At 39.7% G+C, this 106137-nt stretch overlaps 7 protein-coding genes across 8 annotated transcripts; 2 read left to right on the top strand and 5 right to left on the bottom strand.

Annotated features, from left to right (window-relative positions):
• The first annotated feature begins 9217 nt into the window (after positions 1–9217).
• Positions 9218–31149, top strand: atg16l2 (ATG16 autophagy related 16-like 2 (S. cerevisiae)). Its single transcript, XM_084717675.1, has 18 exons — positions 9218–9584; positions 13908–13965; positions 14162–14240; positions 16140–16213; positions 17700–17951; positions 18195–18260; positions 18843–18932; positions 19133–19186; positions 19902–20007; positions 20930–21035; positions 21127–21197; positions 21286–21357; positions 22121–22241; positions 23468–23573; positions 26610–26762; positions 26855–26902; positions 29066–29167; positions 30081–31149. The coding sequence occupies exons 1-18, from the start codon at positions 9389–9391 to the stop codon at positions 30172–30174; spliced, it is 1848 nt and encodes a 615-aa protein (XP_084573801.1). The 5' UTR covers positions 9218–9388; the 3' UTR covers positions 30175–31149.
• A 9194-nt stretch (positions 31150–40343) lies between these two features.
• Positions 40344–68561, top strand: arrb1 (arrestin, beta 1). Of its 2 annotated transcripts, XM_084717674.1 has the most exons (15): positions 40344–40631; positions 56909–56939; positions 57498–57558; positions 57680–57724; positions 58188–58384; positions 59390–59449; positions 59555–59622; positions 59756–59891; positions 60783–60867; positions 61262–61334; positions 61561–61698; positions 62026–62136; positions 62874–62944; positions 64808–64856; positions 67691–68561. In XM_084717674.1, the coding sequence occupies exons 1-15, from the start codon at positions 40612–40614 to the stop codon at positions 67800–67802; spliced, it is 1257 nt and encodes a 418-aa protein (XP_084573800.1). In that variant the 5' UTR covers positions 40344–40611; the 3' UTR covers positions 67803–68561. The 2 variants fall into 2 exon arrangements, with proteins under 2 accessions (XP_084573800.1, XP_084573799.1); XM_084717673.1 differs by lacking the exons at positions 64808–64856; positions 67691–68561 and having other exon boundaries at positions 62026–62109; positions 62669–62885.
• A 1885-nt stretch (positions 68562–70446) lies between these two features.
• Positions 70447–73158, bottom strand: or55e1 (odorant receptor, family 55, subfamily E, member 1). The gene has a single exon (XM_084717672.1). It carries the CDS (start codon positions 73156–73158, stop codon positions 72124–72126), a length of 1035 nt encoding a protein of 344 aa, XP_084573798.1. The 3' UTR covers positions 70447–72123.
• A 7770-nt stretch (positions 73159–80928) lies between these two features.
• On the bottom strand, positions 80929–81876 carry LOC146328685 (olfactory receptor 52N2-like). The gene has a single exon (XM_084716476.1). It carries the CDS (start codon positions 81874–81876, stop codon positions 80929–80931), a length of 948 nt encoding a protein of 315 aa, XP_084572602.1.
• Positions 81877–86860: 4984 nt separating this feature from the next.
• LOC146328684 (olfactory receptor 52K1-like) lies at positions 86861–87808 on the bottom strand. Its single transcript, XM_084716475.1, has one exon. It carries the CDS (start codon positions 87806–87808, stop codon positions 86861–86863), a length of 948 nt encoding a protein of 315 aa, XP_084572601.1.
• A 7370-nt stretch (positions 87809–95178) lies between these two features.
• On the bottom strand, positions 95179–96334 carry LOC146328683 (olfactory receptor 52K1-like). The gene has a single exon (XM_084716473.1). The coding sequence runs from the start codon at positions 96121–96123 to the stop codon at positions 95179–95181; it is 945 nt and encodes a 314-aa protein (XP_084572599.1). The 5' UTR covers positions 96124–96334.
• A 4152-nt stretch (positions 96335–100486) lies between these two features.
• LOC146328682 (olfactory receptor 52K1-like) lies at positions 100487–101449 on the bottom strand. The gene has a single exon (XM_084716472.1). It carries the CDS (start codon positions 101444–101446, stop codon positions 100487–100489), a length of 960 nt encoding a protein of 319 aa, XP_084572598.1. The 5' UTR covers positions 101447–101449.
• Positions 101450–106137: the final 4688 nt, after the last annotated feature.

Below are 106137 nucleotides of genomic sequence, written 5' to 3'. Positions count from 1 at the left end.
AGAAGCTTGTAACTCTCTGAAACCATCTAATGATGCACTGACCTGCTTGTCGAACCACTCTGCTACACAAAGCCTATAGAAACACGTCATTTTCTGATGTAACTGTATTAAAATCACTGCATAAAATTAGATTGAATCCAACTGTAAGGAGTTCTCCAAGTCTGTTAAATAACAGATTTCTTTCTGTCTTCAGGATCAGTATATACATGAATTATGTTTTATTTTTCACCATGATAAAAACAATCCAACTTTAAAAGCTACCTGGAATAATGAATAATTATAATAACATCTTGAGATTTAATTTTGTTTATCTCCTGCCGTCACCATTACCGCTTTTTGTTTGAATGAAAGAGGGAGAGCTTGCTTGTGCTTGTTACAGAGCGCCTGGATGACGTGTTTCCACTTTTACATCAGTCCTATTTGAAAGGAGTTACTGTAATTGGTTTCCTTCTGTGATGAACAGAGCATGTGACCAACTGCATTTTAGAAAAGAAAAAAAAAACCAACAGCTGACTTCAAAGCTTAGTCAAAAAGTAACAACAACCTTCCTAGAAATGTAGTGGAGTCAAAAGTACAATATTTGCCTTTGAAATGTAGTGGAGTGAAAGTAATAAGTTTCCAAAAAAACAAATACTCAAGTAAAGTACAAATACTCAAAAAATGTACTTAAGTACAGTACTCAAGTAAATGTACTTCACTACTCTCCACCACTGCATAAACCACTACATGAACCGTCACTGCTGTCCTCCAATCACATCGAGAAGTGTAACCTGATATTCCCTGGACTAGAAATCACAGCCTGTTCTTCTTTCCCCTCCTTTTCTTCTGCTGGTCTGCTCAGGTCAGACTCACCAAACTATTGTCTTACAGCACCAACATGACAGCCTGCCTCGGTGGTGGCAAATGAGATTCGATGCAGAGATGAGACAGAGACAGGAAGTTGGTACATAAAAGGAGCCATTTATTTGGCAAATAAAAAGAGAGTGATGTGACATATGTTGGCACCGCCATACCTCTGGGTGCTTTCACACCTAAAAGTCCAAACTAAATTAATTTTTTTGAGATTCTGTTGACATTTGGTCTGGTTTGTTTTGGTGTCACATTGCAATTATTCAAGTGGGCTAAAGATATGTTTGAAATTTGAGTAGTTTGTAGATGGGCGTGCATCTGACGTCGGTGTGTATACAGTTTGGCAGGTAGCCTGACTTCAGTGGCTATTTATGGAGAGAAATGAATGAACAGATTCACATCGTTGTCACCAGAATATTATTATTATGTCACTACTACCAGCAGCACCAAAGTGAAACAACATCTAAAAGTGTCACATTTATACAAGTTCTTTCCAGTTGACTTTTTAATTTCCAGTAATTGATCTATAAGTCCAAACTATCCAAAAAATGTTTTCACAGTAGAAACAAACCAAACCATGGTTCATTTTGATCCACACTGAGACCACCTCTTTTTGCCTGACCAAAGTCTGGCTTTTTGGTCCGTACCATAGTCCTGGGGAGGTTTCACAGTCAGAAACGTGCCTCTGAGTGCTTCAGTATTAAACTAAAGAATAATTCCCTTTTGCCTTCTCATCATTGTTTTTCTGTATCACACAGCCTGGTTCTTATAGAAATGTTATATTATTACCTTGTTGAAGTTCTGGACAGAATTACCCACGTCTAGAGGAAGAAGTCAATATAGCCAGATTAATTTAACTTTCAGCCACATCACAAGGACTCACCTTTCCTGCCAACTCTGACTTTCTCTGAGACCTGTTCCAGAAACGTCTCGGCCCAGACCAGTGCCTCAGCTCCCACTGCGGTGCCAGCAGACTCAAATCTTGGACCAGAGATAAAACCACCAACCACCAGTCTGGGTCTCCTGGAAAGATTTTCATCTGGAACAACTTTTCAGACATAGGAAACCTCAGCTGTTTTGATAAGAGTTGAAAATAATAAAATAACTGCTTGCCTTAACGTTATGTTAGCATCTCACCATTTTTGTTTCAGTGATCTAATCACATACTTCACTGCACTACTGCCACAGTTAAGGTTTCTTATCATTTAATGTTATTCATCTGTTTATTTCCCTGTATGTGCACCTCATTAATCCTTCATTTATTTGATATTTAGCTATAAATAAACCTCCTTATTCATCAGTAACAAGCTGTCTTTGTGTTTTCTTCAAAGCTGAGGACAAAGGTCAATCTATCAAAAAAAAAAAAAATCCTTCCTACAAGATTGGTCAATTCATTCGTCAATTTATGGACTCATTTAGTTCACTGTTTTCAGAGCGGTGCTCCAAACTTAAAAGGACTATTTGCCCCAAAATCAAAACGACATATTTTTCCTGTCACCTGTAGTGCTGTTTATCCATCTACATAGTTTTGGTGTGAGTTGCAGGGTTTTGGAGATATCAGCTGTAGAGAGGTCTGACCTCTCTTCAATGGAACAAGATGACACTCAGCTTGTGGTGCTCAACACTTTCTTTCTACCGAACAACAGAAACGATGCAGACTTCTCTGAGCCCGAGCACATCTGAGATGGACTGAACCACGTTTCAGATTGTTTTCACAAATCATGGATGTCGTGTCCTCCGGGCTAAAGAGGAAAAGGACCATCCAGATTGTTACCAGCACAGCAGCTGTGATGGTATGACGTTGTGTTAGTGTCCAAGGCATCATGGGTCACATCTCTGGGGCCCTCATTAATGCTAAAAGGCACATACAGATTTTATAGATGATAAATAAAGCAAACAGCAAAGAATGTTGGCAAGAATCCATCTTTGATGTATCAATACACTGTTCGTGGAATCCATAGCTGTGTGGTCTTTACTACCTGTCCACTTACTCACCTGATTCTGTCTCTGTCTCTTCTCTCTCCCTTCAGGCTGTCAACCTCAAGGCAAACATAACAACCAAACACAGTAATGTAATAAGATAATACAATTTTTTTAACATTATTATAATTGAATATTTGGTTGCTGTGGGCATTGCAAACATGACTTTGATTTTATTTTCTCACCTGAGCCTGACTGTTTTGCTGAGAAAAGAATTCATATATATCTATGGACAAACAAACAAAATACTTTCTCACAAATAAATAACATACAGCTCCATAGCTTCACGATGCATCAAACACATAAATCTCTGCAGCCAAAATGTCTGCATGAAATGGAACAGCAAAGCTTTAGCAGGGGTGAGTGGCATGTTTTTATTTGACCCTTTTCTTCTCCTAATTTATGAAGAGTTAGGTTGGGGACTTATCTTTTTGTTTCTCTTGTTTGACAAGGTAAGATAAGGTAACAAGGTGACAAGGTAAGATAACCCAGCTTTGGTTCTCTTTTGTTAGTTTGGTGACTGTTTTGCTGTTAGCCCAGCCAGAAGTTAAATGATGAAATAAACCCTTAAAAAGGCTGCAAAATTATTGTTGCATCAAATCTGATTTGACTGAAAAAAACATCTTAGTCAGGGACAGTCCTAAATATCATATAAACTAAGATATAAACAACTACAGTCATTATGACTATATATGCTAGCGATATATATAGTGCTACATAAGGTAATAAACGTTACATTGCTTCAAGACGATATATGGTTCTTTCACAGTCAAAAGATATGATCAAAACTACAACAAGTGTTGATTAAAAGACTTTAAAATAATACCAAACTCCTAACATTTACAAAAGTCACCTCGAATATGTAGCACTATATATCGCTAGCATGCTATGCATGCCATGGTTGTGCCTGAAAGGTGATGGAGGGTCCTTTGAAGACAGTGTCAGTGAAGCGCATGCGCAGTTTGTATCTCATAATTTTGACTTTTTATCTCATAATTATGACTTTTTATCTCATAATTATGACTTTTTATCTCATAATTATGACTTTTTATCTCATAATTTCGACTTTTTATGAACTCATAATTATGACTTACCTTGAGGATATTTTTTTCTTTCAGTGGTGGAAACAGGCTTCCATACATCGTGCATGAATGAAATGTTGATAAATATTTTAAACGACTAGTATTTCTGGTGCCGCCTAGCGAGGGTGGCGACGTTTAATCATATAGTCTCAGTTTGAAATGTCTTTGGCCACCAGATCTGTATCCAAACCACCACGTCTACTTCGAGCCAAGAAGTCCCACATGACTAAATCAAAACTATGGTCTACAGCTATCCCAAACCTAGCAGTCACACACACTTTATATTAAATGAGCGATTTATTTACATCTCAGTTGATGGGGTGGTTCTTGCTCGTGAATGTAAATGAAAATCATCTTGTTGTCCAAGAAAGTAGTTTCAATACAGTACGGCCTATTACATCACTTAATCCTACCTGAGCACCAGAGCAACACCAAGAGAACCTTCAATATATGACCCATGTCCAGTGTCATCAAAACCAGATCTTTATTGCCTGTTGTTGGCTTGTATCTTTCTTCCTTTCTGGTGTTCTGTGGAGTTCTGTGGTAGAAAGGACAAATACAGGGAATCAGAAGTAGCTCTTAAAGTTTCTGATCTCCAGACACTTTAAAGCATTCATTTTCAGTCATTTTCTGTAAGCGCTTATTCCCAAAGGGTTGTGGGGGGTGGAGCCTATCCCAGCTGACATTGGACGAGAGGCGGGGTTCACCCTGGACAAGTCGCCAGTTCATCGCAGGGCTGACACATAGAGACAGACAACCACTCACACTCACATTCAAACCTACGAGCAATTTAGAGTCACCAGTTAACCTAGCATGCATGTCTTTGGACTGTGGGAGGAAGCCAGAGAACCCAGAGAGGACCCACGCAGACACGGGGAGAACATGCAAACTCTGCACAGAAAGGCCCTGCCCCAGCAAGCTGGGGGATCGAACGCACCACCGTGCCGACCTCCACTTTAAAGCAGTGGTTTCCAAATGGTGAGAGCCCTCTGGTCTGTTTTCAAAATGATAGATGTTTGTTAAAAGACTTTAGTGGTCATGGCCTGGCTATCTGACTTCTAACAATCTTCTTAGCATTACCAACCCTGTACCTTTGTCTGTATCCTGGAAGATATGCAAGGTGATTGTGATGTTGCTTCCCTGTTCAACAATATTTTAAAGGTTCACTGATTTTGATCATTGTTAAATGAATTTAATTGAATGTTGATGAGTTGGGTCCTATTTTGTTGCTCATGAGCATCTGCAGTTGTTGTTGAAGGCAGTGAAGAATAAGACTGTTCACAAGTAAACATGGATACACATAACACAGAAATTAAGATGTTAAATTATTAAAACATTTTATAATGAGGGATATATATTCAACAAGTTCTTACCATATTATTTTTTCTTCTAAAGATTTTAACATATTTAAGGAATTTTAACCAGACTAACAAATTATGAACTTTGCACTATCTGTGACTATGATCAGATCTTAACTTAACACAAAACTTTGTTTGCTCAGTTGTACAGACAGCATGTAATAGTAATGACTGTCATGCAGTCATCTTGACTGCCTGATCCAAGGTGGGAGCAGACATGCACAGCGGTGCTAATCATGACAACAATGCAACAGGACGGATATTACATGTGCTTCCTCCATGATTATAAACAACACCATTGTCCTGCTGACAGACTGACTGGCTAGACCAGATTTTGTTTTGTGTGGTGTGTAAAATCCTCTCAATAATCAAAAAATATTCCAAATAAATAACAATATTGAAATTGACAGGTTTGGACTTATATTTACAATTGAAATGGTAAAAACTGTACTATTTAGCACATTTATTGTAGAAGCTATAAGTCAAACTGTGAATTCCCCTGTATGTAGTATGTTGCATGCATGTCTGCACAATGTTGTACTTTCACAGCTACCGTACAGTAAGTGTTGGACTACAATAAAGTTCCAAGTTGTGAAAGTAAACCAGTTTGAATCATTAGTTTTAACATTTACTTACATTTATCACACTGTCCTTGTGCGATTCTGAATGATCCTGTCTAAAGAATGAAACAATATTTGATTCTTGAAAATGTATGTGGGTGAAAGTTCCTGCAAAAGAGGCCTCCTTATTATAAGTAGAAACAGATGTTAAAGGTTGAAATCCAAGACTATAGTGTGTGTTTGGGACACTGAGACTGAACAACATGTGTATGCAAGGGTACTGTCAGTGTATGAACAAGAACATGCTTTCTACCAGGTTTTTGATAACTGGGTGAAAATTGCTTTTACTTTGGGCAAGATGCCAATATCATGTCAGTTGTTAATAAGAAGCTGATATTTTTGCTTTAACTGCTTGTGATAATGTATGTGTCTTACTGTAATTACAATAGGATTTCCTTCACTTCAACTCTACAGTGATTTGTGCTTATTCAGTGTTTTAACTGTCACAAACAATATTTTATGACAAAGCCTGCAGAGGCAGACTTACTTAAAGTTGCTATATGGGACATTCAGTTTCAGTTCAGTTTATTGAGTTACTCTAGACCACACAACGTGGTATGAAGTGCAAACATGAGACGAAGTAACAACACAGTGGTAAACGACCAAAATAGAGGAATATGATAAACTAGGTCATTTAAATAAATGGAGGACAGTGCTCAAGAAAGCATCTAATTTACCTACTACTCTTGGTTTATGTGTTTGCAGTAACAAGTTTCACCATAGATGCATCACTAAAAAAGTATTTTGGCAGGCACCTCCTTCTAAACTCAACAGTGACTGAATTTTTACATTCAAATGAAACATGATATTCATTCCCCCAAAATTTATCATTACATGGAAGACAAAACCCTTTATCCTTTTCCAGTCCTTTGTATCTTTCTGTTATCTTGGGGATTCTGCTATCAGAAACTCGAAAGTTGCAAACAGCCCAGGAATACCTCCTGTTTTCTTAAACTTAAATTCCTCTTTAAATTCACTGTATAGATGACATACTCTGGAGTTCAGCAACATCTAGTGATTCCAACATTTGCAGAACAAATTCATAATAAGAGCTCCTTTGCCATCATACCTTCTTCTAGTTGATCACTAATGAAAACAGACATGTAACATTGTGTACCCCCAGTTACTTACAGATGGAGCAGTAGAAAAGCTCTCCATCTCTCCAAGAGTCCAGCTGGAGGCACTAACATGCACATGCAGCCGGAGCAGATATCAAAACACGGACAGAGGATGTCTGATTACAGCATGATAAGTTAGGAAAGAAAGAATGGAGTGTAGAAGAGTGAGAGTCTTTTGTTTCACTCTGAAACCTGTATTTAAACAAATCCCTGTTACAGGATGCTGTCTGTATCTGGCCACCAGGTGACAGTAATGTACCACAAAACAACTCTGGCAGCACTACATCCCACTTTGACTGTGCTGTACTGCACAGTCAAATCTTTAGGAAGATCTCAGTTCTGCAGCATTTTGTGGTTCCAAACTCCTCTTTTGTTAATGTTCCACATGTTCAACGCTCAGATATGTAAAACTGATTCAGTTACAACATGACATTTTTTCAAATTAACCATATTAACCATTGTTTTTTTGTTTTATTTGTTTACTGATCATTTATGTTATTTATTTATTTTTTCATCTAAAGGTGCCTGTCCCACCTTACTGTAAAATTAGCTCTGCAGGTGACTGGCTGTCAGGTTGGGACACTCACACCAGGTGACCCTCAAGAAAATCAAGGTAAAGATCAGTATTAACTGTTTAAACAGCTTGGCATTGAGTATTTTGAGGCACAGTTTAAAAATAGACACATCACTATTGAATTTGTGTATGTTAGATGCTAGCAGTCAGAGCTAACATAGCAGACACTGCTGGCTGCCATTTATCTGCAAAATTGGCAAAAAATGTCTCTACTGCAACAGCTTTAGGTAATTATTTTTTAACCTGGAGCCTAACTGTCCATGTTTTTATGTCTCAGTGACTTATGGGAACAATCATTTTGGCAATTGTTCCAATACTGAGCGACACTGTAATGCAGGGGTGGACAGTTATTTTTTCACAGGGGCCACATGAGAAACTGATCAGGCTGCTGTGGAACAGATACAAATCATAGAGGTTCCTAATAATGACCAAATCTCTAATTATCTAAGTAAATCTAAGTAATGGTCATAAGTGTTTTATATAGGGCACTTCTACTGTTAATCATCCTTTCTGAGCTGCCGTGTGACTTGTGGGTTAATATTTTATTGGTAATGTCCAAACCCTTTTACAGTGTACCATGCTGCATATAGGCTGCAACAATAGTCGCAGCAAAAGCAGAAGAACAACATAAACAACATTGATGTACAACACTGAGTGAATAAAGTTTAATATAAAAGATTCAGTTCATTATCATTAACAAAGAACACAGCACTGAACCCTTTCAAAACAAAGGTCTGATAACAGTTTAATGGTGAGCAAAATGATACTGTCTTTACTAGATGTTTAATTTTCAGTATTTCCATGATAGCCTTTGCCTGCCACATGAACCCCGTCAGTGGGCCGCATCCAACCCTCACTCAGGTTTGCTATAATGTAATTACATAATTACAGAGGCCAGACATAAAAAATAGTTTTAGCCTTTCATCTGTAATTTTAGGCTCTTGTGATTTGTTGTTTAATTATTATGTCATTTAAAAAAATGTTATTAACCACAATACTGTTGGTGTTAATTTGTAATATTTATTGTAGATAATACTAAGGTGCTTTTTTAATCCGTTTGGGTGGATTTCAAGAAATTATTTGTCTGGAAAACACCAATCTAGTGACACAGCATTTAGAAGACTAAGAGGACAGATTTGTCTTGTGTTTTTCGGGTGAAAAATAAGCAGACTGAACCTGAAACAGAGGCAGTTTGGTACAATTTGGTACAATTAAATAAATAAGTTAATTTAAAATATAGATTTTTGATTAAAGGTGTTATTATATTTTTAATGTAATTTTCAGGGTCACTGCTGGCCATTTGGGTGTCTTAAAGAGCATATGTGGAATTATGAAATAAAGGTTCCCTGAAATAAATAATTGTGGATTATAAATTAAAAGCCCCTGAAATAAATAAATGTTGGATTATAAAATAAAAATCCCCTGAAACAATAAATGTGGATGTTATGAATAAAAATATATATTATAAATTAGTTCTGTTGGCGTTAGCAGGTGCAGGGTGTGTTTGTTTTCTTGTTTTTCTCCTCCTCATAAATGCGTTAATGGTCAGAACAGGAAGAGCGGAGAGCGGGCTCTGATTGGCTGACAGACCCGGCAGCTAACAGCCCCGCCCCCCTCCAGAGTGACGAATCTGAAGGGGAAAAAAAAGTTAAAACAACAAAACAAACTAACAGACAAGAAACAGAGGAGGGTGGAGTGACCAACATGGCGGCGGCCGTGACACGGAGCTGTCTGTAACATCAGGCCGGTCTGTGAGCGTCTGTCAGCGGGGAAACAGCATGAAGCAGCCCGGCGGGCTTCCCGCTTCATGGACGCTGTGATCGTCAGCAGCCGCGGAGTCATGACAGATTCACCGGGAGTGTCGGAGCGCAGCGGCCGGGTCCCTGCTCCGTGCGGCCGGGTCCCTGCTCCGGGAGAGACCTGCTGGAAGAGGGACATCGTCCGTCAGCTGAAGCACCGAGACCTGAAACAGCACGCCATGTTCCAGGACCTGATCCGATTCTGTACGACACACAAGTACAAGTTTGATCTGTTTTAAAACTGTGATAGATGGGCTCAGATAACCACAAAACTACAGGAGCTCAGGACAGTGTCACCAAACTCCACTTAAAAATCTGTTAATTTAACAGTTTGGAACTGAAACATATGGGTTCAGGTAACATCTATTATATACTGTAAATTACTCAGTGGTGGAAAGAGTACTGAAAATCTGAACTCAAGTACAAGTAAAGTTACATACCTAAAATATTACTCAGTTACAAGTAAAAGTACAGATGTTACAAAAATACTTAAAAGTACAAAGTGATAGTGTCAAAAACTACTCAGAGTATTAGTTACTTTTTAACCATTGATGTTTAACACATCATCAATAGCAGACATTAAATCAAAGAAGTTTCTGTGTCACTCACCTCTTCAAACTAGGGTTGCATTTAATTAATCATTCATTTTAATGATGCAAAACATGCATCTTTTCTCATGATCCAATTTTTCTGTCCCTTTTTTGTCATTTTAAATTTACTTATTCATCAGATGGCTCTGCCAGACACTAGTGCCATTTCTAGACTGTTTTAAATATTGATTAATACATTTTGAATTGATTAAATTCTTAGAGGCAATTAATAATTAACATTTTTATCAAACCTGTTGTTGCTGCAGTGGCTTTTGTCTTTATGTCCTTATTTTCATTGTCCCCTCTGTGATCAGACAGCCTTATTGGCCACACAAATACAGATGAAAGGTACTCACTCGTGATTTTAAAAGTAACTAAGTAGATGACATAGTATAGAGCATACTTATGTACAAGTAAAAGTACAGCCTGGAAATAACTTCTGTTATTTCCACCTAAATGCATTTTATTTAGTCTCATTTATAAAGTGGGCTAAAATGTCCTCCATTGTTTTCTTGATGAGAGAAAATAAAAGTCAGTAAGATGACTTGTTAACTCAGCCTAAATGCATTTATTCCTTTAACATGTACATACTGTATGTTTTCAATAACACATGTCAGGATAATAAAAGGTGATGTTGGAAATGGCAGTAAAAATGGTCTTTTATGCACAAATTAAGTCTTACTGTTTAGATTTATTGGTAAGGCCTGAGTTTTTATTTTTGTTAGTGTTAGATGTGAAAACAGTCACAGTGGCTCTGCAGGCTCTTTTCTTCTCACTCGTCCTTCAGGTCAGGGGGTGTGTCCAGGAAAAGACAACACTTGTCACCAAAATCTAAGATGACATCTAGTCTCATATTACAATCAGGGCTGCAACTCAGTTATTCAGTCCATAAAATGTCAAAAAACTGTGAAAAATGTTGGGCGAAGTCCAAGATGACGTCTTGTTTTGTCCACAACTTAAAGATATTCAGTTTACTGTCAGAGAGGAGGAAAGAAGCCAGAAAATATTCACATTTACGAAGCTTAGATCAGAGAATTTTGATTTTTTTTTTATTCAAAAATGACTCAAAACAATTAATCAATTAATTAATTCTGTCACAATCTTGTCAATTGAGAAATGGGTCCAAACCTGGAGCATTTGGAGAGACACACACCGCCATCCCTGAGTTTGGACCTGTTCTTTCCTGTAATGATTATTTTCATTATCAATTAATCTGTCAGTCATTTTCTCCATTAATCAAATAGTTGTTTGGTTCATAAAATGTCAAAAAATGTTGATCAGAATCCAAGATGATGTCCTCAGTGTTTCAGTTGTCACCTCCTTCATCACACCTCCAAAAAGAAACAGAAACTGTTCACCTTAAAACAACAAGTTCCTTTATTTTGTTGGCATTCTGGGACAGGAAGTTGTCAGAAAACTAAACCACACGTTGTTCCACTTCCTCTGTGCAGTGACTCATCTGTGACGAACTGTCAGTCTGTTGCTGGTTCACCGTCTGCTGTCAGACAACATGATGCTGATGGATGAAACAATGACTGAGACAAAAGTCGCCCATTAAAATCCAAACAGATCTTAAATACAGATTGTAGGAGGAAACAGTCGTGTCTGTTTTATGATGCTTTTCTGGGTTCAGGTTGAGAGTGAAAAAAATTTTGTGCTGAATTTGACAAATCTAATGAGTTTTGTGCATAAAAAAGGATTTTATTTAGCTTAGAACAACAGGTGGAATGTTAAAAGAACAGAGGTGTGAAGGGAGTTACAATTAAAAAAGACAATAAAGTAAAATGATGGTGTTAGACATTTATTTGATTTATTCAGTTTTAAAACTATACAAATTCAAGACTTTAAAGATAAAAAAATAAGGTGGGAATCTTAAACGTGTCAGATTTTGAATGGAGTTTGGTGTGTGTGTCTCTGTGGCAGAGCTGTGAAAAAAAAACCACAGTTTCTGTTTTGTTTGTTTTGTTTTTCAACAGTTAGTTCCGATGTTAAGATACCAAATTTTCCATCAATACATGAACTTTGCTTTGTCTGATACTGATCCTATACTGCGTTATTTTTTGCCCCGAGACTGTTCCACCCAGTCCCGCCCTACTGTGTTGCGATTGGTGTCTACTAATATGCTGTGATTGGCGAATTGTTGTTGCCTTGATGATGTGTCAGTGAGACTCTTTAATGTTGTGGACGGGTCTATTTAAACCACAAACCATGACTGTTTTTTCATTGTAGTAGTGGGTAAGTAGTTGTGACTAAATTTAAGCAAACTGTGACTGAAAACTGAAAATAATGAGTCAACTAAAGCTAAAAAACATTAATAGTGACATTTAGATTCACACTGGACACAAAGACCAGTGAAAAGTCCTGGTCTTGATGTGCCGGTCTACACTCGTTAAAAAAGTGACGCTCTAATTTGAGTGTGTTAGATAGAACAAGCAAATCCATACAGAAAATGAATGCTAACATGACTTCACCATCCTGGGAAGACTTGGAGAAGGGTCATGTTTTTGGAGTATTGGATTGGTACGTGGATACATGAACCTGCTGATATCAACCACTTCTGCATCGTCACGTCACACACACGACGACACAGATGGTTAAGGAGAGCGACAGACTCCAGGAACAGGAACTGACAATTAAAATCTCACCTCCTGTTCTGTCTGGAGGATAAAGAACCCATGTTGACCAACCGTGTCTCCTCAAACATTTTCTCATCCAGACTCATTTAACTTCTACTTTTGTCTTTTGTCACTGCAGAGCTTCACTGCAGCAAAGAGTTTACATCTGCTTCCACACCAGACCTCACTCCTACTGCTACATAATCTTAATAATATAATATAATATAATATAATATAATATAATATGATATAATGACCATGTTTGTGTAAAGTTAACTGAACCTCACCTTTTCTTCACCCGAGTCTTCCTCTCTGTCTGTTTCAGATTCTTAGGGCTTTACTTTTTTTTCTTGTTACGTCTTTTACATAGTTTTATTGTCTTATTACATCTTTTTAGTCTTGTTGCGCCTTTTAGCCACATTTTGTTACACCTTTTACACAATTTTTATTCTTGTTATGTCTTACAGTGTTTTTCATCTTATTGCATCTTTTTAGTTTTGTTACATCTTAAACATATTGTTCCGTGTATGAAGTAATTTTTCTTATTATGTTTTTCGTTATGCTTTTTATCTTGGTGCGTCCTTTGCATGTTTTTGCATAATGTTTCGTTATGTTACAGGTTTTACTTCCTTCATTGTCTTTTTTTGTTTTCTTACGTCTTTTTCATCTCGTCCCGTCTGTCTTATGTGATGTCCTCTGATGGATCCTCCAGTGAATTGACTTTTCTATGTCTTATTGTTCCGTCCATTTATGTTGAAATCAGTCTTGATGTTAGAAGATGGCGCACAATGATGAAAAATAACAATAATCAATAATTCACCTCAAATGCATTAAAACTAAAGTAATGGGCCTGTTTTGAAAATGTGATGAGGAGAAAGTTCAGATATTTGTGTTCAGATGTAGGGAGGAAAAGTAAAAGGTTGTCAAGTGTTATTACCGGTGATCAGGTGTTATTACCTGTGATCAGTTGTTATTACCGGTGATCAGGTGTTATTACCTGTGATCAAGTGTTATTACCTGTGTGATCAGGTGTTAATACCTGTGATCAGGTGTTATTACCTGTGATCAGGTGTTATTACCTGTGTGATCAGGTGTTATTACCTGTGATCAGGTGTTATTACCCGTGATCAGGTGTTATTACCTGTGTGATCAGGTGTTATTACCCATGATCAGGTGTTATTACCTGTGATCAGGTGTTATTACCTGTGTGATCAGGTGTTATTACCTGTGATCAGGTGTTATTACCTGTGTGATCAGGTGTTATTACCTGTGTGATCAGGTGTTATTACCTGTGACGCTCACTGTGTTCTGTGTGTTTTCAGACACTCAGCTGCTGGAGAAAACCAACCTGGCCAAAGGAATCCTGAGCTGCTCTGTCAGGTAACTCACCTGAACACATCTGGAGACACCTGACCTCTGACACAGTCACAACAGACAGAACTCACTGTGTGTGTGTGTGTGTGTGTGTGTGTGTGTGTGTGTGTGTGTGTGTGTGTGTGTGGATGAGGATGAGGATGAGGATGAGGATGATGATGATGATGATGATGCTGAGGGTGTGTTTGTTTCGTGTCTCCAGACGTCCATCCTGTGACAGCAGCAGCTCCATCTCCTCTCTGCTTCACCGGAACAATCAGCTGAAGAAAACTACAGGAGAGGTACAAACGCTCGCCTGCTGACATCATCACCGCTCCGTGATGTAATGAGGAAGTGTGCAGCTACTCACGGATGAGAGGCTCGTGCTCATGACAACACAGGATGTAAACATGAATGGCATCCCCCTCGGCTGAGCTGTCACCTCTCGTCTGTCAGTAGACTGTGTTTCATTACATGACCGAGAACTTTGTTATGTTTTTGTGCAGTTTTCACTAGACTTGCACCGATTAATTGCCGATGCTCAGAATTGAGCAGGTTTTTAGCGTGACTGGCCCTGACCGTGTCTGTGCCCGTCATTGTCACACATGTATTCTGCACGATGGTCACATTATGCACGCAGCAGATAAACTGACCGTGATATCACTACAGCGCTGATGACAGCTACACACTCAGACACATGTTTGCTTGAAGTTGGTGTCAGCGACAGACAGTCTACAACGAGACAGAGCAGCTGACAGTGTCGCAGAACAGCCGTAAACTCTCTAGTTCTTCATGCTAATGTCTATTGCACTGTGTCCATCTCCGGTTTGTTTACATCTGCTTCCACAGGAGATCAAGTGAAATCAAGTCCCACAAAATCCTGCGAGATTCCACGTTCACCCAATTCATAATCTTAATGTAAAACTATAATAAGGCCTGGCTGTAACCTGGAGGACTTTAGAGAAAATTTAAATAGTATTTAATGAATATTTAATAGTCAGTGTCTTATTATGAACATCTAATTTAATTTTTGCAAGAAAAGTTGCAAAAATGTTTGTGAATGCTGTCAATTACAGTTCTTAGAAAGACTAAAAATTGGAATAAAAAAAAATCAGAATTGGCATGTCAGACCCTTCAAAAAATCGGAAATTGAAATCAGATCAGAGCAGGTAGGTTTTTAAGTCTGACTCTGTGGATTTAAGGACGTCAGACATTAAGTCAGGAAGTGTAAGTCATACTGACTCTAAAAATATGTGCATCATGACTGTGTGCTCAGATTTAAGTTGTGACTCAGAGAAGAATGTTTGACTCAAAATGCAGAAATAATGTCCACCTCCGGTCCCTCTCACCTCTGTCTGTCCTCACGGCCCTCTGAGGACATTACAAATTCTAGAAATATTTTTCTCATCTTTTACCAAGCTAAGACAAGTTTAACTGTGTTGTTAATTCACTGTAAAACACCCGTCATTCAGACTCTGTAGAAAAAAAATGAAACTCACCAAAACCATTTTGCTTCTGATAAAATACAAACTTAAATTCCAGAAAAGTTGTCACAGAGTTAGATGTGAAAATGTTGTTACTCTTCATGCTGTAACTTGTTCAACTCAGTGGGTGTGTGATGCAGAGCTGCACCATTTATCAATTAATTGATCATGAATCGATTCTTAAATTAATCGCCAGCTATTTCGATAAGCAGTTAGTGGGTTTGGGTAATTTTCTGTAAGAAAATGAAACAAAGTTCTCTGATTTCAGCTTCTCAAATGTAAATATTTTCTGTTTTCTCTACTCCTCTCTGACAGTAAACTGAATATCTTGGAGTTTGTGGACAAAATGAGACATTTGCGGACAATGGAACAGGACGAGCAGTGGCTCTAGCTCATTATTTGGAGGCAGACTATTATATTTGCAAAATAAAACAACAATTGACAAAAAAACAACTGGTGAGGAACTGATAGCTGATATATTCATCCAGTCGTGAAGTCTTGACGATATACTGCAGTTTGAATCACAGTCCTGTGTGCAGATCAGTCTGAGTCACAGATGAACTAAATGTGCTGCAGCTTGTAAAGACTGTCAGACTGATGTCGCCTGGAAAACATTAAAGGACACTTCTGTAGATAAACTGCTGTCGGTCGGATCAGAATCACATGTCCCCCTCACTCTTCTTCTTCTCCTTCGTTTTGTTTTGTTTCTGGTTTCAGTTGGCCTATCAGGTGGTGGAGCTGCAGCAGGAGATTAAAATCAGAGAATGTGTTCTGGAGGAGCAACATGCCAGGTGAGTAACACACGCACACACACACACCTGAACCTGTCTGTTCACCTGAGGATGCTCACAGCCGATTGGTTCAGTCTGATCACGTGTCAGCAGGGGAAGGTGCTGAAGACATGGAGCGGAGGAGGTAGATGAAGGAATCTGAGAGAGAATTCAGTGATTCAGCAAATGCAAATGTCACCTTTTATTGCTTCTTTTTCTTCTTCAAACTTATCAAAGTATTCCCGCCCCTTTCAACAAAATATTACCCCTGTTTCCTAGAAACATTCTAATATTTTCATTTTTTTCCCCAAAACTCTTTTCTTGAATTATTCTAACTTTATATCACATTTCAACTTTACTTTTGTACTGTTTTTCTAACAGACGCTTCTGAAGGAGATGTTGATTATTTATATGTTTCCTCCGTGTGCGTAGGCGCCATCTACAGCAGTCTTTCCCAAACTTTTTTTGGGGGGACCACCTGCGGGTCACAACCCAGTGTTTGGAAAAGACTGATCTACAGCTTTTGGTTTTATGCCCCCACCTAAAGTTCAAGGTGGGGGTGCAGCATCCTCCCAGTCCTGTGGTAAAGCAGCGTAAAATTATCAACGACTTCTACATTTCATTGGTGTTTGAAAAGACCACTAATAAAGTCATAGCATGGTTTTATAATTCTTTATGTTTAATTTACATGATGTCACGTTGTGTGCGTCTTGTGTGTTTCTGGCCGAGTGCTTTAAATAGTGAACAAGTACAAAGAGCCATGAATTCAAAGCATTAATACAGTTGGTTGAGTAAGTTGTGGCTCTGTCATCTGAAGTAGAGACACAACAGCATGTCTGTCCCCAGCTCTGTATGGACACACTTCAAAACAATAAACAATCAAGATGCAAAGTGTAGAGACGACCAAAAGTTCCCGTAGAATCCGTTCAGAATCTCACACCAAGTGAGTGAGAGCTTTTGCTTTTTAACCTGATTATGAAAGTTATTAGTTTGACTGTTTCTAACAAAGCGGTCCACACAGTGCAGCATCTGAACGCAAACAGAATATTGAATCTGTCTCAACTCAATATCATCATTTCTTTATAACACAAAGAATTATAAAATATCATTCCGTGAGGCTGTTCAGTCAGACAGGTTATAAACTTCCTGTCGACATGTCATCCTCACAGCTGTGGTAAAGGTCAAGCTGCTGCACAGTTAATAATATGTTCATTATAATGTTGATTGATGTTGAAATGATCCTCTGCCTCAGTAATTATTAATACCACCAGATGACAGAGGAAAGTGGTCAGGTTTAGAACCCACAATTCCCCTTGTTAAATATTTGCCAGAAATAGAATCAGTGACATTATACCTTACAGCAAGAGCAGCTTCTATTACCAGGATAGAAAATTTGTAGTAGAATTTAATGTCTACTCTTCACCACATCACAACATCTGACATTACATGGCCTCCCCACCCCGGCTCCGCCAAATGTTTAACCCAAGTCCATGATCTTTGTGGTCAGACTGTCGGAGGAGGAGCATCGGCTGGCCGGTGCATTCGATGCTCGTCAGGAGCTGCAGGAGCGGGTGGAGCGGGTTCAGGGAGAGAACATGGCGTTGAAGATGGAGTACGACACCCTGCTGGAGCGACAGAGAGGGGCGGAGACAACACTCAGAGAGGAGAAGGTCCGAGGAGTCCACCTGCTGGAGGACATGATCCACCTGAAACAACAGGCCGCCGCCCGCATGAACAGCCGCAACGAACGCAGGTCCAGGTACCTGAACCCACCACACACCTGTTAATCACACAGTTAATGAGGTCCAGGTACCTGAACACACCACGCACCCATTCATCGCACAGTAAATGAGGCGGTCCAGGTACCTGAACACACCACGCACCCGTTCATCGCACAGTTAATGAGGAGGTCCTGGTACCTGCACACACCACATACCAGTTCATCACACAGTCAATGAGGTCCTGGTACCTGAACACACCTCTCCTGTCTGTATGTTGTCAGGGCTCGAGAAGCGAACCTGCAGAAGCAGCTGCAGACAGCTGCGAGGTCAAAGGTCACTGTGGACAGGTGAGATCTCAAACATCTGTTTTTAAAATCTGCACTTCATTTCTGCTTCACATCATGTTGGAATATTTCTGAATATTTTGAGCAAAAGTCAGAATATTCTAATATTTCTAGGCCTGTCACTGTAATTATTTATTGTTATGGACTTACCTGACAGTATATGTACACAACCCATTTCTGCTGACCTTGATTTTGCCTGATGTGTTTACATGTGTGTTTTGTTACATAAGAATGTTTTGTAAACAGTCTGAAAGTATTTGCTGTTTGTTTGTGTGGTTTTATTTTATTCACAGTTCAGGATATTTATATATTTAAGGATATTTAAATATTTTTATGATATTTTGATAACTTTAAGAATGATATTTTTCTGGTTCAATATTTTCAGGAAATTTTAATATTGTTATGATATTTTATTATTATTTTGTTATATTGTTATATCAGTGGCATAAAAAGGTCTTGTGAATGAATGAATGTGTCTCTTGTGTGTCTGTGGAGACACTTCAGTGTGATGATGATGATGATGATGACGATGATGATGATGATGACGATGATCGTGTTGCACCTCAGTGGGATTTTGTGTTTCAGTTCCTCCAGCGCTCCGACCTCTAGATCCACGTCTCCAAAGAATGAAAACCACAACGGGTCCACAGGAAGAGGACACACCAGACTCTTCAGGTGAGACGCCTTCACACATGACAAATACTCATTACCATTATTATTGTTAAATTATGATTATTCTTATTTTTTAAATCTTCATCAAGTTTTTCTTGTGAAGTTGTAGTGAGACTGAAGTTGATTATTTTTCTCGTTAGCGCTCAGAGTTTAGTCACCCAGAGAATGAGTGGATGTTTTCTCAGTTTCCGTCTGTCTCTCAGATCAGCGTCGGCGACGTCACCGAGGATCCTCACGTCCATCAGAGAGCTGTTTGAGTGAGTCCTCATGTTTACTTTAGATTTGGATGATTTTCTCTGCTTGTTCATTTAAGCACTGGAGAGTGAAAGTTAACCTGTAAACTTCACTGACAGAGTGGGGAAGCAACTGAGTACAAATACTTTTTACTTTTCCTCCCTATGTTTGAACACAAATATTTATTCTTTCTACTTCAGAACAGGCTCATTACTTTAGTTTTAATGTATTTGAGGGATATAATTGTGCTGTTGGTGTGTTTAAGCCCTCAGCCTTTTGAGGTTTTTGGAGCGTTCCACAACTTTTAGTGTTTTGTTGCTCCTGAACCAACAGAACGGCAGTAGATTTACAAAAAACAACAGTTTGTCAGTTTGAACATTAAATATCTTGTCTTTGTGCTGTAACTTCAACTGAATAAAAACTGAAACTGATTTGCAAATTATTGCATTAATTTTATGTTTTACACAACATCCTGGCTTTTTTTGGAATCAGGGTTATAATAAAGATATAGATATAATCAGGGTTGTTAATTATTTGTTGTTTATTGTATGAAGAAGACACTGCTGAACTGTTGACATCAGACAGCGGTGGATAGCCGGGTATGAAGCAGCTTTATATGTGTAAATAACATTAATATTTATCCAAATAAATCTAAAGGTCGTGTGTGTGTGTGTGTGTGTGTGTGTGTGCGTGTGTGTGTGTGTGTGTGTGTGTGTGTGTGGCTGTGTGTGATGTCAGCAGGAAGAGGCGTGGTCACTCAGTCTGCAGTCTGGAGGAGGATCTGATGTGTCCTGTAGGAATCTGTGTGTCAGCGAGAGTCCCTGTCAGAGCTCGACACATACTGGTAAAAATACACACTGAATACACACCGAGTACACACAGTACATCTGACACTGAGGACACAACATTAATAACATCAACATCAACTCGATTATCATCTCTGTCAGGCCTGCTATTTTTTCATAGGTGTACTTATTTATTTATGTATATATTCATTTATTAATTTATTTTTTTATTTAGACTAAATGACATTTCATACTTTTGTTTTACTTCTGTTCTGACTGACTGTTCTGACTAGTCTCTATTATAGGTTACAGACAAAAATACATTTGAAAAACAGATTTACAGTTTCACAGGCAGTTTGCAATAAAAAAAAAGAACATTGAGTTTACTGGTACTGAACAGCACTTTATATTTATTAAACATCTTTAAGTAGATGTAGTTTTTGAACTAAAATGAGTTCTGTGGTCGTTTAGTTTCTGCAGCTCTCTCATAATAAACCTCTGTCTCCCCCCTGTGGAGACGCCTCAGACTGCAGGCTGTGAACCAGCAGACAGAGAGCGAGTGATGACATCAGTGTTCATCTGTAACTTGGTTCTGATGGATCATTTGTTATCAGACGTATGACATCATCGCTGTGATGATCCATTCTGCTGCAGCAAACACTGATGCTTTTTGTTAATAAAGATTATTTGAATTTAAGAATTAAGACACACACACGCAGTGAGTGTTCCTGTGTGTTTAACAAAGAGCTCCTCTGTGTGCGCCTCATTACCCATCATGCCTCTCTCTGTCACATTTTGAAGAAGCAGCAGGTTCGACTCTGAGCTACATTTCAGTCTTTGTTATGAAATATTCACACACACCCGAGTATTATTCACGTAGGGTTTTTTTATGTTTATTTCCTCTGAAATAATTACACCGTAACCCTTTAAGTTTGTGCAGTGAGGGCTGGTGTCAGCTGTTTCCTGCTCTCTGTCTGTCAGGAAGCTCACGATCAGGGCATCAACGCCGTGAGGTTCAGCTGCAGCTCCGACCTGCTGGCCACCGGAGGAACAGACAGAGTCATCAAACTGTGGGAGGTCAGAGCAGGTACCTGCTTTATTTTACTAATATTACTATTATTAATTATGTTGTTAATACTTTTGATGAGCTGTTGTGACCTCACTGATGATGTCATCAGGCTCGCTGACTCACAGAGCGACTCTGGACGGCAGCACAGAGGGGATCACCTGCATCGACTTCAACCCGATGGTAAAAACACGACGTGAGGCTGAATTTAAAATCTGCTGCTGGAGGAAGCTGCTCTGATGACTGACGGTCTGTCTGTGATTCTCTGCAGGACCACAGGATCCTCGCCGCCTCATACGATAAGTCCGCCCTGCTGTGGCAGCGGGACGAGTCCGTTCCCAAGGTAACCGTGAAGTTTGTGAAACTTCACACAGCAGTGAAGAATCAGTGTGTAAACTGGCTCACAGCGCCCTCTGCTGCTGACAAAAGAGACACACTCAAACAAAATCCAACCTTTACATCCTGATGAACACAAAATTAAAAGCATGCAATCACAATGCATATCAACAAGCCGCAACCTGAGTGAGGAACAAAACTCTAGAAAATGTAAAGAAATATGACTCTATTATTAAATGGCTGATAAAATCAGACATATCGAATTCAATGTTTGATGTTCTTTTAGTATAATAAAGGTGAACAATCACCTTATCTTTTTGTGATGTATCCTTCCAGAATAAAGTGGCATTTAATAAAAACTCTACATTGGTTGATATTTAGCAGCAGCTTTATAATCACATTCATAATCTAACAATTTGTCTCTGAATCTTCACAACAGAGAAACAATTGAAAGAGGAACTGAAGCTCTTTATTTCAAACAGGAACAGAAAAAAATGGAACTGAAATTAAAACTGCCATCCATCTTCATGTCTAATATGAATATTCCCTCTGTGCAGTGGTGTAGATTCAACTTCTGAGTCTCCTGATATTGTTTATATTGTTCCTATTTTTATTTTTTATACATTTTCTTTGTTTTAAATTGTTCATATTTTTTCTACATTTTCTCACTTCTTTCTAGTTTTCCATTTTGCTGCTATAACACTACATTTTTCCATTGTGGGACTAATAAAGGAACATCTTATCTTATCTTGTGTGTCTCTGTGTCTCAGTTGACTCTCACAGGTCACAGCAGGAAGGTGACAGCAGCGAGGTTCTGCAGCGTTCCTTATCAGGTGGTGACGGGCAGCGCAGACAGAACCATCAGACTGTGGGACCTGCACCGAGCCGCCTGTGAGTTTCATCATTAAACATTAAAACTAAGAGGCTTTTTTGTGTGTATTTATTTATTTATTTTTTACTTTTTGCACACAAATCACACCAAAGGACGAACCAAAATCTCAAGAAATCTGTATTCATATCAGCCTCTATGACCAACCACCTGGCGCCTGTGAGAACAGTGAGAACTGTGCTTCAGTCTGGTGGAAGGTTTTAACATTTTTTTTAAATCATTCTCAGTGTGTTAAAACACAGAAAATCGTCCTAAAGTTTGTGTTGTTGATTTCTCACGCTGTCACTGATAAACAGAACCAGACCTGACCGGGTCAAGACTTTTAAATTCAGCTTTTTCTTCATATAAGTTGCCAAAAACACAACCTGCCACCACATTACTGTTGGTTGTTCGTATAACTAGAGCTACAATGATTAATGTAGTAATCAATTATTAATCAGTTATTAAATTAATTGCTTGGCCGTCCATGACCCTGTCCCCGGTTCAGCACTGTTCCTTCCTTGGACCACTTTTGATAGATACTGTCCACTGCAGACCAAGAACACCCCACAAGAGCTGCATTTTTGGAGATGCTCTGACTCAGTCGTCTAACCATCACAATGTGACCGTCGTCAAACTTGCTCAAATCCTTACGCTCGCTCATTTTTCCTGCTTCTAACACATCAACTTTGAGGACAAAATGTTCACTTGCTGCCTGATATATCCCACCCACTAACAGGAGCCATGATGAAGAGATAATCAGTGTTCTTCACTTCACCTGTCAGTGGTCATAATGTTCTGACTGATCGGTGTTGCTGTGTAAGTGAAGATTCTCAGTGAGCAACATTATAGAATTCTACTGTGGTCAAAGGTAATTTTAGTATAGAATATAAAACACGCTATAGAATATAACATAGAGGCTGGAAAATGAGCGGTGATATAGTAAATGAAAATGTCATTGTTTTAATGATAATATGTGGTTGTCACAAAATCTCCCGCACGCCGTTTGGGAACCACTGATTTAATTAACAAATGTGTGGTGGTGTGTTGATGTTGTAAAGTGAATAAAATAAGCGAAGGAGGACAAACCTCAGCAGGCTGTGACATCAGCAGTCAGGATGTCTGCAGGGAGAGACAGACAGACAGACAGACAGACGCTGCTGACTGACAGCAGGAGTCGTCTCACTGATCAATGACTGATCGATATCTGGTTAATGATGGGCTGATGAAGGTGGACTGATGTCTGCAGGTGTGCAGGTGGCTGAAGTGGCGTCATACTGCAGTGACCTGGTCTGTTCTGAGAACTCTATCATCAGTGGACACTACGACTCCAAGATCAGGGTCTGGGACACCAGGTGACACTTCACTCCTTCAGCACTTTCTTTTATATTTTTCCCTTAATTGCTTAATTGCTTCAGCATCTCACTGTACCGCTGTTACACTTCTTTGGTTTCTTAATTGCCCCCTTGCACAGTGTCACTGTTTCACCTCTGCACAGTGTCACTTAACTTGGAGTCTGTTATTAATATGTTCACATATGGTAGTATCACATTTAAACCTGATATTGACACGTTCCCACCTGGTATTGACACGTTCCCACCTGATATTGACACGTTCCCACCTGGTATCGACACGTTCCCACCTGATATTAACACGTTCCCACCTGATATTAACACATTCACACCTGATATTAACATGTTCCCACCTAATATAAACACGTTCACACCTGATATTAACACGTTCACACCTGATATTCACATATTCACACCTGATATTCACACGTTCACACCTGGTATTCACATGTTCCCACCTGATATTCACATGTTCCCACCTGGTATAAACACGTTACTGCCTGATATTGAAACGTTCACACCTGGTATTAACACGTTCACACCTGGTATTAACACGTTCATAGCTGGTATTAACACGTTCCCACCTGGTATTAACACGTTCACACCTGGTATTAACGCGTTCATACCTGGTATTAACACGTTCCCACCTGGTATTAACATGTTCACACCTGGTATTAACATAGTATCCTCTGCTAGTTATTTTTGGCTGACTTTTTGTGATCAGTTTTAGCCATCGTTGTCAGATCAGGTTGTGTCATAGTTTTTCACAGGGGAATACTGGTGGCTGATTATTAGTAGAACTAAATGTTAAAAATTTTGCACATTTTTCATTTTAATTTCAGATTTTTCCAGGGAAGAAACAGATTGTATTGTCTGTGTTATTGTTTTCAGCTGCTGCCTGTACATGATTACTTCATGTTTACCCATGCGTTCGACACTGTTCTTTTGGGTCACCTGACCCTATGCAGGACACAACAGCCAAATGGACTTCACTTCCACTTCATTTTTCTACCACTTCACCGTATTACTGTTTCATTTGATCACTTCACCCCTTCATCCCCTCAGCTCTCTGCATGTTCCGTCTCCTTCAGTAGAATCAGTAGAGTCAGGTTCTGATGGATTTACTGAACATAGTGTCGGTGTCAACAGTAGAATCACAGTAGAATCTTCTCTCTGTCTCTGACTGATGGATGTGATTTAAACCTGGTGACACCTCTCATTCATCCTGCTGGCCGTCGCCACGGCGACTCCCGTCTCTCTCTGTTACCTAGCAACAGCTCAGCTCACAGACCACCTCCCTCCCCCCCTTCCTGCCTGTAGAGTCTGAAGCAGCTGATGATTGACATCTCTGTCCTCCAGTCACACACCAGCATCAACCCTCCCTGCACCTGATTGGACACTTGCATCACTCACTGAGCTGTGATTGGTCAGATTTTGATAAAAATAAGAATGTTTTTATTTAATTGTCTACCTTCATTTATTATTTAGATATGTCTTTTTAATAGAAAACAGTCACTTGAAGACATTGCACATAAGAAGGAACACAAACTGAGGCACAGCACAGGGTCAGGTTTCAAGAAAACAAGGTTGAAATATATTCATCCATAAAATCATGGCAGTTCCAGAGAACTGAGGGAGCTCAGAACCAGAGATAAATATGTTAACATAAAACACAATAAAAGCTGTTGAATGATGAGGATTTTAATCGAACCATTCAAACAATAAAAACGATTAGATTAAAATGAAATTAAAAATGTTATGAGCAGCAACTGGAGACCGAAACTCTTCCGATTTTTAAATTAGACGAACATGTCAGCAGAGATGGAAATCATCATCCTAAACTCTCCACTGAAGATGAACTTAATCTCAATAAAAACATCTTCTGCTTCTCTGTTTTACTTCGACATATCAACGTGACATTCAGCAGAATCTGACTGACTTTATTGAGTTTGTATTTATAATCTTTAAAGTCATTTATACCAGTCTGAGTGAAGACCAGAAGTCCAGTAATTCTTGACAAAGGACAGCTACCAAGTAGGCGTGTGACCATTTCAAATCTAAATTGAAAATTGATCAGAATCAAAAGAAGGATCAGCAGTTGTCTCTTCTTAGAAAACAAACGCTTCAAAGACGACAGTGTAGCTCAGCAGCAGCACTTCTCACTGACGGTAACAGAGATGTGTCCCAATTCTTTGATTGACCCTCGCTGTCCACGTCACTACAGTTATCCAACAGCTACCTCAGGACACCGTCAACATGAACAGGGACTTTTTATTTCTCTATTGTGACAGTGACACAACACACACACAGCCTTTCAGTAACTCACTCACAGTAATTATAACTCCATGTTAAATAGAACCTCGCACAGTCAACTCATGTTTTCACCCGTCCATCCAATCACCTGCCAGGTGTTTTTTTTTTTTTTTAAGTGCCTGCCCTTTTCCAGACAGTTCCTAGGGATGACTTCCCAGATGGTTCTTTGGAACAAACCATTGGGTGTGTCAGTTTAGAAATGTCCACCATGTTTGAAAATTATTGGGGCAAAAAAGAAAAGAAAAGAAAAGAAACTCTACAAACTATGATGATGTGATATTTATTGAGATCTAAACGAAGCCAACATGTTGTCTGTCATCTGAAGAACAAGATTTCCTCTGCAGCTCTACAGTACCTCATTATAATGCTGTTTTCTCACTTTTTTCATCATGCATGTGAATAACTTAACTTTACCGTAGATCACCCTCAGTGTTTTCATCTGTTATGACAGACGACCTTGAGATTTTTCTGTCAGTGATGGAAAATATTCAGTTAACATGATGTTTGTATTGGACACCTTGACGTTTATCTCTTCCTTAATCAAAGTGCCAAAAAAAACCCATCACATGCAGTTGAGTTGTACAAGAAGACTGAAAGGATGTGAGGTGGCAGAACGTCACATGATCACAGAACCATTTCACCATATTGATTTACCAGTGATTGATCACTCAGTCATCTTCCCATGTTGTGAACATGTATCAGCTCAGCTGATCTGTTGTCATTCAGGACGGTCAGCTGTGTTCAGGAGCTTCCTGCTCAGGGTAAAGTCACCTCACTGGACATCAGCTCCGACCAGCGCCAGCTGCTCAGCTGCTGCCGTGACGACTGCCTCCAGCTGGTCGACCTGAGGAGGTGGAGCAACGACCGCGTGTGCTTCAGGTAAGAACTTAATGAAGACACTTAAATGAAGTTCCAAGTTTGTGTGATTATTGTGATGATGTTCATTGACTGTGTGTGTTTGTGTCTGTCAGAGCGGAGGGCTTTAAATGTGGCAGCGACAGCACCAAAGCTGTGATCAGGTGAGTTGAGAATCATTGAAGGGACAGTTCACCCAAAAATGAAAATTCAGTCCTTATCTACTCACCCTCATGCTGATTGAAGGTTTATTTTGTTAGTCCACAAACACTGCTGGAGTTTCACAGGAAAACAGTGTTGCAGAATTTCCCAGACAGGAAGTGAATGGTGACCAAACGTAAAAAATAACAGAATAAAAACATAAAAGGCCTCCATACCACTCGTGTGGCGTAATCCAAGTCTCATAAAGACTTCTGTGTTTAAAGTGTTACTTCAGATTCACTGAAGTCACACAAACTCACCAGCTTCTTCTGTCATTACTATGGTTCAGATGGTTCAGCCGAGCTCCCTAAATGAGCTCTGGGTGGAGGAGGAATCTGATTACTGACCTGCTGCATGTGCACATGGTTTTCCACATGGCGCACATGACCAGGAGGAAAACTGTGTTGTAAAACTAAAATAGATTCCACCTCTTTCACACCAGGCAGAGATGGAACTAATAACATGATTATTTGCTGGAACGAAGTGTCTTTAATGAGTTTTACCTGCTGTGAAAAAGGTCCAAGAATCTGATTAATGAACCTTCTGATGCTGCAAAGCTTCAAAACATCAAATCAAATCCAAGATGTGTCTATAAATATGTTTTGCTCTCGATTTCACTGTCAATGAAAAACTCCAGTTAGGGCAAAATTTAACCCACATTTTGAGACACCATGATGAGAGCAGCATGGAGTTCGTTTTTTGGATGTTTCCTGCATTATTTTTCACTACTGGTGTCAGCTGTTTTATTCAGGACATAGTTAATTCATCATCGGGTTTTTGTGTATTAATGTATGATGGAGAAAAGATCCATGTCTGATCACAACATTCCACCAGAAAACCGAGAGACGGAGAGAGATGAAAATAGAGACAGACAGAGAGAGAGACATGAAATGCTGCGTGGTTCATTTTCTGCAGTTTCCATGACAACAGCAGGGCCGGGATGCTTCGTGTTGGTTCAGCTCTCTGACAGAAACACTAAATATATAAGTGTGTTTCTAACCGAACGCACACAGACACACAGACAGTCAGGATTCCCTGCTGGGTTCTCTCTCTGAGGTTCCACACAGAAACAATTATCATAAATCCTCTCAGATCTACAAGATGAAACATTAATGTGTTAAAATTAACAGGACGCAAACCTTCATATGTTTTATGTTTCACATTATAACCATAACTGTTAGTTTGGTAATTTGGTTTCAGTTAAATGACACAACAGAGACGTCGTTCTGAAACACTGCATGCTGTCTGGACCAACTGGTAATAGCAGTTAGATAGTCAACTTATTAAGCAGTCGTGTTTCTTCTGAATAATTTTTTCAAATTTTGACTGAAAAAAACTGACAGAGCCATTGAAACCAAGTGCATATTAAATTATTATTATTCCTTTATTATCCACATTTGTCCATCCAGGTTTAACTTTAATTTACAACCACAAGAAAATTACACAACATTTATAAACATGCAGACTTGTTGTTCATGCTTTAAAAAAATATACATTTAATTCCATTAGGACTTGACATGGGACTTGTTGGTCCTGACTTAAATTTGGATTTGACTTGAGATTTGTTGGTCTCGACTTGGCACTTGAATTGACATTTGTCGTTCTTGATGTTGATATTAAAGAGACTTGCTAGTCTGTTAGTTGGCTTTGAATTGGGACTTCATTTGAGAATTGTTGGTCTGGATTTACCCCTTGACATGACAATTGTTGATCTTGAATTAGGACTTTACTTGGGACTTGTTGGTCTCGACTTGGACCTAACTCGAAAACCAACAGGTACTTGTGACTTGCTCAATAGTGACTTGGTTCTCACATCTTCTCAGCCTGACACAACTGACCCTGACTGTTATGTTTACCTCTGATCCTGAACTCGAGCTGAGACTCGGTGCCGTCATTTTTTCTTCATGTCATTAATAACAGTTTATCCAAAACACCAGCTTCAGTCTCAGTTCAGAGAGACGTTTGAACCAAACTGAATCTTCAGTGCTCTGACATGTTGGCTTCATGTTTGGGATAACTGAACCCATAGAAGAACTTAAGCCCCTCCAGGTTCATCCACATGTCTCAGGTTCTATGTGTGATGCTGTTAGAACGGTTCAGTCTAACCCACCGTTCTCTCTCATCAGTCCAGACGGTTGCTTCCTTGCAGCCGGATCAGCAGATGGCACCGTTTACATCTGGAACGTCTCCACTGGCAACCTGGAGACCCGCCTACCTGACAAACACAGGTAAGCAACTAGTGGTACTGATCAGCTGATCAATACATGAATCAGTCACGACAGTTTTAAAACAAAACATTTTTGCAGACTGTCTGTGCATTCATTTCTGACTGTTTAGCACCTTAGAAGCTACTTATGTATGCATGTTTTCATTTTTTCAGATCAATTTTGTGATTTTTACAAAATAAAAGTTGCCAGGAATTCAAAATACAAGAAAAATGAAAGGCGGCTGCAAAAATGTAAAAATCTTTAGTGATAAGAGCAGTTTGTGATTGAAATATTGTTAATTATAATGCAGTACATTTATTTATTTTGGGGGGCCTGTTTCATTTAATTGATATAAGGATTTATGTGAGTCACTGAAAATAATCAAAATTTAAGACCAATAAGTGCCAAATAATCATTCAAAAAATGTCTTTCAACAAATGTTGTATGATCTATAGACATGATTCTGTGTGAAATCTGTCATTTTACCAATATAATATATATATATATATGGTAAATATACATGTGCTACTAAAAAACTGAATATTAAAGTGATCCTGTAAATTTATATTGATTGATTGACTGATAGATTGATATATTTTTTATTTTAAACATAATAAAGAAAACAAAAAAGTAAAAGATTTCAAAAATATGTTTAGAATAACAAAATGAAAACGTAAAGAACAGAAAACAGACAATAAATTCAATAAAGAAATTCTCAAAAAACAACATAGTTTACATGCTTGAAAAGGAATGAGAGGAAGTATGAACTTATTTAACCCCACCCCTTCTCCACTACCTCATTAATATATATAAAGATTAATAGAAAAAAAACAGTGGCCCCAGGACACGTCCCTGAGGGCCTCCACGAGTCAAAGATCTGCCGACATAAATGTTGTACTGCTCCTTTAACAGCCCGTCTCCTCTCCGTCTTCAGTTCGTCCATCAGTGCCGTGTCCTGGTCTCTGTCCGGTGAATACTTTGTCAGCGTGGACAAGAGTAGGATGGCCGTCCTCTGGAGTGACATCTGAACCAGCCAATCCACAAAGAGGTCACGTTGTCACAGCAACATGCCACACAACAAACTAAAAAACAAATTCATCTGAGAGGTGTTAAAGGGAACATTTGTGTGTTTTTTTTTTACTTGTTGATTGGACAGGGGGGATGTGAAGCTTTCTGCCTGGTGCCTTTTTTTAATTTGCTTTTTATAACAAAACAGATGAACATTAATACAAAGACGAGAGAAAATCACTGACTGTCTGATAACATGAAGCTTTATTGACTGTAAAAACAGTTTCTGCAACCGAAACATCGAAACATTCTTGCGATGTTTGACACTTTCCACAGTGAACTTACTTTGTAGAAAGAACAAATTCATTATGAGACCAACGTGTTCCAGCTTCATCATCGTCATCACACAGCGCATCACATCACAAACAACACCAACAGAGTAAGAGTAGAAAACGTCCTTTTACCAGGCAGAGACGTCGAGTGGAACCTGATCAGAATGAGCACTTTAGAAAGAGAACGCACTGCAGTTTATGTAACGCATTTCTAGTCTGTCAACCAGCAGTGTTAGAAGATATTGATACGCTTCAGTATCACAGTGTTGTAGTTTGTGATACTGTATCAGCTCTCAAAAACTCTGTATCATGATGTCGTGATACAGGCAGAGATTTGTGGCAGTGGTTCATTTTATTTTATTTTCATAGTAGGGATGTTCCTGTTGATTAAACGCAAAATTTAATTTAGACTAGTCGACTAGTCTAACACTAAGAAAACACTCAGACAGCATTTAAAATTAAGCAGAATTTATTCATTTATAATGTTAAACACTGTCAAAAATACTGTGTGACTCATTTGAAGACGTTAATCACAGTCTACAATCGCCAAATTGTACTTTAAATGCTGCTGAAATGTGCGCTACTTTGCGCTATGCAATACAAGCCTTACACATTTATGTACAAAACATGACAGCAACTCAATAAATGCTTCACCTTTTCAGACCGAGGAGGGTCACAGTGTCTGCGGGTAAAGGACCCAGAGCTAACGTTAGCTGCCAGCCTGACACACAGTGTGGCTAACGTTAGCAGTGTTAGCAGCAGCAGTAGCAGCACCTCCGTTTGCTGGTTTATGTCTGTGTCTGTGCTTAATGTGGTCACATGTTTCTACAGTCCAGTGAATATATATCAGCTTATTCTGTCACAGTCTACATTCAACATTATTTCCATTTTCTAGATTTAAACACTGCAAAACCGTGCTGGTCTTTCGAGCTGCCATCTGTCCGACTTTGCTGATATAAACATCTGGGGTTGCCAGGGCGATCAGGGCATACGCGCTGGGCGAGAGGAGCTGCCGTCTGACAATGATGCAACTCCGACTAGTGGCGTGCGGCTGCATAAAATCTTAGAGGCAACAGATAACTGACATCTTGCATGAATGAAATATTGATAAATAGTTTAAATGACCAGTATTTCTGGTGCCGACTAGTGAAGATGGGGATGTTTAATTGTATAGCTGACTAATCGCGCGCATCCCTACTAGATAGCAGTGTTGTTATCTAAAAAAGTAAACTTTTATGCATATGGTGGCGTGTTTGTCATACTGTGACAGTCTTCTGGTCTTCTTTGACCTGTATTTATTATCTTCTTTTAACCAGCAAACACTATAAAAAACTGAAATGAAAAATTATCTGTATAAATTAATGTTCAAACATATTATCAGGTAAAGTAAAATTCAAACACATACCTTAGGAGTTGTCATAATCCTTAAATGTTGTACTGCTACTCTTCAGTGTCAAACTCTTTTCCTGCATGTGTCCTCTGATGGGAACGTCTATCAGAACACACTGTGTTCCTCTCTTATTGGGAATTAAACATGTGAACACAACATGCTGCCCACTCAATGCAAACTAAGTAGGTGTTTGATTCATAAAATGTCAGAAAATGGAGAAAAATATTGATCAGTGTTTCTCAAAGATAAATGATGATTAAATATTGCAGTGTTCCTGTAAAACCATATAAGATTTAAATATAAAAAAAACAGTGTCACCAGGACGCTTCCCTGAGAGACTCCAGCAGTTATTAAAGACAGACAACAAGAAGATTTCTGGATTTTAATGAGTGTAACTTCATTATGGTTAATTTTTGTTAATTTTTGAAGATTTCCTATGAATTAATTTTTTATCTCTTTAGCACCTTACGAGCTACTTATTATTATTATAAGTAGTGATGGTTGCAGTTCTAGTCAGAACTTATTCAGAAAAAGTCTTTCCTTCTTTCATTAAGAGCTTTTTAGCAAAAAAGACAAAGCACCTCAAGAGAAAGTAAAAACTCTTGTGGAATTCATGAAGTTTTCTTCAGTTTTCCATCAACCTTTTCTAATGTGATACTTCAAAATGTGAGATACGTTGATGGAAAGATTGGTTGGTTGCACTGGTTTGGTTGTTTTTTTTAGATTTTTCAGTGTTTTTGCTTCATACACATTAAAACGTTCTTTGTGATGTGACGTATGATGAACGTCACCAGCTGGAACACATTGGTCTCATGAAAAACATGTTCTGGAGTTTCGACCTCTTCAGACTTTTTTCTTCTGCGTGCGCCTTTTGGAAGATGTTGTTAAACACAAATCAGAATGACAGTCTGTCCTGATGAGGAGGAAGATGATGGGAGTTTTATTTTGAAGAGTTAGGGTTATTCTCCCTCTTGTCCTTGCAAACCGATGCTTTCACCTGTTTTAAGAAAATGAAAACTTCAGGACAAAGATGACTGGATAACGAGGAGCAGCAGAATAAATCAGGGTTCTCCACATGCAGCTCTGCAGCTCTCGGTGGTGGATTTACATTTAAAAGGCGTCTGCGTTAATCCTCTGTTTGGCCTCTCGGCTTTGAAGAGTGAAGTCAGCAGCTTCAAAGAGAAAAGTCGACGGCCGGAGGCTCTGATGGAGTCTCAGCACGTCGACATGAAACAGGCCGATTCATCCGTCTCTATGAGCTGCTGTAACATCTGATCTCATCTGTGTCATCGTTTATGTTGACGGGCATCATTTAGTGAGATGCTGAATGTTTCTGAACAAACATTCAGATGAAGCTGTGTCTGAACTCATTCATCAGATCAACAACTGGACGATTACTGGAGCCAAAACACTGTTAATCTACAGGCTGACACACTTTTTATAGGTCAAAGTCAAACTTATTTATAAATAATGGAAACAAAAACAAATAGAAAACCAATAGTTGTATTGTTATATTAAAAATTACAAGTTAACAGTTGGGAAACATCTGAAGGTGTTTCTGAAAATTTGGTGATGTAGTGAAAAACTGTCTCAGTTTCTAACAAGTAGTGCAATAATAATAATGATAATAATAATAATAATAATAATAATAATAATAATAATGATTTATGAAGCATTTTTCTATGCCCATGTTACAGAGTGCAGGTAGCAACAGTATAAAATAAAATCAAGTTTCACACCGGCACAATCCTGGATCATTCCAAAGTGGGCTAACCCTGACTCTAGGGCTAGCTCACCCTGCTCCAGAGCAGGGTTAGCCCCGGGTTTGTGGGTTTTTCTGCTGAAAATCAGCTAAACCCAGGGCTGAAAGCAGCCTAAAGATAATAAGAAGAAGATAATAAGCTAGGTTAACATAAAACATCTGTCTGTGTGTGCAGAGGCTTTAACCCAGAGCTAGAGGAAGGGCAGTGTGAATCAAATAGCCCTGAGGTTAGCTTAACCCTGGGTTAACAATGTGTGTATAAAAAGTTAGCTAAGTTAGCCCAGGGTTAACTCTTAGCCCAGGACTAAGGACAGCGCTGGGCTAAGAATATGCAGCATGAAAAACACTGTATGGTGTTTGCACCAACATCAAAGTTTGGTCAGTGACAGAATGGATTACACACGATTCATGCAATATTCAAGCCGACTTCAGGACGTCAAACTACAGAAGAGTTCAGGAAAACGTTTGGAAGCTGCTAAAACTCACAGAGAAGGACTTGGTCAGCATGACCGGGCGCCATGTTTAGAGAAACTGAGGCTAACAGGTGGTGAAGATCCTCATGAGCTCCTTCATCTTTGAATAATGACCAAATAATTTTACCTCCTATTTCCATCCTGACACAGTGAACAAGTCGATTAAAACTACTTTTTGGGTCAAAATGCTGATCTGTCTGATTATCTGATTATAAACAGTTGAAACATCTTCAACCAATTTATTAACAAAGTCACTTAATCACAAACTGAGAAGTTGTATCCACAACTCGTGAACATGGAGTGTTCAGAAAATTTTCCACTGGTGAGGGTGTGAATACCATCAGAGGGGGGCGTTCACTCAGATTCTTGTCATGAACATGACCCCATTTGAAGGCGCCATAATCAGGAACAGTGGTGCATTCAGTTGTATTGTTAAGTTCAGTTGTTAAGTTGTATTGTTAAGTTCTATTGTTGTATTGTTTGTATTGTGATTGTTTACATTCACTCCAACATGACCAGCTTTTGGACTGATGATGTGCTGTGAAAACACTCCTGATCAAAGTCCTTTAATATTGATTATCTACTGGTGCTGAGTCTGATCCGATACTGATACTTACCTGATTAGAGAAGATAAGATAACCTCCTTAATTCAAATACTAACACAACTGTCACAACCTGTGTCAAAAAAGAGTGCCAGAATTGATGAGACAAAATGTCAGAATGGCCAAAAAAAACCAAACCCAAACCCAGACCCAGCCGTTCGGGCAGATGCTGCCAAATGTGCTAAACTTACTGATCTGTTTGCTGCAGGACCTTCTTCAGGCCAATGTTGTCGGCACAGCTCGAGACATCCATGCATTTATTTATTTATTAAACTACCATGTGTCCGTTTCATGTATTTTATTGCTTTGTCAATGCAGCTTGTTTTGCACCTCTTCATCAGGGAATCCAGTAATCCTGGACCTGATCGTGTCTTGCTGAGTTAGCATCCCCAGAGGAGGAGAGTGTCAGGGACAGACAGGACAGCTGGAGGATGTAGATGACTTTGTTTTAGGATTCATTGCAGTAAATTCAATACAGTGGAGCACAATTACATTATGTAACATCACTGTTTGAATGTTTCCTGACTCTTAGCCTTCCTTGATTCCCTCATAGTTATTACATGGCTTCAGTGTTTTTAGGGAGTGAGTGGGTTGGTGTATTTAGGGGAGTGTGAAGATTACTCATCGATTGATGCCAGGTAGGATTTTTTTTGGGTTCCAGTTGGAGGCTGGAGTTTCTGAAAACTCTCTGATTGTACAGTGGAGTTACAAAGTGGGGCGTTCTCTCTCACAGATGATCTTCAGCTGAGTTCAGGCACCAGGTTTGAGTGATAAACGTGATGTCATTGCGATGTTATTTCAGCAGCTGTGAAACAACACACACTCAGGAGCTCCGCTTCAGTGTCGAGAAACTGCAGCTTTTATTCACTGACAAACTCAAACCTAAACTGTACGTTTACTGCCACACTGATAACTTCACGGCTCACCTTTTCCTCCACACAGCAACCAGTCACCACCACAGACAGCCGTCAGTCTGACACTGACTACGATATGCTATTCTGACCAATCAGCAGTCTGCAGTGTTTGCTGGCTTACCTTTATCATCAGGACTAAACCCAAAATCCTCCTAAACACAAGCAGAAGCATTTTTCTTCTTTATTGGTTCGTAACTTTATCCCCCAGATGACATGTTTCTCAGCTCATCAGTCGCTGCAGTGCAGAGACTGACCCCTGTTGGTGCATGCTGTGCACTACAATACATCACCTCAGTACAGCATCCTGTTCCTCCAGGAAGTTGTGATGTTGCAATCGCAACAATTCACGCAAATTCAACCAATCTCAGTGAATTCTGCATAATTCTGCTTCCAAAATTAACACCTAGAAAATATTGCAACACACACAACAACTTTTTGCCATGAAATCAGGCCACAACAATCCCAAAGAAACACCTGCAAAACACTGGAGGGACTGAGATTCTCTGTATTACTTTAATAGAAAGAGGAGCGTCTGTATTTATGATGGGATTGAAATCATACCATCTGGGTTTATTGACACTCTGATGTACCGTAACACCTTTACACCCAAACTTCAGCAATTTCCTCTTGTATAATGCAGCAGAATTGAAGGTTTAGTCAGGAATAACCATAGACCAAAACAGAAAAGCGCACTCTTTGAAGGACGAGGTCACTGCGATGGAGACTGGAGTCAGGAAACACAGATTATTCCCTGGACTGAGGCTCGGGTACGCATGCATCCCAAACTGCAGCGTCCCAACAAAACCAGCAGCTGTTTTAATTGAGGCCACAGGTGCTGAATGACAGTTCAAACTGTCTTTATTGAACTGTTCAGGTGAGCTGAGCAGTCAGTTTACCTTCATGCTGACAAATATGATCTAATCCAGAAAATGTTGCTTGTTCTCTGGTTCGCTGAGCACTTTTATGAGAATATTTCTGTCAATGGTTCTACCGTTTGTTTCCTGTTAAAGAACTGACCTGATTCCCTTCAGAGGTCAGAGGCTCCTGTAGGTTTTATCCTCCTGTTTGTTTGTCTGTTTGTCTTTTTGATACCGTTGTGTTTTCTCTGTTATTTATTTGCTGAGATTATCTTGCTTGTTTTTGCTCATTAATCTTGACTGTTTTGTGACCTTCAGGGGATATTTGTTTTTAAATGGAACATTTGTTTAAATGAAGGAGGAAATTGAGCTCAGGACTGCAGATGAGATACAAACAAAATATCTGAACAGAGACAAACTGCTGCTGCCAGATCAGCCTCTCGGTCCAAACCACTGACATATGTAAAGCTGGACAATATGAGAGCTGAAAGTGAGTCCAGAACATCTTGAGCACCCCCTGGTGGCTGGCTGCAGTATAGGTCATAAACCCTGCCCCTTCCATGTTGGGAGATGGGACATGGACCAAACACAGATAGCAAAGTACACATCAAAGACATGTTTCTCATTGATGGTTTCTGTCTTTTTGGGTAGTTCTTATCACACTGGTGTTTGTTCAAGTGTTAATTTTTCTCATCAGTTTGGTTTTAATTAACTACTGCAGAGACTCTGGGTCCAAATGATGTAACCAGAACAAGATGGCGCTCGTACCAGAGATATTTTGGACTTATTTTTGTACAGTGGGGAGAAGAGGAGACGTAGCTTTCATCTTTATTCATGTCAGTGGTCCATACAGGGCATGATGATGATAACGTGATATAAAATTTCATACAGTGATGGTAAAGATGTCACTGTGAGGCGAGCAGTGTCGTCCTGATTTCACATTTGTCTTAAATGAAGACAAACCAACATTTTTCTCAAGAAGAGTCAGCTGCTAAAAAAAGTGAAAAATATTAGTTTATTAATTATGTATAAAAAGTAAATCCTGTTGCACTGATTAGCTGTCTCACAATGATTAAACTTCAGGTTCTAACTGAGGCTTTTCTCAGGCTCATAGATGTCAGTTATGTACAAACTGTTCACGGTTCTTCACTGTGGGACTAAAACAAGAATCACAGCAGCAGTTTGTCTCTAAGTTTCAAATATCAGCCTCTACGCTGTTGCTGATGTTTCTCTAACTTCATATTTTCTTTAATTCTCTGGATGAAAAAGTGGTTTTAACATGTTTACACTCAGCTGATGTAACCCATGAATAAACTTTGTGTCTTTTTCTCAAATAAACTCTGGTTTCTAACCTTCCGTCCTTCACCCTGTCACCTTTTTGTTCATGTCAAACTGTCGTCGTCCAGTTTTAAAAATACGAGGTGACGATGAGGAAGCTGCAGGCTGTTTCACACTGAGGTCATTAATGAGGAAACAGGAAGCAGCTGCGGCCTCTGACCTGAGCAACCGCTGACCTGCAGAAACCGAGTACACTGCTGGCGTGACTGAAGAAATATTAGATAATATACATGAATCTCATTGTTTTATTGGTTGTTGTTATGCACACTGAGTCTCATGCAAGAACATTTTCATAATTCTTAACTTTCCCGGGCTTTTTCCACACAATGTGCCCCGTCAGATTCAGTAAATGCAGCTAACTGAAATAAAAAAAAAAAATGGTTACAATTATACATATTATTTTTGCATAAGTTATTGATATGTTTTACTGATACAAGCAGCGCTACTTTGAGCTCCAACTTTATTCACCTACTTCCTGTTTACATCCAACAAACTTTAGTTTTCTGAATCTTTCTGCTCGGTGTGAAAAGAGACGCGTGCGATGGCGTCTGTTTACTTTTCTGACTCAGTTGTTGAGTGCATGTTGCGTTCTTCTATAGTTGGTCTCAAAGCTTTAGTGCATGAAGTTACCCCGGCACGTTTCTCACTTGCACGTTATTTTAATCTGCAGCTGTCTGCAGCTCTGTGCAGGCTCACATCTCTGCTCCGTCTGATGGGCGTTAACATGACGTGGAACATTTCTTTAGACTTAAAGTCTGTTTTTTTGACAATGTACACAAGGTTGGTGCTCAGTAAAAAGGCACTGAATACATTATATTTATCCTCATTTTATAATGTAGGCAGAGCAGAGTGTGTGAGATCAGCTGCAGATCTTCTCCGGTTTAATCCTACCGACTGTCCTTTACGTCACCTAGCAGCTGGAAACAAGACATGGGAACTTCTTGAACTTTTCCTGCAGGGGTTTTGTTGGCAAACTGTACATTTACTGCTACAAGACAACTTCACTGCTTAACTTTAATCCCTCTGCTCTGAGTGCAACCACCAACACATTTTTCCATTTGCTCTCTTGGCTACATCACATATGTTTATGCCACATTCATATATCATATATTGTGTTGTTAGAAAAATAAATCAGGAATATTCACACACATGGAAAGAAAACTGCACAGAAAGTTTGGATGCACATTTGATGCTGGATGCTTTGAAATCTGCGGACAAAAAAAAGGAGTCAGACAACAACACTGAGTCAGAAGAAGGCTTCAATGTCTGTAGCTCCAGCAGGTTTTTTTTCTGCTGTATATTTGTCAGTCAGTAGTTTAGGTTACATTCAAACATAAGTCAGTAAATGTGTTTCCAGTGAAGTCTTTGTAGAGACTGGAGTGTGCCTCCACAGACGGCATCAAACAGTAATGTAGACTCTGTGACCCCTCCCACAGGCCTGTGAAGAGTCATTATGCCTCCAGTCGTCTCCATCATGGCAGCACCTGACTCACCAAACTCCAGACTAATCCGAAAACTGGAGAAAGAGGTGGAGTGTGGGTGGAGCTGAGGTGGCCAAATGAAGTGGTTACCTAACGGCAAGCGACCTGCAGCGACACCCACCTGTGTCACACACGTCGCTTGAGTTTATTGCTAGGGCACGTCTTATTTTTCTGCTGCATCCTCGCTTTAGTCATGCATTTTGCCATGGCGCAAACATGGTGCTCGGCCATTTCCAACAAAAACCTTGTTGGCTGTTTGTCATTTTCACTCTGTGAAAAGTTCCTTGAAATCCCCTGAAAGGTTTCTTAAAATCTCTTTACCATCAGGGTCACCGCAAACAGTTCCAGACAAGAAACGTTCAATACAAATGATAAAATGATTTACATTCATTTCTACCTGTTACACATCAATCTTCAAGCTTACTGAAAATGAATTATTTATTTATTTACTTATTTATTGCATGGAATTATGACGCCATTTATGATTTAATTATCAGTGCAGTGCAATGCAGTGTTTGGTCTCATTTTTCAGCTGGTAGGTTACTGCCTGGTGCATCAAAAGTAAGAGTCTACAGTGACCGACTGTTTATTTGTTCTAAGATTGTTGTTACATGTTTCATATCTTCACTCTGACATGTGAGGTCTGGTGAGGTTTTTCTGTTGATCTGTAATGAATGAAATAGAAGAAAGTATAATTATATATCGAAGACTTGTCAGATTTCAGTTTCTGTATAGAAGCACTATTGTCCTCTGCAGGTCGTCTTCTGCTCTGTGACGCAGTTTCACCTCTGACTCTGAATGTTTGTGAAGTTTAGAGCTGAATTATAAGTTTATATTTTCATATTTAATTAATGATTTCAAACCGTTTTATTAGTGAAGGACAGTTGGAGGGATGATGGAGGTCAGAGTCCAGCTGTCAGCGTGACGTTAACGTCCTCGACTGAAATAAAATCTGTCCTCTGGCTGTTTTTATGTTTTAACACATTTTACTGCTAATGAGTCTGGCAGGAGGGAGGAGGAGGAGGAGGAGGAGGGGGTGAGTTAAAGAGGAGGAGGAGGAGCAGAGTGGTGGATTCAGTCATTTGTTAACTCGGAGCTCAGATGGAGGTTTTTCCTCCCGCTGAGGAGAATCTGACAGCATGACGACGACTTCCTGAGAGAGAGAGAGAAAGAGAGAGAGAGAGAGATCCTCCCTGCAGTTTCCACGGTGACGGCATCCCTCCATCCTCCTCCTCCTCCTCCTCCTCCTCCTCCTCCTCCATCATCATCTCTCCGTCCGGCTGCTGTCGGCTCGTCGGCATCGTCAGGATGGTGGATAAAGGAACCAGGTAAGATTTTGTGTGTGTGTTTGTGTGTGTTTGCGTGTGTGTGTGTGTGTGTGTGTGTGTGTGTGTGTGTGTGTGTGTGTTTTCACACAGAGAGCTTTTTGTGTTTGTGGTTCTGTCACATCGTTCTGCTGCTGTTTGATCCTCAGAAAAGCTTTGAAAACAGAAGATGTGTGTGTATGTGTGTTAGTGTGTGTGTCTGTGAGAGTGTGTACCGTTCACAGAACCACACTCTGTGCTGTTGTAACATTACATAACGTTCTGTCAGAACCTCCAGCAGTGTGACGTCTGTGTGCGCTGCTCACTGATGCTTTTCTGCTTTAAAGGGGTTTGTCTTGGGGGGGGGGGTGGGGGGTGGATTTCTGCTTTTATTTTGATAGTGCAGATGGACAGGAAACATAGAGACAGAGAGAGGTGACCTGCACTGTTGGACGAGTAATCTGTTACTCTTTAAGAAAGTAATTACATTACTAATCACTCATCAGCGAAAGTAATGAGTCGCTTTACTTCAGTTAATCAGCTTTGAGCTCCATCAGTTGTAAATTTAGCCTGCACACACACACACACACACACACACACACACACACACACACAGACACACACACACACACACACACACACACACACACACACACACACACACACACACACACAAACACACACACACACACACACACCTTCTATGTTTCATGTCAACATTACAAACAGTTGGAATTTCTTGTCATAAAACGGAGAGTTAAAGTGGCTCTTAGAAACAGTAAAAAATGTTTTTTCAGTTTTCTGAAATTTAATTTTTTAATGAAATGTTTGAAAATGTTCTTACTGTGACAGTGAGATGTCAAACTGGTTCACACAGACAGAGTCTGTATTTGACAGCTGACAGAGGAAACAGGTGACAAACGTCCTCAACATGTGACATCATGATCTCAGTCTGTTCATGTGTGTCAGGGTTAAAAACATGGCCGCCTGATGGACTCCTCCTGTCAGAGCTGTGAATTTTTACTTCTAGTTTTATGTTAAACGTCTCTGCGATGCTTCAGTAGGAACACAAACTGTTTTTTCAGTTTTGTGTGAAAGTCTTTTCATCACACACTGATGAAGAAAAACTTGTGGTCAGACTTCACTGGAGTTTTTGTTTATATTGCATATGTTCTTATATATTTTTATATTTCTTCTTCATATTGTTCTTATTTTTTATCTTCTCCTTTTTATATTGCTTGGTTACTTATTTCTGTTGGTTTTTTATTGATGCTTATTCTATCTTGTTATCCACTTGCTGCTGTTACACTGCAAATTTCCCCCTTGTGGGACTAATAAAGGAATATCTCATTTTATTTGACTTTATCTTAATATATGTATTTAATAGAACAGAGAGGCCTGTTGACAGAGGAGATCTTGGTGCAGGGTGTACACATGGATACAGTTCAAACCAGAAGCTTAAAGATACAATAAAAACACGTATTGTCAGGACAGTGGACAGGAGGACGCTGCATCACATAAACAACAAGGTCACTTTATGTGAGGCTGGAACTCCTAAAGACAAAACATAGAACTTTTAATCTAAAGGGTATTGAGGCCTCTCAGATCAACACATCAGTCTTAATTGTATACCAGGCACTTGTTAAAGGTATTAAAGTTGTTTTTACTCTTTAATTCTCCAACAAACTGAAGCTGCAGCTGCGTCTCCTAGAAATTCTCCTGTTTAAAGTGAATTTTTACTTCTAGTTTTATGTTAAATGTCTCGGCGATGCTTCAATAAGAACGCACTGTTTTTTTTTCAGTTTTGTGTGAAAGTTTCATTTAAAATTCATCACACATTAATGAAGAAAAACTTGTACTTCTGGTCAGTCATCACTTTGATGAACAAAAGAATAAACTCCTTGTTCTTACTCGAATATCTGAGTTGAGAACAGCACAAATCTGTGCACAGAGAAGCTCTTGGAACAGCGTGTACCCATGGATACACTTCAAACCAGAAGCTTAGAGACAAAACAGAAACAGTCGATGTTCTACAGTATGTGTCACGTCATATAGAATCATATTTCATCAGGACAGTGGACAGGAGGACGCTGCACCACATAAACAACAATGTCACTTTATCTGAGGCTCAAGATCTCTGTGCACCAGACAGACTGAAACTACTGAAGACAAAACATGAAGCGTTTCAATCTGAAGGACACTGAGGCCTCTCAGATCAACACACATCACACTTAATTATGTATCAGTCACTTATTATAGTTATTAAAAGTCGCCTTACTGATTAATTCTCTGACACACATAAAGCTGCAGCTGCGTCTCCTAGAAACCAGGTTTCTATCTGACAGAGTTAGTTTTGCAAAGTCTTTTTTTTAACCGCACATTTGATTTAAAGGTCAGACGTCCAGATTTAATCTGTTTTTAGAACTTCAGAGAGCAAGGTTCAGTTCCTGACAATCAGCTGTTGTTAAATATTACAACACTTTGGTTCATAAGGCTGAGCAAAACAAACTGATCATCTTGGACCTCATGGTGACACTACATGAAAATAATTATAATAATAATAAGATTTATTTAAATTGCAGCTTTCAAAAACAGCTTTTAAAAGGTGATTTATAGGATTAAAATAAGAAACATCAGGAATCATGGAGGTAAAATGGTTCCATCAATAAAACAACATACAGAATTAAAAAAACTAAATAAAACATAAAATACAACAATAAATTAAAACAAGAGCTAAAGGAGGAAGGAAGCCTTCAACGAAGAGCTCGATCTTCCATCCAGATCTCCTCTGAAGTTGTTCCACAGTCTGAACGCCCCAGTGGCTCCATCACTTTTGTTTTTAGGTCAAGGTGTAGAAACCATCAGGACCTCAGGGCGCCTGACAGCACAGTTCAGGTCCAACACAGAGTGTGGGACCAAATCATTCCAGGCTTTAAAAGTGAGAAGTAATGCTTTGTCCCTGTTTCTGGTCCTGGCAACTACATTTTAGATTAGCTGAAGAGTAATGAGAGAAAAGTCTGTGGGCTTCATGCTGACCCTGATTTTTATTAGTGAAAAAGTTCTTGAGATATTTCTCTCTGAACCAAAATGTTGGACTGTCGACCTGAACATCAAACATCCCTGCAGCCACGTGCTAACTGTAGCTACGTAGCTGCTGTGTCTGACCTCAGTTCTTTCTTTTATTTTGAGTCTTCATCAGATCGTTGACAGAGGAGATGTAGACAGGAAACTGATACACATGTAAAGGCTGGAACAAGCTGGATGTTGGCAAACGTTTCTTTTATAACTTCTTGTTTAGTTTGTGTGTTTAACACAAAAACGTCCAGTTCAGTTTCTGTGTGTGATCATACGGCTGCAGATTTATGGAGAAAAATAAATAAATTCATGAGCACAGTAGTTTAGTAGTTCATGATCTGCATCAATCAGAACTTCATCATCGGTTTTGTTTCTTTCACACTGTCTCTGCATCGAATCCAGTTTCATCTAGATCTTGAACAGCTCTGGGTTGTTAAACACAACACTGTGTTTCCTTTGAGATCCTGAAGGCCCGTTCAAACCCCCACATGGTGACCGTCTTGATGACCAGCTACCTGCAAGAACCGCTCAAGACTGCGATGACAGGCAGACGTTTTGGTCAAGTTCATAGCGTTGGTACAAACCACCCAAACATCCACAGCAAGTGAACTGACTGACTTACTCAGACGTTTATATTCCCTGAGGAACACGGATGAGAGCAGCCACATCACTTCCCTCAAACACGTCGCATTTTAGGTGAAAACAATCACTGAAGTAGCAGCGTCAAATAGAAGAGTGTCATTTTCATGTTAATATTGGGAATGCAGTTAGTTTAACCGCTTCTCACCCCTCAGTGAAATGACCGGAGGTGGCGAGTTACCATGTGACTTTATAAAAAGGTCATTAAATGTATTTTACAGGATAACCAACTGTTTCAATCTCATAAATTACTTCTTTTTGAAAGGAAGATTTTCCTCACCACTGTCGCCAAGTGCTTGTTCATGGTGTGAATTTTAGTAAATAATTTTATAGATTAGAGTTCAGTCTCAACCGGCTCCATATGAACAGCGCCCTCACATAACCTCTGTTGTGATTTAGTGCTAAACAAATAAAACCGACCTGACTTGTTCACTGAATGCGCCGTGATGAAGGCTGCCACCTACAGGTGGAGGAATATAATCTGTGTATCTGTGCAGGTTTTGACACTGAAGGATTTTGAACTTCACATCAGTTCATCTGCAGCAAACCTGCATCTCCTCATGTTGGCAGTGACGTTGCCTCCTCGATGAGCTTCACTTTGTATTTCATTTAAACTGCAGCAGCAGCACAAACATCGATCAGCAGCAGGAAAACAGACCTGAGACATAAAAATAGTCTCCAGGTTTCAGCTCCAGTGAGTCGGTCAGTCAGGTCAGGATCAGACCTGCCAACCCTCCCCAGACTCTCCCTGTTTCCTCCTGAGGTCACAATTCTCCACAGTTTCAGACAGATTTTCACTTTGCTTTCCTTTTCATTATCAGAACCTGTCCTTTCCATACAGAGGATATCAGCTCAGTATGACTCTAACAGTTTCCACCTGAATTCCTAATTCCTAATGAATATTAGTTTATGCCAGTTCATGGCAGAGTAACAAATTATTCTGTATTCTTTCCTGAGAATTAAGTGAAATTTAAAGTATTCATCATGAAACTGCTGTTGCCATGTAGAGCTGCAACAATTAATTGATTATTAAATTAATCTATTCTGTTATTCTATTCTCAATAATCAATAAGATTTTTTTTTAGGGAACAAAAATCTTATTTCAGCTTCTTAAATGTGAATATTTTCTGGTGTCTTTACTCCTCTCTGACAGTAAACTGAATGTCTTTGAACAAAACGAGACATTTCAGGACGTCATGTGGGACATTTTTCACCATTTTCTGACATTTTATGGACCAAACCACTAATTGGTTAGTAGAGACAATGGTTGACAGATTAATTGATTAATCTGGTTGACAGATTAATTGACAATGAAAATAGTCCTGTTTAGGTACACTTATTGTTTTGTTATCTTTATTCTTTAAAAGTCACCAGAATGCAGGAAACAAAGTCTGAAACTCTAGACGTGTCCTTCTGTGGAGAGAAAGAGATAAGACTGCTGCTTCTCTGAACAGGTGCAGCAGAGGATTCTGGGATGTGGAGTAATCGTAGTGGATCCTGACAGGTTGTGTTAATGAGAGCTGATGGAGCTGAAACTGAACTGAACTTTGTGGAGTTTTTTCCTCGTCCAGTTTGATCTGAAAAGAAAAACTGCAGAGCAGCAAACAGAACCCTGTTTTTAACAGTTTTGTTGTGGTTCCACTAAGAACGTGATTCAGACATTTCCACCTCTTCTCTGTTTGCTTGGCGTCTCAGAGTGTGTTTGTGTGTTTGCAGGCTGAATGATCCGAGTGCGTCGTGTCAGGAGAATATTAATGAGCTCAGAGGGATCTGACAGACATACAGAGCAGCTCACACTCAGTCAGCAGCTCCAACATCCCGATTCACAGCAAACCTCAGTCAGAAACTTCACCAACAGTAACACAGTTAATTTAAGACTCGGTGAACAGCGTCTTTCCTCCAGGACTTCATTCAGATAAAGAAGAAGAAAACACACAAACACTTAAACAGACAAAAACTGTGTCAGGATATTCAATAGAGGAGGACACCTCCTCAGGACAGGAGACAGAGGAGACACCTGGCTAACAAACATTATGACTTTAAAGTGTAATGATATTTTATTTTCATTTCAAAGATCAAAGAGATCATAAAGTGGCAGGAGGACAAAACCAACACATACATACCTTAGAAAACAGAATAAAGTGAAATTAATTCAAAATGATCCCAATAAAAGAAGAAAAAAAGAAAAAGCAGAATGGATTCAATTTTTTTAATCAACCATTTGAAGGAAACTACTAAAATATTTTTCTGTTTTAAAGTTAAATATCAGTTTTTAAAACTTATGACAATTTAAGATCATTTCTTTAGTTTTTCTGCATCAGTGTTTGTTTGAAGAATCAAGAATAAAAATGTTTCTCTTCAGTGAAGTGACAAACAGCAAAGTTCAGTCAACCTGCTGCATTTTTCCTTCAGCTGATCGACACGTTGATTTGATCTGATTTTATTGTTTTCTATATAAATAGCCTTGGAAAGTGTCTTTTAGCAAAACCAAAAGGAATGAGACATTTTCTTTTCTACCTTTAAACTCAGTTTTGTTTGAATCCTTATGACCTCTGATCAGTTTTCTGTTTGTTTGTCTGTCAGATGGATTTACTTGAAACTTGGTTGAAGGGTGTGGAACGGGTCGAGACACAGGACATTCAGTTTTATAGCTGATCTGAATCACAGGGCAGATACATGAATTATTTTTCACATCCGTTCACATTGTGAGGCAGAGTAATTGTAACCAACTATGGCAACATGAACAGAAATTATTGTGTTGTAGTTAAATTAAATGACATACAAACCTCAAACATGCAGCAGGTCTGAAGAAACAAACCATGACCAAATGACTCTTTTTTCCAGTTGATATAACAGCTTTTTATTAGCTTAGTCAAAGGAGACTGTGGGTGTGTATAACATGTTCATAATCACTAACTGTTTCTTATGATGCATTAATATGTTAATGACTTCCAGGCAGGTTGTCTTGGTCAGTGTTGCGCTAGTTACTGAAAACCAGTAACTAGTTACCGTTACTAGTTACTTTATTTCAAAAGTAACTCAGTTACTTTACTGATTACTTACACGAAAAGGTAGCGCAGTACTGTGAAAAGTAACTTTTTAGTTACTATGAAAAAAAAAGGTCTCCCATTAAGTTTTAAGTTAAGTTTTCTTTAGCTCGGTTTACATTTTTGCATATTCGCGCTCCAGGTACTTAGAAAAAGTGTTTCGTCCCATTTGCCGTGTGACGCCCGGTATCATGCTAACTAGCTTCCTGAAAACAGGCGACTCCACAATAGAAATTGGCAGCATGTCTTCTACAACATATCTTGCAGTGGCTTTATCATCTTTTTCCTGGTTAGCAGGAGCAGTCAGTCCCTCGGTTCAAATCCAGCCGCTGTTGCTGAGGTGGTGGAGGTGAAGTGGCATCAGAGTCTGTGTCTGTACTCTTAGCTACTAGCTTCGTCGCAGCATGTTGTTTCTGTAGGTGTTTCAACAGGTTTGAATTGCTATTTTGGGCAGTAGATAAAATGTTTGATCCAAGACACAGCTTACATTTAACTAAAACATTCTTGTGTTTGTGCTCCACAAATCTCAAGTAATGAGAATATCTCCAAGTAAAGAAACTTGACTTGGGCTCCACCGCCAACGCCATGATGATACCAGTCTTGTAAACAGACACGCCCACACAGCGTGTCTTCTCCCGTATCCCCGCTGACACACACACACACACACACACACACACACACACACACACACACACACAGAGGAAGATTCAGGACTACACGGCTCTGGCTGCAGCTCAGTCTCTAGCCGAGAAAATAACGTAAAATAACGGAGTAACGCATCATGTAGTAACATTAACCGAGTTACTGAATTTAAAAAATAATGCGTTAGATTACTAGTTACTGCAAAAAATAATGGTGTTACACTGGTCTTGGTTTGAACAGCTGTGTTGTATTTTAAGATGTGGTGCAGGATCTTTCATACTTTTGGAACACAGACTGGAAACCAGGCCTCAGTGGAGGTCTGCACTCTGCTCTTCTAGTTTTTGTGATGTTTTACAACCTGAAAGCTGTCTGATATAGAGTATAAACTTATATTTGTTTAATATCAGGTGATTATACTTTATGTCTTTTTTTACTGTGTTTGTTTTACAGCTCGTAAGTCTCTCAGCCTTTTAATGTGTCACTTTGAGTTGTGTTGTTGTTAAAAGGTGCTGTGTGACAGACTGATGGTGTGTGTGTGTGTGTGTGTGTGTGTGTGTGTGTGTGTGTGTGTGTGTGATCAGTGATTTATGATGAGTCAGACCTGAGCAGTAATTGGAGTGAGATTCTGACAGGAGGCCAGTGAAGCAGCAGCAGCAGCAGCAGTGGAACACGTGAGCAGAAATATGAACTGACTGTAAACGTTTAACACAAAGAATAAAACGTGACGTTACAACAGTTGAGACTGATGGATGATTAGTTCCAGCTGCCACTGTGTCAACAAAAGCATCATAAACACATTTATTATTAGATTATATGACCAGAACTGTTGCACAGAATAAAGGGTGCATAATTTGGTAAAAAAGTCAGACTGTAGTTAATTTGACTGAAATTGTGATACGATTAGTAGATATGATCAGTTTTGCATCACAGTTATCATGTTCACCAAAAAAATATGATGCTGTTTGTCGCATTTTTCCTTTTTCAAAGTTCTGAAAGTTCTGGATCTCAGATTTGGATTTTGCACTTGGCCATATTTTAATTTTATTACAATTGCACTTGATTGTGCAGCTCTACTGTGAAGTGTGAGCCTGCACAAGAAGAAAATCAAAGTGAGGATACTCCAGCCCCGGAACATAAATAATGGAGTACTTTATTGTGATCGTGGATCTTTTTCTCTAACCTGCTCTGTGTGTCAGTGAACAGGCTCAGTCACATGACGTTCAAAACATTCTCCCTGGTTCTGTCTTTCTATCTTGGCGAAGTTTTGCTTGCTTGCTTCACCTCCAACATATTTTATCTGGTCAAAATCGACGCTGACGTCCTTGACGTTTGGTCACCATTCACTTCCAGTGTTTGGGAGATTCTTCAACATTGTTTTCCTGTGAAACTCCCACAGTGTTTTGCAGACTAACAAAATAAACTGACCCTCAATTGGCATGAGAGTGAGTTGATAATGACTGAATCTACATTTCTGTGTGAACTATCCCTTTAATACCTGTTGTTCTGCAGTAGTAGGTCCTCTCCGAGTTACCGTAAGGCTGCTGTAAAACAGTAGTTGTTGAGGGAGCATCAGTGTGTGAAAATAAAAGCAGTTGAGCTACACCTTCCACTAACAGGCCGACTCTGTAGCTGAACAGAAAATGCAGCTGACAGCGTTATGAGACGTCTCCGCTTCAAATCACAATCTTCACATTTCGTCCTTTGGCTCTCAGGGGCGGGCGTTAACCACGCGCTGATGTTACAGTAATTACAAGTCAGTCATCTGTCCTCCAACTATACAGATGCATCATTCTCTGCAGTCAGACATGTTAGTTATGAATAAAGAACTGAGACACTGAACTTTGTCATCTGCAGAGGAGAAATCACAAGCTGGGCTGCTGTGACAACATGCTGATTATATCTGGACAGAAATGTCCTGCACTGAGATCACACATCCAGTAATGGTGTGTGTGTGTCATTCATGTGCATGCATGTGAGCACTTATAAAAACTTGTTAATTTATGGATAATAAAAACCTTATGACATCTCTGTTCATCTGTCTGGCCTGCAGGCTTGATTCGGCCCTTTTAAATTTTTCTGAGGTCCACAAAGGTCTTCCTGTAAATCAGACTGAAGTGTGATATGATGAATAAAAGTAAAGAACGTATCTCTGAGAAACTGTTTGATCTGAACCGATGTCATAAATAAAACTGTCCGGTGTCTTTATTGTGATACGAATGCATCCCTGTGATGTCAGAATATAAATTAATCAGGTCAAATCAAGCCAAGTTAAATGTTGATGATCCCTCCAGTTTCTACATTTAAATCAGTTCAGCGACAGTGATCATGAACAGTTGGATTTTATTTTCAACATTAAGATGAACTGATATCCTGCTGACACCTTATAAATCTGACTGATATTTGAGAGTTTGTGACAATTACAAACCTCTGATGAGCATTCTAGCTTCAGATGGCTTCTTGAAAACAAGTCTAAGAGCTCAAACTTAACGTTAGCTCAGACAGTAAGTTACGTTGGGTCTTGCAGTGACGGATGAAGTTGGATGTTGTGGTGCTTGTTGCGTACCGCTGATCTTTTCTGACTGCTGTCATCAGTAACATGATCCTTGAATCTACGGTGACCAGACGTCCTGGTTTGAACAGGATCATCAAAGTTTGTCAAGCAAGTCTCAAGTCGTCACCCTGCTCCCACCTCTGGACCACATCTGTTCACATTATACTGTTTGTAACCAACAATTTATTCTGTTTGACCCACAAACCCTCAGAGATTTTTCAGTTTGACCCACTAACTGTTGAAGTAGAAGAGTTCTGCTGTCAGCTGTCTTTCCTTTGTCCCCCTAGAGTCTCTAGACAGTCCTTTGTCCCCCAGAGTCTGCAGACAGTCCTCCATCTCCCTCAGAGTCTCCAGACAGTCCTCTGTCCCCCCAGAGTCTGCAGACAGTCCTCTGTCCCCCTCACAGTCTCCAGACAGTCCTCTGTCCCCCTCAGACAATCCTCTGTCCCCCTCAGACAGTCCTCTGTCCCCCTCACAGTCTCCAGACAGTCCTCTGTCCCCCTCAGACAGTCCTCTGTCCTCCTCAGACAGTCCTCTGTCCCCCTCACAGTCTCCAGACAGTCCTCTGTCCCCCTCAGACAGTCCTCTGTCCCCCTCAGACAGTCCTCTGTCCCCCTCAGACAGTCCTCTGTCCCTCTCACAGTCGCCAGCTGCAGGCAGAGGTGCTTAATTGCAACGTTGGAAATACGATAAGATCGTAACAGTAACAGGTTGATTATTTGAAAGTAAAGGGTTAGTGCTGTCAAAATAAGACACTTTCTGAAAATGTGGATTCTGGAACAATTTACTGAATCATCTGAATGTTGACACATTTCTATAAACATGAACCTTCTTATAACAATATTCAGAAGAAAGATTAAAGAATAATCAAACACAGAGTTTAGGACCCCATCTCAACACAATATGGACCAAGTCCACTTCTTCACAGGTGCTACTGGCCAGAAGGGACAGTGAACAGAGAAATTAAAAAGGATAAGTCATTTACTTATTTTAATGTTTTTAAATAACCATATAAGACAGGTGATTCTCCCTCAGATATGTTGATAACCTTGAACCTATGTGCTGCACCCTCCTTTGCAGAGCACTGTTTAGGACAGTTGATGCATCGTACAGAACCAACAGCTGGGAAACTTGAGTTTTCTTTGCTTCACCTCTCCTATCTTTCCTTGTTGCCTGTTTTTTAACACGAATAGGTCACAGTCTCAGACTTTCTGTTACCCAGCATGTTAGCATCATTTTAAAGATTTTTTGGGAGTTTTTCTTAGTCTGAAGGTTTTTTGTTCATGTAAAGGTTCTGAGGACGGACGTGGTCACATATTGGACAGGATCTGTGATTGATGAATTGTCTGTAACTGTTGTAGGTTTCATACTGGTATCAGTTTTTGGTGTCAGTGGGATTCTCTGCTCTTGTGGCGTTCGGATGTCAGTGGGATTCTCTGTGCTCGTGGCGTTTGGGTGTCAGTGGGATTCTCTGCGCTCGTTGTGTTTGGGTGTCAGTGGGATTCTCTGTCAGTGGGATTCTCTGCGCTCGTGGCGTTCGGGTGTCAGTGGGATTCTCTGTGCTGTAGTCTTAGTATCGGGGGAGTCTTCAGGCGGCGAGCTGACACAACAGTCAGATATTGATCAGTCAGTTAGTGTTCCCTCTCTGTCGGAGTATCCGATCGATCAGACGATCAGAGAAGCTCTGCAGCTCCACAACAACAAACAGCACTTCACAAACACTTCATTTACTGACTGAAGAGATGATGGAGAAGCTTCCAAACTTTAGATTAGAACATTTTACAGGCGAATATTCAGATAAACCTCCAAAATCTTTTTAGTTTTATCTAAGCTTTTAGAATTAGTACATATGTGAAATGCATTAAATGTCTTCTTCCTCCTCCTTATCTTTTTCTTCTTCCTCCGGGAAATCTGCCTCCCCATGCATGAAAATAAACTGAGCTTTGCACAAAGGTCCAGTCCTACTCATAAGTTCCCCAGCTGGCTTTCATCAAAATCTTGGCCCAATGAGCAGAAACGTTCTGATACTTCGAGCTGGCAGCGATCATGAAGTGCTCACCCTGTGTCTGTCATAATCTGTGAAACTAATTAAACCCATCAGTTTTCACTCAGTTGACACCAGGGTCATGTCCAGAGACGATTCTTCAGGGTTATCACAGGGTCGTAGTTTAAAGCATAGAGGCAATAACCAAGCTGCTGGATTTTTACCAGTTGGGAAAACTGCTACACCTCATAAAAAGACAGAAAATTATTAATTTAATCATTTAGAGACGTATAGAGGCCAACTATTAAAGTGGCACGTTGGCTGTGTCATGTTTTCTCTCCTGGAAATACGCGTACAGGCCCTTTATCATGTTTTATCTACTGTAGGGGCATCAGAGAGAGCAGCTTTGCTATGTTTTTTTTTAATGAACAAGGATTTGTTTTCAGACAAAAACATGAATATTGTGCACCATGTAGTAAAATGTGTGTATACAGACTCCAGAGTCTTTGCAGGAGGAGGTTGTTTAAAGTTTTTTTTTTTTTAATCGAAGAAATGAACGTGAACATTTTAATTTTTGTGAGCTAAACTTTTTTTTTAACTGTGAACTTGGACATCAACACTGGAAGACTTCATACAGACACAGGTGGGAGCACGTCAGTGGTTTGTAAGTCACAAGTACATCTCAAGTCTTTGACCCAAGTCATAATGTCTCTTCATCACATGTGATGCGTTTTACCAGCAGAGCCTCGACTCACTGTTCTTTGTGTAACTCAGAGGTTGAATGAAGCTGGAAATTGTTACGTCTCCGTCTGTAACTTCAGACAGGTCATTTTTTGTCGACGACCTCGTAGTTTTCGTACGTGAACAAAATCATCTTTGGTCTCATTTTTTTCAGCTGGAGCTCAGTAAGGTAATGTTTGTTCTTCATGGTTCTCTGGATCTGCTGAATTCAGTGTCAACTTCTTCTAACAGACTTTTTCATCTTTGGGCTTCGGGGAAGATATCTAGTGTTTTCGAGTCCAAGTCATGTGACTGGAGTCTGATTTAGTGTGTTTGATTCCTGGAGAGCAGAATCACATGAAGTCCTCAGAAGTGGACAGTTTTTAGCAGCTGTGTGTGTTTTTGTGTTGAAAGCTGAAGTGACAGGATGTCTCCTCTGACTGACGTGAATCATGTGATTATCTGCGAGTTCTCCGGCTCTGATCGCTTCCTCTCAGCTGCCTCCTTTTCTTCTTCTTCCCTCTCAGCGTTGAGCTGGATGAATCTTTAATCATGTTTACAGTGTTTTTCTCGTCTTTCTCTTCCTCCTCGTATTGTTGGACCGGAGCCAGTCGATCTGATAATGAATCTAAGTGCTCTGACAGTGAAGCTCTCACTGTCTGCTCACGAACTGATGAGGGCGGGTCTGCTTTCTACGGAAAAGGATGATGGCCACATGGGAAACATTTATTTCACTTGTACATTCAGACTTTAAACATAAATTAATTTTTCACATGTGGTCATAATCCTTTCCTGTAGCTTTCAGAAATGGAAAGAAGTAATACACTTTAAAAAAAAAATGAAAAGAGTATGGTCTCAAAACTATTTTTAGTTTCTTTACTTTCTTCTTTACTTTCTTCTCTTTACTACACACACTTCTGTGCTTTAACATCTTATTTCTGACATTTCTGATGTTGAAATTTTAACGTGTTTTAAAGACAAAATTAACTGTAATGAGCTGTTTTTATTATTGTAGAATTGGTTACTGCATCAAATATATAAGAATTCATTTAATTCCACTTTCAGACTTCACTGTTTTTTCATCTAATTCAGCACCACAAATCTGGATCTTTGTTTATCTTTATTTAAATATAATCACTAAATAAATAAATTACTTAGTACTAACTGACAACCTAAAGGGATAGTTCACCCAAAAATGAAAATTCAGTCATTATCTATGTCACCCTCATGCTGATTGAAGTTTGTTTTGGAGTTTCACATGAAAATAGTGTTGTAGAGTCAACCGTTTGCACACTGTCACACCACACACACACACACAGTTCAGACAGTGTGCACGTGAACGTGGCTCCAAGCTAAAGATCTACAGTGAAGATTCAGGATAAAAACATTTTTAGTCAACTTGTCATTTTGGTGTTTTAGGAGACTTAGATTACACCAGACGAGCAGCATGGAGGCATTTTATGTTTTTATTGTGTTGTTTTTTACATTTGAAAACTGGTCATCATTCACTTCTATTGATTGGAAGATTCTGCAACACTGTTATCCTGTGAAACTCCAGCAGAGTTTTGTGGACTAAAAAAACTAAACCCGTCCTTCAATCAGCATGAGGGTGAGCAGATAATGACTGAAGTCAGTTTCTCCAGAGGGAGAAGAGCCGATATCTGTCACATCCACATGTGAACTGTAGGGACCTTTGGAGCAATACACACTGTTTAGCCAAAAATAAAAGAATTATTAACAGAGATCTGGAATCTTTCTCAAAGAGATCATCTGAAATATGATTCAGCAGGTAAAACGAAGGAGACGATGTAACACGACCAGAACAGATGGAAAAATACACCTTTAAACATTTTCTAGAGGCATACAGGTGTACAAGAAATAGAAATCAAAGTACAAAAAGAAAAAATAAATCTTGGTCATGTCTGTAGAACTAAATGTTTCTCTCAGATGATGTTTCTAATGAATTTACTCATTTGATTATTTTCTCAATTAACTGATTCATTGTTTTGTCTGCGTTTCGTCAGGAATCAATAAAAATGTGTCAAAGATGACGTCTTCCATCGTCTCCAGAGAGATCGATCTGTCTTTGATGTTTTGATTGATAAACTGATTGACTGATTGGCTGCTTTAATCGATTTAATGGTCACAGACTCAGTTGATATTTGACGTTTGATTTGTGAGTCGAGATCGCCGAGCTCCTCCGTGTTCAAACCTAATTGGACATAATTGCTGAGATGATGGCGAGCAGGTACTCGCGTGCTGAGCGAGCTCCCAGGAGTCCTGGCGGCTTCCGCTTAGAACGGCGTCCTGATGTTGCTGAGTGATGAAGGTCCATTCAGGAGGAAGCTGAAAGCTAATGGAGCCGCAGCAGCTAATTTATGACAACATTAACACAGAGAGGAGGAGGAGGAGGATGAAGAGGGTACTAATGTCAGACAGACGCTCAGAGACAGGAAACTGCTGCTGCTGCTGCTAATGATGATGAGGATGGTGAGGATGAGGAGGATGATGTAATGACTGACAGCAGGATTCTCCAGGTCTTTCCCACAAACATGAAACTGGTTCTGTTCCAGTTTGTGCATCTAATAAATACATTTGTTTGGAACCTGAAAAGTTTGTTCCACAAAAGAGCAGGTTGTCTTTGAGCTGAGGTGAGAACTGAAGTGGGCGTGTCCTGTTCTGCAGGTCACGTGTCACAGATACACGTGCTGGTTCATGAGAACGCACCAAGGTTCCAAAAAATCTGACCGGAACCTGTTCAAGCTGGTCCAGCTGGTTCTCTCTGTTTGTCTGTTTGTAAAGACGTCTGGAGAATCACGACAACTTCAGAAAGGGACATTTTTGAAACTTACTGTGTGAAGTTAGGACATTTTCTAGAATGAGGCCATTTTACAAACATGTTCTAAAAAGGTGGACATTTGTGAGCAGACATTTTGAGAAGTGAAGACATCCTTAAAAAGTATTAAAAAGACATTAAAAAGAAAAAAAAATTGGACATTGTAAAATTTGCCGCTGCAGCTCAATTAGCTGTACCTCAAACACCTATCAGCCAATCAGAAACAAGGATCTTCACAACATTAGTTTTAATTTAGTTTAATTACCAACTTTTTCAGCTGTTTTTTGAACAGTGATAATGGTGATTTTAGTGATGGTGATGCTCCTCTGTATTTCAACCTTTATTGATTCAGGGAAGTCCGACAATATGGAAGATGAAAGTCCTTGGAGTGTCTTGTATAATACGAGTCGATGTCTGAGGAAAACTTCTGGGAAGTGCTCGATGTGTTAGGTGTTCATATTTATACATTAACACACATCTGGTTTATGTTCACATTAAAAACTGATAGCAGTTTGTATTTTCTGAAGAGTGGAGCAGATGAATCATGTTTTAATCAAGTTAATCATTCTTTAAAAAATTCTTTTGGATTTCCAAAAACTTTATGAGAAAAGTGCATGTGTGTTACAATTATATAAGAATAAATTAAGCTGTAATAAATGTAGGAATAAACATTGAATCTTAACAATGAAGCAAAAGGATAAAACTTTGCTCCACTGTCTGAGACTGAAATACAGGAAACACATGTTGAAATATTTCAACACAGAAGCAGATTCACTGACCTCTTCTTCTCTTTCTGTTTATTTTCAGAGTGTTTAAGAAAGCCAGTCCCAATGGAAAGGTGAGTCCTCGTCTTCTTCATCTTCATCCTCATTTTAACTCTGCATGTCCACACAGTGGAACAGTTTATGTAGCAGCCTGGTCTCACCAAAAACAGTGTCTTAAGTCATTGCTTGTGTTATCAGAACACATTTTTAGCTTTTCATGTGTCATTTTGTCTTTTTGAGAAATGTCAAAAAAAAAAAAAAAAGTCAGGTGATGACAAAGTGTGCACATGGAGGAGGGAGGTTCATGTCCTGTATGAAATCAAAAGTCAGTTTTGTCTCATTATAACTAAACTTGCATAACAAACATATTTTATTCCAAACATGATCTTGTCAGAAACCTGAGTGAATAGTTTTATTGGCTAAACCTGACAAGCGTTTCACATTACCACATCCAAAACTCAGAAACACACTAAAGAGTGTTCAATGTCACATAAAAAGATGCATGGACGAATAACACCCCCCAAAAAATCATGTGATCACTCTACAAAAAAGAGGAAAAGGAAAAAAAAAACAGCGTGAAAAGTGAAACCTCAAAAAAAAAAAGTACTCTGACAGCTGTGTTCGTCCTTCAGCTCACCGTCTATCTGGGGAAGAGAGACTTTGTGGACCACGTGGACCTGGTGGAGCCTGTCGGTGAGACCACGTTTTACTAATATTCATTATTAACAGTCAGAACATACTTTATGAACTGAAGAGTTGTTTCTACTTTAAAGATAAGTCTGCTGTTTATTGACTTTGTAACTTTTTCCTGCAGATGGCGTCGTCCTGATCGACCCGGAGTACCTGAAGGAGAGGAAAGGTGAGAAATCTGAACCTCCAGTCTGTGAAGAGAACAAATCGTTAAATATCTAGTAGTTTTTTCTGTTTTTTGCGTCCTTTTAAACATCTCAGGATGTCTCAGATTTATCTTGTATTTGCTAGTTATAGTGTTGTTTGGTTAAAGGAGCAGTCCAACATTTAGTCCTCTTGAAAACATCCTCTTGTTCTCCATCTTCAATAAGTTGTGGAGTTCCTCAGGGAAACGTACTGGAGCCTCCGTTCTTTCTATTCAAACTTATATAGATTTAAAGGTACATTTGTCATCTGTCTTCAGAGATCAGTTTCATTTCTGTGTGTCCAGTACAGAGACAGGTCCAGGATGTGTTTAGCGTAGCTTAGCACAAAGACTGGCTCTAGCTGCTAGCTTAACTCCATCAAAATATTTCCAGAATTTATTGTTAATGTATCAGGAAGTGATTTTGTGTATTTTTCGTTCCCATCAGTGTTTGTGACTCTGACCTGTGCGTTCCGTTATGGTCGCGAGGATTTGGACGTCCTCGGGTTGACGTTTCGGAAAGATCTGTTTGTGGCGAATGTCCAGGCGTTTCCTCCGCTGCCCGAAGAGAAGAAGAGTCTGACTCGTCTTCAGGAACGCCTGATTAAAAAACTGGGAGAACATGCCCACCCATTCACGTTTGAGGTACTGAGTCTGCCAGATGTGTTTAGTAACCAGAGTTTGTTTTATCATTTCTAATGGTAAAACAAATGATAAATCATTCATGAAGATCTATCCAACATGATTAACCTTCTGAGGCTCTTGTTGCCCTGAATTTACCCTGTCAGGCATTAGTTCCTTAAATGAAATGCTCAGTTTCAGATCTCAGGTAGAAGGTCAGTAATGGTAAATTTTAACAGGTGGAGCTTGTTGGGATCAGACCAGGGTTGCCAGTTCTGTGTGACAACACCAGACCAGTGGCAAATAAAACCGGTGCCAGCAGGTGAAGACTGCAGTATGTTGCCTTGAGGTTTTAAGTTGTCTCAACCTTTTTACAGACCTACAACAATGATTGATGGAAAATTGAAATGTTAAAGAAATCATTGTCATTCATTTCCATATATTTTTTTTTTGTTTGTTTTGTTTCGGCCAAAGTCGCAGAGTCTGTGTCGTGGAGCTAAAGACCTGCATGTGGCCTCGGAGCTGCAGGCTGCAGACCCCTGATCTGGGGTTACCTTCTAGACATGATTGATAATAATCATCTGTACTTCCTGGTTTATCATATGGAGTTTGTTCCTCTCAGCCTGGAGACAAAGAACCCTTTTCAACAGGAACACAAGAACATTTCTGTTCAGGAACTCAGAACCCAGAAAGAACCAGGGTCTAAATTTAGTTCCTGTCTTCAGAATAACATAAATTATATTATTTGATTATACTTATTTATTGATGCATTAATGTGTCCATCACTTTAATGTTACCATTTATAAAGATTGATCAGCTTTTAATGACTTAATGACTTTATATACAGCAGTGTAGTTTGTGAATTTCCCTCCTGAGGATCAATAAAGTTCATGCTTATAAGAGGAGACTCAGTGTGACTGTATCTACTGAGAAAAAGACTTGTGATCATGAAACTTTTCTTGAGGACATATCGGCATTTATTGTTTTTTTCTTTTCTTTACATACTTCTTGTCCTTGTTGTGTTTTCAGATTCCTCTGAACCTGCCGTGCTCCGTCACCCTGCAGCCGGGCCCAGAGGACACTGGGAAGGTAAAGACCACCAGGTTTTACTTTAACTTTCCTTCTGATGCGAAAAAAACAAATCGACATGAATCACAGATGAGAACTGATCTTTCTTTCTGTTTGTGTTTTCAGGCCTGCGGGGTCGACTTCGAGGTGAAAGCTTTCTGTGCAGAAAATGTGGAAGAAAAGATCCACAAAAGGTAAAAGTGAGTCGACAGAACAAAGAGATGAATTATAAATGAGAGCAGCTTCCTGCACAGAGAGAGACGAACGCTGAAGACAGAATCCAGTCTGAGCTTCAGTATCATCAGCGTTGTGTTGTTGTTGTTGCAGAAACTCTGTGCGTCTGGTGATCCGGAAGGTTCAGTACGCTCCGGAGAAACCCGGTCCTCAGCCGACAGCAGAGACCACCAGACAGTTCCTGATGTCAGACAAACCTCTGCACCTGGAGGCCTCGCTGGACAAAGAGGTGACAGAAACACACACTGACCCACACCGACTCACCGTTCACACACAAAGCAGACAAACTGTTTCTGTAGCACAAACACAAGATACAAAGTGCTTCACAGGGAGAAGAACAAGACAAAGAGGAAGGACGTGCTGAGGCAGGTGACAAGTCAAAGTCAGCGAAGTGATAAAAACATGGTTTGATCCACAGATCAGAACTGTGACAACAAGCTCTTCAAATGTCAAATATCTCATCAGTACAAGCTGGAACCAGGTGTTTCACATTTTAAATAAACTACAAATTAAAAGTGTTGTCTGTAAACATGGACAATAAGCTGGTGTCTGTCAAAGATAGTGAGTGAAATATCACTCTGAAGAATTTCAGGTTTTAAAAAGTTAGTGAATATTGTGTCATTTTGATGTTCAAAAAAATCAACAGAGTGATGCTTCAGTTGGTCAATAAACCATCCTGTGTTAACAGCAGTCAGATCACATCACTTACATCTGTGGACAGTCGGAGCAGAACAGGAGCTTTTCTGTCAGGATGACATAAAAACCAGGTGTTTCACCAGGCATGTCAAATATGAAGACAGACAGAGTTCACTGTCCATGTTCTCTATCATTTGTATATGAATTTTAGGGAGTGCAATTTTCTGTCAGACGGTGAAATCAGCTCTTTACCCAATGTGGAATCATTTTAGCAGCTTCAGAGCTTCAGCAGGATCATCTTATTTTGTGTGTCAATATTTCCCTCGGAGATGTAGCAGAGTAAGTAGAAAGTGACATAAAAAGAAAATAAGTAAAGTATAAATACCTCAAATTTTTATTTAATTACAGCTGGATAAAGTACTTGAGTAAATGTATTCACTCACTTTTCATGAAGTTAAAGTTCTGACCTCTGTGTGTCTGTCAGATTTATTACCACGGGGAGCCAATCAGCGTCAACGTTCACGTCACCAACAACACCAACAAGACGGTGAAGAAGATGAAGATCTCAGGTAGGTCAGAACACCTGTCCTCCCTCTCTGTGGTCAGACGGGTCTCTTCAATCTGAGGACTAATAACTCCACAGAGTTCAGCTTTCTGTGCAGGAGTTACGCAGGAAGCAGAGCCATGTGACTTTCATTGTCATGGTGACAAAGATAAATATTATGAGGTGGTCACAGTTTGGATAGGTTGAGGAAAGGTTCATGGTTTGGATTAAAATAAAAAGGGTAAGTTACGTATTTTACATCTCCTGGAGGTGAAAGTCCTGAGTTTGTCACCTGATGTTCTTTCTGCGTGGTGTTTGGACACATCTGCTCTCCACAGATGTTAACAGGAAGGATCGGCGTCTGCTGTGTTCACCTGAGTGTCAGGTGTGGTACTGATGTCTCCTTTGTGTCTCTGCAGTGCGACAGTATGCAGATATCTGCCTGTTCAACACGGCTCAGTACAAATGTCCCGTGGCCACCGAGGAGTCAGAGTGAGTCTCATCTCACTGCGTTCTTACTGTGACGTCCAATCAGCTGCTCCTCTGGAGCTTTTAACTTTCCTACCCAGATGCTCAAATGTCCACTTTTTTCTGAGCACTTTAAGAACTTCTTTCACATTGTGGAGCAATCCATAAAGAGAATGGCAGAATGAAAATATTGTGCCCCAGTTTGAATTGTTGAGTTGGTTTCACCTGACAGTTTTTTTTCTGTCCCCAGTGACGTCGTCGCTCCCAGTTCAACTTTCTGCAAAGTTTTCACCCTCACTCCGTTTCTGGCGAACAACCGAGAGAAACGAGGCCTCGCTCTGGACGGAAAACTGAAGCATGAGGACACAAACCTGGCCTCCAGCACGCTGTGAGTCCAAACAACTGTGTCCCACAGCAGTTCATGAAACAGTCACTGAAGTTTAATCTAGTAGATCTCTGTGCATGGACACAAAGTCTCCATTTATTTTGGATGACTTAGCATGACTTTGTTGTTGGAAAAAAATCTTCAGATGGACCAAAAGTCTAAAGGGTCCTCCAACACATGCTTTTGTGAAAGTCCAAAAAACTTATTTTAAAAATCAGAGAAAACACACTGAGTAGATACGATGACACATACATTGACATGTGAAGAGTCGCCTGTCGTGGACATTAGAAAAGCTGCTGGCTGCTGATTGGTTGTTTCTGTCCTGATCAGGTTGAGAGAAGGAGCCAATAAGGAGATCCTCGGCATCATCGTGTCCTACAAAGTCAAAGTGAAGCTGGTCGTGTCTCGAGGCGGGTCAGTCCCCTCTGTAACCTCTGTAACGTGTCATCAGCTGAGAGAAACTTTAAAGTCCAGCTGAAACCAAAGTTCAGTTCAGCAGCTGCAGTTTTATCTTGAGTGTTTGTTTGGACACTGTTCTGTAATTTCTTCTCCAGAAAAAGAATTTCAGTTTGACTTTAAAGCTCAGTTTCGGCTTCTGTTCATCCCTCCTGCTGTTCAGCTTTTATCAGGTCAGCACACAGTTTCTGTTTACAGAGTCAATATTCAAAAAACAAGTAAAGAAAAGTTTCTGTTTCCGTCCCAGTTTAGTACAAATGTTAAAAATCAGAGATGATGTTTGTTTTGGCTGTTTGAGCTGGTTTACCATGAATCATCCGCTGACATTTGGATGATTATAAATATCCTTCGTCTCTTGTGTGAGTAAAAGATGGACAGCGATGACGGGATGAACAGAGCAGCTCTGTGTGTAACACCATGATGACACTTAATGATCTCATCAATAGAAATGAGTAGAAACACCGTGTTCTGTTGTTCTGCTGTGACTCTGAACGTGTTGACTGTTTGTCGATTTCAGGCTCCTGGGAGATCTGGCGGCAAGGTAACCTTTCACGTTATGTCACGTCTGTGAGATCATCGATGAGCACACTGATACAGAGCACACACTGAGATTTACAAAGGTCACCTGAATGTCTCACTGAGCACACTCACAGAGATAAACGTGTTTAATGAAGCTGCAGTGGATTGTGGGTGTTTCTCTGATCGACTGCTTTGTTTTTCAGCGACGTCTCCGTCGAGCTGCCGTTCACGTTAATGCACCCGAAGCCGTTAGAAGAATCCATCTTCAGAGACGGTCAGTCTGCTGCTGCTCGACCAATCACTGCAGGCCGTCACTGACTCACATCATCTGATCATTATCTCACTCAAATACACACACACACACACACACACACACACACAAAACTTTCACTTTTCAGTCAAGGCTCCAGCTGTCGATTATTTCACTAATTTATCCATTACTACATCAATTATTTGAGTTACTGGATGAGAAATCATTTTGCTTTATTAAAGAGCAACAGAAAACAGAAAACAAGACAAATCTCCATCCGTCAAAATCACTTCAGACCTCCTGAATGTACCTGCTGGACTGAATCATTTTAAATTCTACTCACACCACTTTCACTTCACCTACAGCTGTTGTATGACAGTAATAACCAGCTATGGGCTGTTAACAGTTATATGGATTAAACAAGGCACAAACAAATTTGCATTACATTGAATCACTTCAGTCTCAAGGAACACAGTAACAAAATTTATGCAAATGAATATTTTTAATGAGGGTTTTCTGAATTATTGTGCTCATGCCCTGATACGACTGAATGGATATAATATTTATAATAAAATGATTTCAAAACTGTTTTAGATGCAGATTTGTTTTATAAAATAATTTGAGACATCCGTCTCTCCTCAAATGTGAGCACTTTATTTGTACTTGAAAACATGTCTGACGTGTCTGAGGTGTTGTATATTTAATCTTGTATAATTAGTACTTTAATATTCACTATACAAGTATTCCAGATATTAAAGGGATAGTTCACACAAAAATTAAAATTCAGTCATTATATACTCATATACTGTTACAGAATCTCCCAAACAATGGAAGTGAATGGTGACCAGTTTTCAAACATAAAAAAACAACAGAATAAAAACATAAAATGCCTCCATGCTGCTTGTCTGCTGTAATCCAAGTCTCCTAAAGCCCTGACATGCCAAGCTGACTAAGTAGATCTTTAGCTTGGAGCCACGTTCACATGCACACTGTCTGAACTGTGTGTGTGTGTGTGTGTGTGTGTGTGTGTGTGTGTGTGTGTGTATTCCTTCCATTTGAAAACTGGTCACCATTCACTTCCATTGTTTGGGAGATTCTGCAGTCCTGTTTTCCTGTGAAACTCCAGCAGTGTTTTGTGGACTAAAAAACAAAACCTGACCTTCAATCAGCATGAAGGTGAGCAGATAATGACTGAATTTTCACTTCTGGGGGAAACTATCCCTTTAATATACTGTTGTATATTTGTCTGAGCTTCTGTATTCTGGCTTCCCACAACATTGTTGATGAAGTTTGACAGGTGAAGTCGCCACCTCAGCCAATACTAAAGACAAGTGTGTGTGTGTGTGTGTGTGTGTGTGTGTGTGTGGTGGAGGCCCCTCGACTGTCATTGGCTCCAGTTTTCTTAGTGTGCCAAGATGGAGGATAATTTAGATATTGCTGTGTGTAACCACTCCAACTGACTACAAACCTCTGACATATAGAAAAGATGGATGATATGACAGCTCCCTAAATGTGAGTCCAGAACATCTGGAAGGCCCCCTGCTGGCTGGCTGCAGTATGAGGATGGCAGTGCTTGTATCCATGATATTTTAGCTTCAGCGACCATCTTCATTTATATCAATACTACTATGACATCCTGCCCACATTCACAACAGCAAGATACAAATTTAGCCTCATAGGTGACGGTCATTCACCTGCGTCGTGTGGGACCGTTGCCTCATGTTTTGCAGGTCATGTGACTGTGTCTCTGCAGGTTGATTGTCGTAGAAATAAAAATCTAAAACTGATGATTTGTAAAGGATGATTTCTCTCTAACACAGTCTGTGAACATCTCAGTGATGTTTTCAGTGTCTAACCTTCTCTCTGTCTCTCTGTCTCTCTCTGCAGCTCCAGATGAAGCTCAGATCGACACAAACCTGATCGAGTTTGACACAAAGTGAGCACCCGTCTCTCCTCCTGCCTGTCTGTCTCCCTGTCTGTCTGTCTCTCCCTCCTCCTCCTCCTCTCCTCTGCTCTGTGATTGGCTGAGCTCTGGTTTACGGCCCGGTCAATAACCCTGACAGCAGAGAGGGTTTCCTCTCCTCCTGCTGCAGCATTAACACTGATGGACTCGTCTCCTGAGTCTCAGTCTTAATGCGTCTTAATGCTGCAGGAAATGGACTGTAAACTGGAGACAGCAGAGAGTGAGACAGACAGCAGCTCTGCACTTACAGCTCATCATTTCACACTCACACAACCACAGATTCACAACCAGAAACAAACAGCATTTTACATCTCAGGGTTGGACTGAATCAATTAAAACAGTTAAAGGACCATTCCTGTTTATTCCATGTTGGTTCCTTCATCAGTTACTGAAGGCCTCTATTGTTAATCCAATTATCCATACTCTCAACAAACAGCAGACTCGGTGTCTAGAAGGGAACCTCAGACCCGCAAGATCGATGAACGTTTTGACCGACTCACAAGAGTCTCTCAGATTTGGGGTTCCCTTCTGGACACAACCAGCAGACAGCAATGGCGGCGCCACAAGATGGCAGAACACACAAAGCGGTCGTCGGATTCGTCTATATGTGACTTTTTTCTAGAGAAAAAGTTATTAACATTTGCTGAACCCAGAATGTGACACGACACCTGCTTCTCCAAAACAGTGCAGTTGTTATGTGCCTGCAGAAGACACATATCTTTCATTATTCATTCACTCTTTGTGTACTTATGACCTTTTAGATAGAATTTAAAAAATATGGTCTGTTAGAAAGTCTTTTGAGATTTTATCTCTTGTTTTTTTTAACTTCCTCACAGAAAGCTTTGACCTCACTACTTTACCAAACAGTGTCCCCTTTCCCTTCAGGGATTTTGTGCACACATCTGGGATATTACCATTATACTTATTTAATTTAACTGTTGTAATAAATGTTCTCATTGTAACAGTCTTAATCTTGTGTTGATTGATTGGGTGTGAGTCTTAGTGCATATTGATCCCTCCAGTCCTCTGAGGAGATCTCTGCTCCCAGGTCTTCACTCCATGTAATCTGTTTGCAATCAGAGTTTTCTGTTGAGGTGGACATTAATAAATTGTACACCTGTGATGTAGAGCCTTAGCTGAGGCTGTAACAGGAGTAATTTGATTCAAGAGAACTTAATTTAGTCTACAACAACATGTGAGCATGATATAAGATCAAGATGACACAGGATGATTGTTGTTATTTGTGCTTTTTTTCTCCTGTTGTTGGTAGTTACACAAAAATACTTCAGCTCTTTGTCACTCACAGTGTTTACATGCACAAAATATTTTATTCCTACTAAGCTGATTACATGTTCAGTGTCATATATCACATCCGAAGCATGTCTAAAAACCTGTTCATACACAGTCTTTCATTGTTTTTAAAGGTTCTGTGTTCTCCTTCTGTGCAGCATCTCTACCTCAGTCCTGCAAGCCTGCTGGTTTGTTTACAGCACAGAGGTGACTGTAAACAGGAAACACACACATACACATATTCATAATGACCAAAGAATGCTCCTAAAACCTGGATAATATCAATTTATCCCACATGTTCATCTGGAAATACTCCACTCAGAAAGAGGTCTAATTTTAAATAACAGAATAAACAAACAGAAACAGAATATTTATACTGTTTACACCACCTGCATCAAATCTGCATTAATAGAAGACATTTCATCTGCATGTAAATAGTGTAAATGTCTTTATCTGCAGTTTAATAAACAAACAGTAAATACATCAGAGAACTGTGGTTATACTGTCCACTTACCTAAAGTTACTTCACACCTCCCAGCCAATCAGAATCCAGAATTCTACATGACCAATAAACTCAAATATTTCAGGTCTTAAATAGATTTTAACACAAGATCATGTTCAGTATATTCTTTTAGTGGTTTTTCAAATTTGTGGACAAACATGCAATAAATCAAACAAAAACCAGCTGCCGGACTGAGAGGGACAGCTGATTTTTATTTTATTTAGCACACAATAAGAAACATAAAACAATTTAAATAATAACAAGAATATACAAGGGAGCCTAAAAAAATTTGATTCAGGTTCAAGTCCCTTTTTTATAGCACCTCTCACACAGAGAGGGAATATGAGAAGACAAGAAGAAAAAAATGAAACAAATAAAGAAGTATAAAAAAAAGTCATACAGACAGAAAAAGGACAAAAAAATTAGAACAAAATATTCATCTTATGAAACAGTGGGTCAAATTCTAAAACTCAAAGATTCAAGTTTCTTTAAAGAAGAAAAGTAAATAATCTCTACTAAAGATTCTACATCAGCAAAACTTTTGCATATTGCAATATGTTGTTGTCTCAGCTGTTCTTTTACAGTGTGAAGTGACTCTTACATTCATTTAAAAAGTACTGTTGAACATGTTGTGAACATGAGAGAAGATCTAGAAGAAGAATCTAAAACATAAACAGACTGAAACTTTAAGATTTAGATATTTACTCTTTATGAATCGATGGAAGGTGGGTTTTTTTCTCTTTTGATGGAGCTGAGCTCACAGTTTCTCTCTGCCTCTGGTCTTTGTGCTGAGCTCTGTGCACAGACATGAAACTGATATCTGACTCTGAGGAACACGAAGAAAATTTAATCAGAGACTTGATTCCTCTGGTGGACACCGGAGACTCTGGTTTCATCTTTCTGTCTGTGAAGCGTCTCTCAGCTCATCATTTCATCTCAAATCTCCTCTTTTTTATGATGTTTTATTTTTATGTTTCTTTATCGTGAATTAACTTCCCTTCCCTCCTTCCCTCAGCGACGACGACATCATCTTCGAAGACTTTGCCCGGCAGCGGCTGATTGGGGCGAAGGACGACAAGGACGAGGACGAGGAGCCGGTGGACTCGCCCAAACTCAACGACAGATAAAGGCGCCGAGCGTCACCGCCGCCCCTGCTGCTGTTGTTGTTTCGCTGCTGTTTGTAGTGTGGAGCTAACGGAGGTCATCTTTAGGTCAAACCACAGTCTGGACACCCTTTAAACACTCGGTGGTGCCGCCGTGTTTGTGTTCTCGTCCATGTTCGTCCTCTCTCTCCGTCCTGCCGGGGTGTAAAAAGCTAGAGTACCGCAGCGTAGACGTCAGTTGTGTTTTCAGACGGAGCAGCTCTCCACTCCTCCGACGGCCGGCCGGAGAACGTGAGCCGGCGGCCGCGGCATCGTAACGACGGCTGGTAGCATGCCTCTAATGTCACTTTGTTCTATGTGTTTCCATTAGGGAGCGAACAGGAGTAACGTTGTGTTGAGATTAGTTTCGATGTGTCGTATCAGAGGGTCTCCATAAACTACAACAACAACACTGCCAACTTTCTGGAACAGTTCACCACTCGAGCCACAGCAGCGGACGGAGGTTTGTGTTGACAGCGGACGGAGCTGCAGAGCGTCGAGAGTCATCTGCAGGACGTCCCGACCTGCCGAGATGACCTGAAACTGTCAGAGAGAGAGCTGCCAATCAGCTGAGAGGAAGCAGTCAACTGGTTTGCATGAAATACATCAATAATACTTTCTATGATTTATTAATGTCATGAATAATCAAACTTTATAGAGGACTGCCCTGATTTAAAGGAGCATTTGATGTTTCATGTTGGTCATTTTCCAAATCATCATCAGTTTTTTCATCCATTGACATCTACAGCTCATTTTATGCTAAACGTTAAAGACAGATATGGGCGGAGCCTTCTGTTTGTAATCTGCGTTCCATTAGTCTAAATTTCTGTACATTTTCTGAAAGTTTACAGAGACACAACAAAGAGGTTCACATGTTGGGATGTATTTAATGTCCACATGCTAACATCTACAATGTCAGAAAACTTTTGACTCTGAGAGGCGCCCTCTAGTGGAAATATTGTAGGGCTGCAAAAAATGATTATTTTCATTGACAATTTATCTGTCGATTTTCTCAGTTTATCGATGAATTAATCCTGTCACAATCGTAAGGTCAAAGGTTTAAAAATAGGTTTAAACCTAAACCTCCACTAAGTAAATCAGTATTTTGCTTCATAAAGTGGTTAAAAATGTTGATTAGTGTTCCACAAAGTCCAAGATGACGATATTCAGTTTCCTGTCAGAGAGGAGTAAAGAAACCAGAAAAATATTCACATTTAAGAAACTGGAAAAGGGGAGTTTTTTCTTTAAAAATGACTCAAAATGATTAGTAAATTATCAAAATACTTTGTGTTTAATTTAATAATCGATTATTAATCACATCATCAGTTTTTAAATCTGTCCAATCAGCTGCTGCCTTCACTTCATCTCGAGACAAATCTACTCAACAACTGAAGGCTGATTTAATCTAAATGTTTGGTACATATATGGATAGAACATTTCACCCAAATTTCTGCACATTTTCTGAAAATTTACAGACGAATAGTTCAAGTGAAACACAACGAAGATGTTCACATGTTCACGTATATTTAATGTCTGCATAGTAAATGTCAAAAATCAAGTCAGAGTCAATATCCACAGAAACCGTTTTTACAGGGATTCTTCAACTATATAGGAACAAGGCTGACTTTAAGTTTGCGTAAAGCAATACACACAATAAATGTGTGTTCTGAGTTTGTCACACCACCAAAATGTGTTATTAACCACCCAACCAAATCTGAAAGATTAAAGTTTAGGAAATTAGCTGTCAAAATCATGAAAAAATCTGCAGTTTTCTCTGCTTTGAAATGCTGGGGGCGCGCTTGATCCACTGATCCAGTGTCAAACACCACTACGACTTGAAACGTGGTACTCCGTCTCGCAGTATGAGGGGGAGGCGGAGGCGGAGGCGGTGTCATTTGTTTGTCATATTTCAGCTCCGCCCAAAAAATCCTGAGCGCTGAAATCTTGAACAAACAGTTTAATAGTCAAACTCCATAATTCAGTTCTACAAAGTTCTCTGTTTGTAGAACGTTTCTTGAAGAAAAAAGTCTGAATTCTCTTCACAGCGATGTCAGGAAAATTATGACAGTTTGAATAAATAACGTACTCATCTGCAGAGGGAGGAAACACAAGTGGCACCGCTCATAGTTTATTCTTCACACTTCATCCGCTTGAGTTGGCTCGCTGTATGGAAACAGTGAAATGCTGCATGTTCAACCTCAATCTTTCTGTGGCAGTGACCAAACGTGTCTGTAGCAACGAGTTTCAAAAACTGTCATGTACAGAACGCTGATGTGAGATGTTGAGACAGTTAATTAATCAAAGTATTTGTATCAGAGCTGAAACTCAGGTAAAATTCAAATATTAATCAAAAAAACAACAACCTATAACTGTGAATTTAACCTCCGACCAAATGACTTGCAGCATTAGTAAGAGCTCCCTTTAAATTTTATTTTATCATGTCTAGAAACAAATTACAGTTTTCAGTCCCTTCAGGAAAATGCTGGATTTCATGGCAGCTTTTCTACAAAAAAAATTGCAATGCATGTTGCAATTTTGTAGGCAGTGGGCATTTTTGCAATAAAATTGCAGCAAGTGAGCAACTGAGCAAGTGAAAATTGCAAAAGAAAGTTGTGATATTTTTTTTTTTTTTGTATAATTTGTTAAAATCAAAGGCAACTTGCTCCAGGGAGAGTGTTTTAAGTAACCTCACCAAAAAGGCTCAGGATTGCAAAAACTCCAACAAAATGTGTTTTATTTGTAGATGAAGAAAATCATAAAGAAGCAAAAGCTTTTGGAGCACAAAAAATCAGTCAAAACAGCACAAAAGTCCACAATAAAAGTGCACAGTGTTGATAAATGTCAATTAATTGGTAAAACTTAAGGAAGATTGGTCAAATTTGCAGAAAACTTGCAGAGTTTGGACAAAATTTCAAGGTTGCACAGAGTTCACAGGGATTGGCTGAATTTGCGCTGATTGTTAATGAGGTCGCAACATTGCAACTTCCTGGAGGGACTGGCTTTTGAGCAAAATTGGCTCTTTGTCAAGTACAGAGGAACTGAGATTTGAAGTAGTTGGATTAAAACGTTTCCCTGCTGACGCCATGTGGACGCCGGCCTACATCATGATGATAATGTCTAAAAGTAAAGGATCGAATTTCTTTCTGCAGCAATTAAATCAAACCAACAGCTGCATCGAAGAAATGAAGTCAACATAAAAACTGCAGGATGATTCAGAAAATGATCAGCAGGGATGTGATGTAAACAGATGTGTCATAACAGAAAATACAAAAAAAACAACAGTATGGTTCTTTAATGAACATATTATTATTCATGTGAAGTATCAGGAGACTTGAGATTAAAACAGTCTGGAATTACTGAACATTTATTACACAAAACAATGGTTGAATTGAACATTCAAAGTAAAACAGTGACTGAAACGTCTCACCATGTTATCAGAACTCTGTGTGTGTATGTGTGTGTGTGTGTGTGTGTGTGTGTGTGTGTGTGTGTGTGTGAGAGAGAGAGAGAGAGAAAGAGAGAGAGAGAGAGAGAGATACTGGAGAGAAGATGTGTCACTCTCGACCGGACAGACTGAATGAATCTGTTTTGTTTTCGCTGCCACTCATCTTTACAGGATGACGATCAAAAACATCCAAAACCTCAACAACCTGCTATTAATTGGCTTTTATTTTGACAGGGCCTGGAGGAAACCTGTATATTCCACTGCATCTTTAATAAAAAGGACATTTGTGGCAACGGTTTGGTATTGTGATGTTTTTGATGTAAATAGGATTAAATTGATGAAACAATCAGAAGTTCAGGTGCTGCGTTCTGCATTCTAATAACACATGATGTGAATCTGAATCATCAGTCTGTTATTTGTCTCGGTTTGGTCTTTAGAGTAAAACCTGTGATAAATAAAAAACATCCAAAGTCAAAATTTAACAACAGTGCAACGGTTACTTGAAATATTATCAGAATCACAATATAGCTGACTGCGATTTTCAAATTGCTGAAGACAAATATTTTTTTAAAGTCAAAATATGTCGAAATAAAATTAAATAATTAAATTAAATACTGTTGTGCTGCAGAGATTCTACTGTTCCCCACATAAATCACAGCACAGTCATTTTAATGTTTTTCAATGAAAATGAGAATGATGTAAAAATATGAATTCCCTTTTAAAAAAAGACAAGTCTTCATGGTGTGTTCAGGCAACATTTTAGTGCTTTTGAAGGTTTTCAGTAAAACACACATCAATACTGATTTTCTCTGTTATAGTGTGATTTTTTTTCCCAAAGCGATAATGACAGTGATGTTATTATTAATTGGAAACTGGAAACTTGGAAATTGACTTTACGTGTCTCGTTTGTCCTTCTCCAGCAGGAGAAACTTTCACCGTCATTATTTTTGCCAGCCTGAGTTTAAAAATCCTCAAAAAGCCGTTTCGTATTTCTTTGGTCCGAACGCCGTAGATGATGGGGTTGACGGTGGCGGGAAACAAGATGTACATGAGCCCCATGAAGGTGTTGACGTCTGTCGGTATGGGGATGTTCAGGTTGTGAGAGAGGAATGTGACGCTGCCCACCAGGTAGAAACACATCATCACGATCAGGTGAGTGCCGCAGGTGTGAAACGCTTTCCAGCGGTCCTCGCCAGCCGCCGCTGCTCGCAAGACAACACTCAGGATCTTCATGTAGGAGAAGAAGATGAGCGGTATGTCCACGCCCACAAAGCAGATGATCACAGCGAGGCCTGCCGCACTGTTTTTCTCTGTGCTGTCGCACGCCAGGCTGACCAGCGCCATGTGGTCACAGTAGTAGTGCTGGATGGTGTTTGAACTGCAGAACTGCAGCGAGCCTGCCAAACCGACCAGCGTCGCCATGATGGAGCCGCTGCGGACCAGAGTGAAGAGCAGCAGTTTCACGAACATGGAGGAGTCGATGATTTTGGCGTAGCGCAGCGGCTGGCAGATGGCAACGTAGCGATCCAGCGCCATTGCCAGCAGCAATGTTGACTCCAGCGAGGACAGGAAGTGAGTGAAGAACATCTGCGTCAAGCAGCCAGCCAATGAGATCTCATCCCTGTCGAACAGGAGGGCGAGGAGCATGTTGGGGATGATGGTGGTCACCACGAGGATGTCGACGACGCATAGCGTGCAGATGAGGAAGTACATGGGACTGTGCAGACTCTCCACGTGCTGGATCACGTACACCAGCAAAGAGTTTCCCAGCAGCACCAACAGGTAGGAGGCGGAGAACGGCAGCGCCAGCAGACGGCGGTGTTTCTGCAGCTCAGGAAAACCTCTGAACACGAAGGTGCTGTGGGAGAAGTTCCTGCACAGCGATGCCTCCAACATGACGCAGCTTCACCTGAACACCGCCAGTTCAGAAAGAAACAGTCGAGTGAAAATGTGATGCTGCTAAAACTTTCAACAATGTTAGTGAGCTGCATACACCGTTCTTATATCAGTGTCACATAAGTTTCCTCTCATATAAATCTAGCCTTTAACTCAGCCAATACATTAGAATCACTGAGTTTTCTTATGGTTATAAAGTTATACAAATGCCAATCTTGGCAGTCAGCATCCATGTACACAGCATTCACACGCACTTCCTTCAGGAAATGTTTCTCAGTTTTTAGAAATATCAGTGGTTTTTCCCAGAAATGGTCAATAAAATCAAAAGAATGTGTGACTAAGGCATTAATCAATCTATCATAATATACTACTGTGTGTAAGACAACAAGTGAATGCTATGCAGCAGCATGTTGTCTAGGATACGTCTTATGCAGGATACCTCATTCTTGCATCAGTGTTACAGGATTTTCTGCAGTTTCCTCCCATCTACATCTAAATCTCAGCCAATGAATTGAGACCAAAACATTTTCATAAAGTTATCCCAAAGACTTGCCAGTCAGCATCAGTGCAGTCAGCATTCACACACACTTTCTTCAGTAAATACTTATTGAGTTTCTGTTTTTACTTCATTACTAATTTTACAATAAATAATGATTTAAATCAAAAGAATTTGGTTTTATTTAGAGTCAAGGTGATTATAACAATAAGATTTAATCAAATGTGATAGATTTAAGTACCATTTCATCCAATTCACAAAAATATTTTGTTACTTAAATCTGCTGGTGTCCAGCCATGCAGATACAAGGTTTTATGTTGCTGTTTTTGTGGTCCTAAGTTGTATCTGAAAAAAACAGTGGAGAATAGTTGTCATTTCTAAATACATGCATACACATTTACATACATTTGAAAACTTTTATTGAGAGAACAGATTATAGCCTTTGACTTAAGTCTCACACATTAACATTTGGACTAACACAGCTACTTTAAAAAAAAAAATAAAAAATTAGGTTCAAGAGAGAAAAAACGATAAACAAAGCAAAACTAATTCAAACAACATTTCATTTTAAACGGACACATAAATAAACAAATGCACAGGTTTCCATAAACACACATACAAATGTAATTTACATTTCTATATGTATACGGATAAAAACTATTCTGAATTTATCATCCTGGAACTGTGGCTGTAAAATAATCTGTCTATATCCTCCATAAACATGATGCTTTCATTGTAAATTACAGGCGTAGGTGTGTAACATAGTATATTGTAGATCAGGTCAAAATGCAGTTATTATTTAAAATAAGGCCCTGGACACAAACAAACATCTGTATAAAGTCAGTTTCACAGCACCGATTCCATTTATTGATTTATATGTAAATACTGTCACTCACTTCTTAAGTTACTGTAACTTATACTTTGTTGTTGGTTCATTCAGCTACTTTTTGTTAATCTAGCAAGCGAGTTTCTGCAGGTATTTCACATTAAAAGCCTGACAGAAAAGCGAGATTAAAGATTTTTAATGTCAACCATCTTTGCAGGTGATGTTAAGTTTCAGTGACAGTAGCATGAAAGCAAATAAAAGAATGACAAAGATGAACACGTGTAATTAATTATGAAAGAAGTAAAGATGTTGAAAAGACGACAGTCGTGAATATAATGCAACTATTCAGTGGTTTGGAAATATACATTATACTGAATTTATCAAGACATTCAGACAAGATAAAACATAATGAAATACACTTAAAAACAGAGAAAATTAAAATAAAGGCCTGTCTCTAATAATGGCCTGTTTCAAATAATAAAGGAAGGAATAAATAAAGGAAGAGGAATTTTACATAAATGAAATACTTAAACATTGAGACTCACAAGATCATTGAGTTGTGTTGTTTTATCAGATGGTGAACAAATATAATTACAATCAATTACTGGAGAAAAAATGAATTTTCCTACCTGCTATGGTTCATCAGCTGGTCGTCAGAAAGATCTCTCTCTTCTCTCGCTTCATCTTATACCTTAAGTCCAAATGTCCCACAGGAAAACTGACCTCAAATGCAACAGAATTCTGATTGGCTGATACCAGTTTTATCCAATTTAAACGTCCCTGAGCGTGTTAGAGGAGAAGGAGCCGGAATAAAGACTCTCCAGAGTTTAATTAACATGTTGACGTCATGTTTACTTCATTTAAAATCTGTGATTCTAAACAAAACGGCAGAAATCCTTCAGTTCATGTTTGTCTTTGATTTGTTTTTTATATTTCCAATTTTGACACTCAATTAATAATATATTTATTGTTCAAGTTATTTATAAAGCAAGTCTCAAATGTGCTTTCTTCATCTTTTATAACAGTGACCACACGGCAGTATAGCTCATAAACCCCACCCCCTCCATGTTAGCAGATGGGACTAAAACATAAAAGTCCACATCAAATAAATATTTCCCAAAGACGGATTCTGTCATTTAAGATAGTTCTTATCATGCTGATGTTTGTTCAGGTGTTCATTTTTCTCATTGGTTTGGTTTTGATTAGTTATTTGATGTTATTAAAAGGGGGTTTCACATCATGATTGACAGCTGAGCTCTGCTCACCAGAACAGAACAGGGTGGCAGCGCTCTTATCAGACAGAGGGGAACCCTGAAGGTCCTCTAGGCCAGTGTTTCTCAACCCTGGTCCTCAAGTCCCCCTGTTCTGCATGTTTTAGATGTTTCCCTGCTCTGACACACCTGTTTCAAATGATCAGCTTGTTGTCAGGCTTCTGCAGAGGCTTGATGACGAGCTGATCATCTAACATCTAAAACATGCAGGACAGAGGTACTTGAGGACCAGGGTTGAGAAACACTGATCTAGGCCTTTATCCTCCTTCTGTCAGCGTGACTACAGCCATTGGAGGTCGCAGCCTAAATGTAAATATGAGTTGTGATGAGCTGCACAGACGATCTACAGATCTTTTCTGCTGGTGAGGACGGCTGGTGTCCAGAGAACAGAGACGGCAGTGATATGATGTGCACCTCAGGTGGTCTTTTGTCCAACAAGGTACAAAAAGGATCCAAAATGTAACAACAAAATAAAATTATGTCATCTTATTCCGTTGTAAAAAATGATAAATACTATGTTTCTATAAACCAACACCTGTGTTGGTCAACAGGTGAAGTGAAGACGAGCAGGAAGCCTTGACGTGAGCCGGTGTCTCTGTTGAGTCGTCCGATCACGTGTTCATTTATTAAAACTGGAGTCACAAAAATCTCATTACAGCCGCAGTCTGAGTCCCTCCAGTGAAGACTAATTAAACAGAGCAGATAATTAATCCCAGCGTCCTTCTCAGAGGAAACTAAACTCTACTGTTTTGACCTGGGGGCCAATTAGCTTCAAGAAGCGACAACAACAAACTGCCGACTGAAGATTCCTGAAGGGGCGAGCCACAAACTAATTATATTTTACAGTTTCAACCTCAGAGGAAACATGTTCCATCCTCTGATTTACTGTTTCAATATTGTCGCAGGAGGAGGTCGTATCAGATTAGTTTACTGCTGAGAAAAACACTCAATATTTTTACTGAAACACATTTTGTCTTTATTGCACATCTAGATGAAGTTGTAATCTGTGTGAAAAGGAAACATCAGTGTTGGTGTACAGAAATGGAGCAATGAACAAAAAACAGTGGAATAAACAGCCAAACTGCTAAATGAGTTTTCGTATCAATAGACCCTAGGTTCTCAATATGTGGTACATGTTCCTCTAGTGGTACACAAAGGGATGTCAGAAATAAATATATTTTTCATGAAATAAATTAATTTTATAACATAAAATACTATTGAAATGCAACAAAATTTGTAATGAAAATACATAAAATATCTGATCACTGAAACATTTCAGTATCAGCCTGTTACGTAGTCGTGATCATGCACATAGCATTCGTACACATCATCCACATCGGCTAGTTACAAACTACAGTGTCATGGCAAGATAGTAAGCAGAGGTCAAACGAAGAGAATGAAATTGACTGCTTCAAAAATACTGCAATCATGGCCCCAAACAGAAGGAGTGCAGCTCAGGACAAGAATATTTGAATATTTAGAGCGGCCATATTGAAAGTGGACGACAGTCAGAGGAGGCAAAAGTACACACAGCTGTCTTTACTGCAGTAAAAGTGAAAAAGTACAGGCAAGTACAAGTTTTTTATATTGTTTCTGGTCTTTCTTGCATCTTTTTTTTTGTCTTATGTCTTTTTATTTTCATTATGTCATTTTCATCCTGTTACATCTTTAATGTTGTTTTTTGTATTGCTACGTCTTTTACATCCTGTTATATCTCTTTTATCATGTTACATATTTTGTGTTCTTTTCTTATTGTTGTCTTGTTATGTCCTTTTCATCTTGTCATGTCTCTTTTGTCTTGTTACGTCTTTTTTACTTCCCTTCTCTGATGTCAGTGAACGGAGCCCAACACCTCTTGGCTACTTAAGATGCACCATGTGAACTGTTCACTAAACCTGCTAACACCAAACAGTGCAAAACAGTTAGGTGGTACTTGGAGAGCTCAATACCTTCCGAGATGGTATGTGGTGTAATAAGTTTGAGAAACACTATTATAGACCATGATGCACTGCTGTAGATTAAAGCCACCAACAGTATATAAAGTCGTTAAAATGAACTCAACCTTAAACATCCACAGCAAACAGCAACATACACATGAATGCAGCAGGAATATTAGTCTTTTTGACAGACTGAAACATTTTACTGCAACATGAGTTCTTTTACCTTTAACTTTTGTATGTTTTACTGATTATACTTTCAGGTTTAAAATGCATTACTTCTACTTGTAGAGTACTTTCACATGTGGTATTAGTACTGTCAGTGGTATAAAGACTCTTCTGTTCCTGCCGATGAGCCTGTGAGTCTGTGCTCATCACCCTCTGTGAGTGAACATGACTCTCCTGTGTGTTGACCAGCAGAGACGCTGTGATGGCGGCACACTGACATCTAGTGGTGGACACAAACACTGCAGTCTGTTTCCTCTGGTTTATTACATCATGTTATGTTTCAGATCACTCAGATTTTTGTACAAACCAGTTTCATTTGTGACTCCTTTATGAACAGTTTATCTGATCAACAGTTATAATGTTAACAGTACATCATTAACAGAAAGCAGCTGCACTATTTCTGTTACTCATCTGGAATAACTGTTTGTATGACCATTCTGGCATTATGACAGTGTCTGTTGCTACAACAACCATGATGAAAAACATCTTTGCTCAGTTACTCCTTAAGATCATTTTCACGTAATAATTATAAAAGATATTTCTCATGTTGTTCTTCATGACTACATAACATTTAGCTTTAAAAATAAAAAAAATCACAAGAAAATAACACAGAATCAACCATAATTGTAATTTTCTGATTTAATGAGAATGTTTCATGATCTAACAAGATAAACTAGCTTATAATAATAAATGTTTCTTTGTAATATGACATTATTTGATACGTAGTTATAACCAGAAAACTTTCCAGCTCCTCCTGGAGGATCCTGAGGTGTTCTAAAGACAGATGAGATATGTAATCCTTGCAGCGAGTTCTGGGTCCACAAAGGGGTCTCCTTCAGGGACGTGCCCAGAAAACTTCCAGAAAGAGGCCTGAAGTAGGATCCTGATCAGATGCCTGAATGACCTCAGCGGCTCATTTTGACGTGGAGGAGCAGTGGCTCCTCTGGACGATGAGCAGAGATCCCTCTGGATGCCTGAGCTCCTCATTGAGCCCACACACCCTACATAAGAAACACATTTTGGCTGTTTGTATCCACAAGCTCATTTTTCACTCACAACCCAAAGCTTGAGACCACAGGTGAGGACTGAAATGTAGATCTGCCAGTAAATTCAAAGATTTGCCTTCCAGCCTAGCTTGATCTAAACCACAACACTCTAGTACAATGTGCTGACACCACACCAATCCACCTGTTGATTTCAGGCTCCATTTAATACCACTTGTGAACAAGGCCCCAAGATACTTCAACTCCATTGCTTGGAGCAGCTACTCACCCCCAGAAATCTCCTGTTTTCCAGCAGAGAACCATGTCCTTGGACCTGGAGGTGCGGACTCTCATCCCGGCCGCCTCCCACTCAGCTGCAAACCGCTCCAGTGTGTGCTGAAGGTCACGGTCTGATGAAGCCAACAGAACCACATCATCTGCAAAAAGTCTGATGTTCCAAAACTGGACACTACTCACACCGGCTGCACCTTGAGATCTTGTCCATGAACATCACAAACATGATCAGAGACAAGAAGCAGCCCTGGTGGAGTCCAACACCCACTGAGGACATGTTTGACATTGTGCTGAAGACACAGACACAACTCTCTGTCTGTTTATGACTTGGGAACAGGTCAGAAAAGGTTTTGTCAGGATAGTTTTTCCTAAGTTCCTTTTTTTTCCTGTGTAAGTTTTTAACAGGCTCATTTGTTGTGTTTATTGTTGTTTTGGCCACAAGAGCTTGATGTGCACCATTACCTCATGTTCGTCTCAACGGGAATAAAATAATCCCATGTTTTCCAAGATACATATATACCTGGTGTTTACACCTTTTGTGGCCAAACTGTGAATTTGTGAGGTAGCTGGATCCACAAGATCACAAGATCACAAGATCATGACTGAATCCATCTTGCAGGCTCCAAGCATTTTGTCTGCAAGCCAGTCAGTATGTTCGGAGAGGCTACTGGCAGTTACAGTTGTGGTTTTTGATGTGCCAACAACAAGAGCGTGTCCATGGAAACAATGTAAGTCGAACAAACAATGGCAGCTCCTGAAGAGGTTAGTGTAGATACTGTGATAGCTTCAGTTATATCAGAACTGGAGAGAATTTTATCAATGGAAAAGATATTTCCACTCTTCTCCCAACCGGCTTTGGTCAGGTTGAGTTGAACTAATTGGCTGAAGATAGCCCATGTTAGACGTGACAGATGCTTCATTCACCTACCAAGTGTTTTCACTTTTCTTTAATACATATAGTTTCTATGGACAACTTCCCAGATAGGTCTGTGTAACAAATCATCTACTGTGTCAGGTTTTTCTCTTGGATGGTTAAAACTTACAGGTAAGCCAGGGCCAAGACCAAACACCTAATGTCGTGTAAGTTGCTTTACTTGACTGGCAACTTCCTGCGTAAAATGTCACTCTGCCCACCTGTTCAGATTATGAAAAGTACTTTAGAGCTTTTTATGGCCTTTTGCCTTTATCAGACAGGAGGAGCAAAGATAGTCAAGAAAGGTGTGAAAGAAGTGCCACAGCCAGGAATCAAACCCAGGCCCCAGGACCACAGCTTTAGTACATGGAACTACCAAGTGAACTACCCAACCCAACCACCCCACTTTGGGCAGCCCTGTTTCTGTTTACAATCTGGTCATTTTGATATCTTGTGTTTTTGTCTCAAAAAGTCAAAATGTTAATTTAGTACATTATAATGCCTTCAATAAACTTTAGAATGTTGACTTACCATTTTAACTTTTCATCTTTTCTTTTTCTTGTGAATTGAGGGCTTCCATAGAATAGAAAGATATTTTTTAATAGAAATGGTACAAAAAATAATTCTTAAGAATAATTGACAGTTTGGACAAAGCATCAGTTCCTCAATGTCTTCAGGATGTGTTGTCTGATGTCAGTGGTTCTGATGCCGTAAATGATCAGGTTGAAATGGGTTGATCCCATTAATAATTTACCATTTTCACAGAGTGTGCATCCGGTGAGGCAGACTAGATACTTAACATAAAATATTTTGAACTGTTTCTTATGAATTTGGCACAGTCTGGACAAACCGACAGCTCATCAGTGTCTTCAGGATGTGTTGTCTGATCTCAGTGGTTCTGATGCCGTAGATGATCGGGTTGAAACAGCTCGGGAACAGCAGGTACATGGTGCTGAAGAAAACCCGAACAGGCACAGGAAGACCATTTCTGGTCCGATATGACAGGAAAGCAATGAGTATGATAGTCAGGCTGACAGTGATGACCACGATGTGAGTGACACAGGTGTGGAGCGCTTTGACCCCTGATTTACCAGAACTGAGCACAGATCTGAATATGACAATGTAGGAGGCGGTGATCATGATGAAGTCGAACACAGTAATGATGAACACTGCCATCAGCCCCACCAGACTGTTGATGGTGGTGCTTCCACAGGCCAGCTTCACCAAGGCCATGTGCTCACAGAAACAGTGGTCTATGACATTTCTGAAGCAGAATGATAAAGATCCTGCAAGAGTTACAACCAGCAAGACCATGAGGACATTTCTGATGAAAAGAGGGATCACAAACTTGAGGAATCTCGGTAAAGCCATGTGTTCATGATAGTTAAGTGGTGTGCAGATGGCGAAGTAGCGGTCCAGTGCCATCCACAGCAGCAAAGAAGACTGAAAAGCCCCTAACAAGTGAAGGAAATACATCTGAACCAGGCAGCCAATCAGAGAGATGCCCCTCCAATCAAACAGGAAGCTCAACAACATGTTGGGGATGAAGAACAGTGGGAGGCTCAGGTCAACACATGCCATGCCAGCGATGAGGATGTACATCGGTGAGTGGAGGCTTCTCTGAGAAATGATGATGTACAGCATCAGAGAGTTGGCCGACAGTGACACAACGAACATGATGAAGAAAGGGATGAAGAGGACGGGCCTCAACGCTCCGAGTTCATGGAAACCATTGAGGATGAAGTGTTGGTGTGAGGAGATGTTCTCCATCAGCGGCTCCCTCCTCCTCTCGTCTTAAAACCTTTTTATCCAGATTTTTAATCAGCCTTAAAACAGAGACAAAGATCTTAGTAATGAATTCACTTCATCACAACTGCAAATTATGTTTCTGTGAGGTACCTTCTACGTCTACTTTAGACGTAGTTATGCTGAAAGTGGCGACCCGCAAAGGAGGGGCCCTGCCACCAAAGTTCAAATCACAGTAATGCAACCTGCCCTCACTCTTACATTGACTAACAGGTATTTTAAAACAATAAACAGAAGAGCGGAAGTAATTGATTACATTTAACATGATTACATAATCAGGATACAAAAATAGGTAACTGTTACATTACAGTTGCAGAAGAAAAATCATATTACAGCTATCTTTGGTAAAAATGGGGATTATTAGTACAATTTTAGAATACATTTGAAAAGAAAGACAGAAGGAAATACTACCAGTGAAACCAGCTAATCGTATAGCTGCCAATTCATTATCATGACCAGTAGTGGAGAAAAGTGTGTGAAGTGTTGAGGCTCCAGCTGTTATTTGAATGTGTCAGAATCATATTTCATCAAGCTCAGCTCATTTTTTCAGGTTGTCAACATTCATTAGACTGGTCTAACTGTTTCAGACTTCTCACAAAACAAAAGATCATCACATGTCACATTTGAGTTTGAGTTCAATGTGCTTTTGTCTTAGTCTTAGTCTTTGTCTTAGTTTAATTTCATCACACAGCAGAAAATCTCCAATAATATTTCACTTGTCACAGTTAAAGTTTGTACTTTATTTCCCTAATTGTGTTTCTCCAAGAGTGTAATTCTGCTGGTCCAGCTGTCTAAACTCTCTAAACTCGACACCAACTACATGTCTGTCCATCATGTAAGAGGGAGCTCTCCTCTGTTTTTACTCTGAACTGACGTCTGAACTAAAGTCAGAGGGTTCTGTCTGCTGTACGGACTGTAAAGACCTGAGGAAAACTTATGATTTATGATTTTAGGCTGAGCAAATAAATGTGACTTCACTGGATTAGAATTCTGTAACAGAAGAAGCTTAACCTCTGCATGTTTAACCAGAGGAGGTTTTTCAGTAAGTTCCAGAACAAACTCACAACTTCATCAGGGAACAAAAAAAGAGTTCCTATAAACAGGCCTGTAGACACCTCTCACCATCCATGTGGCTCACTGTTCTTTCTCTTCACCTGCCTACTATTTTTTATCATTTTACAGGCTTTTGTTTGACCCAGAGGTCAGCTTTAGAAACTGTAAGTTTGAGTAAGTAAACATTAGTAAACATTTCATTAGTAGAAGAAATATGAGCAACATGAGAAGAGCAGGGTTAGTCATGTCAGTTTACCAGAAATACAGCTCTAACATTTAACAGGACGGGTGACTGCAAGTAAACTTTAAAATGGTTCATCAATAATCTGTCACCAGGAAAAACAAGCATGAATGATTTATTATAGCAAACAAACCTCTCAGAGTGTAAAGGAGCTTGTCTTTCTGCAGGATGTTTGGCTTCACGATGAAGACAAAACTGATTTAGTTAGTGGAGGGAAATACTTACACTGGTTCCTTTGATTTAGGAGTTTTCCAGAGATGTCACTGTCTAGAAATAAAAGGAGACGGTGGGTCCCAGAAACACATAAACAGGACTCAAGATATATGATTATTTTAGAAAAAATCTGGGGGTTCAGCTCTGCAGAACAGAAATCAGCAGGTTTTACTTGTTGGTGTTTGATAGTTGGTCAGTGAACGTGTCGTGTTTGCAGTCGCTGGCTCTCCATCCATCCCTCCATCCACCTGTCCTTGCTAAACCACTGACTCAGCACTTTAATACCCTCTGTCTGACGCTGCCATTGGCTGAGTAGAAAAAGTCAAACATTTCGTCATGCTGTTGGTGTGACGAACTGAAAATCCCAGAGAGCAGCAGCATCACAGAGTCAAAACAAGACACTAAGTTTGGAAAAACTTCATGATGAGTTTGACAGATTTTTGTGTTGGGATTTGTAATTTGTTCCCACAAAATGCAGCCAACTGGCAACCAGTTTTTCCATTGGATTCCTCGGATCACACCTTTCTGCAGATTTCACCTTAACTCTTTCTTCTCATTTTTAATTATGTACAAAGTATTTAAAGATTTCCACAGCCCTGTATTTTCAAAGAAATCAATATTCACGTTTCAAGTTTCACAAGTTTCATTTAGATGTTTGATACTCTGTTCTGCGTTCCTGCAATACATTTTCAAAGTTGTGACAATGTGGACGAGACCCGACAGAGAGGACAAGTCAGACATACAAAAAAAACACGGACTGGAGCACACTTCATTTAATTAATTTACATCCTTTCATTGTGCAGACAGACTAACATTTCAACACTACTACTACTACAAAATACTACTACTACTATTCATTAATTTCATAAAAATGTAAATCAGATGTTCTAAGAGTGAATTAGACTTCTGCTCCTCCTCTATGGCTCTCTTTTCAGCATTTAGACAATCTGCCCTGTGACGGTAGACTTAAATCAATCACAGGTCTTTTAGGACCATGAATCAATGACAGAAACTACTGCAGGAAGAGTTGCTATAAAACGGCATTATAAAAAAGAGAAAAGAGCCTAATGAACAACATCCTCAACCCAGGAGTTTGTCAGCTCACTCAGTTATTACTGAGTTCACCGTCAGTTGTGTTCATTCACGTGTCTCGTGGAGCTTTGCTAAGTGCTGAGAGGACCGGGCGGAGCTGAGACACCAAGCCGACAGACAGCTGCTTAGAGCCAGGGAGCTCTTCAGAGGAGGGCCCGCAGCAGACTGGAGCTTCTGGAGGAAAAAGACACCGGAGTTGCTGATGCCGGCTCCTTTACTGACAGGAGAGGCGCTGACAGTGTATGTTTCAAACTTTTGGGATTAAAAAGACGATTTATCTCCACTCCTACTTCAACCTTATGCAGCAACAATGAAGAAATCATGGAGCCGCGGACCTGCCAGATGAGAGCTCAGTTTGTTTTTTAAACTTTTGGTATTAAAAAGTGGATTTATCTGCACTGTATACAGGGTGATTAAATCACACACAATTACTGATGCTGTGCTTTTGTGCTGATATTTTTGGCTGTGCGAGTTGCTACTCAGCTCATGTGTGCAGGAGAGCAGAGAGAAAGACGTTTTTAAAAGTCTCTTTATGTTCAGCTCTCAGTACTTCTGTATCTTCACACTGAATCTTTATGTTTTTCTTTATGTTGTAGTTTCTCTCCTCTGTCTGTGTGTTTTACTGTCTGTTGGTGTCTGTTTTATTACACACAGTTGATGTCGGTCGGCCTGTTGTCACTCATGATAGCCTCTGTAAACTGTTGCTTGCGCTCATGAAGGCCGTGCTGCTCGTCTAGTGGGAGGGGCTCAGGACACAGAAAATGAAACCTAACTTAGATGAGACTCAAAAATCAACCGTTTTCAGGCTTTTTACCTACTGCAGCTCTAGGGTAGGTGCTGTCAGTTGTAAGTTGAGATCTCAAGTGCTTAAGTTACAACTTGACCCCATGCAGGCAAGGTTTGTTATGCTCAGTGTCTTTCATGAATTGAACTTAAGCAGAACTTATCTCAAGGCTAGGCTAGGATCTAAGAACATTTTCATAAATTTGGCTCCAGATGTGCAAAGTGGCAATAAATAATTGGTTGAACAGGGTTTCAGATCTATTGGATAAGAGTCCGAGAGTGGGAGTTGACCCTGTCACTGTCCAAGTGGTACACCTCCAACACCGTGCAAAAAACACAGCACAGACCTTCCTAAGAGTTACACAATTACGACTATAAAAGTGCAAAACTCACAGTATCATGTGTAGATATATATTTATATACTGTGTACATGACAAATGAATTCTTTTGTTTAAGCCAAAGGACTAACACCATGTCAGAAACAAGATCTGGAACACAGACCTCTCTTAAAGTTACAAAGACAAAATGTTCAAAGGGTTTAACAAATTAGAAGAAACACGACAGATTCAGTTCTTCATTTAGGTCAAAGGGCTCAGCTGGAAGAAATATTCCTCTGGGTGGAGCAGTGAGGCATCTGTACATCAGCTCTGTATTGTCTGCACATTTCAAAGTGCCCAGCAGCAACGGAGCAGCCAAACTTTGCTCACAATATGTAGTTTTACTTTTAATTATATCAACATGATGCATAAGCCCTGCAGTCTGTGCATGTGTGTGTGCAGTGGGCATGGATAAACATAGAGGAGGGAGATGAGAAAGTGCTTATGGCTGCACTAAGAGCAGACAGGTGATAGTGATCAGAACAGAAGGATCAAAGTTTAACAGTGAAGTTGTCTAATGGTAGTAAATGTACAGTTTGACCCTGAAAACCCTGCAGAAAGTCCAACAAGTTCCTGTGTTTGGCTCACCAGCTGTTGGGTGAAGGGAGAGTCGGTGGGATTAAACCAGAGCAGAGAGAGGTGATTTCTGGCTGTGGAACACACTCTGCTCCACCCAGATTCTAAAATGGGGATAAAATATGTTTCCAGTAGCATTTATTAGGTGACAAATTTGTGTTTATGCGTGTCAAAAAAAATAGACTTTAGGTCTAAATAAAAGCTTCAGGTCAGGTTTATGCCCCTCAGACACAGCTGGGATACGAGACACATGTTAAAAATGAAAGCATTTCTGCTGCGTGACACCTGTAAACGAAAAACAGGCAGGGGGCAATGCTTAAAAGAGATAATTTTAAGTTGATATAATTTCTGTTATGATCTATATGACTAAAACTGACTCGACTGGGTCATTAATAGCCTTACATAGCCAGATGTCTCTCCACAGCACTTAGAGCTGGAGAAAGTTCTGGTTCCACTTATACACATTCTGCTACAGAGGAATAAATGCCCTGCTTTGTTTGCATTTCTTTAACCCTATTACAAATGTCTTGGGCCGCTTGCTGCTTGAAGCAGGAGAACAATGGCAGGAGTGTGCATCCGGTGAGTCAGACTAGACACCTAATATGACTGTTTCTTATGAATGGGACACCGTTTGGACAAACCTACAGCTCGTCAGTGTCTTCAGGATGTGCTGTCTGATCTCAGTGGTTCTGATGCCGTAGATGATCGGGTTGAAACAGCTTGGAAAGAACAGGTACATGGTGCTGAAGAAAACCCGAACAGCTGCAGGAAGACCATTTCTGATCCGATAAGACAGGAAAGCAATGAGTATGATGATGAGGCTGACAGTGATGACCACAATGTGGGTGACACAGGTGTGGAGCGCCTTACCACCTGACTTACCAGAACTGAGCACAGAGCTGAATATGACAATGTAGGAGGCGGTGATCATGATGAAGTCAGCTACAGGGATGAGGAACACAGTCAACAGTCCTGCCAGGTTGTTGATGGCAGTGTTTCCACAGGCCAACTCCACCAGGGCCATGTGCTCACAAAAACAGTGATTTATCACATTGCCAGCGCAGAAAGACAACGGTCTTGCAAGTATCACTATCAGCGTGATCATGAGGACATTTCTGACCACAAGAGGGATCACAAACTTGAGGAATCGTGTTACAGCCATGTGTTCATGGTAGTAAAGTGGCGTGCAGATGGCAAAGTAGCGGTCTAGCGCCATCCACAGCAGCAACGTGGACTGAAAAGTTCCCAACAGATGAACAAAATAAATCTGAACCAGGCAGCCAATCAGAGAGATTCCCCTCCAGTCAAACAGGAAGCTCAGCAGCAGGTTGGGGACGAAGAACAGTGGGAGGCTCACGTCCACGCATGACATGCCAGCGATGAGGATGTACATCGGTGAGTGGAGGCTTTTCTGAGAAATGATGACATACAGCAGCAGGGAGTTGGCTGACAGTGACACAACAAACATGATGAAGAAAGGGATGAAGAGGACGGGCCTCAGCGCTCCGAGTTCATGGAAGCCATTGAGGATGAAGAGTTCATGCGAGGAGACGTTCTCCATCCTCCTCCCTGAATAAAACCTCCTGGTTCAGGGTTTGAGTTTTATCAGCCTGAAAACAATCAAATATCATTCACAAGGACACAAACGGTCATCCCAACATGAATGAAACACACCTTCCACATGTGATCACATGTAGGAAACATGCTACCACATGTGGCATGTGTTTAACATGAGAATATACATATTAGACCATGAAAAACCACGAAACCACATACATGCAAAGAACATGTTTAACGAGTGAAAAACTCGTTCCATACATTTCACATGTGATTTTGCAAATGCATGTGATTTTTCTGTAGGTTTCTGTAACCTAAAGTAAAATGCAGGGAAAGTAAACTTTGTTCTGGAAAAACATTTGTTCTGGACTCCAGGCTTCTGTATTACAGGCTCTGTATCACACATGCCAACAGCGACAGATACATGAATAAAACTAAATCATACATACACATACACTCGCATAATTGTGGTTAAAGGGACATTTTTACCCTGCTGTGTAGAGCTGTTTATCCATCTGGATTTTGAGTTGCAGTTTTGGAGATATTGGCTGTAGAGGTGTCTGCCTTCTCCCCGGTATAGTAACTTGTACTCAGCATGTTGAGCTCAAAGAGCCAGAAAATACATCTGAAAAATTCATAACCAGTTTCTCTTTCCAGAAACCATGACCTGGTTACTCAACATAATCCACAAAAGTTACTGTGACCAGTCCCATGTAGAAACTGTTTTGTTTCTGCAGAAGAATAAACTTGAACTACTTTCATTTCTACTAGAGTAAAGTAGTTTCTACATGAAATCGCTCACAACAAACAACAAGGTCTGTGGATTATCTTGAGTGACCGGGTCATGAGGAAAGAGATACTGATTTTGATTTTTTTAAGTGTATTTTTTTTTCTGCTTTGCGCTTTACAAGCTGAGGGCCATCTAGTTCCATTACACTGGAGAAACGGCCAACATCTCGAAAACTCTGCAACTCACACCAAAACAATCTACATGGAGAAATGGCACTACAAGTAATATAAGTAATATGTAGTTTTGATTCTGTGGTGAAATATTCCTTTAAATTCACAAGTGTGTGACAACAGTTCTCTGAAATAAGTAAGAGTAAGAGCAAGAGTTTTAAATAATAAAACCAGGTATAATCAAATCAGATGATAAAATATCTGATTGCAATACCATCTGACCAAGTAAAATCATGTAAATGAATTTTTGCACCGTTTTATCATTTTGGCATTCTGAATAATCAGGCTGAAGACAACAGCTGGAATTCTGGGCTCAGAACGTGTCCTGAATCACAGGTGTCTCCCTGTGGTCACAGCTGTGTGAGACACCTGTGCTGCAGCTTCAACATGAACACACTGTGACTTTTAGCTGATTGACACTGATGGGAAAATACTCTGGAATCTGTCTCACACACACACACACACACACACACACACACACACACACAGCTGGAGCCACAGATACACAAATGTGTGTATCAGCAGCAAAGTAAAGCTAAACATGATAACATGAGAATTATCTGAATGATCAGGGGATTATGAATAAAGGAAAGAAATTACACCAATTATTTATATTCGTGTCGCTGTCACCGCAGTTTAAACATGACATTCTCAAATATGATCAGCTGACAAACATTTTTTACCTGCTTCAAGATAACAAGACAAATGATGGTTAAGATTTAGATTTTTTTTTTTACAGTACAATCATGTGTTTTGAATTTTGTATGTAGGTTTACCCTTTTGTACACGCTGTACGAAACACAGCAGACCAAACCAACAACTTCATCAGAGACAAAGTAAAAACCTGAAGCCTCCAGAAACCAACATCAAGTAATCAAAGCAATATTACCTCGTTACATGTTAAGGGTGAACAGGCTCACTGGTCACCACCAGTGGATTATTTTAATTTAACAGACATTTATTTTATCCTTTGTTGTTATTTTCATTGTCTTGTTTGCCTCTTTTGGTTTGTTGTGTTGTTGATTGCTAAATATGACGTGCTGTTTAAAGAGCAGGCTGTGTCATAAACTGTAGCTTCAGCCTGAACCTTTTTCAGACTGCAGACATATCTAAGTTATGTAAAATTACTTTATTGTGATTTTTTTTACTGCATTATTTAAGAATCTGCCATTTTCTGTAAGAGGCTATGCATTTATTGACATGAATTTGTAGATTTATACGTGATGTTCTTATTTCTATTTGCAGACCAAAATAGAATTTAAATTATTACCTGTGGCTCTAAATAAAACCCTGTGAATAAAATAAAGAAAAAATGAAGAAAATGTAAATATGAGCAACAAGAAAGGGCACTCTGATGTCTCCAGAGGAGGATACAGATGCAACATTTATCAGTAAATTTGTCTTCAGACTGAAGGGAAACTTTGAAAGAACTCAACAGCAAATATTTATCACTAGAAAAGCAACACATCAACACCATGAATCATGTTTAGAAACAAACCTCATGAAAAGTGAAGATGGTCCATCTCTCTTCAGGGTGTTTTGGTGTCACATCGAAGAAAAAAATGAAAAATCTTTGAAATTAATTAAAATACTGACAGATAGGTGCAGGAGAATCATCATATATGACAATGACTGTAGAAAATGTCTGAGGTGAAATAATCCCCACCTGGCTGCTCTCAGCACTTTAATACCCTCCGTCTGATGCTGTTATTGGCTGAAGAGACAAAGTCCAACACCTCGTTACGCTGCAGCCCAAAGAAGATATTAAGATTTGAAAACTTTTGCTTTGTAAAACACTGCATGCAAATGACATTTACAACTTAAGCATACTGTGCATGAAACATTTGTCCACATGATACACAAAGTAAACTAAAAGCTGCCTGTGAACCGTGTGGAGCTCATGCATGATCCTGGTCTCTTTTGAAAGCTAACACTCTGAAGGTTTTTTTTCCCGAACAGTCAGAATAATTGTGAGTCTGACTGGCATTCAGTGATATAACTTAGAAGAATTCAGTGAATTAGATGTTTGTTTGTTTTTTTTCTTCCTGGATTCTTTATGTAAACACATGCTTGCAGGTGACTAAAACTGTGACTTATTAGATGGAAAACACAATGAATCCACAGTGTTTAGCCATAACTAGTTAATATGTTATCACAATCCCACAGAAAATGAAAATTTACTATGTATTTATGTATTTCTAAGGGTATGTCAAGTTTTTTTTTCTAAGAAAATGTCATTAGTAGGCTCCAAGAACCCCAGCCTGGGAGTAACTGAAGAATAAATACAGTGTTGTGCCTCTATCTCTTGTTACGAATAAACTTTGTACATATAAAGGCATCAAACAGATCATATAAGAAAAAAAAAACACAGTAAAACTACCTAAATGTAACTAATTTCCGTATTCTGTCTTTATTTTATATTTAAAACCAGCATGTTGTCATTTTGGGGATTTCATTGGCTGTACAAAGCGCCTGTCATCTGCACAGTCTGTGGCAATTGGCTCTATCTTTCCATTGGCTATTGTTGGCTGTCAACAGCATATAGAAGCTCCTATTGGCTCAAGTGAGGTGTCAATCAAAAGGTCAGACTGCAGTAGAGAGAACATGTTTCTGGAATGACGTCTGTGGTGAGAGACAGAAACAGACAGGCCAATCAGTCACCAAGTTGGGGACTACAAGTTTTGCTGGCTTGTTTTTTGCTTTTTGAGTGGATTTATCACTTTAAATCATGTGTTTTGGACTAAATATGTTACTGGATTGGATCAGCTGGACCTTTGGGACTTAAATAAGACCATATTTGTTGGATATGGAGGTGACTGATTGGCTGGGAAAGACTGGAAGATGACACGTGGTAAGTTTCCTCAATGTTAAAGCTCACTGAGATGGTAAAAGTACACAATTTTCTACTGATGTAGAAATACAGATACTTGTGTGAAAACAGAGGTACTGATTGATTTCTTTACTACATAAAAGTGAAAAAGTACAGGCTTTCATATGTACTCAAAGTATAAAAGTAATATGACGCTCACCGTTTCCAAACCCGAGAATCTCCCTCTTATGGAAGCCCATTTCTGCTAGTAAACAAAATAAATCAAAACTGTGAAATAATGTAATTTATGACTTTTTATTTCATCATTTTGTCTTTCTATTTCAAAATTGTCATAATCACTCATAATTTCAACTTCTTATGTCATCATTACAATTCATTTTCTTAAAATTTCTATTTTTAAATCTCAATTTTGACTTTTTATCATTTTGACTTTTTTTTGTGTGTGTTTTATTTTAACTTTTCCACAACAAAACAAACCCACACAGTAGACATGAAACACCCAATACCATTATATAAAATGAATGGAATCACAGAGCTCCCAAGGTTGGTCCAAGGATGCTAGACCACAACAATTCTGGTAAAGTAGGAGAGTGTCCCTTCTGTCAGGGAGGTCGAGGCTGTGAATGAAAAAAACAAAAAAAAACAACAACAAAAAAAAACAAACAAAGAAAACAAAAAACAAAATAAAATTTAAAACAAAGCAAAAAACACACATAACAGAAGACACGCACAAATGGGTGGAGGATTGTCAGAATGTCAGTCAGTCAGGAAAAGGCAGGATTGGCACGAAACACAACAAGATAAAACACAGCAGTGGGGCTCATAGGCTGTACAGTTAGGTCTCACCAAGGAATACCTAAAACCGCTTCCATATTTTTGAGAATAGTGTTGTGAATTCCATTTGTTAAAACAAATCTGTTCTGCCTAGCAATAGAAACCGTTTCAATGAGCCACCTTTTGAAACACAGGGACAACAGAGACTTTCAGTTTAGTAATATTAATTTTTTTAGCTGCAGCCATCCCTGTTCTGGGAGGCTGCTTTTGATGAGAGGGAAGGGCCACTGTCATGTCAGAGGAGACAAATATTGCCAATTTGTAGTCCGACTGAACGTTCATTCGATATGGTTTAGAAAACCCGTTAAATATCTTGTGCCAGAAATGACCCCAGTACTGGACAATGCCAGAGTCGGTGTGAAAGTGAGACTTCAGCACTACCCCATCTATCACACATGGGAGACACAGATTCAAACAGTTTGCTATACAATTTTGACTTTTTAATCTCATAATTAATAGTGACATTTAATAGTCCTGCAGTGGCATTTATCAAACACACTGAATGAGTGCATTTCTTTCTTTTTTGTAATGACATTGACCCAGTTCCAAGCTTTACCCTAAGGTCCAGGCACTGTCCCTCTCAGATATCCCCCACGTTACCCTCCATGAAACCCACTATTGTGACATCACATGTTGCTTTGATTGCCCAGTCAATCACTAAAGCAAAAACCTGGGTGGGACTTAGAGTTTAATAGAATAAAATGGCTTGTAATAACAATAATTTGCTGAGTTGTGATTGGACCATTTCAGCCTTATGTGACAACCATCTATGCAGCCTTATCAAATGCTTTGTGTTGTGCCAGGCTTCCAACTCCCTCAACTGAGTAAGAACAAAAAAATTACCTTGCCCTTTTTCCCTGCAGATCTCCCTGCGAATTCTGTGCACCATCTTAAACAATGGGTACCTGAAAAGCCTGTGATGTGACTCAGTGGCGGCTGATACTGAGAGGCGAGAAGGGCTGCAGCTTCCACTGTTACTGAAGTGAAAACTCAGGTATGGGTGGAGTTTAGGGAGAATATGTAGAAGGACTTTCAGTTGGCCACAAGGAAATTCTGGTAAACCAGTGACTCAGGAAGGGGAAGGCCCAACTGGACAGGAGAAATGGTGACCCAGACTGGGAATATTGTTGGAATATTGGAAGGAACACTTTGAGGATCCCCACTAACATGTCTTCTATAAAGAAAGAAGAGTCAGAGGTCTCAGGGGAGGCCTTGTCCATGTCTCTGGCAGAGGTTACTGAGACCGTCAAGATGCTCCTCTGAGGCAAGGCACACAGTGTGGATGAGATGTGCCTCAAGATGCTGGGGGTTCTGGGCATTGTTGGGATGTGTTGGTTGACACACCTGTGCAATGTTGCATGGAGGTTGTGGACAGGACATGAGAGTAACACACCAGGGTAGTTATTCCCATTTTCTAAAAGGGGGATGGATGGATGGATGGATGGATGGATGGATGGATGGATGGATGGATGGATGGATGCAAGATTTCTAAAAGGGTGTGTTCCAAGTATTGGAGTACACTGCTCAGTCTCCCCAGGGAGGTTTACTGCAGGGTGCTGAAAAGGAGGTTCTGATTGTCAAACCCCAGCTTCAGGAGGAATGATATGGAATCCATCCAGGCCATGTAATCTTTAACTTTGTAGGGCTGCTGGGGGCGTCATGGGAGTTTGACCATCCACCCTACATGTGTTTTGTGGATTTGGAGAAGGCTTACAACCAAGATCCTTGGGGGATCCTGTGAGGAGTACTGCAGGAGTATGGGATACCAGGACATTTGGTCATCTGGTTTTTGTAAAGCCAAACTGTGTGCTGTGTCCGTGTCCTCGGCACACAGTTAAACAGTTTCTTAGTAGGTCTTGGACTCCAGGGCTGCCCCTTGCCTCTGATCCTATTTGTGATTTTCGTGGACAAGATCTCAAGGCACAGCCAGGTAAGGAAAGTGTTTAGTTGAGAAACCTCAGAATTGTGTCTCGGCTTTTTGCAGTTGGCATGGTTATTTTCATTTCATCACACCTTCAGCATGCACAGGTGCAGTTTACAGCCAAGTGTGAAGCAGCTGGGACGGGAATCAGCACCTCCAAATCTGAGGACATGGTTCTCTGCTGGAAAACAGTGGATTTCTCTCTCCAGGTTGGGACTAAATTGCTGTCCCAAGCGAAGGAGTTGAAGTAAGGATGAGTCTGGATTTTGATCATGAGTGATGGGAAGATGGAGCTTGAGATCATCAGGTGGATTAGTGTGGTATCAGAAGTAATGTAGGTGTTGTACCAGACCATCATGGTGAAGAGGGAGCTGAGGCAAAAGGCAAAGCATTTTGATTTGCCACTTGATCTCTATGGTCATGACTTTTGGCTAGTGAAAGAATCAGAAGAAAGAATGAGATTGCGGATACAAGCAGCTAAAATGAGTTTCCGTCATAGGGTGTCTGAAACTTAGAGACGGGGGAGGAGCTCCAAGTAGAACGACTGCTCCTTTGCTCTGAAAGGAGCCAGCTGAGGTGATTTGGACATCTGATTAGGATGCATCCTGGATGCTTCCCTTATATATTGCATCTGGCTTTGGAATGCTTTGGGATGACTCAGAAGACATTGGACAGCGTTGGAGGGGAGACTGAAGTCTGCAATACTCTGCTTGGCCACCACATTTTCCTCATGAAAATTTGCTTCTATATAATAGAGCCATTTTACATTAATATTTAGATTTATATATTTGAATATTTGAATATTTGATTTTTTTTTGTTGTTGTTTTTTTAGGAATGACTTTCTGTTTGGACAAAGTGACAACACGACAGTGTCTTCAGGATGTGCTGTCGGATCTCAGTGGTTCTGATGCCATAGATGATCGGGTTGAAACAGCTCGGGAACAACAGGTACATGGTGCTGAAGAAAACCCGAACAGCTGAAGGAAGATTATTTCTGATCCGATAAGAGAGGAAAGCAACGAGTGCGATGGTCAGGCTGACGGTGATGACAACAATGTGGGTGACGCAGGTGTGGAGCGCTTTAACCCCTGATTTACCCGACCTCAGCACAGAGCTGAATATCACCACATAAGAGGCAGCAATAAAGATGAAGTCAGCCACAGGATTAAGAAACAAAGTCAGTAACCCAGTCAGGTTGTTGATGGCTGTACTTCCACAGGCGAGCTCCACCAAGGCCATGTGCTCACAGAAACAGTGATTTATCACATTTTTAGCACAGAATGACAACTTTCCTGCCAGACTCACAAACAGTGTGATCATGAGGACATTTCTGACCACAAGAGGGATTATGAACTTGAGAAATTTCATTAACGCCATGCGTTCATGGTAGTACAGTGGCGTGCAGATGGCAAAGTAGCGGTCCAGTGCCATCCATACTAACATTGTGGACTGAAAAGATGCAATGAAGTGGAGAAAGTACATCTGAACCAGGCATCCAATCAGAGAGATTCCCCTCCAGTCAAACAGGAAGCTCAGCAGCATGTTGGGAACAACAAACAGAGGGAGGCTCAGGTCAACACACGCTATGCCACCGATGAGGATGTACATCGGTGAGTGGAGGCTTTTCTGAGAAATGATGACATACAGCATCAGAGAGTTGGCCGACAGTGCCACAACAAACATGATGAAGAAAGGGATGAAGAGGACGGGCCTCAGCGCTCCGAGTTCATGGAAGCCATTGAGGATGAAGTGTTGGTGTGAGGAGACGTTCATCCTCCTCTCCTCAGAAAACCTCGTCGCTCAGGGTTTGAGTTTGATCAGCCTGAAAACAGAGGGAGATCAAATTATATATCACAATTTTGTTTATAAAACTGACATTACACCTGTCATGAACATGAAAGAGTCCTCATGAATGTGGCTCCAAGTTGCAACAAAGACAAACTCTTGCACAGTGTAGCTTTAAGGTGGACATTTGACAGGTTAATAACACAGAAATATGTACCACTTAAGTTGAAGTCAAGAAAATTATTCCTGACCCTGTTATTAAAGCATTTAATACTGTTATCACAGTTAATAACTTCTTAATGGCAAGTCCAAATTGTTATCACGACATATGAAGTTACAGAAAATATTAATGACACAATTATAATTGTCTCATTACTGCCAGTGTCAAAAACAACCACTTATGACAGCATGATGTGATGTTCACAGAGACCTCAAACAATGTCCCCTTTGCAAGAAAAATGACAATTGACTGAATGACACATGATTACAGCAGTCATAAACGTTCATAAAGACTCCTTTATGTTCATGACTGATGTTATGTCAGGGTTATGATGGTGTCATGTCAGTCTCAGAGATTTTTACAATCTGTACAACACACAACACCGTTTTTTCTTTGAGTGTCTGTGAAATGTGCTGAGTTGTTGTATTTACAGGGTGCACAGCTGAACCAGTCACAGAATTATAATATGAAGAGTCACAATGACAATACTGAACAAATACAGTGCAAAAAAATATGTTAAGTATAGAATAACTACAATGCTGATTTTTTAATGTATTATTCAATGTTGTCGATATATGAATGTTACAGTAAAGCAATGGCAGACACATCATAATCATTATAATGCCCAAATGTGAGGGCATTTTACTAATTCAAGAAAACACATTTAAAAGAGTTAAAAACAATTAAAGTAATGTGTTAAACTCCACCTGAACTTACTTCAGTATTTTTTTTTGTGTTTCTTTTTGGTGAGTAAGAGTCTCATTTACAGAAAATGTCAAGATTTGTGAAGATTTTGTTCACTTGCTGCAATAAAGAGATGTTTAAAGAGACCTGCCAAGATTCTGGACATTTTCTGGATATATTCAGCAGGAAAACCATCATGTCCTGTTATATGATACATAAAACCCAAACTCGTAATGATTGTCTTATTTAATTTAGGCCTATCAGTATCTTCTGTTGATGTTGTCTGATCTGGTGTTTTTGGAGACACATTCTGTCTTCTGTGATCTACATTCTTTAATATGAACTCCAAATTATGATTGTGTTACATTAAAAACTGTCTTTGTATTTCTCCATATTGTAATTCTACTCAGGGTCCATCTGTCTGCTCTGTTGAGACAACACAGAGTTCATCTGTTACGCCTCCTGAGGTTTACTCTGTAACAAAAAAAAAAGGAAGAGTTTTTCCTGATCTAAATCCAGGGTCTAAGGACAGAGGATGTTGTATGTTGTCCAGTTTGTAAAGACCTTCAGGGAAAATTTATGATTTTCAACTGTATGACTCAGTTTGACTTGATAATAGACATGCTGAGCAAGTATGCCTCATAAAAACACAGTAACATTTACCACAGTGCTTAACATTTAACTGTAAAACTGTGTTCAAGGTGCATGGAAACTTTGAAAGGGCTCAACAGCAAACATCTTCCAAGGAGAAAAAATACATTTGAACATCATGAAACATGTTGACAAACCTCACAAAAAGTGGAGCTGGATCCTCTCTGCTCAGGTTGTTTGGTTTCACACTGAAGAGAGAACTGAAAACACACTGAAAACTTCATGGAATTAATTCAAAGATTCAGTCAGTGCAGTGAGAATCATTACATAGTAAAATGTCTGAAACAATCTGAGCTGAAATAACCCCCCCCCCATGTCTGATTTTTGTCTTTAGTTTGCAGATAATCAGATTTCAGGACTCAAACATGAAGAGTTAAAGCTGATGAGCTGCAGTTCAGCTCTGTACAACAGAAATCAGCAGGTTTTACTTGTTGTCGGTGTTTAGGAGTTCATCCATCAGTAAACATGTCTCATCTGCAGCCACTGACTCTCCTCCACCTGTCCCTTCTGAATGCTGACACAGCACTTAAAAACTCTCCGTCTGATGCTGCCATTGGCTGTCACTGTATTGTCATTCAATCGAAAAAAGTGTGCAAAACTTAAAAGTTTAAAAACACCTTAAAATAAATTAGCAAGTTCTCCCCAATGAGATAACAAGGACAGAACAGAGCCTCAATAACTGAACATCATAATTGTTAATCATTCCTGTGGACTGATTTATTTGTTCAGACTGGCAATGCATGAGATGAGAGCTGAACCAAACAAGAGTTTATTTAGCTCCAGCAGCAGCTACAACATGCAAATCTGACAGCTAGCTTCATAAACAACAGGAGAAACAAAGAAGTTAGCACCAAGCTATTGGATTCCCTTTTCGAAGGGTGGTGCCTTCAGGGGTATCTAATGCAAATCAGATCATATCTTTTAATTCAAGTATTGATGTGCCCAGCTGTACTTACAAACAACCACACTGTAGTAAAAAACAACAATTTAGCTAAAGCTATTTTTTATTCTTGATAAGTATGTCTTTAAGCCCACATATTGTGACATTAAGAGCTTGTTATTGCAGCCACATGTTTGAAGTGTTCAAGTTGAACACACTCCAGGAACTGAAAGAATTTGGGGTCAGTATTGGAATACCACATATTCAGTGCAATCTACTGAAAGCGATAGTTCACCCAAAAATGAAATTTCACTCAATATCTACTCACCCCTGCGCTGATGTGAGAATGGGCAAAGATCTCCAGTTCACAAAACACTCCAGGAGCTTCAGCAGAAAAACAGCATTGCTGCCAAATCCAGTACAATTGAAGCGAATGGTGACCAGTTTTAAAATGTAAAAAAAGAACACAAAAAAAACACAAAATGTCTCTATACTGCTCGTGTAGTGTAATCCAAGTGTCCGTAAGCCGCGACATTAAAATTTTGACGCAAAAAATTTACACCATGTTTTTAGGCTAAATGTCAGCTGTAGCCTCTCAGACCTGATCCGCATGCACATGCTTGAAGACTGTCACCCAAGCGGTCTTCTATGTTGAAGTTCAACATAGTTGAAGTCAACTGTGCATGTAACAGGCCACTCTTTCCGAGCAGACCTCTCTCGTCTGAGTTGCTTCCAGGTAGCAAGTAAAATGCAGATGTGAAGGTATCGTGAGATCTCGTATATCTCATGTCACGCCGATTGGGCGAGAGCCTGTGTACCCGCTTCAGGCGTATGCATATGGATCAGGTCTGAGAGGCTACAGTTGACATTTAGGTTAAAAACCTGGTGAAAATGGTGTCTTTTTGGGTCAAATTTTAATGGCACAGTTTACGGATACTTGGATTACACCACACGAGCAGTATGGAGACATTTGGTGTTTTTTGTGTTCTTTTTTTACATTTTAAAACTGGTCACCGTTCACTTCAAATGTACTGGATTTGGCTGCAACACTGTTTTCTGCTGAAGCTCTGGGAGTGTTTTGTGAACTGGAGATCTTCGGCCATCCTCACATCAGCACCTCATTTTTGGGGGAACTATCGCTTTAAGATGTCAGAATTTGTTTAACAGATGATTACCTGATTGATACTGCCCTGTTTCTCAGTTAGTGCATGTTGGAATCATGGTAAGCTGGCTTAGTCTTGTAAACTTGTGTTTAACTATACTGGTCCCGGTCTGTTGTACCCACTAGGGCCCCTTGATGGTGTCATAGCTTCCCTTGTGCAAAGGAAACCACTCCCCAAAGTGTCAGGCCTTGACCAAGCATGCAAGTTAAATCGTCTAATTTTATTTAAATATTAATTACTTTTGATCACAATACTTAATATTAACTTGAAAAAGCCCTACAGAAGACAAGCCACTGGGTTTTATTTTTGAAGGTTCCTTAAATTACTGAAATCAGTTTCTCCTCCTGTTAGAAATATAATTTTCAGACTTTTTCAGACTGTAGCTTAAGGAGAGTGCCAATAAGACCAAAACTAAGCACAATTAAAATGAGAGTTTATTCATATAAGACATTTATAGGTCAGTCGAAGTAATGTCATAGAGCCCAGGGTCTAACAATCAGAATGCAAATCACAAGATAAATGGCAGGGCATGTACTGCTGCCTGTTGTTCAGGTCAGGAGAGGACCAGAGAGTAGCCCAATGAGACACTTGGTAGCAGAGGCAAAGTGTTGACACAGCCAGTTAGCTCTTACCCTGTCGAAGTCCTGAACAGGACAGCATCAACGATTAGTCTGTCCTAATTTTTATGTGCTATGGGTATTTTGGACTTCTAAATAATATAGACATTTTATATTAAAGATTTTTTATTTTATCTTAAGAATAATTCACAGTCTGGACAAAGCACCAGGTCCTCAGCGTTTTCAGGATGTGCTGTCGGATCTCAGTGGTTCTGATGCCGTAGATGATCGGGTTGAAACAGCTCGAGAACAATAGGTACATGGTGCTGAAGAAAACCCGAACAGCTGCAGGAAGATTATTTCTGATCCGATAAGACAGGAAAGCAATGAGTGCAACAGTCAGGCTGATGATGATGACAATAATGTGGGTGATGCAGGTGTGAAGTGCTTTGACCCCTGACCTGCCAGACTTCAGCACGGAGCTGAAAATCACCACATAAGAGGCAGCAATAAAGATGAAGTCAGCCACAGGGATGAAGAACACAGTCAGTAACCCAGTCAGGTTGTTGATGGCTGTACTTCCACAGGCGAGCTCCACCAAGGCCATGTGCTCACAGAAACAGTGATTCATCACATTTGCCGCACAGAATGACAACTTTCCTGCCAGACTCACAATCAGTGTGATCATGAGGACATTTCTGACCACAAGTGGGATTATGAACTTGAGGAATCTTAGTAAAGCCATGCATTCATGGTAGTACAGTGGCGTGCAGATGGCAAAGTAGCGGTCCAGTGCCATCCATACCAACAATGTGGACTGAAAAGTTCCAAAAAAGTGGATGAAGTGCATCTGAACCAGGCAACCAATCAGAGAGATTCCCCTCCAATCAAACAGGAAGCTCAGCAACATGTTGGGGACGAAGAACACTGGGAGGCTCAGGTCAATAAACGCCATGCCACCGATGAGGATGTACATCGGTGAGTGGAGGCTCCTCTGAGAAATGATGACATACAGCAGCAGGGAGTTGGCTGACAGTGCCACAACAAACATGATGAAGAAAGGGATGAAGAGGACGGGCCTCAGTGCTCCGAGTTCATGGAAGCCATTGAGGATGAAGTGTTGGTGTGAGGAGATGTTCTCCATCCTCCCCTCCATATAAAACCTACTCATTCAGGGTTTGAGTTTGATGAGCCTGAAAACAGATTAATCGATTATTGCAAAAAAATGTACACATTTTCTCTGACATTAAACTGAATATCTTTGACTCGTGGACAAGACATTTGAGGATGTCATCTTGGACTTTGGGAAACACTGATCAACATTTTTGGCATTTTATGGATCAAACAACTAATTAATTAATAGAGAAAATGATTGACAGATTAAATCATTACTAAATTTGAATGAACCCTAAAGACTAGGCTGTGCATTCATGTGCTTCATGTGTTGAGACCTACTTTTCAAGTTAAAAGATTGTGACAATATATATTTTATCAATTAATCACACACACAGCCTGAGCCTGCCACTAGAACATAGGTGTGCAGCATTTAAATGATCACGAGGATATACCTCAGAGAAAAGTGAACCACCGTTGTAACCCTGACAAACCCAGGGTTAATCCTGAAGTGACTTCACTAACCCCAAATCCTGCTTTAAAGCACAGGCCTCAGGTCCAGAACCAAATTTAAAACTACAGGACTGCAGCCTGCTTTAGATCAGTGATTGACACTTGCCCAGCAAACAACTACATCTAATTTACTAAGTCAATTTAACTTATATGATGAGCTTCAAATCACTATTTTTCACAGTTGTTCCTCACAGGACTTTCAATCCGTGCAACATTCAGATGATGAAAACAAGCTGGATCGATGTCATATTTACAGATTAGGCAGCTGAAGCAGTCATAGAATTATAATATGGAGGATCATGAGTAAAAGAATACAGAAAATGTGTCAGACATATAGTATATAAGTGTAATGAGTTCAGCAGTTTCTAAGAGACTGACGTTTTGCACATGCAGTATTTGACAACAGTGGGAAGAAAGAATGTTCTGATCAACTGACAAACACACAACGCTGATTTCTATCATGTATTGTTCAATGTCTATATATTATTATAAAAATAATATAAATATTTAATTAATCCCTAAATTGTCTATTACTGACAATTTAACCTGATTTCATTTTTGTTTCTTTTTCTTGGTTAGTAAGTGCAATGATTTGTCTTACTGTAGGCACATGGATTGTCTCAGTTATTTACAGACCATGACAAGAATGTGAAGTTTTTGGCGATTTTTCTTTTGTAACATTTGGATCATGGATCATGCCAAGATTCTGGACAATTCAGGATATATTTAGCAGAAAGGCTGATACGTCTACTGTGATAATACAGTTTAGGGTGTCAGGATAGAGGATGTTCAATGATCTACAGACCTCTGAGGAAAATTTGTGCTTTTCAGCTATTTAAATTAATCTGACTTGACTTGACAACAGGAATACACAGAAACTGTGCCTTCAAGAAACACTAACAGTAAATATGTTGTCTGGCTGCAGGAGAACGCTGAAAGAGCTCAACAGCAAATATCTGCTAAAGTGGAAAAACAACACATGGACACCATGAAACATTTTGACAAACCTCATAAAACGTGGAGATGGATCATCTCTGCTCAGGCTGTTTGGATTCACACTGAACTGAAAACACACTGAAATCTTCATGGAATTAATCTGAACATTCAGCCAGTGGAGTGAAATCATTTAACTGGTTCTCACTTCAGCTGAGCTTGAAATGTCACTTTCTAGAATAAGACAGATCAAATTAGTAGAACCACAATAAATGACAGTAAAATAAAATGTCTGAAACAATCTGAGATGAAATAATTTCCCCTAAAGTAAATCAGATTTTATGAAGAGTTAAAGCTGATGAGCTGCTGACAGTTCAGCTCTGTACAACAGAAATCAGCAGGTTTTACTTGTCGGTATTTGGGAGTTCATCCATCAGGAAACGTGTCCCGTCTGCAGCCACTGACTCTCCTCCATCCATCCCTCCATCCACCTGTTCCTACTGAACGCTGACTCAGCACTTTAATATCCTCTGTCTGATGCTGCCATTGGCTGAGGACACAAAGTCAGACTGAAAGTCCCACACTGTCATGCAATCAAAATAAGAAACTTAGTATGGAAAACTTAAATTAACTACTGCTTCATTGCTGTAGTGAGAGGAGCTTTACCGTGTTTGTCCCACCCTGTAATCACAAGCAGGAAGTAAACAGACATCAGCTGTTTCCAATCACTTTGGCATCAAAGTCTTAAAAGACAATAGATATCTTGTGCCTTGGAGTCACGTTTTAGCACAGTGTCTGCTGTGACTTTGAAGACCAATCCGTGAGAGGCAGGGTTGGCCACAGATGTTACATACAGCAGGGAAAAATAAATATTGAAAACGTCACAATTTTTCTCAGGAAATATTTTTTTAAAGGTGCTATTGAGATGAAATTTTCACCAGATGTTGGTAACAACCCATGCAATTCACAAATATAAAGAAATCAAACCATAGATGTCCATAAATTAAATTACGTGTAATAATGTGAAATGAACACATGAAGAAAGGGAGGTGTAAAAAGGCATGGAAAGCCAAGACACCAGCTGAAATCAATCGGTAATTAGAAAGAGATCCGATCCTTTGTTAGTGCAAATTAATATCAGGTGGTCAGTCCCAACTGATGGCCTATAAAAAGGTGTCTCATTACCAAGGTGTCACAGAAGAAACATCTCTTGATGAGTAAAAGCAAAGAGCTCTCTCAACACCTTTGCAACCTTATTGTTGCAAAGCATAGTGATGGCATTGGTTACAGAAGGATTTCTAAACTTCTGAATGTTCCAGTGAGCACTGTTGGGGCCATAATCAGGAAGTGGAAAGAACATCATTTCACTATAAACTGGCCATGACCAGGTGCTCCTCGCAAGATTTCTGACAGAGGAGTGAAAAGAATTACCAGAGGAGTTGTCCAAGAGCCAAGGACCAGATGTGGAGAGCTTCAGAAAGACCCGGAATTAGCAGTTACAATTGTTTCAAGGAAAACAATAAGATATGTACTCAACTGCCATGGCCTGTATGCATGGTCACTATGCAAGACTCCATTGCTGAGGAAAAAGCATGTTGAAGCTCATTTAAAGTTTGCTGCACAACATTTGGACAACCCTGTGAAATACTAGGAGCATGTAGTCTGGTCAGATGAGACCAAAATTGAACTCTTTGGATGCCATAATACACACAATGTTTGGAGGAGAAATGGCATTGCACATCACCCCAAAAACACCGTACCAACAGTGAAGTCTGGAGGTGGGAACGTCATAGTTTGGGTCTGTTTTTCAGCATACAGTACTGGCAAACTAAATATAAGAAGAAAGGATGAACGGAAAACTGTACCAAGACATTCTTGATAAAAATCTGCTGCCATCTACCAGGATGATGAAGATGAAACGAGGGTGGATATTTCTGCAAGACAATGATCCCAAACACACAGCTAAGGAAATTCTCAGTTGGTTTTAGAGAAAGAAAATAAAACTGCTAAAATGGCTCAGCCAATCACCTGATTTGAATCCAATTGAAAATCTATGGAAAGAACTAAAACTCATAGAAGACGCATTTGTGCATGTTGACTGAGTAAAATTTTGCTGGCCTCCCTGCAGGTGCTGTTTGCGGGCATACTCGAGGTGGCCGGTGGTAGCGTTTGCCTTACCCAATGCATTTGTACAGTAAACATGTAAGCTGACAAGTGTGGTGTGCTTATGTTTCCAGATGATCACACATAACTTGCAGCTTAAAAGTATGCCTCTTTTTTATAAACTAACTATAATTCATACATTCATTCATACATATTATGAGTACTGATGTGCGCTTCTCATGATAGGAACAATGTTACATGTTGATGGCTTCTGGATGATTTAGCGTCGCTCTATTTGTCTTAGGTAATGTGGTATAGTGTCTGTCTTGCCCACTGCTGTACAGATTTGAAGTTAATATTGTTGTTTTTTTTGTTTTGGTTTTTTTCGCTTTTGTTAGGAGGAGCTCTGTTGCCACTGCTGTTTTTGTCCCATACTTATTTGTTGTATAAATTATCCAGGATTACCAGTGGTTCCTTATGTAATTTGTATTTCATTCTGTTAACTGTCTTTACTAAGGACCTTCGTTTTTGGTCAATTCTTGGCCTGAATCATAGCCCACTTTGCTGGTGGTGAAAGAGGGCTTCATTTTATCTCTTTTCTATACCAACTGTCCTGTAAAAATGTTGTATTGCTGGGTTTCTTGATGGTAGCAGGCTGGTTGGGTTGCTAGGCTCTACAGGTGGTGGGTGATTGGGTGGAGGTTTCATCTTTTCCTCCAGTTTTCCTTGAATGTACTTCTGTTGTGTCTCTAACCTGTGTACCAGCCTTTCTAACAGTGAGTGTGAATATATGTATCTCTACTACATGCTACTTTGCTGTGCCTTGCTAACCTTGTGTGCCTTTGTCTTGCAGTGTTGAGTGTGAGCAGTTGAGTGACACACGCTGGTGGTGGTGGTGAAGCACCCTGACCTTCTCCTTTCACTTCCCTCAACCCATGGTTCCTTTGGCACCCTTCCTTCCTGTACTTGTAATGAAGTCCCTGCAGGGACCTTATAGAATTATAAGGTTTAATTTTGTAATAAAGAATCATATATTTTTAAAATAACATCCTCTTTCTTTTTAGCAGGAAACAAATACTGAATTAATTACTTTTGAATTTTAATGAATTATTTCTTGTTGGACTTGAAATACACATCTCTGTTCCTCCTTTCCTACCTAAGAACTTGTGTGTGTTTATATAGTGA

This window comes from Lutjanus erythropterus, chromosome 4 (genome assembly GCF_056507025.1).
Source record: "Lutjanus erythropterus isolate fLutEry1 chromosome 4, fLutEry1.hap2, whole genome shotgun sequence".
Classification (NCBI taxonomy): domain Eukaryota; kingdom Metazoa; phylum Chordata; class Actinopteri; order Lutjaniformes; family Lutjanidae; genus Lutjanus; species Lutjanus erythropterus.
The sequence above is the reverse complement of the archived record's forward strand: the minus strand, read 5'-3'. Positions and strand labels throughout refer to the sequence as shown.

What these genes read in the sequence shown, in the direction of transcription:
- LOC146328685 (XM_084716476.1), bottom strand. Translation starts at nt 81,876, where the DNA reads ATGGAGAACATCTCCTCACACCAACACTTCATCCTCAATGGTTTCCAT.
- LOC146328683 (XM_084716473.1), bottom strand. Translation starts at nt 96,123, where the DNA reads ATGAACGTCTCCTCACACCAACACTTCATCCTCAATGGCTTCCATGAA.
- arrb1 (XM_084717674.1), top strand. Translation starts at nt 40,612, where the DNA reads ATGGTGGATAAAGGAACCAG. An exon ending in ATGGTGGATAAAGGAACCAG is followed by an intron (nt 40,632 to 56,908) that starts GTAAGATTTTGT and finishes GTTTATTTTCAG; the next exon opens with AGTGTTTAAGAAAGCCAGTC. An exon ending in GAAGAAAAGATCCACAAAAG is followed by an intron (nt 59,623 to 59,755) that starts GTAAAAGTGAGT and finishes TTGTTGTTGCAG; the next exon opens with AAACTCTGTGCGTCTGGTGA.
- or55e1 (XM_084717672.1), bottom strand. Translation starts at nt 73,158, where the DNA reads ATGTTGGAGGCATCGCTGTGCAGGAACTTCTCCCACAGCACCTTCGTG.
- LOC146328682 (XM_084716472.1), bottom strand. Translation starts at nt 101,446, where the DNA reads ATGGAGGGGAGGATGGAGAACATCTCCTCACACCAACACTTCATCCTC.
- LOC146328684 (XM_084716475.1), bottom strand. Translation starts at nt 87,808, where the DNA reads ATGGAGAACGTCTCCTCGCATGAACTCTTCATCCTCAATGGCTTCCAT.
- atg16l2 (XM_084717675.1), top strand. Translation starts at nt 9,389, where the DNA reads ATGGACGCTGTGATCGTCAGCAGCCGCGGAGTCATGACAGATTCACCG. An exon ending in CGCAACGAACGCAGGTCCAG is followed by an intron (nt 17,952 to 18,194) that starts GTACCTGAACCC and finishes GTATGTTGTCAG; the next exon opens with GGCTCGAGAAGCGAACCTGC. An exon ending in GGACCTGCACCGAGCCGCCT is followed by an intron (nt 22,242 to 23,467) that starts GTGAGTTTCATC and finishes TGATGTCTGCAG; the next exon opens with GTGTGCAGGTGGCTGAAGTG.